The following is a 144179-nucleotide window of genomic DNA, read 5'->3' as shown; positions in this document are numbered from 1 at the left end:
TCAAAATGGCTGAAAAATATTATGCGAATATACCAAACATCGAATCAAAGTACATAATTAACGAAGGTCTATCCAAAACGATAACCAACTTATTTAAAGGAAAGATAAACCCGTTTCCACTGTATAAAATTAGCCTTACAATTGACCCCAAGCCAGTCAAAATACCATGGACTTTAAATGGAGCAAGTAATTCCAACGATTCCTTCTACCACAAGAAGTATAGATACGTGAAGATTAAAAAATCCCCGGTTGCATTGAATAAATAAAACAAAATTTCATTGTAAATTTGTATTGCTTTTAAATCTGTGTTGTTGTAGTTACATGGAATTCATTGCTTTTGTGTAACTATTGCGGCTGTATAATGCATTGGAAATGTTTAAAATAAACGCAACATGTAGACAGTTTAATATCACATTAAAAAAGAATTTGACATTTTCTCCGTTTTCTGTCTTTCACATTCCAATTATTTGACCGAAGAGTACAAACAAAGGTGCCCTCGATTTACACATTAATTACAAATACATATTTATAAGTTTGTAAGTGCAAGATATTTTTAGATAGACACCACAGAGAACATTTAAATATATTCTTTATTACAGAGGTAACTACTTGAGCGCAAGCGAATAATGCCACTCATAAGCACCAATAAAAAAAGAATGATGGTGTATATGTACCATTCACAAACTAAAAATTTATGTATTGATCCAACTAATAAAAATTAAATAAAAACTAATAAAAAAGACTCTCAAAAAGGATTTTTCACCCAAATGGCTAAGAATCTCCGAGAGAAAACAATGATTGACACTAACTACCACTAATTTTGTATCTTTTAAAATTTATTTTGCTCGTAAAACGAATATTTTTTTAGTTATGTTAAAAAAATTATATGTACTTTAAAAAAGTCATAAATCCTTCTCTTTGATAAGGATGATGAATATGGAATAACATATATGTATGAAGTAAAGTGATACTGATAAAACACAAGGAATATTTCTAGATTTCTCTAGAAGTTAACTTGAGGTCGGTAATGTTTTTGGAACTTGTTATTCTTCATAGACATCTTCATTTGCCACTTGGCCTGCACCCTCTTCATGAAATGAATGTCACGAGCTTTTCTGTAAGATAGAATGAACATCATTATAGACTTACAGTAAAGGTATTAAGTATCTATAACGCGTTTCATTAAAGAAACGAATCTTAATGGCGTCGCTTATCATTCCCTCTTGCTTACACAAGGCCGTACGGTTTGCAAAAAATAGGGTAAAGTAAAATCACTAAAATGTATTTGATTTTCCCTATAATCGTTTTTATCATACAATTACAATTATGTATTTGCGATAGTAAATAATATTTTATTGGAATTTGATATAATATGTTCTTTGGGAAACGTTGTTCAGTTCATGGGCTCATTACAAGTATTATGGGGATTTTATTGCATTCTGTATAAGTAATTATGATAATTCATATAAATACACAAATACCATTACAAACGAGTTTTGTCAACAAACAAATTAAAATAATTATCCAGTTATGTTATTTTTATTTTCTTTTTTGCTGACCCTACCATATGCCAATGTCATTGTGTCTTTGGCCGCCATTAAAGATTCGTTTCTTTAATGAAACGCGTTATACTATAATCATACTGTTAAGTGTTAAAACAATACAATATAAAATCGGTTGATTTTCAGCATTGTAAGAACTAATATTTGTATGATGAAATGAATACTTCATTTAATTCTAGTTATAAAAGTGTGACGGAAATTACTGATGAATGAATTATACTATCTTTGTTGACGGCATAATATAAAACTTTCCTTCGGCAAAAATAATAACATACAGCTGATAAAGAAGTAAACAACACATAATTTATAGGCAGGACAAAGCAGAAAAATTAAGAGCTAATTAGTTATGTTGTTACATGTACAATTTAATTTTATATTGTATTTCAAGCATACCATGCTAGAATCACGTATTAAAATTTATTTAAAACTAGATTTCCGCCCGCGGCTTCGCCCGCGTTTGCAAAGGAAAACCCGCATAGTTCCCGTTCCCGTGGGATTTCCTGGATAAAACCTGTCCTATGTGTTAATCCAAGTTACCCTCTATATGTGTGCTAAATTTCATTGTAATCGGTTCAGTAGTTTTTACGTGAAAGAGTAACAAACATCCATACATCCATACAAACTTTCGCATTTATAATATTAGTAGGATATGCTTATTGCATTTGTTTTGCCTGAGTTTAGGATAAATAAACCTATTATGTATATTTCAAGTCTTTTTTCATGATTCTTAATAGATATTATTTCTCAGTTGATAATCCTCAACAGCAAGTTAAAATTAACCATCCATACTAATATTATAAATTCGAAAGTAACTCTGTCTGTCTGTCTGTTACTCAATCACGCCTAAACTACTGAACCAATTTGCATGAAATTTGGTATAGAGATATTTTGATTCCCGAGAAAGGACATAGGCTACCTTTTATTGCGAAATATGTAACCCGGGCGAAGCCGGGGCGGACCACTAGTTGACTATAAAGAAAACACATACTTAGCAGCGGCAGCCTGTTCTTTAGGCGCCCATCCCAACGCGCGGTAAACACCCAACAAATGATGCAGTTTTCGTTGTGACTTCTTCACCACAACTTGGCTGGTCTCAGGCAGGTTTTGTTTATAGTACCTAAAATGATTAAAAAATATATTTTGAAAAATTTATATAATACACACAACCTCTTTCTTTTACGTTTATTTCAAAACATTTTCCATGAAAATGGCTGAAAATAATTCAATTTGCTAAAAGTTGCATTGAAAAATGATAAATGATCGGCAATGTTTGCTGCTGTTACGGTGATTATGAAAAAACCTCCACAATGACGGCCAATCATAGACATTAAGGCCCTCTACAGTATTGTGATTGCCTCTGCCCATTGTGAAGAGGACCTATAAGCTAGTTTTGAATATAATACATGGAGCATGGACCTAAAGATAAGCAAGAACAAAATCATATAAATACAATTACCTCAACAAGGACCTATGTCCTATAACTACGCCAGATGGCAATACCAGTTGGAAATTATCACCATCCAGCATGGTTGGATCTGCTGCTGGCTCATCAACTTCCATGTCTTCATCACCTTCCTCATGATCAGGGTAGGACGCACTGCGGATGTTATGTGTAAGTTTAGAGACAGTGAGATTTCATTTCATACTGCATATTGCATACCCCATTATTTGTATATAGTCGAGCCAATTTAATAGGCAACATTTGACGTCTATCAATTTTATCTTCGAAGAGAGGTAACCTGCTTAAAAACATCGATTAAAGTGAATTAATCGATACGGACTTGAAACATTTGTCAATCGAATTTATTAATTTATGATGATTTTTATTCACAAGTAATCAATGCATTCGATTCTAGATGTCAGATTTCGATTTTTAGAGTAACATCTCTGGTATTTAAAAAGAAAAAAGGTTTATTGACACAAAATTGTAGCGACGTCAGTTCTTCAATTCAGAAATTGTTTATTATGTTTAGACTGGTTTATCAGTAAAATGAAATCTTAAAATTACTTGTATCGGTCATTATTATTATAAATATGTAATCGTAATTGAAAAAAGTTAAGCAAATGTGCAGTTCCTTAGATTACAAAATAAAGTACAGATGGAGCATGACAACCGCCCGTCGCCCTTGTCAAAGAAAATACGAAATCAAAAACAAATACGTCGCTGCACCAGTGCTATAGCGCATATAGTGTCATGCAATACGTCAAAAAGGGTTTGCAATTTTAGTAAAAAAATGCCGTCTTGTGATAATAAAACGCTGAAAAATTTGTTCCCGAAAACAAAAAAAAAGATAAAACATCGTTTCACAGGTTTTCTGTAGATTATTTGGCTGATTTATTTCTTTAATACGAATAATAATTTTACAGATATGAAGGAATACAAAACTTCAACGTATGTTGCCAGTATTTTGAAAATGAATTTGCCATTTTTATTGGTAAAACGGTAAAATGGTTAAAAGATCTTCAGGGTAATGCTGTTGGATTTTTCGATCGTGAATGTGATTATTTGTATAGTGCACTAAAGGTTCATGATAATTATTAGATTATTTTAATAAGCATAATACATTATTTTGTTACTTTTATAAAGCTTAAAAACGTCAGAGTCGTTTTCGCTAGCGATTTAATTTATGTGAACTCCATGATAGATATGATGAAAATAAAATGTCCCGTATTCTCGACTAAAAACTACCGCTATTCGTATTCATATATTATGAAAAATAAAAAATAATATAATTATTATAGTTATTATTGAAACTTTTTTTATGTAATTTAATTATTTTGTCCATATATAACTTTAGTAGGCAGGTTCTTTATGTAATAAAAGAATTTAAATAAAAATTAAAACTTGACTTCTCATTTATGTATATAGCCTACGTCACTACCGCCACTAACTTAATAATTCAGATCATTGCAATGAAACCTCACAACTCAAAATCGGTCCAACGGTTTATACTGCAGGGCGTGTCAAAGAAATATTATACATACATACATAAACTCGAAAAACATAACCCTCTTTTTTCCGTAGTCGGGGAAAAATTTGGGAAATTTTTCAATATCTGGCAACATTACACGCACACAGAAGCACCGTGTACGTACAGTGCAGCGGCGAAATGACAGCACACATAGCTTTATTGAAAATGACGATAAATTATTCGGTTTAGTTCGGCAACGCTCCATCTGTCTTTTATTTTGTAATCTAAGTGCAGTTCTAACAAAACGAAATATCATGTTATTCTATGTCGTCGTTACTAGGTTACGTTGTTGAATTTTGTTGAACTGTCAAATGTTGCCTATTAAAATGGCTCTACTATAGTAATTTTAAATCTATACTAATATTATCAAGCTGAACAGTTTGTTTGAATGCACTAATCTCGGGAACTACTGGTCCAATTTGAAAAATTCTTTAGGTCTTAGATAGCTCATTTATGGAGGAAGGTTATAGGGTATATATCATCCCGCTACAACCAACAGGAGTGGAGCCACGGGGGTGAAACCGCGCGGAGCAGCTAGTCTACTATAATAACCTAAAGCTCATGTGTATGTGTATATTTAAACACAATTTTAAGAAACACAAAGCACAACAAGTGTGTGATACTATAAGTTGTTATGTGTGTGGTAATTGTTAAAATATGTAATGACGATTTGTAAGTGCTTCCTAAGTCTAATTGAATATATAAATGTTTGAGTTTGAGTTTAAGGTGAAAATTAAGCTGATATAATAATTTATACACAGATATGTCTCTCTGAATCATTAATAAACAACTTTAAAAAATATTATGCAATATACAAAAACAAAGCAACAAAGTTTATATTAATAATATTACCATTATTATTTTGTCCTTTCTAAAAATGTATCAGCTGTTCTTATAGTTATTACTGATTCCAATATACAGTACTTATAAATATTATTTTCACAGATTTTATAAATTCTTTTATTTACAAGAAATATAACAAATTTGATATAATTATTGAAGTATTTACCTATAGTCATAATAATCAGAATATTCAGCTAAAGCAATGCCCTCATGTAACATTTTACAATGTCCCTTGTCAAGCATGTGCGCCTGAGCTGCTTCCATTGAGTAAAATGTTCTGCCAGCATCATTGCACCATAAGCACATGAATCCTTGAGAAATCTAGAAATTATTTGTAAATTACAATAAAGTCTTAAGAATTATGCCAATTGATTGTATTTTGCCAAATGGAAATATATTTTTGAGAGTAAGTATATTTCATTGGTTAATTCTGTAGCATTAACCACTTACTTTTTCTCCAAGATACAAGAGCAGCCCTTTTATGTCAGTGCAATATTCAACATCTGGTATAAAGAAGGAGTGGGTTATTGACATGTGCTTCAGATTTTTGACCATATTTTTACTGTGATGACCACAGAACAAACAGTCACGGGGTTTTATAAGTGAATCACTGCCTTGGATTCTACATTCTTCCCACTCATCAGAATCAAGCTGTAAAAATTAATAATTATTAGAATTATCACATAAATAATTTATAGAATTTACTAAAAGTAATCTCATTTCACTTCACCTCTTCAATTTCTGAGTCAGTTTCAATGTCAAGATCATCAGACCCTACAACATCTTTAACAACAACAAATTTTTCTCGTTGCAAGAGCTTATCAGCTTCAATTTTTTCGAAACTATTTGAATCAGATTGACTCTCCTCTTCTTCCTTCTTTTGAATTGGTTTTTCATTGGGCACATAATTCTGTTCAGCTTGTTTGTGCTTCTTGCTGTTCAAGTGATTATTGTACGCATTTTTCGTATTGAACAATTTTGAGCAACATTTGCAATAAACGGATTCGTCGCAATTCTCATTTTGAACTTGTTCCCTATGTTCTTTTGCCCTCAATTCAAATTCATCCAATGTCACTGGTGGAATACCTGCGACTTTTCTCTTCAAATTGTACCTGTGCCAGTCTAGTTTATAATGTTCACGCTGCAAATCTGCAGACTTAAACAGCACCTGGCAAGTGATACACGTGAATGTGTCAGGCATTATAAGTTCCTTAGAAGGTTTTTGCGTTACATAAATTATAACAGAAAACTGAACACTTGATTGTGAATTTGAAAGAGTTACAAGAACAGATGATTGTAAATTTTATAGAACACACTTCTTTGTAGTGTGAAATCTTGGTGAAATCAGAAAGAAAATCAGAATTCAGAAATGTCTGTCTTATCAATTGTCATTGTCAAGTGTCAGCTGTCATTTCATTTCACATTCACAGATTGATAATTGAGACATGAAACCCTAGTAGAGTAACCCTAAATCCTAATCGTTCGAATCCCGAATCCTTTTCGAATCTCTGTTACGGTCAATACGGTGCGGTGGTATTAAACCACTAACCAAGTTCTTTAATTATTTTGCACACATAATTAAGGAGTCCATTTTTAGATTTAATTATATAACATTTTTTTCTATAATGGTAATGAAATATAATGTACCTACCTACCTATATTATGATTTCCCAGGTCATTGACTTTATCATTGACATTTGATTTGATATTTGACGGATAACGGATTAAGTGCCGTAACGTGTTGCAGGATTAATAATTTATATTTCATAAATATTTTGATCAATAATTTTGAGTGCTCCATAATTTGTGTACAAATAATTAAACTAGAATCGTTTTACACTTAAAAATAGAGACAAAGTGGCAAGTGAAAACTTATAAATAATTAGGTTTAGGAACATTTATGTATCAATAGTAATTAAAGTAACTAAACAATAATTGTGAACACATAGAATACCTACCTATCAATTTCTCTTTTTAGAAATATCTTACCACATTTGTGCATAAAATGTTGGAAACAGATGAAGTTGACGTGGATCTTTTCACACCTGCACCTGGGTATATATATTAAAAAACTTGATTTCAAACTTTAATTGTTATGTACTCATTTTGTATTTTTTTTTTATATTTTACTTTTTATTTAAGAACTTCGTTGGCTTCGATATTCAATGCGAATCAAATTGAACCGGACAAGGAAAACACTACATTAAAGTATGTTCCACAAACACCAGCACAGCCTCCGCAGGAACCAACATCAGAAAAACCTAAAAGTGCCTCAGTCACCAACTGCATTTTTGCAACTGCCATTTCAGGATATGAATGGTACTGAATTTCTTTATATGTAACAAATACAATTTTACTTCTAGTTCATGTTTGTATGTTTGCTAGCTTTTTCAGTGATTAATAGAAATTTTGTATGCACTACTATTATTTCAATAATATTTTTAGCATAGACTTTTGTATGATATTTTCATCATAGATTGGTCATAAATTGTGTTTATCACGGTTTCTATTTCTGTTCAATCAGAATATCTTATACTAGCTGCTTCGCGCGGTTTCACCCCCGTAGCTCCATTCCTGTTGGTCGTAGCGTGATGATATATACCCTATAGGCCTATAGCCTTCCTCGATAAATGAGCTGTCTAAAACCGAAAGAATTTTTCAAATCGGACCAGTAGTTCCCGAGATTAGCACGTTCAAACAAACAAACTCTTCAGCTTTATAATATTAGTATAGATATGTTTAAATCATATTACTTTCTAGTAATTATAATATAATCTTACAATTTGCAGGACAAATGGAACATACAATCTGCATGAGAATTTGGGTTTTGCAATAATTAAATCAGCAACAGATAATACCCATCATTTGTTTATTTATACCTCTGAAAAGCGTACACTTTCCCTTGCAACTATCAATTCCACATTTATTGTCAATGTAAAAAAAGATGTCAGTATATCATATTATGATAATTTTAAAAAGTATTGGCTTATCTGTGCTCCAGCTGCAAAAATAGCCAATATTGTGGATTGCCTTCAAAATATTAATGTAAATATAAAGCATTCCACTGACGAAAATGTAGAGGAAGTTTTAGATGACACAGTGGCTTCTAAAAAAAATGTAGGAAGTGATGGAGATTTATCAAATAGTAAAGATTCTATCTTGAAGAGAATGGCTAATATGGGCCAGTCAGTATTGCCTCAACTAAATAATGTAACAGTTCAATCTACAGATTCAACTGATGAACATGATGATGAAAACAATCTGAACTTTACTAGACATAAACTCACCAAAAATACAGCAAAGCGATCGACAGAGAAAAATTCACATTCTACAAACAATCATTTGGAATCAAATAAGCCTCACCCTCCTGCAAGGCCATTGATTGAAAATTCTACCAGTATTTTGCCACTGAAACAAGAACTTGCCCTTATAAAAAATACTGATCTTAAAGGACCTAGTAACACTCAATATTCGGATTTGAATTCCTATGATATGCATAGTTTCATATCAGAGCAAAGAATAAGCAATACAGAGTTGCGTATCAATGTCAATCGATTGTCTGATAAATTGGAACTATTGACATTGAACAAAGCCTCAGAATTAGAAAAAACGCAATCTACATCAAAGCAACCAATGAATATTGTAGAGAAACTTATAAAAGAATATGAAAGTAAAATTATGATTTATGAAAATTTCATTAAATCTAAAGGATTTGATTGTAGTTTAATATTAGCAAGTCCTAATGAAACAAGTATTCCCAATTCGGAAGATGGTAAAGGAAATGACAATTTACAACTTTTGTGCCAAGAAAAAGACAAGGAAATTGAAGATCTTAAAAATAAACTCCAAATCATAACCGAATCACATGCCACTATATCAGAAAATTATAAAACATTTGAAAGTTTCCTATTAAATGAAATAAATGAACTAAAAAAAGATGTAACTGACAAAAACGATCTCATTACCAAAATGGATACTAATATTCAAGTCTTAATGGAAAATCATAATAAAAATGATATGAATAATAAAATAAAGAAATTGATGAACAACACATATCAAACAATTTCTATGAATTTTAATGATGATGAGAATTATCCAGGTGCAACAGTAAAAACCATTGTTGGGGCAGTTATTAAAAATTCTACACTGGAATCCTTTTATGATAATAATTGTCTTTAGATTATGGCGTATGTACTCAACTCTATTAATATTTGTCATAATTGTTATCTGTATATTAAAGCAATAAAATTGGACTGTAATCTTTGAATAGTATTTTGCATTTTACATTATTAATATTAATAATATTATGCAGGCATGTTCTTAAAGTATGTACCTACAATTAATTTGGTTCACATTAATTATCTATATTCTATACTGTGTTACCATGTGCTCTGTGCACCATGGCGCAAAAACCGGTTCGAGTGAGAGCGTTTTTCGTTCCAACTTGTCTCTTTCTAACTGGATGGCCATGGCTCAACAAAATAAGAGACAAATTTCTTGAAAATCGAGAGGGTAAATGTGCAGTACATATTATATTGATTTATGCTATCTAATATAATGTATGTAAAAATAAACTAAAACATTTTGTACGTATATTGTACAGTAAATATGGAAACCAGTTATAATTTTCATTCATAGCTTAATAATACAATTTTTATCCTAGCCTTATCTCTTACATGCTCGAGGATTTCGCTTTTAAGTCTTAAATTTAAATATTTTTCACCCAAGATAATTCATGAAATGGTGCAAAGTCAAACAAAATTCATGGTCACCCCAACCACCATTTCTACAAAAACATCATTATATTATTGTATCTCGGAGCAATTAACTAGCCTTCCTCCGAGTATTGTATTGTCAAAACGTTAGACAAGGACCATTTCCTTTTGGGAGACCTCTCGCTTGGAGAGTTTTTGGTTACATTCCGCATAAAAGGAAAAAGCAATCAGCATATAGCAATAGATCATATTTTTATCAAGACAAATATTTTTGGTGTACAGTCTAGTTAATAGTATAATAAAACGTCTTTGGACTTTGGTTACCACAAAACAAAATTAATTATTATATAGTTGTTCGCCTTCACAGTCTCGGACAACATCAAGGGCAGAAGCAGTACTTAATTCAAATACTTTGATGTGCTGGTTTCTCCAAAATACGTTAGCATGGTTTAGGCGTGCTTGAGATACAATCATATTAGGTATGAATGTTTGTAATAAAAAATGTCGTACATAAATTTTTATTTAAGTAGCATTCACAGAGCAAGTAATATATATAGTATGTACAAGAGTATGTAGTAGCATTAGTAGATAAAAATATAAAACGTATATAGCAAATGATTACATCCAACATAATGTTGTGACGTGATGGCTTGTGGTTATGGCCTCGGATTGAAATTATTAAGTCGGGGTTCGAGACTCTGGAGTTACTAGTTATTTTTCTGTGCTCTGGGCAAGTGTGCGAGAATAAATGATATTTCAGTTACTTGCAGCCTTAGATCATTAAGTAACTTGCAGCACATAATATCCATACTTAATATTATAAATGCGAAAGTAACTCTGCCTGTCTGTCTGTTACTCAATCACGCCTAAACTACTGAACCAATTTGCATGAAATTTGGTATGGAGAAATTTGGATACCCGAGAAAGGACATTGGCTACCTATTATTACGAAATATGTACCACGGGCGAAGCCGGGGCGGACCACTAGTATATGTATATTTTATAGAAGGAACATATTACATCAGAGTATACTTACGGCCACCTTTAGGCTGTGCATTAGGGCACAACTCTTGAGAGTATATTTATGTTCCTTGGGGCACAAGAAAGGTTATAATCGTTCTAATCATGTAATAGAGAGAATATTATACGAAAAAGGGGCAATAGGGCAAAACAAGGTCTGCTGGGGCAGCTCGCTATAATTTTTTTTATAATAAAAATATTTAAATTTATATATTAAAAATAATTTTGTTTTAAAATTCCTCAAGAAAAAAACTTTAATAAAAATATTACGAAGTACAGCTTTATTTGATTCATTTCTAAATTCTGTGATATAGAAAAAAAAATCAAATGTCATACAAATTGACCCTTGTCACCACTATATTACTTGCTCTGTGCCTATATTACTTGCTCTGTGCCTTGTCAGTTGTCAAATGATAACTCAAGTCTCAACTCGGACCGAGCGCGGGAAACTTCGAAGTTGGAGGGAGTGTTTCTAAAGCTGATTTAATTTTAATTATTTTTTTCGTAGTCAGAGGTGTTTATTTTGTAAATATTACTTGTATTTATTATATATATTTGTAAATTCATATAGTTTTGTGTATATATTGGTGAGTTTTCTTGTATATATTTTTTAGTATGTAAGAACCCTCGCGGGAGTTTCGGGCGGGAAAATGAACGACCCTCCCTCTTGTGGCAAGTTATGTCACTTTAGAATCAAACAATGAAAGTATACTTTTAGACCCGGAACTAAATAGAAAAAGGCGGCGTAAAAAATTATGAATGATAGCGATACAAATATTAATTCTAGTAATGATTCTTCTTCCTTTATATCAATTAATAATGTAGCAGAAACATCAAACTCAGTTCCACCTAATCCTACAGATAATATTATCCGTGCCAATTATATCCAAACAGATGCTTACCCATATATAGTTCATGTGCAGAGAACTGAAGGTTCTGAGGGAGATGGCTCCACATTGCACCCTATCACATTTGGAAATTTCTTAAAGAAAAACAAAATTCAAAATATTGTTCCTGGCAGTGTTAAGAGAATAGGGAGAAATAGATGTTCTGTTGCGTTTTCAACGTTTTACGATGCAAATGCATTTTTAAATAATAGCAATCTAAATACATTTAAACTAAAAGCTAAAATCCCAACATTTCACATTACAAGAATGGGTTTAGTTAGGGGTGTTCCGAGTGACTGGTCTCCTGAGGAAGTTATAGATAATATATCTGTGCCTTCTGGCTGTGGTAAAATTATTAAAATTAGGCAAATCAATTTTAAAGTAAACATTGATGGATCCAATGTTTGCAAGCCATCCCAATCTGTCATTTTAACCTTCGATGGTCAAGTCCTACCCCAAAAAATATACATGTGTTATAATGCATTACCGGTTGATTTGTATATTTTCCCAACAATTCAATGTTTTAACTGTTGCCGATATGGCCATACAAAAAATATTTGTAGATCGAAACCTCGTTGTTATAAATGTGGTCTAGATCATTCAGGTGAGACATGCACTGTTGAGGAAGATTGCGCACAGTGTATTACATGTTCTGGCTTTCACTACGCAACAAATAAAGTCTGTCCAGAATTTAATAGACAAAGGAACATTAAAATTTCAATGGCTCAGCAGAATATATCATATGCTGAAGCAAGTAAATTACATCCACAAATTTCTAAATCTTTTACAGATATATTACAGTCAACCCCAACTGTACATCTCACATCAAATAAAACAAATTTATTACATGCTGGCACTCAGAGGTCATCATATAAAAAGACAGTAGGTAGCTTTAAAACCACGATCTCCACCTAAAACACGTGTGGGATATGATAGAGCTTCGCATGAAGCCCTCATAAAGGAATATCAGATCCCAGCTCCTGATAATGGTTGCGCAATTCAGCCTAGTAGTGACCAGTCTCCTAATAATGTCATATTAGATTTATTATCAACTTTAATAGAAGCTTTACATCAAAACAATATCTTAAAACCGTCCAACGTTGCTCAGTTAAACAATGTGCTCAAAAATTTCGGTAATAATAATGGATTCAAATATAATTCAGTGGAACTGTAGAAGTATTATCCCTAAAAAAACGGAACTAATACATCTTATAAATAAATATAAACCTTTGGTAATTGCCTTAAACTTAAATGAAACATGGTTAAAACCAAATACATTTTTTCGTATTCCTGGCTATCACCACAGATTAGAGAACATAGAGAATAGTTACTATCACTTTGCTATCACTGTAGTTCGTAGTTATACATCCTTCCTCTATGATCACTGTTTACGTGATGACAGGAGTGATGGATATGGTGGGGTTGCGCTTTTATTAAAAAATACATTGCTATACAAAAAAATAAATTTTTTCAACAATAATCAGTCTTGTAAGTTATTGCTCTGAGCTTGAAGTCTCTGTAATATAAGAGAGCATTTAAAAAATAAAACAATAATTATGAATTGTGTACATCGTGAACTTTTTAATTTATATCAAACTCATATGAGTTGATTAAGTTAATTTCCAAATTTAGGTTATCTAAATGAGAGTTAAAAAAGGAATAGAATTAATTTTGTCGAGCAACTCATGTGTTTGTATTAACAAATTATAATCATGGATAATTTGGCTGATTCAATTAACCAATACAGAAATCAAGTAAGTACGGTGTATTGCAAAAACAATAAATTTTAGTTTTATAATGGAAATAAAATATGAATCTATTGTTTACCAAATTTTAAAAGGTACCTACATAGGTACTTACCTACATCTACATGTCTATTATTGATATAAAAACTCTGTATTTTAGTTACTTATTGTAAAGCAAAGCCTGGAAACAAACAATAATCCAGAGGAGCATACTTCTTTATTAGAATTACAATCAGAATTGCAGCAGCTAATTGATTTAACAGAAGAAAGTTTGAATGCTCAACGTCAACAGGAAGCTGAAGAGAATTCTTTACAACCACAAAATGATGAAAGCCAGAATGAATTGGACAGTGAATACGCACTATTTATGGTATTAAAATTTTAACATAATTACTATTAAAATTAAAATTTTCTGTGCATTATACATTTGTTTTTGTCTCACAATTTAACAGCAAGAAATGGCACAGAGTGGAGCTTATGAAAAAGACAAAAGTCAAGACACAACTGAAAAATCAGCAGAAAACAGCCAAAATGATGATAGTGATATTGAGGTAAATAATGTTAATTATTATTTAGTGTTTAACTTAGTTGTGAAAATAAGTTATACTTAAATTTATCAGGCTTAATGTAATATAATTAATTTAAAAGGCATTATGTGCATTCTCTCTATCTTATCTGATATTGAAATATTCATTTGAAGATTTCCTAACTGTTTATTGTACTAGGTACCTAGCTGGAATCCACAGCATTATTTATGTGGTATCTAGCCTTACTATCAAATTTCATACAGATTCTATCAGCTGTTTTTGCATTTTGTCTTGCTAATTATAAGTTCAAACAATACTATTATAAAGATATATAATTTCAGGATGAGTTAGCCACTCTTCTTGGTATGAAGTGTGCTGTATACCACACTCACTCATGGGGAGGACAACCAAGTCTACACAATGCAATGGTCAGTGCTGTCTTGCCTCGGCAAGATGAAGATCAATTTAGTGACTTACAAGTATGTTGATTCTATCATTTTATTCAAAAAGTACATGTTTTAAAGATAATAAATAATCATAAGGTGAATTTTCTTCTATTGGTGGATAATTAATTTTTCCGGAAATTACAAAACTATCAAAAAATTTTTCATGACATTTTTAGTACATCAAACTACCAAAAATTAGCATATACTTTCATACAGTTCAGGCTTAATTTTTTTAATACTAGCTGTTCCCCGCGATAACACCCGCATTGCTCCGCTCCTGTTGGTCTTAGTGTGATGATATATAGCCTATAGCCTTCCTCGATAAATGGGCTATCTTACACCGAAAGAATTTTTCAAATCGGACCAGTAGTTCCCGAGATTAGCGCGTTCAAACAAACAAACAAACAAACTCTTCAGCTTTATAATATTAGTATAGATAAGACAAATATTTCTAGGTACGAGTTTTATTTACACACCCCACTCATACAGAGATGTTGCCATGTCCATATTACTTAAGTGGTGAATGCAAATTTGACGATGAAAAATGTAGGTGAGTTTAGTGTAATAAGTATCAATTAGTATAAATGTTTATTGTATTTCTTATATAAGGTTCACATTTTTAATGGAATTATTTCTATTTGTACCTATGATATATAAAAGAGCTAGATACGTTACCCGCTCTCTATTTTGGCAAGAAAAAACTCAGGTAAGTGCCCGAGTTTCACTTAGTCACGCACCATTCAGCGTCGTGGCTGGACGTTCTTTTTGTATTTTAATCGGCAGTTGTTATTACGAAGTACATGAGTGAGACATGTATTATGTCTCGTGCGTGAGAGTGAAAGAGAGAACAACTGTATTGGTGATAATGCGTTAGTAAGTAGGTATGTATTAATTACGCTGTTTTTACTGCAATGATGTTGGCGTATGCCGCGTCTACTAGTATAATAGGTCATTGATTTGTACCTAATTTAAAACTGATAATTATATTTCAGATACTCCCATGGTGCCGTAGCACAATTGTCAGAGTTAAAAGAAGCTATAGAACCCAAATATGATACACTCAAAGCAGGAAGTAGAATATTATTGAAGCTTAAAGCACCTGATGATGAGGTATGTAATGAACAAATGTTATGTTATTTGTATCTACAGTTAATACTGTACTGTAATAGAAATGCTGTTATGTTATGTAGTTATATAAACAGTTTGGAAATTTTCGATGGGCCCTGGAGTAAGGGCCTTTGAAAGTACTTTAAATACTGAAGTTAGTTAATTTTACTGAAAGCATACATTCTTTAATTTTTAAAAAGAAATAGAACTGCATTTAAAGATTTTGGAAAAATTTCTTTCTTCGACAGGGAATCGACAACCACACCACAACTAAAAATAAAAAAAAAATTGCTCTTACAAATAGAACTATCATGGAATTGAACATTTTTATTGCATAGCCTATTAAAGCCTTCCTTGATTAAAATGGGCTATCTAACTTTAAGCAGTATCTCAGTTATGATATTATTACATGTTATTTTTATATTTCAGGATGTGAGTGTAGCAAAGAAGTCCACAGAAAAATATCACTTATGGCATAGAGCTGTAGTGACCAGTGTCGATCTAGAGAACAGATTGTGTGTCGCAAAGTTAGAGCAAGGTGCGAAAACGGGAGAAAAGAGAAAGGCAGCGGTTGAAGAATATCATGTGCACTTTGAAGAGCTGTTTCCCTTAAACAGTCAGTATTTACTTTTTCCACATTTATATTTTTAAGTAGATCAGCAGGGGATTAATATTTTTTTTTTGGAAAACGTTTTTTCTTACACAACTTTTTATACTTTTTACTGATTAAACTTTCCAAGACAAGTAGTCAAGACTACATCAAAATTTCAAACAAAAATCAGTTAAATTGTATCAGTGGTATTTCAGGTTTTAGAAAAACAAATTGAACAGCATTAAAAATTGAAATATAATTTAATAAATATATAATGGTATTAAATAAAGAACCCCACATTGTTTTAGACGATGATGACGATAGCAGTGACTCAGATGATAGTATAAGTGATACAGAGTACCCAGAAATGAAAATTGCTAGACCAGAAACAGAACAAGAGTTGATTCTTGATAAGAGTCTGCAGAATAACGCTCCCGCTATGGGAGAGTGGGAGAAACACACTAGAGTGAGTATGTATTACTTTTATTAATTAATTGTTCATAAGTCATAAGAATAGGCTTTATCTGTAACTTTAAACAAACATTTTATTTAGCTGGATGTGACTTTAAACTAATATGGAGTCAATGTTTTTTTTTTATAAATAAAACTAGCATACCGCCCGCGGCTTCGCCTACTTTGTCTAAAACCTAATAAATTATATACTAAAACCTTCCTCTTGAATCATTCCATCTATTAAAAAAAACGCATCAAAATCCGTTGCGTAGTTTTAAAGATTTAAGCATACAAAGGGACATAGGACAGAAAGCGACTTTGTTTTATACTATGTAGTGATAATACGTATCATGATCTTATTACAGACAAGTTAAATGAGTGCTTAAAATGTTAATATACTTTTCGAAACTTCTGCTTCTTCGACGTGTCCGTTTTCGCAATATGTTTTCCTTCCCGAGCTGCCCGTAGCAGTAGCTGTGATATTATAACACAAAAGGGCATCAATCAACGCAATGCAATATAATCTCTATATTCAAATAAAGGCGTTAATATAGGCGCAGATTTCATTTAGTTTATAAATTAATAAATAAAAATGTAAATTTAATCTTAATAATAATATAATCTTTATGTATAAATTATTTTGATTAATATTATCAGATAATTTTTAATACCTATTATATAATGAGCACCACTTACCTTGAAAAGGGAGGGTTGCAGGCCTACGATACAAGCTGTTTTAGTGAAGGCCTGCAGGTCATATTGTCTTTTAATCATAGAATAGAATAGAATAGAATAGAAACACATTTATTCCCAAAAAATGATACAGTACATTAAATTACAGACAACACTTATAACTAAAAAAAAAAGTATAACATTACATGTAGACGTAATAATATTATATTATATCTGTATCACCTCAGGGAAAGGGATTACTGACTCAGCATAAATGTTACAGCAGAGGCTGTAACGCTGTTATTCTGTCAGCACCATATTAAATAAAGAGTCGAGTGACTGTAAAGAGTATTCTAATTGTAATGTAGCGATTACGGACTAAATTATGGTATATATATTATAAAGTATGAAAGTTTTGATGTCAAAAGTAAGAATGTACATAGTTTGCCAGTCAGGTCCTATTATAATATCGTTGTATATTTTTATGTTTGATTAATTTAAGATAATGATTTCTATGTATTTAATGTTATATTTAAAGTGAATAAATGATTATGATTATGATTGTAGGGCATAGGGTCGAAGCTAATGCTAGCGATGGGGTACGTGCCGGGCGCGGGGCTGGGCGCGGGCGGCGCGGGGCGCGTGCAGCCGGTTGAGGCGCGCGTGCTGCCGCGCGGCTCCAGCCTCGACCACTGCCTCGCGCTCACTGAGCGGGCTGGTACACAGGACCCGTTGAAGGCAACTACTACATATTTATTACTACACTTTATTGATAAGTCATCGTACATAGATGATACACCAACATTCTATTAAAAACTAGTAAAAATCTAACTCCTGTAGTACATAGTAATCAATATGAAAAGTTATTTTTGTTTGAAAATGAATTTATTTATTTTGTTTCAGGTTGAACAGCGACTAAAAAGGTTACAAAAGAAGGAAGAAGAAAGAAATAAGCGAGCCTACGAGAGAGAAAAAGAAAGAGAACGCCGTAACGTTTTTAACTTCCTCAACAAAACCTTAGGCGACGGTGCTGAAAAATCGGAGCCAACCACAACTACTTGCATAGATATTAAACAGTCTTCTAGTAAAGATTTAAATATAGAACAATTTAAAATAGAAGAAGATAGCAGAAAAATAGAAAATGAAATTATTAAATTAAGGAATACACTCTGCAAATATCCTGCGGGAACAAACGGTAACCGAAATATCACTAATCAAATAGCAGAAAAGAACAAAGAGTTGGCAGCATTAAAGCAAAAGGGACAACAGATAACAAGGGAACAAAAACTCAGAAAAGATAAACAAAAATTGACCATGTTCTGATTTTCTAGGTGATGAGTTTGATATTTCATATTGCACTAATCTAACGAACTACTGATTTAAATTGTAAATGAATTTTAGTGCTACATTTTATAATATATAATAAAAGGATTGAGCTGTTTGTAGCTAAAAAAAATATTAAGTCTTAAATATTACCACGCGAATAAAATCACGCGCACATCTAGCAATATGTAACTGCGAATATGGAATTATTAATTACATTATCGAAATGTTACTGTTTATAAAGCTAAATATTTAGGTTTACGTATTACGTATAAGTAATAATATTAATAATTTCAATGATACTGATCAAGAAGCTTATATCTAATACACTGGAGATTTCGGTATGAACATTGACGTGTAAGGGCGCATGTGCACTACAAGGAATTTTACTGTCCGGCATTCCGATTTTTTACGGTCCGGTTTGGCATGAAAAAACCGATGAATTGGCTTGTGCACCTGTCCGTCTTTACTCGGATCAGTGCGCGGTACAGTTCAAGGAAGTTTGGCGGTATAATGCTATCATAAATGATTGTTTTTGCATTTTACAAGAAACGAGTAAAAAATATAGAAGATGAAATATTCTAAATAGATAAATATAATAAGCTATTCCCACTTGAACTTTAACTTACCAACACTTACCTACTGAGATAATAATGAATATAAAAATAACAATACCGACTTTTCAAATCACATTGCCAGCTAAAAGGAAGTAAAACAAGAGCTTGCTCAGTGTTGCCACCTCAGAATTTTCCTTTTACCCTAAATTTGGCCCTTTTATGATTTTTTTACAGTAAGTATTTATGATAAATCAAAACATCTTACTTTACTTTTTAACGTTTTATTTTTTCTTAATCTACGCATTCTTAATCTAGCATTTCCAAACATTCTTGGAATGTATCCATCGTCTGGACTTCTATGTCATCTGCAGTCATTTTCTTCTTGAAATCGTACATTTCATTCGAAAACTTTTTCAACATTGCGTCAGTCGGTTTAAATGTGACGCAAGACGTATAATTTCTTTTTAAGCTGTACCTCACCATCATTAAGTGTTGCAACATTTCTACAGATAATCTATTTCGAAGCTTATTTTTTATGATTGAATAAATGGAGAAAGCTCTTTCCACCGTTGCATTTGATAGTGGCATTGACAACACAGCCAAAGCAAATTTTGAGATGGCAGCAAACCTCTTAATTCCTCCTGCATCTAAATCGGTATTAACCTCGGCCCAAAATGAAACGCTGGACGACGTGTTCCTCCATTCTTTGTGATGCAAATTGGTTTTAATGGTACCATTCAGATTCGGCTTCGGTCTTACTGCCATAAACCTTTCGAACATTTGCAGAAAATTTGTCAGATCAGGTTTCACTTGCGAGGTGGCAATTTGTGGGGTCAGCAGTGATACAGACTTCAATATATGAATGTGCTCAGGAGTTCTACTTTGCACCTCTGAGCACAAAGTGACCATAAAGTTTCTGCATCGGTCACGTAGTTCGCACGCTTCGTTTTGATTTACTTCCCGCAATAGGACCTCAGTGTCATGTCCTAGGTTAATAGCACTTGTGTGCATCATATATTGTTTGAAGTCAAATGTTATTAAATCTTTGTCACTCAATTTCTCAAGCTGTGCGGGTACAACCAGTTTTTGTAGCAAACCTCTTAATAACAAATAAACGTCCTCCAGTAATTTCACAGATTCTACATTTTCACTCTGAAATAACATGTTCAGTCGTTCTTTCAAAAACATCAAGTAGCCTTTAAACACAGGACATTTCATTATGTCATGCAACTTTTCTGCCATGTAACATCTGTCTTCTCTCTTTGAGAGTAAAAACAACAGTTGCAACTCTTCCCATTGATCCAGGATTGTAGTAATGGCATTGTATCGTGCTAACCATCGAGTTCCGCAGAAACCTGCAATTTTCTTTGGATTCCTACTATTATTCATTACTTCGAATAGATCCCTGTATGCATCCAGACGTTTAGCACTGTAGGAAAACCAGTTGTGTGTTTCACGTAGTAGAAACTCAAGTTGACGTGGTAGACTTTCCGCCGCCTTTTCTGCACACAAATGCAAGGAGTGACTTGAACATTTTATTACTATCAGATCAGGTATTTTTTGCTTCAAAAGAGCAGCAAGGGAATGATTTCTTCCTATCATTACATTAGTTCCATCTAAACCTATCCCAACTAACATTTCGACGCGAAGTTCATCTTCTTGCAGAGTGGAGCAGACTAAATTGTACAGAGATGTAGCGTCGCAATCTGTAACTTTGACGATTCTATAAAAGGTTGTAACCACATCACCCTTCTTCTTTGAAAAAAAGAGAATCATCATACATAACACCTTTATGGTAGTTATGTCGGTAGTCTCATCTACAATTATAGAATAAGGAGAGTTTCCAATTTCTTCCAGTAGGTCTTGAAACATACATGGACCCAGAATATTTTTTATTAACATAGTGCATTTGCAGTTCTATGCAGTTTTATATTATTTAAGATTTCGGACTTGGGGTCAAGTTTGGGGAGCATTTCACCCAAATGGTCAACATTTGTTGTTGAAGAATGTTCGACAATGTATGCAGCTATCTTCAATTCAGCAATTTTCCTTTCATCTGGTACTAACTTTTTAAAAATGTTATTTGTTTACGAGATTTTGCTGTTTTACTAAAAGAAACAGTTCTTTCATGTTTTTTACTCTGAGCGTGATATAGAAGGCTCTTTTTATGCGGGACTAAGGATACATGACAGTATTTGCAGTATGCATTAATTTCTCCAGCAGGATCCGGAGCAATCCTATCTAAAAAAAATGGTTTAATATAAACTAGCAAATTTTCCCCATATTTGGGTAAATGTCATTTACTTGGTAACACTGAGCCGAGACCGAATGTGAAATTATGGCCGCGGTCCGAATCACGATTATAGTGCCCACAGCACGCTCAAATGTAGGCCCTGTGAGCGTCGTGCACTATAGTCGTGATTCGGACCGCGGCCTATGATTGATGTAAATTATGTCGTTTTATTTGTGTAAAAATCTTCTGCAATAGTTCTTTTCTGGTCAAGTTTAGTTCTGTAGGCGATAGATGGCGATAGAAGGCGATAGATGGCGCGCGGTGTGTCCCTTAAGACACATAAAACTGAAAGAATAGAATAAATTCGATTGCTCAGGCGGGTCACGAGTGGCTGAGTTGGTTAGGCATCCGCCCCGGAATGGCGCGAAGGATGTGGGTTCGAGTCTCGCCTCGTGATCGAATTTTTTCTATTCTTTATAAATTTAGATTTGATATTATTAATTACTACATAATATTATTTAGATGTGCTATTTATTAACTAGGTTCGATGTCGGTGCACGGGCTTAATACACACACGGTACAAAACGTGACAAAAAATTATCCTGATATCATTAAAAATTTAGAAATTTACCCTCTACATGTCGAATCGTTGTTTCTTCTTTTCGTCGGGAAACATTCTGGCACGCACGGTTCATATTCAAATTAATGTAAATAATTGGTAACGTGGCCTGTTGATATGATTTTTTTGTGATTACTTAGTGAATACATGAGCAAGCAAAAAACATTTATTTTATATTTTTATGTGCACAGGAAATACCCAATTATCATTACTTTTGGATCAACCTACATTTATTATGAAAGATTTTAGCTTTTTCTTTCTTTTTTTGGTTTTCTGCTTTAATTACTTCGCAAATTTGAAGGGAAGTTCATTTAGAAACTGTAAATAGATCTCCTCATTGTATTGCACAATGAGGACATCACTTCGAAAATCTGCTATAAATACAAAATGTATGGGAAATAAAATGTATGGGAGCGTTTAATGTAACATTTTTGGATATTTCTCGTTTTATTTTTAAAAATTTATTATGGCCATTTTACTCATTAGGTTAAGTACTTTCGATATCAGTTTAAAGTTTTTTGGTATCTGCAATAGTTACGGAATAATCGCTTGTGCACACTTAATGATTACACCCTGTATATTAACGTATTTAGAAAGAATGGATCCATAAAGTTCTCTTATTGGTCTGGTAAATAAGCTGATACGCAAATAATTCAAGATGAATGGATCATGGTAGCGTATTACAACATGTCACCCTACTGGGAAGGAGTAGAAGCATCCGAAAAGTTTACAAAACATTACAAAAATCATGTGATAGTATGGACAATACAATATAGGGTAAATTTCTAAATTTTTAATGATATCAGGATAATTTTTTGTCACGTTTTGTGATCATGGACGTTACCCGAGTTCACCATGTTGATGCTGAAACCAAAAAACAATCAATGTCCTGGATGCGAGCTTCCAAAGTGACGATGAAGAAATTCAAAGTGAAAATCAGTAGGTTAGATTAAAGCGGTAGTTTTTTGGGACGCTGAAGGAATAATTATGGTGGAATATTTTAAAAAGGTAGCCACTTTATTGGGCTCTTACTAAACAGACCAAATCAAAAGATTGCGGTAGGATAGTAAGGAAAAGAGACATGGCAAACTGCGGACCTGAACGGTGTTTCTCCAAGACAACGCACCAAATCACAAAGCGTCAGTTGCGATGGCTGCCATTCAAAAATCGGCATTCCAAAGGCTTGAACACCTACCCTATTTTTTGGATCTAGCTCCTATTTACTTTTATCTCTTTCCTCGGCACAGGAAACACTTTTTTAGCAATAAATTATTTTAAGACGACAGCGAAGTGATGGCTGCGTGGAGGGGTTTTTGTGGATGAAGTCAAAGTTTTTTTTAAGTTTAGGAAAAAAATATTGAAGTATACTTTCTAGTAAGAAGACTATCTAGAGAACTACATAATTATTATAACTCTAATGACCTTGTTTAATATTGATTATCATTACTTTTGGATCAACCCATGTACATGGGATATTCGTATCTCATACTAAATGTATGGGAGGGTTTCAAGTTAATTTTTTAGATATTTCTCGTTTTATTTTTAAAAATTTATCATGGCCATTTTACTCATTAGGTTAAATACTTTCGATATCAGTTTAAAGTTTTTTGATATCTGTAATAGTTACGGAATAATCGCCTGTGCACACTTAACGATTACACCCTGTATAGTATAGCTTCATGACAGATTTTATCTGAGGATTAGGGTTTATAACTGTCAATTTGGGTCTAATCATCTTTTCTGGAGTGGATGATCCTATGTAAGGATCAAAAGGTCCTCTTGAACTCAATGCACCCTTTCCTTCTGTTTTCAATTTATACGAAGTCTTGACTACAATACAGTCTTTCTTTAAGGTTTTGTCGACATCGTCGTAATTTTCTATTTTAACTTGTTCACAAGGTACTGGACTTGTAATCCCAGTGATAGGAAATCCCCAAGTTGCTTCTCGTAACCATTGAGCAGCTTTGAAAGTGTAGGGGATCGAAGAGAGAGCCTTTTCCAATAGATGTGTTCCTTGGACTGGCAGCTCGGATCTTGTTAGTCTTCTCTTGAGTACATCAATTGCTTCTGCATCTTTGAACTTCCCGAGAGAAAAGATGGTCTCTGTCCTGTTTGGATCTTCATTGATCATTCTATTTATTGTCTGTAAATTGGAAAAACTTCAAATTAATTGCAACTGGACACCTTCGTTTGAGTTTCTCAAGATTTCATGTGCTAGGTTTGCAACGTAAGGCCTCATTGTCGTTAAGATACTACAGAGTGATTCTAAATCTGTTCTATCTGCCCAAGCAATCGGATTACCTTTGGATTTGTTACATATGTTGGTAAGAATTCTTCAATTAATTCTCTCGCTTTTCTTACAAAATTCGGCATTCCTAGTATATTCAGACTGTATATGTCTTCAACCAGTTTAACAGGGTCGTGGTTCATCTTGGTTCTACAGGGAATCAAATGTAATATATGATTGTATATTTTGGGACTTGTTCTTCTAACAACTTCTAAGACCTTTAACCAAATCGTTAGAGGGTCTGGACAACCTCTTTGGCAATGTTGATACATATTAGAGAGAGGTAGTCCTCCCAAGATAGAGGGGATGTTCATGAGTGCACACAACTTATCTGTTTCTCTTGTTTTTAGGTCCAAGATACCCTTTCTTTTTATTGTGTTCCCTAATTCTAGAGAATATAAGAGGAACGGAATTATCGGGGAGACATAATTTCGAGACATATTTTCGGTAGTAGTCGACACCCCTGTTATTAAAGACTGTAATGATGGAAATCCCTCATTTATATCAGGAATCATCCTGTTAAGTCTTTTCAAACTGTCATCTATTCTTATTGATTTGTAATAACGCACTTTAGAATATTCAAACAAATTTTGAGAGTACCAGGTTTCTTGAAGTTTCAGAGAGAGACCTGCTGAGCGAAAAATTATTAATCATGGCTGTTTAGAAGCAGCTTTATATAAAAAAATGAGGTTGTCCTTGCTGCTCTGCTTTCAATCTGATATGGATTATCTGATTGTCACCTTGACCCATTATCTCTCCTTGAATATTACATTCTTCAAGAGCAATCTTTATTATCATTATTGTAGTCAGAGTCCAGGCCTTCTGTCTCATTCCTTCAAAACCACCATATTGATTATAATGGCAGTAATCTCCAGCTAGAGGTTCTCCATCAGGTCCTATCTCAGGTGGGGTCAATCGAGAACTGAGTAATACCATACACCTATTGAACCAAAGATGGGAGTCGGAGTATAGGTTCTTCCTTCCGTGAAGCTCATCTAATTCTTGAAACAAATACTTATTCAAGTCATGACGATTCAGTTGATTCCAAGAACTCAAATCTAAGTTAAGGTTTGCATGCCCCTTTTCCTTTATGTGAGAGGCTACTTTATCCATTCTTTTAGCAACTTCTAACTCTGTGTTTGTCATCGTTTGTTCTCTGACATATGGCAATACATTATCACTTAAAGACTTTTCCATACAGACTTGCATTAACCTCATCTCGTAAGTCTGCTTACAAAAAACTCTTCCTTTAATATTTAATTCTCTCTCCTTTCGACAAAGCTGAACTATATCATCTCTCAGGTGGTTGTAAAAGGAGTTCTCTTGATCCAGTATTTTTTTAGCTAGTCCTCCTTCATCTCCTCAAACTCAAACTCAAACTCAGGCTGCGTGGCTAGTGTTGGAGGGATTTGTTATGAAATTAAACTAAAATGTACACTAATTAATTTATTACTAAAATCACTTTCACTTGTTACTGCTTAATTGTTACTGTTATTGTTAATTATTCTGTTAATGTTATAATAATTATGTTATATGTTTTATGTTAATGTTACGCGTCGCGACGGTAATATGTTATTTTGTGGACTGTTGATTGTGGACTAACTTAATTTATGTTAAATGCCGCCCGCGATACCTAATATTGCTGACTACGGTGTTCGGTGGTCATTGCACCGAACACACACCCTATCACTTTCATCCAGCGTTCTTTTTACGTGACGCGTACTATACAGCTCCTGAAAGACATACGAATTTCTGAGAACTGTAATATCGTTACAACACATCAATTGACACAAGCGATGCAACTCTCCCTTTGGAATATTGAAAAGTTTTAGGGTCAACTCACACCAAAAGAGCGGCGAAGCGCAGCGAAGCGCAGCGAAGCGGAGCGCAGTTTCAGTGCCATATGAATTTTAACTTTATTTTCATTACTATAATACCTATTATCGCATGAGAAACTCGAACGAGTCGCGCGGATGCCCGCGGCGCCGCAGAAATTCCGCGGAATTCCATAAACGGAGCCGTGCGACTGCGTGAGAAGTCGCGGGAATTCCCGAGAATGTTCGAGCATTCGCGAGCGGCCGCTGGTAGGGAATAGTCCCGGGAAATCCCGGTACCAAAGGTCCCGGGAATTCCCGGGAAATTACTAGCGCCAAAGAACCGGGACATAATATACTATTCCCGGTGATTTTCGGGACTTTCGGGACCGAGTTAATATTTTTGAATTTTCGCGCTTAAAACGGCGCGCAAGCGCATTCATTATATTATGTAGTTTCGTTCGCGACAGTAGTAGCAGCGCGTGTGAGTGAGATAGCCTGAAAAATGGCGCCATCTCTCTAACCGCCGCGCCGCGCCACCGCCAGTCGCCCGCCCGCCAGTCCCGCACCCGCCGTCCGACAAGCCAGTGTTGTTGCAAAAATCTCGTTGAATGTTGTGTTGTGTGTGTCATTGTGGTTGATCTGTGATTTTTAAAAACTATAAGTACATACCTGTGTCGTTCAAGAGCAATAAGGTAAGTTGGGGAAATATATGAGCCCCTCTGACCCTTTTCCTATCCGTTTTTACACCAAATTAACAAACACAACACCAAATTAAGGGGAGGCTCCCTAAATTTTATGTGAATTTGCATTAATATTCTGAAACAGTCATACATAGAATCAAAATGGAACTTTAGTATATTATGATTTATTGGGTCTTTTTCTTTCGATGTACAAGACAGTTACGTAATTGTAACATTTTCGCTCGATTCATTTTTTATTCAAAAATTATGCCTTTTTTAAGGAATATTACATTTTTTTAAAGATTTACTTGGACTTTATGTCTAAAATAAATGTTAACAGTAAGAAAATAGAGTTTACTATCGAATCCCAAGATATTTTTTCTCTAGATCAATTATTACTTTAGTTATAAACGAAATAAGAATTGAGACTTACTTTTCGAGCTTGAACGCGTTCAAAGAGCGCACGCGATATTCAACTTTATTACGGCTGTGTTAGCGTCTAGTACCGTAACCGGTCTCTCAGTGCCAGAAATTATGTTAGGGAGCCTCGTCTTAATTTTATTGTTTTATTTCAATTGACCATACTTAATTTATTGTTTTAGATTCGTCCAAATAAGTATGGATTTCGAAGAAGTGGTTAATAAAGCTGAAGATGCTTCATCAGCATGGCATTACTTTTTAAGATCTACAGATAAAAACAGTGCCAAATGTAAACAATGCCTAAAAATTTTGAAGTGTACTGGCGGCAGCACAGGTGGTTTATTAAAACATACTAAAAATGTGCACCAAAAAAACTTAGCCACTGAGATAATTAATAACCAAAATGCCGAACTACCAGTGCCAAGCTCGTCAACACCCAGTACCGATGAACCAAGGCAAAAGAAGAAAAAGATGACCGATTACTACGAATCAAAGTCAAATCCTTCCATTCAAGTTATGGTATCGCGAATGACAGCAAAAGATGGGTGTCCTTTTCGACTTTTTACAGAGTCTAAAGACATGAGAAAGCTGTTTCAGAGCTCCGGCCATAATTTGCCCAAGTCTGCTACGGCTATCAGAAACATTGTGGTGAAAGAGGCTGATATAAAAAAACTTCACCTACATGATGAGATACAAAAACTATTAAAAGACAACCATAAATTCTCAATATCCTTCGACGAATGGACATCTCTGAGAAATAGGCGTTATATTAGCTTGAATCTCCATTCAAAAAAATTTTCGGGAAACAACAAATTCAAGACTCTGGGGCTGATAAGAATTTATGGTTCTTTACCTGCTAAAAAATGCTTGGAAGCTATAAGGCTTAAATTACAAGAATTTGGGGTGTCACTAGACACAGATATAGTAGCTGAATCAACCGATGGCTGCAGTATGATGATCAAATTTGGCAAATTGCTGAAATCATACCACCAAACGTGCATTGCTCATGCCCTTCAACTGGCGATAAATGACGTGTTTTATAAAAAAACTGTTGATCCTGATGACGTTCAAGACATGGAAGCTGTTTCGATTGAATGTGATGACGAGGACGACAATCTAACGTTAGCAGAGTTAACGAGGAAGTATGGCACTAACAGAACCGTTGTGGATTATCGTTCCGATAACGAGTCCGACGATGAAACTGATGGCTTTCAAATCGAACAAATTGATCTGCCATCATCAGCACACAATGAACAACAGTTTGAATTAGAATACCAAAAGCTTCTCGATAAAGTGAAATCTGTTGTTAAATTATTCAGAAAATCACCAACAAAAAACGACGATGTCCTCCAGAAATATGTCGTAGTTGATTTCAAAAAAGAGTATACTTTGACCAATGATTGTAAAACTCGTTGGGGAAGTCTTGCGAATACATTAGAGAGATTTTTGAAACTAAAAACATGTATCGCGAAAGCACTGATCGATATTAAGTCAAATATATTATTTACCGAAGATGACTGGACTTTGATGGAGCAACTTAATGAGGTTCTTGATATTATCAGGACAGTGTTGGAAGCACTCTGCCGCCGCGATGCCACGCTACTAACTGCTGATGTGGCTGTCACATTTGGACTTAAAAAGTTATCTGCTGTGAGTACAAATATTGGTAAAAAAATGTTCACGTGCTTGAAAAAAAGATATAGCAAACGCCGTCTCATAGAAACTTCAGTACTTAAGTATCTGCAATGTCCAGATGTATATTTCACCTCTGCGCAAGATGATGAATTCCCGAGACCAGATAGCAATGAAATGCTACAAATGATTGTTAAACTTTTAACGCGCACTGGTTGTGATCCGCCAGGAGAACAAATCGAAGAAGAGCAAGCATGTCAGTCAATTGACAATGAAATGCAACCTGAAGTTGCATTAAGTAAGAAAGAGGAGCTTAACGCTGAGATACAAAAAGCTTCTCAAAGTAGTCGATTCAGAGTCAGACGTACTCAATATGATTTAGAATCAACTATTCGTATAGAAATGGCTCTATTTGAAAACGGGGGTGATCGTGGTCGCCATCTGAGTATGGCTTATGACTACCTTCTGACGGTGCCTCCCACAAGCGTAGAACCAGAAAGAATATTTTCTGCTGCTGGCTTATTGTGCAGTAAAATTAGATCACGTCTTGGCGATAAAACTTTAGACTCTCTTATATTTTTAAGAGCCTGTTATAACGAAGAAAATATCGAGTTGTAAAATGTTGATGACAAATTTTGAAAATATTTTTTCTTTTAGATAGATCATGATTCATGATGGATGTTATTTTTTCATCTACATCTACGTTACGTAGACTTAATTTTAATTTTTTGTGATAAAAAGAAGAGTTCTGTCTGATTTTGTTAATATGATTTTATGAGTACAGTTTTATTTTGTGTTAAAAAAGAAGAGTTTAGATTTTGTTAATTTGTTTTTATGGTATGATATGAGTAAGTTACATACAACGAGTGTAATTGATACCTATGTTTATGTTTTGTTTGTAAGATGATTATTTGTTTTAATATTTTTGTGTTCACTGTTCTCCATAGTCAGTGTTATTTGTTTTAAGTATAGGTATTTTATTGAGATTGTTTTGAAGAAAACACTAGTTTGTATAGGTTAATTTTATGATTCCTAATAAAAGATTTATAGATATTTTAATGTTGTTTAAAATGACTGGCTACGCTCGCAAACCCACTATAAGTTTCTTCAAGGGCGGATCCAGCTTTAGTGCCAGGGGGGGGTCACATAGTCGTGGTCAATTTACAAAAGCTATATTATTTTGATAATTTAATTGATACGTAGATTAAAAAAAAAACGGTCAAGTGCGAGTCGGATTCGCGAACCAAGAGTTCCGTACAAACATTTTTAATTTTATGCTTTTTGCAAATTTTCCTTTATCTGTGTTATAAGACGTAACTTTCTACAAAATATCAAGATTCTGTGTTCACGGGAAGTACCCTGTAGGTTTTGATTCCTGGCGACACTTGAGAATGTTGATAAGCATGAAATGTATGTTTTAGCAATTTTTCATCCATCTGTGCTGACATTGCTTTTAACCAAATTTCAAGACTCGTGTTCACGGGAAGTAGTACAATATAGGTTTTGATTCCCTTGCCGATAATGTCGAAATTTGCGATAATTTTCAGCATAAACGGCTGCATCTTTTGATTGCGTTGGCTTATAAGTTTGATTTTTTCACAGCTTTAAGGAACCGTAGATTTGAATATTCGGTATAAATTTCAGATTGATACCTCCACGCGTTCCTGAGAAAAAGGGTCTTGACAGGCAGACAAACTTGAAAATTGTTCAAGATATATTTAATTAAAAAATATATATTTTTTGCAATTATTCCTGTATCTGTACTAAGTACAAGATGTTACTTCGTACCGAATTTCAAGATTCTGAGTTTACGGAAAGTACCCTGTAGGTTTTGAGTTTTGATACCCTTGCGAATGTCGAAATTTGCGAAATTTTTCGGCATTTACGGCTGTATCTTCTGATTCGTTGACAAAGAAGTGTGATTTTATTATAGCTTAAAGGTATCATAGATTTGAGTTTTTGGCATGAATATCAATGATCCCTTTGTATGATTAAATCTTTAAAACTACGCAACGAATTTTTATGCGGTTTTTTTAAAGATAGAGTGATTCAAGAGGAATAGTATATAATTTATAAGGTTTTAGACGAAGCGGGCGAAGCCGCGGGCTAGCTAGTTTGCGTTATAAGATGTTACATTGTACTACATTTCATGACTCTGTGTACTCGGGAACTACCCTGTAATCAAAGCCGATTTCCTAGGGAGTGTCGAATTTTGCGAAAAATTTCAGCATTTACAGCTGCATCTTTTGATTGCATTGGCTTATACGTTTGAATTTTTCACAGCATCAAGGGACCGTAGACCGTAGGATTTCGACATTAGCAAAGGAATCAATACCTGCAGGGAGCACCCTGTCCCGTAAACACAAAGTCTTGAAATTGAGTTAAAAAGTATCGTCTTATAGCACAGATGTAGGAATAACTGCAAAAACCCTAATTATTTAATGAAATTAAATAAAAATATATTTTTTTTAATTATTTTTATTTAATTTAATTATCCTTTACTCAGGTCTATCACACATCAGAACTCAGGTCTATAATAACTTAAATCTGTTATTTAATTCAAATTCTATGTCAACGCAATCTGAAGAAAAAGCAAATAGAGCCTCATATTCTGTAACTCGCAACTACTTGCAAGGGAATCAAAACCTACAAGGTACTTCCCGTGAACAGTCTTGAAATTTGGTTAAAAGCAACGACTTATAGCACAAGATAAAGAAAAAATTCCTTTAAATAAAATTGTAAGATACAACCTATTAAAAAAATAGGTTTGCTCGGAGCCCTCGGTGCGCGAGTCCGACTCACACTTGGCCGATTTTTTGTCGTAATTTTCTATTGTTTATTAAAAAAAATTGCTATTTTATGTCTTATCCACGAACTGGGATATTTCGATATTTGAGGTTTTGTGTGAAAAGTGTGCAAAAGTTGTAGTAAAAAAATTAATAACCTACCTACTATAACTTTATTCCGCAGTTATAGGTTTTTTCAAAAATCGATAAACCTGTTTTTTGCCCTTGAATCACGATCACAGGTCGACCCTAATTAACTTTTCCTCTAATTTTTGTTATATTCTCTTCCGTTTGTAATTGATTTACTTAGGTATTTGTTTTATATTACTTTTATGTCTCAAAAGTCAATAAAAACATCATGTTGAACAGTATTAAGTTGTAAATTTAAAAAAGATAATATTAAATTAGTGGTCCACTTAGGTCGTGGACCTAGCCCAGGGGGGGGTCATGACCCCATGACCCCCCCCCTGGATCCGCGCTTGAGTTTCTTTTAATATCGGCGATCATGTAACTACATTACTACACAGACAAAAACAACAATAACAAAAAGTCAAAAAAAAGTCGTTTAAGTCCCGAAAGCCCCGGGACGTCCTGGTTCTATTCTGAGCTAGTCCCGAAATTCCCGGGACTCAAATATAGTACCGGGACTTCATTCCCTAGCCGCTGGCAATATCCCGCCCCTCGCGCCCGCTCCCCGCACGCGTCTGTGCGCGCGAGCATTAGAACTGCGCATAAGCGACCAGTGAATTCATCGCGGGAAGGCGCGCGGATTCTCGCGACTGCTTGAGAAGTCGCTGGAATGCTCGAGAAGTCGCTGGAATGCTCGAGAAGTCGCGGGTCTCCGTGACTCCGCGCTTCGCCGCTCTTTTGGTGTGAGTGGACCCTTAGACTGAAGCTAGTAACCAAAACGATGTTTTAATGTATGTAGCACTCATTTTAATTAAAAAATCGTAGTATGAGATCAAAAGTTATCAAGCGTTATTTAAAACTATCATTCTCTACCAATTAAAATGGTATGTACCTATAAAGATGATAATTATTCATGTAAGTGACCAGTAATCCATACTAATATTATAAATGCGAAAGTAACTCTGTCTGTCTGTCTGTTACTCAATCACGCCTTAACTACTGAACCAATTGCATGAAATTTGGTATAGAGATATTTTGATACCCGAGAAAGGACATAGGCTACTTTTTACCCCGGGAAATATGATAGGTTTTTTCCCGGAAATCCCACGGGAACGGAAACTACGCGGGTTTTTCTTTGACTGCGCGGGCGAAGCTGCGGTTGGAAAGCTAGTATTATAATATAAATACTGTTAAAAATATATATGTCGTTATTATTTATAGACCATGATTTTTAGTTTTTTCTATTTTGAAAAATCCTGAATATACAAACCAGTGTGGTCACCCACAGAAAGAGACAAAAAACAACACTGACGTCATTCAAGGTTATATTTTCTTGTTACAAGTTAATGGTCATAGTGCAATCTCCAGTGTACTAGATATAAGCTTCTTGATACTGATTATTATGAAAATAAATTATTTAACAATATCACATCTTTTATTTTTAAATTTTAGTAAACCCAAATCAAAACTTTCAATCGTGTAAATTCTTACAATTGTTCCTATGTTATTATGCTTTTTGCTGTGTGTGTAATTCACAAGTCACAATATTATTGATAAGTTCATCGGGATTGGGGAATAATGGAAAGGAAAATAAAACGCAGTAGTAATTACAAATTTCTATATTTACATGTGATGTTTTTAGTTTAAAATAAGCGTACATGGCATATAATTACAAATTAATATATGAAATATTTTTCTCTATAAATTAGATTTTTGTACTATAAAACAATATGACAAAGTACTTATATACGTAAATGGATACTGTGACTAGCAAATAATATTTGCCGGTTATTTAGTTTAATATTTTAGTGACAGTGGGTCAGGTGTGTTTAATAACTTATTTTATCTACCTAATCTATATCTACCTATATTAGATAAAGGGAACAAGACCAAGCTTGATTTTCCTCAATTTAAATAAGTTTGCAAGCATTAGATTTTATCGATTTTAAAATATCTAAAACTTAAAATGAGTATAAGATGACAACAATTAATTTTGCATAATATAATCAAATATTCATTACAATATATTCTTAAATTTGCTACATGAGCAAGACATTTTTGTACTCTTAGACGCATTACAAACTGGTTTAGTAATAATTATTTTATCGTAAATTAAAACGCCAACACACGAAAAAGATCTAATTTGAGAGAATTTTCTAGACGATTACGCATTCTACGAAGTACACAATAGCACTTTCTTCAGTCAGTATTATACTAAATAGGTGTCCTGTCGCATGAATGGCGAACGTGGTGTAGAATTGAAATCAAATTTGCATTGTGCTATGACGTATTGTCATGAATTCAGCTAAAACGTTATGACCCATTCTCTGGCTGCTTAATTATTCTACTAAATAAAACTCTAATTATACATACCATAATATGTTTATGCATTGAAATTTCAATATTAAAATTCACTAAAACATATTCATCACAGAGATTACAAACTCAACGCGACCATCTCGATAACCTTCCATTCCGGCTCTCACACACTCGTTCACGATTAGTGCCTAGTTATAATACAATAGAGAGTGACGAAATAAAGAGAGACTTGTTTGTACTACACTAAATGTAAAGTTAACGTAACAAATAAGTACATACGATAAGAGTTGAGACTCCTTGCCACGTGTCGATAGACCTACGTCGCTTGTTGCTGGACTATTTGTGATGTCTTTATTACTTACTTTGTGATTAAAATGGATGACTTATGACGAATCTGAGCACGCTCTATTGTGCATGAGATTCACAATTTTACATAGAATTATTTGTGAAAATGTGATGAGAAGTGTTAAAAATATTTCGGTACATTCGCAATATTGTTACCTAATTTGGAAATTCTGTCAAATAATTGAGACAACGATAAACAGTTATGTTATTTCTTGCATTTGTCTTCATATATTTTAACATAATGCCATAAAGAGTGGCAATTGTGATAATGTAACATGGCAATTAGACAATGTTATTCGTAAAATGTCTTTTATACGAATTATCACATTCATTTATATAATAGCATGAATGGGATATTGTAGTGGCATTTTGGTGCTTATGCAAGTATCAAGCATGAATAACAATAATTTAGTTTCATATTTTAGTAAATACGTTATAACCTGATTTTTAGGTACTGGAATTATAATAGTTTTTTTTTACAAATATTCCGTAACAATTAAAGATCATGTTTAAATAGATATTCATATATTAATTAATTGTATTTGATTATCATAAAAACGCATTATTCATACCTAATTTTACCAACAAATTAACCATTAGTATTTTTTTGTTTTATTTTATTGATGATAATAAAGTCTTGGTATATAATATAACAATAAATTGGGTGAGCTGTATTTTCTGGGATAAGATAATATTATGTAATGAACTTTTAAAACACAATTAATGGTTTATTGGTAAAGTCGGCTTTAAATTAATGGCAGAAGTGCTGCATGGCGTCGACATATTCCACGGTTCTCAAAAAAACCTGAACAAGAAAAAATAAGCTGAGCATTGCAATAAGTTTGCCGAACTGCTTACTATGTAGTGTTGAACGTTACATATTTCATTTCGATATATATTTAGTACGTTTGTCAGACGTTGGTCCGCAACCGCGATACATTGTAATAACTTTTCCATTTCAATTATAGCGGCGATCAGTGTAACATCCATACATAGGTACGGTAAGCGTCTGCACATAGCGCCCGGTGTAACTACCCCTTTAATAATTACAGTGGTTAAGGCGATACGTCAAGCGCGGCGATACTTTTCAGTATGACTTCTCCTTAAATACAACGGATAAGGCGATCACAGTAAAAGGTCTTCTTATACAGCGCTAGAGGCTGCCACTTTACGTCCTGGTGTAACTTCCCCTTAAATACAGGAGTTAAGGCGGTGACTGTATGTTTATTGGTACGCTGGACGCTGCACACAACACTTCAGTGTAACTTCCCCTTAAACACAGCAGTTAAGGCGATGCTATGCACACATGCGTTAGCGGTTAGACGCTAGCCCGCAAGCGCGCCACAACGCAGGCCATCGCGTCGTCCACGTTGTCGAACACGGGCACAGCGGCGCGCCGAGCGAGGTCCGTGAGGTAGTGCCGCCCGCGGTTGTAGTCTTTAACTGCCGCTTCGCTGTACTGGAAACGATAATGTATGGTTAGATTTTAGGTGAAAGGAGATATGAATAAATATTTTAAGTACTTGAGTAATAATTGTAGTCAAAATGTGCAAAGTTGGTATTTTTGACGAACAGTTTCTGCATGTGTAATTTCATTTTTGTAAAAACATTGCCTATTTGTTAAACTACGTTAGTTTTTAGTTTTTACCTTAAACAATCTGGACCAGCAATTAAGCATTATTTTGCCAGCAACTAACGAGCCGAACAGTATTCAGATTATTGTATGTAGATTTGTAAATTAGTTGTTTATTACTCATTTATGAATGTTCTTTTGTTTTATTACTGAATTATCGAGTTGACAATGATTTTTTTTCTTTCCTCATTATCTAGTATCAAGGGAAGAGCAAAGTACAAACGTTGTGCAGCGCGGTGGGCGGCGGCTGCATGGGCTGCACGACGAGCAGCGTGTGGGCGGGGCGCAGGCCCATGTAGTGCGCGGCGAGCACCATGGTGGCGAAGTTCGGCGCCGCCGCGCTCAGCGAGAACACCAGCACGCGCGCGCCCAGCACCAGGTCCTCGTCGTACGTGCCTAACAACCACACACATTTAGGAATTATACATTGATTTTTCTATTTTGCTTGCATTAAAAAATATTACAAAGAGGTTTATCTACTTATATTATTATTAAGAAAGTTCGTATGGATGGATGGATATAATATGTTTTTTACTATTTCACGAAAAAACTACTGGGCATATTCGGATGATACTTTACATTAATAATTTAAAGTTATGCATCGAAATAACACATGAGCTATAGAAATAATAGATTTTGTCCCGGGACGGAGTAGCTAGTTATATACGTGTGCCTTTGCAAAAAAATTGAAACGTGTGAAAACATGTTAATTGTAACTAGTAACTCCTCGCATTAACACTCACCTTTAAACGGCTGCGGCGTGACATCCTCCGACACCGTATAAAAGTCAGACGCGCTCAACCTATCCCCGCTCCTATCCCCGCTCCTATCTCCCTCCTTCTCCCTCAGCACCACATCATCTTGATCTTGCGGCGAAGCTGGCGAAGCGGGCGAAAGCGAAGCGGGGGATGTATCATTTCGCGGCTTCTTGTCGCGGCACGGTGACTCGGGGTGTGCGGGCGCAGCCCTGCGCGTGGGCGCTGAGAACATGCGCGTGTAGTCGTTCGCGCGCGGTATCACGTACGTGAAGCCCTCGCGCCGCAGGATCTCCTCCGGTCGGCTGCTGCTCGACTGCGAATAAGAGTTTATTATAAGTACTTTTTATATTGCAGAAATACTGAAAGAACAAAAACAAAAGAAAAAAAACTTGAGCGATGTCAAGGGACATCCGGATGGAACGAAGTGTTAAGTTAGAGAGAGACAGACAGAGAACCACGCGCACGCCGCACGGCTTACAACTCTAGCAAAAAGTGTCGTGACAACTTTTCGTAAGAATTTTTTCCGTCTAGCCCCCTTTCACAACGCGCGATAAGGAACCTAGTTTCAATAAAGGTTTTAATATGTATAAATGGCGGTATTATAGTTAGGTAGTTTTTAGTGCTACTGTGTATAAAATATAATTATAATTGACCCGTCATAGTAGGTATTTGTGCATTGAAATGATTATTACTTACAAAATTTTCTATTAGGCGAAATCATAATTCATGAAATAAAACCGAAACTGTATAAGAAAATCAATCACTTCCAATTTTACATTACACTATTATTATCATTATAGTTTATAAGATCCGTACGCACATATTTAACCCGTTTCCGCAAGCGAAAGCGAAACATCAACAAACAAATCTATTACGAACACTTGAATCATATCACGTGTTTGAAACATTTGACTTTTATTGGTTCGAACCTAGAGTTAAGTGAATGAATTATGACTTAATTAGTATTGCCATTTTAATTGTTAAGTTCGTAAACATGGTCCCTTTAATACTAGCTCTTACGTATATTCAATAGCTATGTTATTGTAAACAATGCAACGTAAACTGAATATAAATACGTAATATTTATTATTCCATGGAAAGTTTTAACCTTTCTACGGCATAAATGATTAAATATTCCGATCTTGAAACAAATAATCTTTACGTTCATATATTTACCAAAGCCAAACATATCATTAACAACTATAACATTGACAACTATAACATCGTTTCGTTCCTAGTAAACTTGAAACGTATTTGATTTGGGTGACAAATCATGACCCGGTGACACTTTTGCGTTTAGTCAATCTGTAAACAGTGAGTGGTCACGACTCACGACTATAATGGAAATTATGTGTATGAAAGGCGTACACGACATCATCATTCATCGTTAAGTGAAATTTTATGTAGGCAAGAGGAAGGAAGAGAATGGGCAAAATTACGAATCTAATGGCCAATTTCACATCTTCTGAATATGTTGGTAGTAACTCAGACACAATAGAAAATCTATTGTGTCTGGGACCGATCGGGCCACTTGGGGCTCAATGGGTTAATATGACAAATAATGTATGAAAATTAACTTCAAACATGGTAAATCAATTTCATTATGCAAGTGAATTAATCGGTCCTAAGATTTTAGGCTTAATAAAAATAAAAATAATATTATTAATGCGAAATAATTATCAAAAACTTGAAATAAGATAGGTACCTATTGTGTATAGTGGGTAGATATAACCTTGGGGGAGAGACTTCTTTTAATCTTCCCACAAAACTTGAAGGAACAAGAAACGACGATGAAAATTTGTATGGGAATCTGTTGCACAATAACGTTAAGCGCACGCGAGCGAAACCGTATTCACAGAGCTAGTCAGTCAATAAATTGGCCAAGACACAAAACATTAATATCTAAATTAGGAGTCCGTAAATTACCTATACAGTTTACACAAATACGTAGATTACAGTTCATAACTCGTATAATGTAAGCGGTTGTTTGAATCAACCTCATTATGCAAACAATATGCGAGCTACACAAACGCATTGTGTGTTAAGTAATCATGAAGTAACCATTCATTAAGCTGATGGTCCATATAAACCGTGTTTATACATATACGCAGATGGCTATCTCCACTGCATACAATAAGGTCATACGTCGACTTTACCAAAGCGGTCGTCATTTGCAAAATGTATTGAATATGTCAAATTAAATGTATAATTAATAAAGGAGACCTTTAAAATGTTAGAAACGATACGAATTAACTTGGATCAATGTATTTTACGATTTTAGATACAAAGATTTGTAGAGTAAAAGATTTCAAGATTTATGGTTTATCTCTAAACTAAATAAGAAACAATAGAAGATATTTTAGAATTATTAAATGTTAAACTCAATGAATAGATTTTGTCAAAAGACTAGAGACTTATAATATTATTCACATAATTTAAGATGTTTAGGGTGTTAGGATCGCTGCTTCTGTAGTGAAGCTAAAGATAGATCCTTTGTTGAAATGCTAATAAGTACAATAACATTACTGGGCGAAAATGTATGAAGCGTGCCAATGCTAATTACCTATTCGTCACGTATTTTTAATAAAATTTGCTAGTCGAATTGAATACTAAATTTCAAGTTTATTATGATATTTTAGTGTAAATGGAATTTTACTATTGTCATGTATAGTATTTTGTGTATGTAATCATATTTTTTTATTATTTACAAAGCTTACGACGTTTATAACAAAAGTTGAGTATGCAAGTGTGATCTCGTATAATATAATATGAGGGACCGAGGAGGAAACATCGATATAAATATGTTTTCCGTATGTGTGTGCGCATGGGTGTGTATGTACATGTGAGACCGTGCAATTGTGCATGAACGTGCAGACGCGTATGAATGCGTTTTTTGCGTGCGTGCGTGAGTATGAGCGTGCCTGCGTGCGTGTGTGCATCTTGTTTGTAAGTACGTATAATACAGATTTTTATAAGAGTATTACTGTACAATCATGCGTGTGTGCGTGTGCTTCTTGTTTGCACGTAGATATAGTACGGAGTTTTTTCTGTGTTTATGCGATATATAATCATGCATGTGAGCGTGTATCTTGTTTATATGTATGTGCGTGTTCTTGTGTGAGCTGCGACCTGGTCTGGTCTCGATCATGGTCTCATGGTCCATACCGACTAAAACAACCCCCTTTCTTCTGTCCATATCCCTGTGCAAGTATGCGTGTGTGGTGCAATTTTTTGTGCGTATGGTATACTAGCTTTCCACCCGCAGCTTTGCCCGCGCAGTCAAAGAAAAATCCGCATAGTTCCCGTTCCCGTGGGATTTTCGAGATAAAACCTATCCTATTTCCCAGGATAAAAAGTAGCCTATGTCCTTTTTCAGGTATCAAAATATCTCTATACCCATGCAAATTGGTTCAGTAGTTAAAGCATGATTGAGTAACAGACAGAGTCGAGTTACTTTCGCATTTATAATACTAGATTTCCGCCCGCGGCTTCGCCCGCGTTTGCAAAGGAAAACCCGCATAGTTCCCGTTCCCGTGGGATTTCCGGGATAAAAACTATCCTATGTGTTAATCCAAGTTACCCTCTATATGTGTGCTAAATTTCATTGTAATCGGTTCAGTAGTTTTTACGTCAAAGAGTAACAAACATCCATACTTACAAACTTTCGCCTTTATAATATATTAAGAATATTAATATAAGTATGGATTACAGTGACGGGGAAGGCGCCGGCGAGGTAGACGTCGTGCGTGGGCGCGCCCAGCATGGCGGGCAGGCGCGCGAGCCGCCGCTCCGTGCCCGGCGTGAACACGCTGTCGCCGCTGCCCTCGCCCGACGCCTCCGCCCAAACGCCCGCACCGCCCGCACCGCCCCCACCGCCCGCACCGCCCGCACCGCTGCCGCCATTCTACAACAAATAGTGCTACTTTAGTACATAGAGATACAACCCTTACAAATATAGGTAATAATTAACCCTAGATAGCTAACGTTACTAGAATACCATGAGATGCTAACCATTCGACTTTTTGACGAACAAATTTAAAATATGTTTTTAATGAAATTTAATGTAATTATATCCGAGATTATTTTTATATTAGAAACTACAGGATATAAATTAAAGATATTTTTAGCAAAATATAATAATTTTTAGAGTTTTAAGTACAAAATAACAAATCTTAATGGCACATGGTTACAAGAGATCAAAAAATGAGATAAATCTTAAATCAACTAAAACATAAACTTTTACATTTTTTTCTTATATTATTTTTATTTTATATATATAAAGCTACACTACCACTCACTCACTGACTGACTGACATCGGGTTTCTCGGAAACTACGCGGAAAGTTGGGGGGATTTCGACGTGACCGTGTAGAGGTGCGCCGAGTGACCACCGGAAAAATATTGACATCTCCAACACCCTGGACAAGAGAGTGGACCCCTGGAGGTGCGCAGAAACGGTGCCACCTGGAGGGGGGGTGTCTGAACAAAAAATGCTCGGAACTGGTGGCGATTACCAGGGGAGGTGGAAAAATGGGGATTTTCGCGAAAACAAGATGGCCGCCGTACTTTGCCAAAATCGCCGTTTATGAATCCTTACGTCTCAAATTTGGCACACGTGCTCTATTCGAGCTGGCGAATCGATCGGTACCCCGTTCGAGTGGCTCCGGGCCCCAGTTTCCAACTTTCATACAACGTAAACTCCAACGGCCTGCGGAAACGGTGCGAGTTGGGTTGGGGGTCCCGGAACTAAAAATGATCACCACCCTGGGACGCTACCAGGGAGCCATAGTGGGACGCTCGATTTTGGAATTTTTCCATTTTTGGCGCAAACATAAAAACGTAAATTTAGACGAGGTGGTGCAATGGAGAAATACACCAATGACGCATTCGTACTCGCCCAGCTTCCAGGATATCCAGAAAAATCCGAAATCTTAAACTTTCCCTCATCTCTCGAAGACGGTCAACTGCCCGCGCAAACGGTAACAGATACATCTGGGGTGCTCGAACTAAACTTGTAGTAGACCTCGAGCAATTACCACAGATAGTGAAAAAAATTCAAAATGGCGGAAAAAATGGCCGCCGCCATACAAATTCTAAAACGGCCATCGCTGGTCTGATCGCGCTGAAACTTGGCACAGGGGCTTTAATCGAGTCGCATATTAAGTTGGCATACTCATAATCGAGTTTCCATCGCTGGTTTCCGAGTTTCATACAACGCAAAATTCGACGGCTCTCTAAAACGGCGCGAGATAGGTGGGGGGTGTGGAACTAAAAAATGATCAGGAAGATGGGGTGCTACCAGGGCAATCGAGAAATTTCAAATTTGACGCAATTTTTTTTTTCAAAAATGGCCAATTTTTTGAGGCAAGATGGTGGCGCCGGTTTCTTCACTATCGGTCTGAAAATTGACTTCTGTGCTCTGATTGGTCAGATTTACAAAACTGCATACTCAGAATTTCTCTCCGACCCCCGGTTTCCATTTTCCATACATCACGAAATTCAACGGCTCTCTGAACTGGTGGCACTTAGGTTGGGGTCACCAAGGTAAAAAATGTTTAAAAACTTGGTCCGCTTCCAGGCACATAAAAATTTTTGCTAAAAAGCGAAATTTTTTTTTTCGAAAATTTTGTATGGAAATTTCCATAGTAGGAAGGGTAATTGAATAGCATCGGCAAAAGACGGCACCGCGGGCTGCTTGCTGCCCGCGCACCGCGCAACTTCGAGGGTTGACAGCCTCCCGGAGTAGAAAATATTTATTAACTTTTGAACTACCGCACGAGCCAAGCGAGCGAAGCGAGCGAGTCACGGCAGCGGCCAGCGTAAATATTCAAATAGGTAGCGAGGAGCGAAGCGACGAGCGTGTTAGGTTAACTTTTGAACTACTTACCGCACGAGCCAAGCGAGCGAAGCGAGCGAGTCGCGTCAACGGCCGGCCTAAATATTCAAATAGGTAGCGAGGAGCGAAGCGACGAGCGTGTTAGGTTAACTCTTGAACAGTTTATTATGAAAAGTCACTGCCCGCTATCGATAAGACGTTTCAAAAATTTTACCAATATTTGAATAAGTAATTTATAAGCAGTTTAGGTAGCGAGGAGCGAAGCGACGAGCGTGTAAGGTTAACTTTTGAACTACCACACGAGCCATGCGAGCGAAGCGAGCGAGTCACGACAGCGGCCGGCCTAAATATTCAAATAGGTAGCGAGGAGCGAAGCGACGAGCGTGTTAGGTTACCTTTTGAACTACCTACCGCACGAGCCAAGCGAGCGAAGCGAGCGAGTTGCGGCAGCGGCCGGCCTAAATATTCAAATAGGTAGCGAGGAGCGAAGCGACGAGCGTGTTAGGTTAACTCTTGAACAGTTTATTATGAAAAGTCACTGCCCGCTATCGATAAGACGTTTCAAAAATTTTACCATTATTTGAATAAGTAATTTATAAGCAGTTTAGGTAGCGAGGAGCGAAGCGACAAGCGTGTAAGGTTAACTTTTGAACTACCACACGAGCCATGCGAGCGAAGCGAGCGAGTCACGACAGCGGCTGGCCTAAATATTCAAATAGGTAGCAAGGAGCGAAGCGACGAGCATGTTAGGTTAACTTTTGAACTACCTATCGCACGAGCCAAGCGAGCGAAGCGAGCGAGTCGCGGCAGCGGCTGGCCTAAATATTCAAATAGGTAGCGAGGAGCGAAGCGACGAGCGTGTTAGGTTAACTCTTGAGTTTATTATGAAAAGTCACTGCCCGCTATCGATAAGACGTTTCAAAAATTTAACAATATTTGAATAAGTAATTTATAAGCAGTTTCGACTGACTGTAGAATCGCTGTAAGCAGATGTTACAAATGGAAAGGAAATTCGAATGCATTTTCAAATGTCTGAAGATTTCTGCCCTGGGATGAGCCGCGAGCTGCTTGTAGCTCGCGCACCACGCACCCTCGAAGGTGAACCGCCCCCCGGAATAGAAAATATTTGAATTTGAAATTTATAAGCACTTCCGATTGACTGTGGAATCGCTATTTGCAGATAATAGCAAATTGACGGGGAATTTTAATGCATTTTCAAATGACTGAAGATTTCTGCCCTGGGATGCTTCGCGGGCTGCTTGCAGCCCGCGCACTACGCTCCCTCGAAGGTGGACAGCCTCCCGGAGTGGAAAATACTTGAATGTGGAATTTATAAGCATTACCGACTGACTGTAGAATCGCTGTTAGCAGATGTAACAAATGGACAGAAAATTCGAATTTATTTTCAAATGACTGCCCTATTGCTTCAACCCAGGGGCAAAAGGGGCTCGCGGGCTGCTTGCAGCCCGCGCACAACGCACCTTCGAAGGTCGACAGCATTCCAGAATAGAAAATATTTGAATTGGGAATTTATAAGCACTTCCGATTGACTGTGGAATCGCTGTTAGCAGAAAATTACAAAAGGACTGGGAATTCTAACACATTTTCTAATGACTGCCCTATTGCTTCAACCCAGGGGCAAAAGGGGCTCGCGGGCTGCTTGCAGCCCGCGCACAACGCACCAGCTAGTTTAGTATATAAGTAAAAATATGTATGTTTGTATTATTATATTAAAAAGTTATATTTTATTGGCACAATTAGGACAAAATCCAACTGAATGCTCGCCGCAAATGGCCACTTTGCAACAGTTGCAAACGTTTTTTGTCATGCGTCTGTTTTATAGGAACACAAGCCACAAATCTTTCTTTTCCTTGTAGGTACATTTTCGAAGTCTGATTGAGAGTCTGAACCAGGATGGATGTTAGGTTTCTTTGATGATTGGTTTATGGTTCCGTTTTCGTCACACAACGAAAGCAAGTAAACCATCTTGCTCGGCTTTGGTTTATATGACAGAGTAAGTGGCCTATCATAGCAGAACATGGATGTTCCAACTGGTCTAGTTAGGTTGTTCCGCATTTCTTCTGGAATTTCTCATTTTATTAGCCCTCAAAGTTCCAACTAAAGTTAACTTGTAACTTGTAAGGTTGTTTTGTCTTATATTGGCCTGAGACACGTGGATAATCGAATCGGAAGCTAATAAAGACTCTTCTTGTGACTCATCAGATTGATTAGGCGAAGGTGCGATCATGTTCTTCAGTAAATATTGGTTCATCAGTGTCCGAGACCTCGTCCTGAAAATCACTTTCCGCATCATCCATCAACAACTCGAAGGGAAATAATCGTCATCATCCAACGCCCGAGCAATCGCCTCATCTGTGATATTCGATCTCCCTGACATTCTGTACTTTGAACGGAATAACTAAAACAAAACAAGTAAAAATCAACACTAATAATATTTATAAAAAGTTACACATAAGCTAACCATTCGTCAAAATGACGAGTGAGCAGTAGGTATCTCAAAAACTATGCAACTTACCGCTAAATCGCGACCGCAGTTCGACGCAGCTTGGCTCGCACTGAGTTGGTTTCACACCGCACGCGCACAACCGAAACGGTTAAAAAGAGATAGCGATATACTTATTCAGTATTCGTCATTTTGACGAACGTTAGCTATCTAGGGTTAAAATACAATACGATAAATTAACTACTTTGTCATAATAGGTGGAAACTATTTAAAAAATGACTCATACGAAATTTAACCCATTGAGCCCCAAGCGGCCCGATCGGTCTACGACACAATAGATTTTCTTTTGTGTCTGTGATTCCGGGGCCTAAGTTATTAAATTACTAATCAGTGCGTATGTAGAGTTCGTTCTCATCATGGAGAGATACATATATCTTTATGTCCATAGTAGAATGCAGAGGTCGCAAATGATTATAACCAATTTCAATGCAATGTGAGTGATAGTGGAATTCTACATTCTAATAATATTATTCGAAACTACGATCGCATTCATATCCCAATAAGCTATATTTTTTTTACCTTAGGAATAAACAATGATAGTTTCTGTCCATACGCCCGCAATCTTGGATTCCGTGCGTGCAGCCCGTTCGAATCCCGGCGCTGTGCGAGCGGCGACACGCGTTCCTGCGCACTCGCCGGCGTTTCACCGCTCCCTTCGTTCTCTTGACCGTTCGACTTTTGATACTCTATAAAAGAAGGAATTATTCTTAATATTTTTGTTATTTTTGTAGGAACGTACGCGTGTCGAAAATAAAATTGGGGAGAATAGAAAATCATAATGTTAAACTTCAAAAACTGTGTTTATTAAAAACTACATAAATAGATATTTTTCCGTCGTCGGAATACAACAATTAAGATAAAATATACATAATTTACAAAAGAAGAATGATGTGCGTTTAAGTGCACTCTTATAAATTAAGTTCCAAATGAAAACTTTATATTTGTCGTTGTGAGGATAGGAATTAGGTACATAATTATAATTCAAATGTAACAACATTTTGCTTATTTTTGCAATATCAAAGAATTCAAACACGGTAAACTACTTAAGCAAAAAATATAATGTTAAGCGTCAAAAACACCACTGAAACGTACGCATTTCGTGAAAATAATAAGCTGAAAAATAAACACATTAGTGTTTCACAAAACAATTTAAAGCAAATAAACAAACCAAACTCAGTTTCACACGAAATGATTGTATTCGCGGAATGAAAGCTGAGTGATATTTCCGTGCCACGGAACAGGATGATAAGATAACCGAGATGTGTTCGCATTCATTGTTCTCACTATACTAATATCGTCTTTGTTAACATGAGTTAAACGCGATATGCCAGTATACATGAAACAATTTATAGAATTCCGTTGAAATTTCGGGTCGGATAATGCATGGAATATTTACACGTGCCATGAGCTACAATCTAGGGTAGAATGAAAAAAATCGCAAATAAAAAACATCGTAAAGCCAATTAGTGCGCGCACACACCGGCGGTGGACGGCGACGTGATAAAGTCGCGAAGGTAACGGAACGCGCGCCGCACGCGCGCCGCCACACTCGCGCCCGCGCTGCGGTGCGACCCTTCAACATAACATCACACGCTGTACTGGCCGCTTGGAAATCGCCTTCGTATGTGTGGGGCAGTTTGAATAATCCTTAGTCAATTTTTGGTATATTCTTTAATATCTGTGATATGGCTGTTTGTAATGTAACATACTATGTAGGATAATTAGCAGAAAGATTTTGAAATTTCTCGTATTTTCAATGCTTCTATTAAACAATATAACATGGACAAGATAACATATGCGCATCGAGCAAACATTTCCGAGTGCTACTATGGAATAACAAGAATGACACAACACGACAAGATGACAATCTCGGAGCAATTAACTAGCCTGGAGAAGTAACAATTAATTGAACAATAAAGCACTAGTTTGGCCTTTTTAGCTTATGGCAAAATGTCATGCGAAAAAAGAGGACAGATATATGTCAGTTCGACAGTTTGAAATGACATGTAGCCATTTCAATTTGTTTTAGTGACCAGTCTGGTGACTAACGCTTGGTTATTTTAATTATATTTTTTGAAGTGAAAAACGATTGTTTTAGTTTAATTTGTTATTTTATGAAAAGAAAATTGACTAAAGATAACATGTCTTGTGTTGCTTACGGCTGTAAAAGCCATAGTAGTGGGAAATCGGATGAAGATAGGAATTTTTCATTTCACAGGTTAGTGATTTTGATCAATTTTTGGCTAATTGAGTTATAAATCAGTGAATTTACGTTATTTTCTAAATCATCTATGTTTTATCTACCCTTGATCATTGAAATGAAATCATAATTAGCTTATTTTTGAGAGAAAATGCAAAATATTACTTCCATAGTGTTGTGCAATTATCGATATTTGAGTAGGAACGAAGTACTTCATTGATAATGACTGTTTTAAGTTAGGAGAAAAAAAGGTATTTAAGTATGGATTTTATTGTTATTTGCAGGTTTCTGGCTTGAGAAAAATTAAAAGATGTACGGGTTAAAGCTATAGCAGAGGTAAAATTGGAAGCCTTTGAAACATTCTCGGCTTTGTTCAAATCATTTCGAATTAGACGGGAAGAAAAGTAAAGTGCTATGCAGATATGCTGTGCCACAAGTTTACGGTGGCATCTATTTTAAATAAAAAAATATTGTAATTTGGTAAATAAGTATCGAATTAAAATGTTGTAAAAAAATTAAATGTTTATTTGTTTTATTTGAAGAAATTTATTTTAAACTAGAGATGCCCCGCGTGTTCTCTGGGAATAAACAAACAATTTTTTCCCGTGGGAATGAGTTATTTTCCCGCAGTAAATTGTAGCCTATATGTTATTCTGATGTTTAAACTATAAATCAAAATTTAATTGTAAAGTTTCATAAAAACTCAGAGATTCAGAGGTTTTTACGTGAAAGAGTATCAAATGTCCATTCTTAAATATTTTCGCTTCTATAATATTAGTAGGATACGATAGGATACGATTATTGATTAGTAAAATGATCAACCAGGTGGAAGTCAGATTCGCGCACGAAGAGTTCCGTATAATTCTATGAATGAATCTATGAAAACAGGAAAAATACGTACCTTTTTACGAAACCATAAAAAAACCTAAACCGAAATACCTAATAATATTATTTTTTTATAAATACCACTACCATACAATGCAAGGCAGTCAGTACGCATCGTAAATGAATAATTCCAAATAGATTCGTTTAAATTATCTTGAAGCAATTTTATAACTCAATTTTTTTATTTATCGATATTTTAGTATTCGATAAATTTGTGGCAAGCACTATCTTTTTAGAACAAAAAGTGGCTACATGTGGATTTGAATGCCAAGCCGATAACAGTGTGTTGTCTCTTTCTATCGCACTAATTAGGGTATTGAATAAAAGAGAGCCACTATATAAGAAACGTTCAATTAATTGTTACTTCTCCAGGCTTGTTAATTCCTCCGAGATGACAATAAACTATTGACATAATTATATCGATTAAATGACTCATCGTTGAGTGCTTTTACATCACCACTATACATTTAATGAGTAACGCTCGAATCGGGGTAGTACCTGCATCCGCTGCCAGTTCGGCGACGGCCGCGCAGAAGGTCTCGAAGTCGATAAGGTCCGCGTGGGGCGGCAGGCAGCGGTCGGCGAGGTCGCGGTGGGCGCGCGTGGCGTCGCGCAGCGCGTCGAGTGCGCGCGCGCGGGACAGGCGCGCGCTGCGGCCGCCCGCCGCGTCGTACGCGCGCTTCAGCCGCAGGATCGTGTGGCCGAGCGAGTGGCGCGGGTGCGTGCGAGCCCCGCGCAGCACCGCGCGCGCGCACCGCAGCGCCGCCGGGATGTCCGTGAACGCGGGCAGCCCGCGCCGCTCCACCGCCTCCTGCAGCGTCGCGCGCGCTCGAGACAGCTCGATGTACTCCCTGACGACGAAACCGAACTTCAGTATTACAGGATCTTCAACTTGCATCCATAGAAATTATTAGCTGGGTATATTTTGATTTCAGTAGTAGCGTTTCTTCCAAAGAAAGATGTTACAGAATCACAATGCTTTCAAAACTTAATCTCAAATACGGATAAACACAGGTGAGAACAATGCGAGAGATAAGAGGGTGGTATATTTTTTATTATGTACTAACTACTAAACAACTAGCCAAAAGATGTGAACTCACTGGTCCGAAATAGTCTCTCGGCCGATGGTCTGGTGTCGCGAGTAGGGGCGCAGCACGAGCAGCAGGTCGCGCGGCGCGGCAGCCAAGTGCGCGGCCTCCACGCAGGCAGCCACAGCTCGCGTCTCGCTGTCCAGCACGAACAGCAGCGCACGCGCCTCCGCCTTTGCGCGGTGCTCCACCTCTATCAGCTCCGTCGACCAGTCGTCGACTTGCTGCAATTTCATGACAAATTATTTAGAATTTATTGCTTTTTGTCGCATCTATTAACACACACCCACCCTAGAAAAAGTAAAAGTTACATGTTTTGCTCAATTCAATATAAATCGCTGGTAGATTTGCATAATTTGAATCCAGAGTCTCGAATTTCCTTTGTTATATTTACCGCTATAACATATTGCCAAAATATGAGTATATAGGTGTGGTAAGAAATGACAAATATTTATTTTCATGTCCGACTTTATCAAATCCATAAATTCTAGTCACAGACGTCATGTAATTGATTTACTGACAAATCATTAGATCATTGACCGATTATAGATTAGCCTACCTATACCCGGCGCGGCCTAAGATGATCCCTATGACAGTTCGTCTTAGTGATTGCTCGTATGATGGATCGTGTCGATACTTTACTATTTTATAGGCAAAGGCGTGGTTTGCATTCAGCCACGTCGGTAAACATGTTTTTACAAATATTATAAAATGAATTTTTAACGTCTATTATGTAAACGAAACGGTAAGTAAAACGAAAGTTTTCCAAAACATAAAAATGCACCTTATCATTTTCTCGTAATTTTTAACCCGTTTAACACAGTGTATATTATTTTATCATGAAAATGGAATCCCCCATTTAATTTTTCTATAACTTATATTATCATAGGTAAGTAAATTAACGCGAACGGAAATTAATTAATTAATTATGCTGCGATCTTCTGTTCCATTCAATAGTGAATGAACTATAGCTTAAGCATGGAAAAAATGTGAACTCGTTTCCATTATCGAAATTTGTTTATCGATACTTTCCGCACTAGTCGATAAATGCCAACGATGTAAGTTTTGAAGGACGTAAACGTAAAGTCAGATTGATATAATTTCTCGTAAATGTTAAGAATTGTTATAATGCCAACGGAATATCATTGTAATAGCATAAAGCTACGTAAAAATTAATAAATGCCATTTTTAGACGCCTCCAATACGTTTCTAATTTAATGGTGACGCCATTACAAGTTTGTCTCTTGAGAATAACTGTCAGTGTCATAGGGATCATCTTAGGCCGCGCCGGGTATAGATATCTTTCTGAATTAAAATTCCAATAGGGAACTATCCATTTGTGTCTTATTTAATAACTATTATTTTAACCAATGAAGATACCCGGTAATAAATTATTAATTTATTATCATAGTAAAATTCAGAACATCTGTTCCGGCGATAAAACAGTACCTATCGCCCGGGCACTCGTGTATGTGATATATCGCGAATCTCTTATCTCCGCCTGGATGTATCTACGAAATATATTATGTCGTTACAAGGTCGGACGTGATGAACTTTATCGTGAAATATATTCCATGGAAACGTGTTTAAAGCGATTTCCAAATTAGCGTAATGTGATCACGTCCAATGTGTGGAATGTGTCCAAGGAACACGCACAATCACCTCAGTGTCTGGTCACGGAACATGAGCTATGTGGCGCTTTATGTCACCAGCTACGCCATTTGCCATAAATTTTTTTTGACTGCCTTTTAATTTGCGAGCGGGTCGAAGAATGCCGCTGTGTGGTTCGAGTCGCCTCGATTACTCAATGTATGGGTTTAAAATTCAAATCACTTGATTAATATTACATGAATTGTAAACTGACCGTTCTTCTTTCGTGTAAATATTAGTTTGGTAAATCCAAATTTATTACATCCACAGTTCATTACAAATGTTCAACATCATTTTCAAAAACTTTAATAATATAATATGTATACCTTATGAATATACAAACGGAGCTTTGTCAAAATTCAATTGGAAATCACATTTATAAAAAACCTAAATAAAGTTATCATACAGATCTAGTATTATATTTTATTGACTCTGTCCATAGTCTAAGATCCCACAGCAGGATTAGTGCGTTCACACTTCACAGTTCATTTGCTAAAACCAAACTTTTATGTATATTTATAAATAGGAGAATATAATAAATACATCGACTAGGTTGCCAGTCAAACTTGGCCGCAAGCATTTTTAATAAATAAAAAAATCTATTTTTCAGGAAACATTTCGTACACAAATTATTTATCCCATTGAGCCCCGAGCGGCCCGATCGGGCCACGACACAATAAATGTTATATTGTGTCTGTGATTCCGGGGGCTGAGTTATTACAGGTAATTGACGGAAAAGAATAGCTTTAATTAATTAATTATAAATTTTTACACAGTATAAATCTTCTCTAGATACAACTTACAGGGTTAAAATATGTAATTCCCATCTTCTTAAGCATCGGTATTGCGATGTCCGATCTCCACGTAGTGGGGTTACACGATCCGCCCAGAAACACTTCGCATGGCGCCGGCGACGCCTCGCTACCTGCGCAAACGACATTTATTATAATACCATCGCATACATTATAACTGGATACGATATAAAATATACATCTTAGTCCAGCCATTTCGTCCGAAAAAAAGGCAAAAAAAAGAAAGTGAATTTGCGCATCTAATTTTTTGATATGTTGTATGAATATGGATACCTACCAAGAAAAGCTTAACTTGAGTTTTTCGACCAAGATTTCCTATGAGCTTTCGTCGCCATCTTGAAAAAAGGGGTAAAATTGGATTTTCGGCAATAACTCGGCTATCCGATGAAAAGCCCTTTTTTTAAGATGGCGGCGAAAGCTCTTAGAAAATCTTGGTCGAAAAACTCAAGTTAAGCTTTTGTAGGTATCCCCTACAATAAATATTTCTCTTCTTCTCTAATCTTTTTAAATGTATATAATGACTGGACTATCTTTACACTTAAACTTTGTGCAATGATCCTTAGAAGTTACAATTGCTAGACTTATTTACGCATTTTATAAAGCACGTTCACACTGATACTACCGCAATATTCATACGTGATAAACGTGTGTGATGTAAACCCTAACGTAATTCTTAATAAAATCCTTATTCGTAATTAAATGATAAAAGGAACAAAAGATCGATTCTAAATCGTTGAAGTTATTGCACTGAATGCAAAATGAACACCTTGCAGACAATGGCATAAATAGAATTGGCCAAGCAAACTCGGAAGGATAATAGAGTAGGATGATTAAATATTCAATGAGAGAAACAATTTTATAAAGATACTCAATACTCATTGTTATTCGCGCCTTTAACTGCGGTCCATTATGTTGAAAAGATTTAGGTACAATTTATATGGAATAGCAAATTAGGTACATTTCTGCAAATTAATAGATTGCATACTGCTGTATAATTTGAGTGCAGGTCTTTGCCTTCAATTCAAACAAGAATAGATAGGAAAAAAATGGCTTCTAGTTTTCATACATAATTTATTATTAATTTAAATATAATATATTACCAATAAATAACAATACCATACTAACCAACACATTTACAGCTATATAAAATTATATTTTATTGCCTCAAATATTCTATTGATTCTCAATACAGTTATGAGATATGAATATAATTAATATGGTAATGATACGGATAAATCTTATACACACTACCATGTAAGACGTACGCTACGAGAGCGCGTGGAGGCGGCGCCTTAACCATTCCTGTTTTTTTATCGAATTTAAAAGGTCACCGACAGCTCCAGTGACATCATCAATTATAATATGTATTTTCCTACGCATAAAGGCTCCGTTCAGTTCAATAAAAAAGAGTACCCATTAGTAACTGATATTTAACAGCGACTCGCGATTGTTGTTTTGCATAATTATTAGAATAAGACTATTAGCGTATGTAGGTGTGGCAACAAGCAATTATTTTAAGTATTCTATAGGATGTTATCACGTGTTCGAGAACAAAACCCACGCTTTATATCCAACAACAACCACCGTGTCTAACGCTTTATTTCTACGTCACAACCGTGAGTAACGCCATTTATAGTTCTTAGATGATAAGAAAGATGCAGTATTTATAACCACTTAAAGGGAATAAGGGTAACAGTTAATACTATTTCTAGGCTTCGAACCATACGAAGCCAAATGGTTAATTGTTGACAATTATAGTGTACGCATTCGAACACGCAATTGTAAGTTCCAACAACAACCATTATATCGAATGTTATATTCCAAAGTCCTTTCTTTCGTATGCAGAGCCAACGTTAAATACTAATGAATTGAATAATATCTGCTTAAAATTTATTGGTGGTGGTTTGTAGAGTTTGCTCTACACTAAAATGATCAAGAATGGTCAATCGCCCCAAAAACACAAAACAACAGTAATCAATCATTGTCCGGAAGAGATGTAAAGCGAATATAGGCGAATATAAATAGGAGTGACTAATGTGATGATACACCTTAATTTAGAAAGTATTGCCTTAAGGTGAATGCTCCATTCAACCTTTGGTGTGTAATGATTGACGAGCACTATCGTGGGCTTTTAGCTTGTCGGCGAACACTTGATCTTCTTTTAACACCACCTACTTACAATCGATCGAAGTTATCGATAATAATTAGTAAGAGAGATCAAAGGATGATCAGCGTCAGAGTTATCATTTCATAAAACAAGATTTAAAAACGCAACAAACTGACTGTGATAATAAAGTTTCATACAAAATATTCTGAATGAAACACGAAATGACCTGTGTTGTCATTATTGAATACAAAATGTGGCCGACGAGATCCAATTCCGGATCAGCATCCAATGCCAGAACGAAAACGTAAACACAACGCGTGGTCAACAAACGCACTTGGAATACCACTGTTCGCACAAACTTAACGACGACCATAAAACTCTATAGAATAAACCTTTACGAACACAAACTTTACTACGGCAAAAATTTACTATGGAGTAAACGCAATACACGAGAGATTAGGTACAGTAAACAACGGAATCGTATGTTTTTGTTTTACGTGATATCACTACTAACTGTTATTAGGTTCGGTGAAGTCGTTGATAAAATTGAATGATAAGAATGTTTACGAGTTTCGGAGACGCACAGGGCACGATCATGGTGGTCGGCGGCATGGTTGCGGCTTGTGACGGCACTCGCGCCAGCGCGCGCTGTTCCGACTGACGGTCGGCGGCCAACTGGCTCCTCAGCACCCGACTCCACCTCACAACACTAGCCAATTCCGCATTTTAAAATATTCTGTTATTTCTATAGTATCACAAAGGTTCTACACTAAATTATGACGACTGCCATCCGTCCTACAATGCAATCGTTGCCTTATATATCCGGAAAGACAACGACTGCGTATTTATTACTCAGTTCCAGTCATATATTATTGATGTTGTTCTCGTATCACGGGTTGAATTGATACTTAACAACATCGAATTTATTAACAAAAATATGATACGTATGTACTGTTATTTCTTTATTGTTATTAATTACAATACAATTGTTTATGTTCTAGTCAATGAGATAATATTTTAAAGTTGATTAGCACAGTTAATTTTATGAACTCTATTTAACTGTATACTTCGCACTTTGCGAGCGATTGTTTCGAGTGAATACCGAGTTCGACCCCTTGGAAAATACCTCGGGTTAGACTGATAGTGCACCTGAGGGGGCAGAAATTATAGAGTCAATGCTTCAGGGGCACTCATTATCTTCTGCCCCGTATGATAAAATTTTCATTTATAATATTTTCATTGCACAAAGTAGGGTACTTAAATGTAAACGTTTTGGAAGGATGCTTTTAAAAAGAGTCAACAGCATTATAAAATAAAAGTTCATTAGCACATTCGCAACAATGTTTGCTAAATTTATCACGCTTGTTAAGCAAGAAGCACATTATATTTTATCACATCAGTACGAATTAAAATTTTAGGTCGACATCGACAATGTCATAAATATTTAATTTTTTTTTGAGTTTATCTCACGTCCTGTTCCACAGCTGATTCGATAATAATAAAATTATGTAAATATAATTTTGGATATATCATTGTGTATATTAAAAAAGAATCGCTATAATTAAATTAATTCATTGTTGTTCGAAGGGGCGACAATATTTTAAAATTGTGTTGTTATCTGTAAACAGAAAAAGGTGTGGGTTCTGTAGTACACTCAAGGTCAGAGCGGATTTCATCTCCAGAATCCAGATACTTATTATTGTCATTTATGAAAACAGTAATACGCATAGAAATAAAACGAGCAACAGAAATGTCGTCGTTGTCTTCCTGGTGATAAGGAAGTCAAATATTTGTTTGTCGTTAAAGTTTGCCAAATTATATATTTTTCTTAATTTTCAATCCATCCATTTGCAAAACAGTTAATTTAATTATATTTATCTATAATATAAAAAATAATCGCAAAATGTGTTGGTATACACATAACTCGAGAACGGCTGACATGATTTCGTTAATTATTTTTTTATCATATTGATTATAATGGTCACCTGGTTATGGGGGACAATGAATGTGTACCTATAGCTTAAGGAACATTATAATAATTCGGTATACTGTTAGTACCGAGGATCCTGGATCGCAGCGCATCGTGGCGCTTCCGCACTCCGATTATAGTTGTTGCGGAAGACTCAGGAAGGCCACGCCTGCCACTTATTTATTATTAGATTATTCCTTTACATCCAATTCTTACACCTTACGTGTTGCCAAAATGTTTAAATACAAAACTTTTGCTTTCAGTAAATCTAGAGTGGATAACCTTTTTTTCTAGAAACATAAAATTATAATAATAAAAACAGGTCCACATTATAATGATATCATGTCTTTTTCCGCTCAAGTATTTTACCATATTTATAAAATTACATCATTACTTCCTATATGTTTTATATTCGCTGGTGACTATGTTAAAAGTATTTAATTAAGTGCAAATGCGGAAAAGGTTCGACGAATAAATGACCAACAGTAAATAGGGCAAAGAAAAAATTCGTGACGGATGTGTAATCCTGTGTGTCATCAAATTCTTGGTAACTTAATAATTACAAAGAAACAAATTAAAATAAAATTAACGTTTTTGTGCGATGTATCATATACCTAATACTCTTAACTTCAAACAAACCCAAACACATTTTCAATGAAATGACGTCTCAAACCAGCGGAAGACACTTATAGCGCAATCTTATAGTGTAAAGTGTAAAATTCACATTATCGTCTATGTCACTGTCAATATGTCAAGGGACAGTATAATATATTTTTTTTTTTGTGTTCCTGACTGACGTTAATAAAGTTATTAATAAACCAAGATGCACTGTCTTGATGACGCAAATCCTACATTAGTTCCTTCCGTACCTTAAAATTCGTAAACTTATTGTCATGCTTTTTAAATGTTCGGAAATTAGTTAAAATGTTTTTGTTATTAATCTTAAATGGAACGAACTAAGCAGTGAGAAATTCCTGTTAGAAATTCGCGCAGTAAAAACATACTGCAATAACCTCATTTGACCCTCGTAGCTAAACTCATTCATACAAATAGTTCGCTTTAAAATAAACCTCTTAAAATATGTCATTTGATATTGCTAAAAACATTCTAAATAAAAATAAATAACTTGAATTAATTTAGTGCCCTACACGATTCTTAAATTCTATAGCCATAGTCAAGTATAGAGTTTAATGTTTTTTTTTCTCTTTATCTATACTCAATACTCATTTTATATGGACAAGAAGCTTATATCTAATACACTGGGGATTGCATTATGACCATTAATTTGTAACAAGAAAATATGACGTTGAATGACGCCTGTATGTTTTTTATCCCTTTCACACCTAACTTGGCAAATTGGTGTGAAAGGGATAAAAAAACATACAGGCGTTATTCAACGTCATATTTTCTTGTTACAAGTCAATGGTCATAATGCAATCTCCAGTGTATTAGATATAAGCTTCTTGTATATGGATTGTTTTGCCATAGACTAGCACGTGATACTGTTCAATGAAAAAGTGAATTAAAGGCCAACAGCTTATTAGCATCGCAATTTATTCAGTGATATTTAAAAATCATGTAGAGCGTTAGATAATTAGGTACAGCTGCCAATCAATCACTACCTCCTCACACATGATCCATAGATATTTATCATATCCATAGATACTTTTAATTACACGCGTTGTTAATAGTAAATAATAAAATATGTTTGATGTATGTAACGCAGTATATCAGAGTAAACAAGATAGTGTGCCCGCGAGGGTTACGTCACCTTTATATGTGGAATCAGTACGTACATTATGGACAAAGAGTTATTGATTGTATATTTTAGACGCCGATCGATATTACGAGGACATACTGATATACTATGCTGTGACTTAATATTTTGTCATGTGTGCCTAGTGCCTACTTATCGTTTTATCTTATCTGTCACTCTCAAATATATAGAACATCATTGGTATACTTTCCAAATACAACATTTATTAAAGGTAATCATATGAAAATGTATTCATGGTCACTCTAACCACCTACCTATCACAGTATAATAGCTATTTGAAATTTCAAAAGACTTAACAAAACGACAGGACTTACCCATTTCTTCATCATTAAAATAGATGTGTCTAATATTTTCTAATTACATCTTTTGTTTATAATCTCATAGGTAGATAATTGTTAAAAAAACTGCTTTAATGTAATCTCCAAAAAAGAATTTTTTCTGTATAAATCATTAAAAAGACGTTTTATAATATATAACTATGTATAAGGCATTAGGAAAGACAAATTGTAAGACATATTTTGTAAGATTTTGTACAAAAAAGTTTTAATAAAGTTAAAAATAATAAAGTTAATTTCTCCTTTTTCAAATCAAAGGATATGAGGAAGAAATACGTATTCAACGTCTTTCTAGATTACGGATTGCTTATGTATATGCAACCCATTAATCTATATACGGCTTAATAGACTATGAACCAGTTTATTCACGTTTATGTTTATCTTCTCGAAGCTTACGCGCGCTAGAGCGGTTTTACGCAATTTCTTTATGCACAGGCACGACCCTGTAAGTATTATTGAGATTTGTGTACGAGCTGTAGATCCACGGGGATACCGCTCCGTATATTTCTGGATTGGTACCGTGCGGAAAGTTAGTCATCATTCAAGATTTGTTCAGCAGGACGCTGTCTCCAATCGACCTTCCGCTATAGAAAATAAACTTAATTCGACGCTTTGGCTTGTTCCACTTACGTCCACCGGGTGATATCACCCGTGCGATTAGCAACTATTACTATCTGTACAATATCGGCTAGAAAAATGATCGAAGGTGATTAAATTCCGTTTGACTTTATTTACCTTGAATTTCATGATTCATAATGGTGACTATAAATGGTTTTAGCGATTGTGTATTAAGTTCACTATACTCCATTCGAACTAATCCAATTTAAAATTAAAATATCTACGTAAAACCAATAACATTTAGTTGCTTATAAATCATAATTTATGCTTGAATGTGAATTACAAATAAGAATTTACACAAGGAAAAGCATTGAACTCTACATTTTATATTAAGAAAATGATTTTTCACACATAAATGAATAAATTGTTTGATGATATATATTTTGATTTTTCAATTTGTATTTATAGTGAAGACAAAACATGTAATAAATATTCCATAATTACTTTTTCTGTTTGCTAATCATAATATCCGTTTAAAACGTTACTTCCTATACTTATTTGCGTGCAAACAAAAAGCATCACTTACCGTTAACATGTTTGCAAATCGCTTCCTTGTCCCTCAACTCTTTGTCCACGCTCCACACGGGTGACTCCGGCTTATTCGATGTCCTGCGAATAACAATATCGATTAGCAAATCGAGACGCCGCGGCCGGTACCTAAGCCTCTAGTGTAGGTAAGCTTCTAGCATATTCTAAGCATGCACGAAAATGCAAGTCGTTACGGTCGTGAATCAGTGCATGACCAATATTTTATACGACATTCAAGGGTCAACGCTCGCGGCAACGGTAGAGTTGACTTCGTCGTACGAAGCACAGGTTCAAGACCGGCTGTGCGGCGGGCCATTGTGGCCGTCATCGACAGAATTAAACTGATTCATGTTGTACTTGGAGCGGACATCGAGGGCACTAATTACGCCATTATGCTTAGTTAATATTTATATTTATATTGCGCGATGTAATAAACCGGCCATTATCCGGGACCGTTCGCCTAGAGTTTGCGTTACTGCCAAGATTTAATACGCTTTGTTTGCGTCTGCATATTGCATTTGCACCAGAAGCATAATGAAAAAATCCTTTGAAGCTTCCTTACATCATTTTATTATTTTATTATTTATTTATTGAAATTATTATTACAAATTATTACTAACAATAACTTAAGTCTAAGTCCCACAAAACTGCACATGCAGTTTGTCTGTGGGATCAAGTAATATATTATATCTTATCTATAACTAAATATATTATATAAATATATTAATAACTGTTATAAAATATGGTATTATGTATGTATTTTTATTTGAGTGAGTAGGTATATCTATTTAGGAGCTTGTGCTTTAGCATTCTAATGACTGAAGAAGGTGTTTTCTTAATAATCTTTTAAATTTGTGGATATTTGCTTCTGTTCGTATGTATTCTGGTAAACTATTGAGAAAATATGGTAAACGTTTATCTAAGGTTCGATCTCCAAAATAATTATTGACTCTAGGTACTTCATATTTTCCTGAGGTCACTGACCTTGTTGTATGATTGGTATTTAAAAGAATTAGAGAAGAAATAGAGCTATGGTTGTTTACAGCAAGAAGATATTTGTGCTTAAGGCTGACTGGAAGGATATTACAAAATTTAAATAGCATTCTATAGTTATGTTTATATTTATGTTTTATCTTTTTACTGGATCGAGATATTTCGATATCGCTTTTATGCAAAATTTTGATAGCTAGTACCTAGATGTTATCACGTTTTATCGGTTATCATTGAACAAAAACATCTCAGTAATTTATTTTTATGAATAAATGATATGCGTGACTTTATTCATTATTGTAGATAACAAGTAGTTTTAAGAAACACAGATAATTTACTATGAAATGATTTTCAAATTTTCAGGGAAGTCCCTATGAATCATATGTCATGTTTTTCTTTAATTTTGTCCCTTTATCTACCTACCAAATTATTATTCCTCATTTACTACGTCGTAGCCTCGTAGGGGTGACACATCGGAACCACGAGACCGTGGACAATAATAAAGATATAATCATGCTAAGCATTACGATTTTCGTGATTATTTTTAGAATTTCGGTATATTCCTACAACATCCTCTTGTCAAACTATTTTGAACTAGCTTTCCGCCTGCGGCTTCGCCCGAGTTTTCAAAGAAAAAACCGCATAGTTCCCGTTCCCGTGGGATTTCCGGGATAAAACCTAGCCTATGTTACTCGTGGATAATGTAGCTTTCGAATGGTGAAAGAATTTTTAAAATCGGTCCAGTAGTTTATGAGCCTATTCATTACAATCAAACAAACAAACAAAGTTTTCCTCTTTATAATATTAGTGTAGATTAATGCGACGCTTGATTACGTAAAATGCATTATGATATGCGAATATATGTAAATGGAGCCGCAATGTTCATTCTAATTTCTAAATCTAAACTTAAAATCATAAAAGCTGAACTGCAGCTCTATCTGAATGGACTTTGCGATGCGGACAAAGTAAGTGTAAAAGGAGAGAAACATAAAAGCAATATAATATAACATTTGCTTTATTACATTCAACCCATTTTATTCATTACTCAATCTATACTAATATTATAAAGCTGAAGAGTTTGTTTGTTGGTTTGTTTGAACGCGCTAATCTCGGGAACTACTGATCCGATTTGAAAAATTATTTCAGTTAGCCCATTTATCGAGGAAGGCTATATACCATCACCAACCAACCAACAGGAGCGGAGGCACGCGGGTGAAACCGCGCAGAACAGTTAGTTAGAACTAAAAGCAAAGAAACTTACGATCTAGTCTGTCTGGAACATCGGCGCAGTTCAGCAGCGAAGACGCAAAACTCCCCAAATGTTAGGATCAAAGATTTCCGTCGGGCGCACTGACGGGCGCACACCAACATTTCAAAAACTGTAAAGAAAATTATCAGTTTTATTTCCGTTGAAGGCGACCATGACACAAAAAACATATACATTTTGTTTGAAAACAAGGTTTACACGTTTTTTATTAGCTGTTGAAGTATTACTTGACTCTAATCTCAATTGGGTGTATAAAATCACATAAATAGGAAGTGGAAAATATGTAACTAATAACAATTAAATAATTACATTGTAAATAAATACCATAATAGTGACGTAATGGACATTATCTGCACTGCTATTTGCTAGTGATGCTCTGTTTTCATTTAGTAATACTGTTAGACTTTTTTAATCTATGATCACTCTATGATACATTTCATTATTAATTCTATCTGTCTATATTTAATTCTATTCGTCCTTTAAAACGATTATAAATAATAAAATATTATTCAAAGGGTGAAGCGGTGTAGAGTTAGGTTTATTAAAGTTTCATTGGTTTATCTTCATTCAAATTCCTCATTAACTCCTATTCTCTGATTCTTTGTTATACTAATAACAACGCTTATGTTTCCCAATTTTCGAAACGAACACACAATTAGTCGAGGTCGTCAATAATTTATGAGACTGTTGAACCGTTTGCCAATAAAAATAAGTAAAAGAACAAATCACTGTAAACATTTATTTTTAAACATAAGCTGCAATGTTCCATTGTTCCCAAAAGTGCAAAATATCATGTCTTATCGACTTCATGAATTAATGAACAAAACAATATATTTTACAATGGGCGATAAAGAATCCGCTATCCTTTCACATCGAAAAAATTCCACATCTCTAACTATGTTCAAAACTTATTCTTTATTCTGAGTGTATAAGAGTGAATATAAGAGGCGAATTAAATCATTATTATAAAATATTATACGAAAACATTCCCGTAGCATCGAAGTACCTATGCGCTGAGCTGAGATCATCTTTACGCAACATTTGCATTACATCTCCACTTGTTAGATTAAACACTCTTCTCTTAGTTACTTAGTCGAGCAAAGTAGTCATTTAATGACCTTTTTAATGCCAATTGCATTATTTTGCGTGGTTTGTGACTTGAACCCCGAAGTGATATATGGTATCTAAGATATAGGGGGAAAAAAGATAAATTTGGCGTAGCACGTTGTAAACTTATTTATTTTGTCCATACAGAGGAATAATATTATGTTATTTTTATTCTATGAGTCAAACGCGCGGAACCTACATATCGATTAAACAACAATTTTGTATTCAACTTTTGAGCTAATTTCACGTTTACTCAAAGATTTAAAAAAAAAATCAAATAATTCAGGGAAGAAGCGGAATTATTCTCATACAATTTGTCGATTGAATCATCTAGGTATTAACTGGTCAAACTCGTTGGACCACGTTATAAAAAACTGTTTTATTTTATACGCAGTTTATTACAATAGATAGCTGGATTTTCCCTTAAAGTCTTATGTCATCTTTATTATATGTTTTTAATAAAATTAGTAAAATATATGAAAATAGTTAAGTAAAGTTTTTTTGTAGCTGGAAAAATAATTGTAGAAGAACTTTTTACAAAATCAATGCTTTGAATCAAGCTAAATCGCAGATTTATTGCTCACAACTTTAACGATAGTGGCATAACCCTAGAACGTAAATTGTTTTATGTGCAATCGCAAATTATGGTATCGCATTTAAAGATAATATCACCGCAAAGTTTAAATTCTCGTATACTCTTCAATTTATTACATGATTTATAGACTCTTTGGATTTTATATAACTGCCCAAAAAAATCAATTCTTGATTCAGGTTCTGCGATAGAATAATCCATAAAGATCAATATTATTCTTACTAAACAATATGTATATTAAGGCAAGAACTCGATATCCTATTTTATAAGGAGCCACAATATAAAAAAATAATATAAAAAAATATTCACAGATTTTTTTATTATGAAATGTAATCATAACCTGTGTCATATCTTTAACAATATAATCATAACTTTGTAATATAAACAATGAAACATTTTTACTTATTTATTTATTAATTAGGTATTTGATTGGTACAATATGTTCGCCACGCTAGTGATTTTGATGTACATAACTATTTTTGCAGTACAAGAGCAGTTTCCACGCTTTTATTTAATGATATGAAGTGAACAACTGCTTTATAATTCTAGTTTGATTAATGGACCAGGGGCCTTAGACAAACGTACGTAACGCCATGGAATAGAAACTGCTAACGCTAATTATTGACATAAGCTCATGACATTTTGGTAATGGTTCGATCACACTACCAACGACGCAGACGACCACGACCAAAGTTCCAATCTTGCCGAAATTTGTTCAAAATCAATATTAAAATCTCCCGTCATTCTGGTACTCAGGAATAAAAAAATTCGAGGTCAATTAATAAAAAGAAATAGGGTTTTTTGCGATTTTCGCCGAGACGGTAAGTTTATCATACAATCACCTGAACCAAAATTGTATATAATCTAATTATCTATAAAAAAGGTTAAATACATTTTTTTCTAGGAGCCACCGTTTCTATGAAAAACCTGTTTGTTTATCCATTGATCTCAAATTTTTTTTTTCCAAACACCAATACGACAGGAAATTCTTAAATTTCATTTTTAATTGTGTTTTGCACAATTTTATTTAATTGCGACTGGATGAAAATTTTGTTCGTGGTCGTCGTTGTCGTTGGTAGGGTGACCGAATCCAGGGGCCCCAGGGGCCTTAGCCAAACGTCAAAACGCCAAGGAATAGAATACGCTATCGATAGAAATTGACATAAGCGTATGATGTTTTGCATAAGGATTCGGTCACCCTACCAACGACAACGACGACTACGAACAAAATTTTCATCCAGTCGCAATTAAATAAAATTGTGCAAAACACAATTAAAAATGAAATTTAAGAATTTCCTGTCGTATTGGTGTTTGGAAAAAAAAAATTTGAGATCAATGGATAAACAAACAGGTTTTTCATAGAAACGGTGGCTCCTAGAAAAAAATTTATTTAACCTTTTTTATAGATAATTAGATTATATACAATTTTGGTTCAGGTGATTGTATGATAAACTTACCGTCTCGGCGAAAATCGCAATAAACCCTATTTCTTTTTATTAATTGACCTCGAATTTTTTTATTCCTGAGTACCAGAATGACGGGAGATTTTAATATTGATTTTGAACAAATTTCGGCAAGATTGGAACTTTGGTCGTGGTCGTCTGCGTCGTTGGTAGTGTGATCGAACCATTACCAAAATGTCATGAGCTTATGTCAATAATTAGCGTTAGCAGTTTCTATTCCATGGCGTTACGTACGTTTGTCTAAGGCCCCAGGAAGCCAAGTGTGTAAATCACAGAATGCGTTTTAACTTTTATGACATAGAGTATAGACTATCACGACATAAATCTAATAACTACTTTATCAAATATATCATACATTTAAGAAGAATGGCAATTCAGATATTTTGATTGAAGCGATTATGACCGGTGTCCAAAAAAGTAAGAAATTTGGTATTTAGATTTACCAAATTTACAGATAATTTCATATTACATATAAATTCAATGAAATTATCTGTATAATGGGTACAATTCAAAATTTATTTAAAAAAAAACGGTTATTACAAATCAAACGCATTTCACCAGAACAGCTTGACATGAACTGTCACTTCGAAAGATAAAATAAAAACTACAAAGATAAAACACAAGTCAATATAGCTCGTTATCTCAATAACAACATAATATTTCATTTATCAGGCAGAAATCATTTGTCGAATCAAGGATTTATTGTTCTAATAATTGTGTAACTTTATGAACACTTCGTTTGAATCACCAATGACGTTTTTTGTTATCTCATTACATCGATGACTATTCTTCGAAACACATTAGGGTTAGAAACATCAAGAAGGAAGATGAGTAAACTTATAATTGCAGCGAGTGAATGACGGGACTTTGTTTCGATACAGTTAAATGTTTCATCATATTATATATGACATGAACTTTAGACTTTTGCCTCACAAGCAGTTAATTATAGTAGGTCTCTATTTTATTCCAGACCACAATCATCTTTACTGTATTTATCAACCCTAAACGCAAAATATGAGGCCAAATTTGATAATAATATTAATCAAACGATAACATAAAGCTAATTGAGTCCCATCGGTTAAAATTAATCTTTTGTTTATTCGACATTCAATTATCATAAACATTACTCAAATTGTACCTCCTGCGAGCAATAGCGTCGCGTGGGTTCTATCCAAGTTATTCATAACCGCAACAATTAACCTAAATTAATACATTGATTGAGCCGAATGAGTTAGAATATTGTAAGGATATAGAAAACGTAAAGCGCTAAATTCTAATTATTTACTTGAATATTTGTCGTACCTAATATTTGTACAAGAGCAAGAGTCAGATCAAAGAATATCTAATGTAGAGATATGGAGCATTCCATTTCCAAAATTTAAATTGCTCGATTGGCAACTTACATATTTTTAATTAAATTGTCAGAAAAATATAGTAGGATGGTTCGATATAGTGGTATATCCTAATTCCTACGTCCTAAAGACAACCTCAAAAAGGTAATAACGTCGCAAAATTGTAGCGTGACTGCCTTTTGAATGCGTACCTAAATTATTAAATTATAGATCGAAATATCAAAACATACCCTGTGTCTTAGTTGGATATAGTTCGATGTCGTTGAAGAGGCTCTGCACTCGGTGGGCGGGTGCCGGCTGGTCGGGCGGGCCGATGCGGCACTCCCAGGCGTTCGCCACCTCCCTGCGACGAAAACAACTTATTACTTTTGTGTGGAGACTCTCAATATTAGCTAGAAGGGCTACTGCATCTTAATGCAGACGCGTGGAAGATTCACCCTGCTAGCGACAAGCGCAAGGGCGGGGATCTTTGACGGGGATCACGAACCTCGCCTTGGGTTGTAGCTTGAATGGAGGAGGAGCTCACTTATTTACTACCACTACGCAAACTTTTGTAGCTATATTAATTTCTTCGCTTGTGTCACTCAACAGACAACACAAGAATGAATACTGATCTGAATGGTATAGAGTTTAATTTATTGAGCTGTTGTTATATAGCATGTATGATGAAGTCAGCAGAAATTATATCATCGTGAAAGAAATCATATTAACGGTTAATATGTTAAACCCACTGCGTGAACATACTATTCGTGTAGGTATATTTTAAATTCAGTTTGAACATTAATTACCTAATGTAAGTAATTTTATTATGATTTATCAATTAGGTGCAATAATCATAAAGCTTTAAATCGTGTCTTTATAAGTAGATTTAGTAGAAAACCTGTAATATTTCATAGTCCGAAGCGACACTCTTCTGAAATAACACAAAGATACGATTTTTAACAGGCGATAATAGTATTACAATTTGTAAATATAGTATTTTCATAGTTTATGGATTACCTCAAGACAAACTATGTACGTCAGCCGTAAATCTACATCTCGTGAGATAAGAACATAAATGTGAACACACGTGAATCGTGACGCCATAAATCTCGGTACATATTGTCGTATTCATCCACGAATAAGAAAACGAACAAAGCAATTTACCTTTTCAATTTCAATAATAGAAGATACCTAGCATAAAACTTGTATTATAATTTTGCCCAGAGCTTTTAGGAAAGCTCAGAAATAATATCAAATTTAATGATTACCGTACCGATATCGTAAATTTCGCTACAAACCTGAAGATTTAATTTACTTACATAAACGAATATAGAACTTGTTAAACAGCAAAGACACAGTCTACATTTATGTGATGTAGCGTTATGGCGATGCATTTCTAACCACATTTGTGGGTGGTATTATTTTCGGAGTAGCAGACATGCAGACATAACAAGACATTCTTTAGCTCGGGTTACCTTAACCATTGAGCGGACCCAACGTTTTCCCACGTGAAAGTAAATAGTAATGTATGATAGATGATAGCGGTTTCTTGTAACGCTCTCTAAGATCGCCGCCCACGCACGAGTGTCGCGCCCACGGATATCAAAATAGTATGTTATATCAAAATTATATGTTGATACGTCAATTTGTTTACATCGGACATTCTGCGGTTGCTGCGGAATATTATCTGTGGTATTATGTGTAATGGAGTAAGGTTTTGTAAAGGAAATGAATGTCGATAGTCATATCAATTTGAAAACCAAACGAAAGAAAACTTATTTCAGATTTGAGTGATTTTTTTTTAATATTTTTTTTTTTTGTTTTTTTGTTAATTTCTTAGTATAGTTTTAAAGGCTATTTAAATATGAATCGAGCGTCTGTATTATTGTATTCTAGGTAACAACAAACATATCTACAACTTTTACGGATAAGGCAAGCAATTTCAGTAAGGTTAACAAAATGATAATAAACATTAAGTCATTTAGGACAAGGACGACGTTTTCTAGCACTATGTTAGGAGCTAGGACCAATTGCGTAGGTAGTTTTATAGTCACCTCTTTTAGAAATATCCTTATAATAATGATCATAAAAAACATGGCTACCTATACCTATTTAATAAAATAAATTGCGTAATAAATATAAAATGTAAATCAAAAAATTAAATCATATTATTTAAAAATAACTCAATACATACTGGCTACGTATTCCTTGCAAAGTAAAATCACATCCACATTGAACATTAACTTGGTTACACGCGTGGACCACAATACATTCGTAGCACATGATAATCACAGCATATTTTAATACATCCATCACTTTATAATTATTAATTGAAAGTATGTAAAATGCGGCACGTATTTATGATAACTCCATGTAGTCTCGGCACTCGGAGTCAGATAATTCACAATAATTGTATTCGCAAGAGGATGTATGACGTGAGCGAGAGACGGAGCTCGCAGACTTGACCTGATCGATAACCGAAGGGTCGTTTGGTGACAAACACTGGATATTGTTTTTTACACGTAAATTGATATAAATTTATAAAAAGTTATTTATGTAAGTCAAGAAACAACAATTACAACAACTACTAACGACATGCTCTGATGTACGACAAGGTTAAACAAATAATCACGAGATTAGGTAAATTCGCATTCAGTCATAAATACATACTGAATCGGAGAAAAAATATTTACCATAAAAAAAAATAAAAAATACACGAAATATTTTTTTTGTAAACGAAAGTATTTTTTTGTTAATCCTCAAAGTTAATCTGATTGATGTCCATATTTGACTTGATGCATGCATCAACTAAGTATGGTTTAGGTATTTAATAAAAAAAAACATACTTTTGGCGGTTCAATATTGTTATACTCTTATTTAAGAAATAAGAAGTTTCTTTGTTATTTTATCCATCCTAACGCAATTCTCATATGATATTTTATTTAGCTAATGCGAAGCAAAGGAACTTCCCGCAACGATAAAATTACAAAAACATTCCATTAATTGTTCGGCTTCAAACAAACGATGTAGAAATAAATGATGAGGTCAGTATGACAGTAATCCAATCAGAGTTCAGCAAACTCTTGTTTATTTTTTCAAGCGACCGCACAATACATTTTTAATTGCTTTGAACGAAAAAATTGCAGACTGACAGGTATGATGATGCACAATCATTTTAGTACTTAATTATTACAATATTTGAATTGTAAAAAAGATGTTCTTATAGATAGGGAGGCGAGGTAGCTAAATGGCGTAATTAAACGGCGCCGTCGAGACTTATCAAAATCGATAGATAAAATAATTTCGAAAAGAAAAGCTTCTATGGTAAAAACCATTTTAGCGGTGGGTTTGGCGTGTAGGGATTTTCAAAAATGTAAAAAAAAATAGTTACTTGGGCATTCTCGAGCGCGTCAGATATTCATACTACGTATGCCCCAAGTGCCTCTGATAACAACGGTATACTAATCTGCCGGTTTGCGTGGTGGGGCTAGGCATATTAATTCGTCAAAAATGCACAAAAAAAAAATTTACTCGAGCGCGTCAGATTTTCGGAAGGGGTGTTAAGTAGGCCCCAAGGAAGCTCCCCTTAAAAAAACTGACGATTTCGGCGTGACGATAAGTTACGATGAATTTTTGAAAATGCAGAAAAAAAAAGTCCTTTTGAAATACTCGAGCGCGTCAGATTTTCATTGGGGAGGTTTATCTCGGTCTCCTGAAAGCATATTTTCTTAATCTGACAAAAATGTTGGTGGGTTCTCTTAATCTGACCGAAAAAGGTTTGAGAGTTTCTTTTTTTTAATCATCGTTATTTCATATCAATTTTTCTTAACACCCTCAGTTTTCGAGATATACTCAAAAAACCGGGAGTTTGAGTTTTTATGATGCTTCAAGTCAAAAAGTTTTACCTTTGGACAAAAATGTAAAGAGACCTTTTTTGTGTTAAAAAAAATTACCTTTTTTGTTTATTCAAACTTTTTTTTTGTAAAATGTATCGTTCGCGACTTATATACTGCAACGCGTTTTTCGGAAGACGAAATGGCTCCTCCAGACTTCCGGTCACGCGGAAACCGGCAGATTTTGTATTTTTAGTAAGTTTTAGATTATATTCTTCAAAATAAAAATAAAAACAATCGCGCTCGAGAATGCCGGATTAACGTTTTTTTTTTACAAGTTCGCGACCCTATAACTTGGCGGCGTCAAGGACTTATCGTCAGATTAGTTAAATTTAGTCTTAAAACACTAAAATCAACCCCCAATATCTTAATCTGACGCGCTCGAGTATTTCAGACTATCGATTTTTTTTTACTAATCTGATCGTCTATCCTGGGCGCGCGTCACTACTTAAAGAGCTAAATAGTTAACAAGGTTGTTCTATTAGGTCTAAGGTATCTCTCATATCTTAAACTGCCACGCTCGAGTATTGCAGAAAATTCCCCTCTTCGCCTCCCTATCTATTAGAAATGATTAAGTACACTTTAATATAACGGTTTATTAATAATTGTGTCATTATTGATTGCAGAGTACATAATATCACTACATAGTCAAATAAATATAAAACAAAGTCGCTTTCTCTGTCCCTATTTCCCTTTGTATGCTTAAATCTTTAAAACTACAAAATGGATTTTGATGCGGTTTTTTTTTACTAGATAGAGTGATTCAAGAGGAAGGTTTTAGTATATAATTTATTAGGTTTTAGACAAAGCGGGTGAAGCCGCGGGCGGTAAGCTAGTATATAAATATAATATGGTTAAATGTTAAATTATTTTTTGTCCGTATCAATAGTTAATATTATGTCCTTCATTTAATTAACTCGTAAGATTCAAAGACCTTCCTAACTTTGAAGGACCTTACAAGTGTATAAAAAAAAATAAAAAAACTTTAATTTTGCTACCGACTTTATAAATTAATTATTTTGTTTTCAAGCAATTTTGTAAATTATTTTAATGGTTTTATTGAAATATTTGTGGAAGCTTAAAACAACAAGTTGTGATTTTTGTATTTGCAGCATTCGCTTCGCTAAAACAAAACATATGTTTCTCGTATTAACTGAAACGTTTGACACGAAAAACGTAAAAAAACTCATTGTTCATAAAACTGTTTTTTACAGTTCTATCCAATATCCATCTTATCCCTCTGGCAGTTGCTCAAGGTCACTAACTGCTGCACCAACCGGGTTATCTGTTTCGTTTATTTTAATAGAATAAAATAATTCATATATGTATAATATGTTTATTACTTATATATGTTACAGTCAAAACCCTGAACCAGTCAATAACGTTATTGACCGGTAAAATCAGTTAATAAGGATATTGACTAAGGGCGTCGGTTAATATCCTTATTAACTGATTTTATCTGATTAAACCAGTTAATAACGTTATTGACTAAGGGCATCGGTCAATATCCTTATTAACTGATTTTAAGTCGAGACATCTAGTCAATATAGGTTTTAACCGACGTGCCCAGTCAAAACTCATAAAAAGTTAAGGACGTTAGTGAAATTATGCTAGAAAATCATTTAAAAAGGTTCATAAAACTTTTTAAAGTGCAATATTTAAGACTTTCATGTTTTATTAATTAATTCGGGGTATTGTTTGTAAATTGCAACCGCGCGAGAATACGTGCCCCAAAATATTTTTGAAGATGGCAATTGTGTTTTAATAACAACTAGGTTTCCGCCCGCAGCTTCGCCCGCGCAGTCAAAGAAAAACAGCATAGTTCCCGTTCCCGTGGGATTTCCGGGATTGCGTTAGTTTCTGATTTGATGGAGTGACCTGCAGGTTTACTTCGAAGACTGCTACTGGATCTAATAGACGAGTAGAGCTAGGTGTGCCGAGTTTGGGCTCCTTTTGTTAGTTATGTTGAGACCTTATCTTACCTTCAGACTTGATGGAGTGACCTGCAGGTGTACTTCGAAGACTGCTACTGGAACTAATAGACGAGTAGAGCTAGGTGTGGCGAGTTTGGGCTCGTTTTGTTAGTTATGTCGAGACCTTACCTCCGGACTTGATGGAATGACCTGCAGGTGTACTTCTAAGACTGCTACTGGAACTATTATACGAGTAGAGCTAGGTGTGCCGAGTTTGGGCTCGTTTTGTTAGTTATGTTGAGATCTTACCTCCGGACTTGATGGAGTGACCTGCAGGTGTACTTCGAAGACTACTACTGGAACTAATAGACGAGTAGAGCTAGGTGTGCCGAGTTTGGGCTTGTTTTGTTAGTTACGTTGATACCTTACCTCCTGACTTGATGGAGTGACCTGCAGGTGTACTTCGAAGACTGCTACTGCAACTAATAGACGAGTAGAGCTATGTGTGCCGAGTTTGGGCTCGTTTTGTTAGTTACACCTGCAGGTCACTCCATCAAGTCAGGAGGTAAGGTATCAACGTAACTAACAAAACAAGCCCAAACTCGGCACACCTAGCTCTACTCGTCTATTAGTTCCAGTAGTAGTCTTCGAAGTACACCTGCAGGTCACTCCATCAAGTCCGGAGGTAAGATCTCAACATAACTAACAAAACGAGCCCAAACTCGGCACACCTAGCTCTACTCGTATAATAGTTCCAGTAGCAGTCTTAGAAGTACACCTGCAGGTCATTCCATCAAGTCCGGAGGTAAGGTCTCGACATAACTAACAAAACGAGCCCAAACTCGCCACACCTAGCTCTACTCGTCTATTAGTTCCAGTAGCAGTCTTCGAAGTACACCTGCAGGTCACTCCATCAAGTCCGGAGGTAAGGTCTCAAAATAACTAACAAAACGAGCCTAAACTCGGCACACCTAGCTCTACTCGTATAATAGTTCCAGTTGCAGTCTTCGAAGTACACCTGCAGGTCATTCCATCAAGTCCGGAGGTAAGGTCTCGACATAACTAACAAAACGAGCCCAAACTCGGTACACCTAGCTCTACTCATCTATTAGTTCCAGTAGCAGTCTTCGAAGTACACCTGCAGGTCACTCCATCAAGTCCGGAGGTAAGGTCTCAACATAACTAACAAAACGAGCCCAAACTCGGCACACCTAGCTCTACTCGTATAATAGTTCCAGTAGCAGTCTTCGAAGTACACCTGCAGGTTACTCCATCAAGTCCGGAGGTAAGGTCTCGACATAACTTACAAAACGAGCCCAAACTCGGCATTCCTAGCTCTACTCGTCTATTAGATCCAGTAGCAGTCTTCGAAGTAAACCTGCAGGTCACTCCATCAAATCAGAAACTAACGCAATCCCGGAAATCCCACGGGAACGGGAACTATGCTGTTTTTCTTTGACTGCGCGGGCGAAGCTGCGGGCGGAAACCTAGTTGTTATTAAAACACAATTGCCATCTTCAAAAATATTTTGGGGCACGTATTCTCGCGCGGTTGCAATTTACAAACAATACCCCGAATTAATTAATAAAACATAAAACTCTTAAATATTGCACTTTAAAAAGTTTTATGAACCTTTTTAAATGATTTTCTAGTATAATTTCACTAACGTCCTTAACTTTTTATGAGTTTTGACTGGGGACGTCGGTTAAAACCTATATTGACTAGATGTCTCGACTTAAAATCAGTTAATAAGGATATTGACCGATGCCCTTAGTCAATAACGTTATTAACTGGTTTAATCAGATAAAATCAGTTAATAAGGATATTAACCGACGCCCTTAGTCAATATCCTTATTAACTGATTTTACCGGTCAATAACGTTATTGACTGGTTCAGGGTTTTGACTGTAACATATATACTAAAATCTTACTACTTTATCTTCTTAAACATTTTAATAACAATAAATATTCATGATTACACATTAAAAATTTAAGAGGTTGAATAAACAATAATTCTTGGGTAAAATATTAAGATTAAAATTACCAAATTTTTACTAAACTCGGACAAATTACTAAACATGCGCGCGACCCAAGCAGTCGAACATTTTACAAAAATACACCATGACATCATGGTGTGCGAGCAAGACGCAACATCGCATCTCTTTTTCACATATCATGCTCATTATAAAAGCAGTTACGAGTGCATTTACTTCTCATTTGCGATCAATTAGATACGTACAATCTGACGTTACGCGAATCAATCTATCGTAAATGAGGAGCGCTCGAGCCGCCGAAATAGCGAAGCATACTTGCCCACTATGATCACATTCGCATACAATCGACGTCGATTGTGCTCCACTTCCGTGTGGATAACGGCTTTTTTAAGATCTTTTACAAAATGTCTGAGGTCATGTTCATTAAACACGTGATCTCATAGCCGGTGTAATTTCTTTTGATGAATGTGCTGATAGAATTTAAGTACATACCTACATACGAGAAGGTACTTCAAATTATTCATATATATCTACATAAAGGTTAATTAAATATTTTGTTTTAACATCGTATATAAATGAATATCTTGTATTACCTATATATTATACATGACATTTTTTAACATTAAATAATTAAAATAATGTAGGTAGTCAATTTGTTAATTGGGAATGACTGATGATTTTGGATAAAACATTTCAGATATTGATTAATTTTACAAAATATATTGTAATCCTATTAACAAATTCAGTACTGTTGACTAATGCTGTTTCTAACAAAATACGATAGGTATTCAAAAGGAAGTGAGATATTTTATCGATGACTTCATTGTGTTTGTATCAAAAAAATTATAGTTAATAGTTATCTTATTCTAATCCATAAATGACACGGTGCGTACGCATAAATGATAATACGGAAATAGGCAATATAGCAAACAATTTAAAAAGTAAAAACATTCTTATTGGTCTATATACGCATAGTAATAAATAAAAACATCTTTGACTGCGTAATTAGCAACATTACCACCGCCATCGTATAAACAAACACCATGATGTCATGTCATTAATGTTGTTGACCCAAGCGCAATAAAAAAGGCATTTAATACTCTTGGTCGTGGTAAGAAGTAAAGGACTAATGGCTACCGGATTTAAGGTCACGGTACCTTGCAAGTCATAGTCTTAATTAAATTAGTAATCATGCAGCTCTACATTATGTCAAACTTATTTCTCATTTGCAACGTATGTAGCATGCAATATTATTTCGACCAAAGAGAGAGACACACAGGAGAAAATCCTAATGGTAATATATTTTCATAGGCTTTTCAGTAAAAAAATCCAAACAAAATAACAAACTGTGAACAGTTTGTATGTAGAGTACCTACTATTAATGTCAGAATGCACCTGAACAGTCTTTAAATATCTTTTATATTTATACATTATTATTTACACCATCAACTCAATTTCTTGGGCAATTAATCAGACAATTGTAGGTATTCGGAATAAATGAAATGACTAAAATACAAGGTGACTGAATCTTACCTGGCCAAAGCTCCCCGCAGCTTAACGACGCCATTGGGCTTATTCGGCATGTGATCTGTTTCACACTTGATAGGTTCGTGTGATATAAATGAGGACGTCTGCGGCAAATCGCATATGAGCGGCTCCATCCGACATGCAATGGGGGTCCTCTTCGGCGGAGTGGCCCGGGGGTATGTGTGATGTTTAGCCGTGCCCGCGCTCGAGTCGCTACACCTCGACTTGGGCAGCGTGCGAGCGCATAGTGTGGTTACTGCGTTCTTCAGGTGACTACGGAATCTATTATTGCTCTGGGTGCTTAGAATTGCACCCTCCATCTTCCCGATTCAACGACTGCACTTTCACTTACTGTATATTAGAATCCATTGTTATATAACCCACTGCACTTCGATACTTAAATATTATCATCCTTTCATTGTAGCAAATTTTATACAACTTTTATTGCAACATAGCATTATCTTGTATCTATGTTTATTTTGGTTTATGCACTTTGCATTTATCATTTTTATTTATGTAAATCATTGTCTTCGATATCTGTTAATTTACATTTACACAGATGAATAAACCTATTCTTAATTAATTAATGATTGCTCTATTTATATAACCTTGCCATTATTAATTGATTAATGAAATGATAAAATGTCAGAGTATAAAACCTATTTACTGATACTTAACTATATGAAACATTAAGTGTGGTATGTCCGAGATAGAGCTCTGCAGAGAGTATGAAAACTAAGTTTTTTATTATAATGTGTAACTCTAGTAGGTATAATTTAGCGGAAGGCTGTAGCGCGGTCAGCAGAGAGACGAGGGAGGGGCGCGTAGGTGCGCTGACATCACCGTCGAAGCCAGCCGATCTTACATCACCTTTGCCGCAGCCGCCGATCGACAGAACAACGACCAGAGACCCGCGCCCAACTAACAATAAAATTATTCATGCGACGCACTACTGTTGGAAAAATGTGTATGTGATCGCATACTCAGATATTGTGAATGTCATTTACATTAAACAAGCTATATGCCACGTAGAAATATAAAATGATATAACATTACGTGCACAATTTTAGCATGCAAGATTTAAATATGTTGTAAGAATATTTTATAAACTAATTATGGTACTCTGATGGACCAATAAATAGTATTGAACTCAGCAAAAGATATATTTCTAATAACGTATGGGTTACATAGTTCATCGAACTCATTTGGCAACCTTCACAAGTCTTTCAATCACTTTATTTTATACTCCTTTCTTCATATTATGATATTTTTCATTATCATTTTGTAAACAATAGATTATAATCCCTACCAGGAGCTAGGTTGTGTTGTTTAGGTATATGTATTTAGAGTAGCAATAAGAAACGATATAGATTTTTTTAAATTCATTTCTTTTTAAGCTATTGCAATCGAGAAATTCCGTAACGAAAAACCTCACGCTCCCCACTCCGACGGGCGGAGGTGTGGCTTGAAGGCATAGCAGGCTTTACCGCGGCAGTCCCCGAGTGCCACATGTCTTTTTTTTATTTTTTATGTCAGAGCAAGCAAAGGAGCAGGTGGGCCACCTGATGTTAAGTGGTTTAACCATACCATTTCTTTAAGGAAGATTAAATAATATATTGATATCTAAATTTGTTTCTCCAGTGATTCTTAATTTCACACATTTACGCTTCTAATGAATAGAATAACGGCGTTTGAGAGAATAGAGCACTCGAACAAATAAGATAAAGGCAGTCACATTCTGACGTTTCAAACACTTTAATACAATAATTGCTTCAGGCCAAACAAAACGTTAAAGGTGCAACAATTTATCAAAGCCCACGAATTTACATTTAAGACATACGTTGCGATCCAGTCTATATATTATAGTAATCCAACCATCTTTTATTGAAAATACTATATATTTAAATATGTATAAAACATCGCTGTGATGTCGTCTCAAATACATTTTAGCATATATATTTCACTAGTGGTCCGCTCCGGCTTCGCCCGTGGTACATATTTCGCAATAAAAGGTAGCCTATGTCCTTTCTCGGTTATCAAAATATCTCCATACCAAATTTCATGCAAATTGGTTAAGTAGTTTAGGCGTGATTGAGTAACAGACAGACAGACAGAGTTACTTTCGCATTTATAATATTAGTATGGATTATTTTTACGAAGCTATTAGTCATGGTATTTTTTTAGTTGTTCCTACTATTATTATTTTTATATTAACAAAAAAGGTTTTAGATTATCACATGAATCAATCAGGTTTGATAATTTTTAACTGAGCTTTTTTTCTCATGTTAGGAAAGTAACAGATATGGTTAATTTTTCTTCTGTTTAAAACTTTTAAGTATTTTGTCCATTATAGAGTATTCCATAGACCGCGTAGACGGGAATGCATATTTTGGTGATCCGGAAACGCTTTAAGATTTCTTAAAACTGACAATATTTGTAAGTATATCGAGTAATTAATAAGAGCAAAGCATTACTTAGTACTTTGTGCTATCGAACGTAAAAGAAAATGTTTGTTTTACACAGACAGTATCAACTATCAGTATCAGTATTGAAAATCATTAGAAGGTTCAGAACATGAACCAGTGACCATAGCACCAATAGCGATATAAATTATTTTAATTGTGACTCGCATTCAGTAGGATATCATTAGCAGCTAACAGGTATTAAATAAGCATAAACCAGCGTAGGTACTTATTAACAACCTAACAGGTACTTAGATCAAGGCCTTTTATCGCCCACAGTGCAAGACAATCACACGACGCTCGTTCGATTTCACGATTATTCCAACGTAATTGTTAAAATTTGTTTCGGCTCTGAATTTAATAACACCTCATCTTGAATCATCACCATTTAAACTGTAATTATTATTACCTCTATCATTTGATATGCACGTGTACGAGTGTTGACTCAACTGTGAGAAACGATTAACTTTTTAAAAAAGTCAATTGGGAACTAATTGGTACATATACATTTTTTGCCGATCACCGTAGAATTGAAACTATACTTAATTCTAATTTGAAGACAAATGAAACCGAAACACGTAAATTGAACTGCATTTTATTATATCTTAATAACAATCAATTAAAACGGCTATAGAAACCAAAAGGAAGATTATTTATAGGTTTAGAACAGACTATCTGTGGTTAGTAGGTCTATAACTTAATATTTTCAAGGAAATGCTTTCAAGTCTCGCGAAATACATATAAATCATGTATTACATTATTCTCCATAATTCCACATTGTATTAGTTTTACGTTCCACATTTCTCACGACAATGATACTAAATTGGTTTATCAATCACAGCTCCGGATGCAGCGAGCAGTCTGCTCAACACCAGTGCGTGGGTAGATGAGTTCAACCACCATATCCCAGTTAAAATATATTTGTAAATCGATTGCAAAAATACTATTCTCAAAATTGAATGACGTGAGATGCCTACTTGTAAATCACCGCTATACGAAGAGTATGGTCACATTTAAAAATAAACTAAACTGTAACTTTATAGAAAAAACTCTTTTTTTTTTAATAATCCAACAAGTGTTTATTTAAATGTTCTTGTTCTATTGTAAATAGTCGAGAGCAAAATGCAAATTTTAAATTTTGATCAGATCATTTATTTATGTTTTTTTATTATTTTGAAAGACATATCATTTATTTCTATAACCTTATGGTTTTATATGTATGATCTTATAAATATAGATAGAGTCAGACATATCTGCATAATAAATGATCACTTCCCAAAATGGATTATCGATTGTTTCTTACCAAAAGTATTTATAAGAATAATATCTGATATAACATCGTATGCAAATTTAAAGTCGTGAACAAGGATATTGTAATGATTTCAAATCGTGAAACAATGATGAGCAAATACCTCGTACTTAAGATTTACTAATTGCGTTTTAATTTGATTGATTCGTAAGATACATTTAAATGTAAGTACTTTTAGAATAATATCGTTTTATGGGCTTGTGAATCATAAACTAAATGAAATTGTATAATTTTGTACTGAAATTTGATTGTCAATGTTTTTTCTAAAGCTTTGAAAAAAGTGATATGAAGCTTCCAACCTTTTACCGTTCTATCATCAGTGCCTTATTGTAAATAACGGTATTAGATATAGGAAGTATTTCTTCCATTCCAATATGTTATTAAAATCCGTTAGAATACAAAACAGCGAAGCTAAGAACGTTCGTAATTTACTATCTACTTTTATGAATGATAATTTTTTTGATTCATTATCTGTATGTTCGTTTCGAGTTGCGTATTTTGTGTAGTAATTAAAATTATAATCAGATTACGAAATGAAGTTGTTATAATGTTATTCGTATAAACTATCGCAACTATCAAAGCTATCAAAATCGACATTTCATTTGTTAGAATTAGGTACAATGTTTCACTTTACAGTCTCATCATTGAAACATTTATTTTTACTAGGTATAATAATTGTGGCATCCGACAAATTTATTCGAACAATATTTACTCCTCTCTAAGAGCAATTTAATGCTACCGTTATTTCTATCCAATTTATTAATTACTAGCTTACGCCCGCGACTCCGTCCGCGCGGAAAATTAAGAAAAATTAAGATTTTTTTTTCTACGTATTTTTCCGGGATAAAAAGTATCCTATTTTATGCCCAGGATAATAAGGTATAATTATACCAAGTTTCAACGAAATCGAACCGTTAGTTTTTACGTGATGCCTTCACATACAGACATACAGACAGACATACAGACAGACAGACAGACAGACAGACAGACAGACAGACAGACAGACAGACAGACAGACAGACAGACAGACAGACAGACAGACAGACAGAAAGACAGAAAGACAGACAAAAATTTATTTAATTACATATTTGGGTTTGGTATCGATCCAGTAACACCCCCTGCTATTTATTTTTTCAATATTTTCAATGTACAGAATTGACTCTTCTACAGATTTATTATATGTATATATATATAGATTATTATTATTTTTTAATTTAATTACCTACTTGCACGTTTCAATTTATTATACTAATTACACTACGTTATATGTAACCTATGTAACCTATAATAAAAATATTCTAATTTCTACGTAAATACATCAAAGTCATCTATCGACAGCAAAGTCTACTAAAGAGCGGTGTACTTTAAACGAAGCAAAATAGTATGATTCAATTACCATTGAGATGCAATTTAAAGTTGACACTATAAATTGCCGATTCACAATAGATGGAGGTCAGACATCTAACTACATCGATTATGTTCTCATCAAAGAACGAGTTCATAAAATCGAGACATCCTGTCAATAAATCTAGTTAACATAAGACCTATCGAGGAAAAGGTCCATTATGTTGTATTGAATTGATGTCACTATAAATACAGTAGCACTACATATTTAACTACATATTTAGTAATCCATGATAGTAGTACCTATGTATAATTAAATTATGAACAAAGGCTATAGTTAGATAAGTTTAAGTTTCCTTTGAATTACTCTCGAATTACTTCCTTAGACAAATTTAAATGCATTTGTATCCATTCTGAGTCTCTTTTTTGTCCTCTTTAAAACTGGCTGTTTAATTAATCTTACTAACCGAGCTACGTAAAAATGTTAAAGAGGTTCTAGTATCATCATGAACTTTAAAAAATACCTACAACGGGTAAAAACAAGAAATGAAGAGATTCGTTTAAATATTTTTATATATAATACAATTGTAAGCATTTAAACGTATAATAATTCCAATAAAAATCCAAAATCTAACTTCCAAATCAGCTGACCGTTTTCAATCTCGCGCTATAGAAAAACAAGTTTCTTTTTTATAGCCATTACAAAACATAGACATTGAGAGGGTGTACGATTTGTATGGTTTTATTAGCAATTCGCATCGCCGATTATCGCTATGATATCATATTAAGGCGCCGAAAATAACACAACGATATTACTCATTTGTCAGGTCGTTGGGTAGTAACTTAGCCACATAATGCGGATGTATTTAAATTTATAAATATTTATGTTTTTTTCAAATTGGCTAGGATTCATAAAACGATATGAATTTTTATAAAATTCTGTTAGTGACACTTCAATAGTAATTGTTATGATATCATTGCTGAATAGTTGTTCTTTAGTATTTTAACTTTTTACTTTGATCGTTGTCTAACACTACGTAAAAACTTCATCCATCATGCAAAAAATTCCATTTGTTTCTTGGCATATATTCAAAAAGAATTAGCACGAAAACACCATTCAAATTTCGTTATAATCTGTCTAACACGTAGATGTATCTGTTACAGAGCAGTTAACTGCAACAGTGAAGAATGCGACACTGCCCATAATATATTACATCCTGAATCAACAATTAAAACTAGCTCGACATTGAATCCGAGTTAAATACATTGCTCAAAGTTATGTTTTCTTATCAATATGTCTATTATTTATGGCTCAGTGTTTTTATACGACGACGACAGTATAAACCTTTCAGTTCTAATAGAATATTGTTTATAGCAGAGTTTAATAAGTTAGGCCAAGAAAAAAATGATTATGCAGTTTATATTTTTATACCTAGTACCAGCACTGACTTCTTAGGTTTATATGTAGATACCGAAATGAACTGTAACTAAATTGTTGTAATTAAAGTTAAAGTTTGAAAATTCATAAAGCTCATGAAAAGAATTAGAACCTCACCATTAATGAACTTATATTGAGTTCACTAGAATTTTTCAGCAGTTGAAAACCGTGAAACTATGATCATTCGTATTGAATTATTTCAGAATGGAGAAAAATCAGTATTGTAGCAACTTATTTGATGTAATATTTTCTTGTTTATCTAACATTATAGACTTTAGCAAGCTTTATATGTATCTGTTTTCAAATCCTACTAAGCATATACATAATGTAGAGCTCTATCTCATCGACTTGATTACCACACTTTTACTACATCAGAACTAAAATTTAGACTGAATAATACTGAAAAAACAAAACAAATGTCTATAGTAATTCAGCTAATAGTTCAAGCTACTTATTATGAACATGAACACAAAACTACCTCACTGTACAAGACCGTTAGATAAGTCCGTGCCGTTTCGTATCATAGATTTATTCACCTGTGTATAATCAATGGCAACTTTCCACTAATATCACTATGTTCATATTGGTTCACAACGTCACTGTGATTTAACTGACGTGCTTGTTAAATTAACGATGTTGTGAATTATTGCTACGGACTGTACCACGCGGCGGCGACGGTCGCGTAGCACTGATGACTGTCGAACGATAGCGCGTACGCGACCCTATAACTTCTACCAAGAGGTTTCCGTTTTAAAATTGTGACGTTTCCTATCGCTAATGCTCCAACTAAACTATTCATGTAAACATCACGCATTCCACTCGCCCTGTGCGTGGTACGAGGGAATGTTGTCACTTCAATACTGATAACAGGTATGACACTTCAGCAATTTGTTTCAACACACAGAACACTTTATGTGTAGTAAACAAACTACCTAGCATGAATGGTGATTGAAACTATTACTATTATTATCTGCTGCTTGTAATAACAACATGGGTTGTAAGTGACATTTGCGTAGTAAAAAGAATGACTCTACATAAATTAGTCTGCCTTCGTCAGCATGTTTTCTATCGAAACGGAAGATATTTTATTTCAATAAGCCTCGATAGAACCCGAAGATAAAAATATCTTCATATTAAGACAGATGTCCAAAAGTAAAAGAACTCTTATGGAAGTTGCTGTTATTATTCAAACAAATAATACATTAGAAAGAACTCGTAGCACGTCGTTTAGGTTCAACAAATTTTCTGAAGAGTTTTTTTTATTTATTAATTATTGCAAGTTTAGACTGATAGAGCTCATTGCATACAATGTGCTCTAGAATAGTAGTTATGATAATTTCAGGAAGAAAAAAAATATTAATTCTAATATTGAATCTGTCCAATTTTCAATCGTTCTCAACATAGCGTTGCCGCGATGTTGAAACACAAACTACAAAAAACTTACGCAACGGTATTCCTAGGTCAAAACAAAAAAGTATTTAAACAAATCAAACGCCGCGCCGCTACGATTGTAAACATTTCAACGGGTAATCGTTATTTGTATATTTCTTAAATGTGTCAAGCGTTTTAATTTAATATTTCAAATTGATTAAAGGCATTGCGTGAGTCGGAGGAGGTTGCGAACAATGACCAAAATAAAGTTGATCGCGGAGAGCTTGCCACGATATTTTGGCAAGTCGGACCGTACGTGTCGCGGGTACTCGATGATGCCATCGCCGCGGAGGATCGTGACGTCACCACACATTTTCCAAACGTGGCCGCCAGACGAAAATAGTCCCCGCCCCGCCGCAGGCCCCTCACACCGTCACCGATAAATTTAGCGAGTCGAGCCGGTTTTAAGAGACTAGCGCAATGCCTCCTATGTTTTACATTTGACAACTGAACTTATCCCGAAACTAATCTTTATATAGAAAAAATGAATCGCAAAATGTGTTGGTAAGCGCATAACTCGAGAACGGCTGAACCGATTTCGATAATTATTTTTTTATTATATTCCTTGAAGTACGAGGATGGTTCTTATGTAGGGAAAACGTAAATTATGTACCACGGGCGAAGCCGGGGCGGACCGCTAGTACACAATAAGCATGCATGTTTATGTTTGGCACGAGAGAGAAGCGAAAAAACAAAGATTTAGGAATGTTAGTTTAGAAACATTTCAGATTCCACTCTCAAATTAAATATTGTGTGTGTCTCTAGTCTCTACAAAAATATATAATATTTGCATTTTACATTGATAGAATGTAAAAATTTCAAAGTACATAACTTTATTTTAGGGGCATCGTTCCTAAAATACTTTTTACATGTGATATTCTTTATGATGCCTATTGAAAATAGGATCAATATTTGTTTTTTAAATTATTTCCGGCTCTACTGACTACTACCCTATTAGCATGTCTGGTTCATTACATACAAAACAGGATTAATGCCATCCGACTACCAATAGATGCCGCTAAGTGTATCATTTTAACCAGCAAAAAATAAAATTAGATTTAATTGCAATTTCATTGCTTTTTATAATTTTTAACATACTTTTGTAAATGGAACCTACCTATTTAATTTCATTTTCGCTCGATTTTAACTAATTTTACAGAAAAGTTTATATTCAAAACAACGCCATCTCATGAAACTACTATAAACAAGTTATTCTCCTCCGATTTGGCGATGCTAAACGAATAATAGATGGCACTACAGACTTTTTACATTACTTTTCACGTTTTTAACACAGACTAATAATAATATCACAGACCACACTTAATGATCTCAGCAGACCACAGACTAATAATAATATACTACGTTTTTAATACATAGTCTCATTGCCTTTGCCACCTATAAAAATATTGTAAATGGGTTAAAGCCGTTATTAATTATTAAAAACTGCGTTCCTGTAGCGGCCTATATTAGGTAGGTACCTAGTGTATTGATAATTTTCATACGAAAAATGAATTGTCGGAAAACTTGCGAGATTGTGTGAATATTTGATTGCAAGATCTCATTACAAAATAATATACAACCACAGACTAATAATAATATACTACGATACAACCTATACTTAAACCGTAGTAAGTATATTATTTCTAGTCACATTTAATTATATATAAATTATAAATAAATATTAAAGGACAATATTACACAAATCGACCTAGTCCCACAGTAAGGCTTATGTTGTGGGTACTAGACGACGATAAATATAATATCACAGACTAATAATAATATACTACGTATACAAATAATATAATATTTTATAAATACATATTATATAGATAACACCCAGACCCAAAAACAAATAATCAAGTACATCACACAAATATTTGCCCTGACCGGGGATCGAACCCGGGACCGTCGGCTCAGTAGGCAGTTACTTTACAACTGCGCCAACCGCGTCGTTAAGAATATCAAGAAATCATCATTAATGATAATAAATCGAAACTAAAGTTAAATACCTACCTACGTCATCTTGTTTTATTTTCTAAATAATCCTATCAGATTACCTTTATATGAAGTATGAACCAAAAAGTTTTGAGATTTAAACCGTAGAAAAGGTTTTGAATGATCCTTTGCGTTTTTTTTCTTTATGCGCCTAAAATTAAATATTTCGACATCGATTCCCATAAGAATGAAGTATTTTTAACCGACTTCAAAAAAAAGGAGGAGGTTATCAATTCGGCCGGTATATTTTTTTTTTTTTTTTATGTATGTACACCGATTACTCCGAGGTTTCTGAACCGATTTACGTGATTCTTTTTTTGTTCGATGCGGGATGGTGTCGAATTGGTCCCATAAAAATTTTATTCGGATAGGCCCAGTAGTTTTTATTTTATGAGTATTTTTGTCTGTAGGTATTTGTAAATTTTGCAAGTGCAAGTTTGAAGTCGGTTGTTTTTAACGCAGTTATCACTTGTCCCGTTATAAAAAGTAGCCTATGTTCATCAGGTAGGTATAATTTTTGCTTCGAATGATGAAATAATTTTTCAAATCAGTCCAGTAGTTTCGGATCCTATCCAATACAAACAAACAAACAATCAAATCATTTCTGTTTTGTAGATAAATACGAAAGTTACTCCGTCATAGTAGGACAAAATAGTGGGACCACGAGAAAATAGGTATTCCCGCACGCGTCTGAACCGATTTTGACGGAAATTTCGATATATGTACATACCTACGTTGAAAAAGGACATCTCAATTTTGTTGCATAAATAGGATTCAAGGGGTAGGAACAGGGATTGAATAAGGCACACGGTTGAAGCCGCAGAATGAAAGTTGGTAATTTATAAGATTAATTTATTGTAAAATAAACTACTTCATTTTACTTAAACATATTCTATTTATCATTCATTGACTTATCATAAACTTTTGAGTCTAGTACCTAGTTAAGTACCTATTATGTGAAAATTTTGAAAAAAATGTTTTCTTTAGGAAATTATTAGCATTAATTGATTACCTTGTCTTGTCATTAATTTATTTACCTACTTGGTAATAATCGGTCGAACACTTGTTTAAAGTTTATTTTCCTTGTCCTTTCCAGGTAATCTAAATTATTTAATTTTTGCAGTAGGTAATTAATTCATTTCGGCTTGAACAGACAAGGCCATTAGGTGAAGCGAGATTGCCAAATATGGGTGATCTGTAGATATACATAATCCACAAGGAAGCATCACATTTGCTGTAGCTTCTTATGGGTAGGTGAACGAAGTGCCTTAAACTACCAAGCCAGGTCTGCAAACTGTAAACTGTCCATACCCAAGCACCACTCAGCAGCTTTCAAGGGTAGCTTTCGATACAATGCCACAGTGTTGGAACAACATTCCACCACCATTAACCAGTTTGACAAATATTAATAATTTTCGTTTCCAATACCGGAAACATATTTTAAAATCCTGTTCTAACCCTTAGTGCATTTGTATCGAATTACAGTTTACACATAAACTTTAATTAAATATTTATTTTATTTACTGGTTATAATATAACATAACATTATATAGACATTTATTTTCTGCCTATTTATCATTATAATTATAAACATTGTATATGTTAACGGAAATGTATGTAATCCGTCATTGTATAAAATTCCTAGGAAATGTATGTAATTCCTAAAATCGCACGGAAATGTGTGAAATAAATCATTTTATAGTACACATTTCCTAGGAAATCTATACATTTCCTAACTAACAATCGGAAATGTAAAACATCTAAGATATTGGAAGGTACGCGGGACGAGGGGTATGTATGTCGCAATCGGATTGTATAATCCGCCGAATTACAAACGGCCGGCATTTTGTAATATGCCAAAAATTCGTAATCAGAATTTTTTGGTTTGGATAAGGGGGTGGGTTAGGTTAGGTTCGTGTTTTTTAAAACTATACAGAAATAGGAGCCCCACTTCGTGGGGCTCCGTCGGCTCGCGACCGTCTTTTTGCAGAATTTTTGAAAAAGACGAATTTCGGCATATTACAAAATGCCGGCCGTTTGTAATACGGCGGATTATACAATCCGACTGCGACATGTACACGGGGTCAGCAGGACGAGGGGACTGATTACTTACCAAATGAAAATTTGATTTGATTGAATATAAGTTGATTTAAGAAATGTTAATTAGTAAGATAATATGAACATATATTGTTATTAGCCGGGGCGGACTGCTAGTTTATTATAAAATTGGTCTCATTCTATTATCACGCCGTTGCATTTCGACTTATATTCGGATCTTAAGGGTGCTATTACGGATTTTTACAAAAACACGCTGTTTTTCGGTACCATTTTAACGCTCAGAAGCGCTCTTGGAAGGACGGGTGTATCGCTCCTCGTCCCAAAAATAAAAACGAATAAGAAAAAGATTACCTATTGTGCGTGCACTGTTGTTTTCGTGATTTGAAATATTTGATACTTTATAAGTAAGAGTAAACTGTATAAGTTTCATATTCAAATTATTTGTAATTTAAAATTATGTTTTAAAAATTACGTTGACTGAGATCCCCTTTTTTATGGGTTGTTGAACGGATTGGTGGGGTAAAGCAATTTGACAAAACTTAAATCCAAAATGGCGCCGACGAAAATTTTACATCTTTTCGTCATGGGTGTCATTTTCATGGTTTTTGGGGTAGCTATTAACGAATATGAGGTCAAAACTAAAATCCAAGATGGCGCCGACAAAAAATTTACATCTTTTCGTCATGGGTGTCATTTTCATGGTTTTTGGGGTAGCTATTAAACATTAAGAGGTCAAAATTAAAATCCAAAATGGCGCCGACGAAAATTTTACATATTTTCGTCATGGGTGTCATTTTCATGGTTATTGGGGTATCTATTAACGAATATGAGGTCAACATTATAATCCAAGATGGCGCCGACGAAACTTTTACATCTTTTCGTCATGGGTATCATTTTCATGGTTTTTGGGGTAGCTATTAACGAATATGAGGTCAAAACTGAAATCCAAAATGGCGCCGACGAAAATTTTACATCTTTTCATCATGGGTGTCATTTTCATGGTTTTTGGGGTAGCTATTAACCAATATGAAGTCAAAACTAAAATCCAAGATGGCGCCGACGAAAAATTTGACATATTTTCGTCATGGGTGTCATTTTTGTGGTTTTAGGTGTGTCTCTTTAAATGATGTATCTCTTTAAAAATATTTTTAAGACTGTCCCACTCACACTCTGTATAGGTTATAGCTTTGCATACGCTAAGTACGTAAAAAATACTTATAAAATGCCAGGTGTATCTTTTTTTTCAATTAGATTAATTCATAAAACTCTTTGTGTACACCCCGTAAATGCAACCCGCCCAACTTTGTCACCCGCACGTGAGCTATCGTTTAATTATGTTTTCATAGACAAAATAATCACATTAGCGAAACGGTATATGCCGGCTGCACGAAGTTAGAGAAGAAAACATGGATTTTCAGGAAAAATTTAGCAAAATTTTTTGATGTAATTTTGTTGTTTAAGTATTTTTAGGTGATTAGTGTATGCAACACTACAAGTCCCTTAGCACTTAGTATACCGATAGTGGGACACCCTGTATAGTCGAATTCTTATATACTACGAGAGAGAGAGAGAGAGAGAGAGAAATAATCTTAAAGAGCATTGAAATAAATGTTTAGGAATCGTCGTTGGCGCCATCTTGGATTTTAGTTCTGACCTCATATTGGTTAAACCTTTGCACGTCCTACCCCAAAAACCTTGAAAAAGACACCCATGAAGAAAACATGTAAAATTTTCGTCGGGGCCATCTTGGATTTTAATTTTGACCTCATATTGTTTAATAGCTACCCCAAAAACCATGAAAATGACACCCATGACGAAAAGATGTAAATTTTTTGTCGGCGCCATCTTGGATTTTAGTTTTGACCTCATATTCGTTAATAGCTACCCCAAAAACCATGAAAATGACACCCATCACGAAAAAAAGTCAAATTTTCATCAGCGCCATCTTGGATTTTAGTTTTGACCTCATATTCGTTAATAGCTACCCCAAAAACCATGAAAATGACACCCATGACGAAAAAATGTCAAATTTTTCGTCGGAGCCATCTTGGATTTTAGTTTTGACCTCATATTGATTAATAGCTACCCCAAAAACCATGAAAATGACACCCATGACGAAAAGATGTAAAATTTTCGTCGGCGCCATCTTGGATTTTAGTTTTGACCTCGGGTAATAGCTTCCCCAAAAACCATCCACATTTGCAAAATATGTGTTTGCTCCTTAGGAAAAGTTCAGATTTCCTAGGTAATGTGACGAATCTAATTTATTTAATTCGGACCGTAACTCGGAATAACATACATATAACATACATACATATTTTCTAAGAATTGTATACAATGCCGGATTTAATACATTGCCGGTAGGCGGTAACATAATAATATGTATGATAATTCTTAAAAAAGTACATATTTTAAACATTTCTTAAAAAGCTTCTAGATATTGCATACAATTCCTAGAGGTTTTGTAAAACACACACTTTTTTTAAAGTTAGTTACTAACATACTTATCACAATAATTGTACCTACCTAGTCTATACATATAATAAATCTGTAGAAGGGTCAATTCTGTACATTGAAAATATTGAAAAAATAACTAGCAGGGGGTGTTACTGGATCGATACCAAACCCAAATATGTGATTAAAAAATTTTTGTCTGTCTGTCTGTCTGTCTGTCTGTATGTGAAGACATCACGTGAAAACTACCGGTTCGATTTCGATGAAACTTGGTATAATTATACCTTATTATCCTGGGCGTAAAATAGGATACTTTTTATCCTGGAAAAATACGTAGAAAAAAAATTAATCTCAATTTTTCAGTTATCCATAGACGTTGTTCTATAGTAGGTACCGCGAACACACGTTGCGTATTATTATAGACCTAGCCGTATTTGGGTCCAATAGATATTTATAAGATGTCATTGTCCGAGTTACTCAAAATGGAGAAATAAACCATCCACGCAAAGACCGACATTCGCGCGGACGGAGTCGCGGGCGGAAGCTAGTTACTAATAAAAGTATAAAAATGAATTTTTAAAATTCGTAATAAATTAAAAATAATATCAAGTATGAAGATGGTCTATAAAATGGAATGCGCTATGTTTACGTGAGCGTGATGTGCCCCGAACCACGTGGCGACGTTAGATACCTAAATTTGAGTAACGCAGATTTGTGACAGCGTCCTTAAACCACTAGGATTTGTATACAATTCCTTGATTTCATACATTTCCGGTAACATATACATAATTTCATTTTATTTATTTACATTAAGTATATACATAATTACATACTGATATTATATCTACCAGCTACCTATATTACATGTTTTAACTGATGTATTTATTTATTAGTATCTATCATATTAATAGAAATATATCTTTCACATAATATACTCATGTTAAATTATCATTATATACAATTCTAGACTGAAACTCCAATAGTCACTTGGGGTCACTGAAAATCAGTGGTGGTAAGGCATTAAGCACATTGCCATCATATACTGAGTTGGCTCCATTTATCAGGTCACTCACTGCCACATTACAGTTCTTAGGAATAAGATTATTTTTATTTAATTATTTTTCTTTTTATTTTTTTTTGTTTTTCCTTTGTTTATAAATGTATCTCGTGTTGTGATCTTGACAATAAATGTGTGTTATTTATTTATTTATTTAATGTCTCTTACTGCATGCTTTTCATGCAGTTGTCCGCACCATATGTTTTGTGGTCTTTGTCCATACACACTTTCTCCAAAGCCCTGCTTTGGTCATGTTTCATGTATAAGCTCCTGTATAGTAGTAAAATTTAATCAAATATTTAATTCTTATTTCTTGAAATTTGGTATAGTATTTTTTGTGAGATACAAATCAAAACCAACAGTCAGGTTAGGTAGACTACAATTTACAAAACTGGCAGGGTTGCCATGCAATGGTTGGTGGTTAATGAAACACTTGACTCGACTGTAAGCTTGTATTGAAGCTTAAACTGTAGAACAACAGGACTATATATTCTAGACGCACACATACAATAGATTACACACTACACTGTAAACTGTAGAATTAATATTAAAGACATAGTTCATTATATTTTGTAGTCTTTGATTATTTATACAACAGACTAGAAATAAATACTATGTATGCGATTATACCTATTCTAGCCATCCATTTTCGTGTTCCTTAAAATTAAGTACCTACATCTTAGTCAAAGGGCAACTTATTGTGCCCTTGCCCGTAATGCACTCATAATTTCAAGTTGAATGTTTGTCATTCTTTATGTACCAAACACAGTCACGGCCACGGCGCTCATTCCATTTTACTGGTATTAAAACAGATGAAATCCTTCATGATCCCATATCCTTCTTAGTAGCAAATGTAGAAATCCCTTTCTTGTGTCTACAATGTTTTTGTGGAGAATCGTATTATTATTTACATTTGGGATGGATTAATTCTTCTCCTCTCTTGAACAAATTTGTTATTGCGAACGTAAGCAATAAGTCTGTAATAAAACAATCTTATATTGGGTTACAAATCCATAAACCAATCATTAAAAATCATGTTTGTAAAAATTTATTTTCTGAGAAAATATCAGTTTACCATATAAAGCTTATTTTCTGCCTGTAGATTCTACATAACCTCACAGTCCATCCATAAACCATATTTAGCACTTATTTTTAAAATATTAGTCAACAATTAAAAACGAAAACAAACAAAGCTTCTCGTTTTGGTTTTGACAGAATCTCGTAAATAAACTGAACTAAATACAAGTCATATTAATGTACTCTGTGAATATGTCAGTTTACTTTGTAGGTAGTTTGTTTATTTAAAAATCCGAGTAGGTATTTATTATTATGTTGATTGACACTTGACGCCACAGACTTGAAAATAAAAGGTACGTGTACATATATTTACATTAGTGCCATCTAGTGGCTCTGGAAGGAAAAGAACTTCAAGTCTGTATTTAACGTGCCATCTAGTGTGTTAAAAGCAAAAGACCAAGAGATATAATCGAACATGTAGTACGTTTTTTCCCCACTGGCGCTTTAATTGCGCAAATTCATAGTGCAACTTTTTTTGTATGGAGTGAACCGTCTGTTGTATACGTAGTATATTATTATTAGTCTGTGCTATTAGGTATTTCATATTTGACTTAACCAGCGTACACTTCATCAACAATGCTCCGCGCATAACTAATAATTATGCAGGCAGGTGTGTATTTAATGAGATTAAGATTCTCAACAAGAATGGTGAATGTAACAAAGAGAAATGTTTGGTGATAACCCCCGTATTGTATATCACACTGAAGGAAATTATAGCCTTTATATTGCTTTGAGGTCTATCAGTTAAATTGGTGATAATAACTTTGGCGCAAAGCTGTCTATAATTTAATAACTCAATTTACTGATTTCAGTAGAAATTGTGTCATTTTGTATTTTATTTGTATAAACTGGCGTGTTCCGCTCACACCGTCCTTTGAGCGTAGAGCGTTCCACCCTCTACAGAAAAAAATTTACAATGTGCGGCTGCCCTAAAATAAATAAATAATCATTTATTTTCCTCAAAAACTTATAACAACATTTACAAAAAAGTACAATTAAACATAAATCGAGAGGACTGCGGTGTCTGCGATAGGCCGTAGCCTGTAGTGCCGATCACCAGAGAAAATAGTGACTGTTTAAATGTAAACTAGAAAGTCTTTACTGAGCTGTAGTAGTTACCCTTGCATTTGAAACAAACATAGGCTGATAACAATTCCGACTTACAAGGAGTATAAATTCAATTCAAATATTTTCATAAAATACACTAACTATAAACAATTACATTAAAATGCCTAAGAACGAAGAGCAATCCTACGTTTATTTTTTCCACTACTTTAAACAACATAATTAACTTAACGATCAGTCACGAAAATGGGTTGCCCTTGACTTCTGACTGCTCCGTGCTTTATAGAACCAGGTGTTCTTTCCGGAAAGCCATATACGTGGACGACAAAAACATATATCTTAACCTTTTTTGGACGTACAATGATGCTATTATTCATACAAAATCAAGATTTATTTATTTTATTTTTTCAAACGTTTAAAATCGTTAACCGTTTTAGGCAATCAAAGAAACCATAAAATAAATAGAAGGTATAATAAAACATTTAAATGGATGGAAAACGTATTGTAGATTATTTTCAAAAGCATAGGTATTTTAAATTACTTTCAGTTTGCAAAAAAAATTCATTAGTTATTTCTCATATTTTCTCATACATAATTTTCCCAACTGTATTTGTTGACTTTACACTATACGTAGAACACGTCATGAAAATCAGGCTTTGGGTATGAAGGGTTGTGGCGCATAGGACAATAGTAAATTTGAAATGGAACACAATCGTTGGATGTAGTTTCCACATATGTATGTCAACATTTTGAATTTTAAGAATATGCAACCATCTTCAGTCTGGGTTTAAGACGGTATGAGCGTGCATAAAATTAAAGTTAATTTTCAAATGATCTGCACATTGCTAGATGCCATGCTTCTATCGGTAAAGGATAGCATGGTGACTTTTTATGTAAAACTAGAAAGTCTTAACTCAACTGTGCCGTTACAATTAGAAACAAACATAGGCTGATGATTGCGACTTCTATCTTACCAAGACCGCAAATGTTAATAAAACTACGCAATGGATTTTGACATTTAATAATTGATACCGTGGTTCTTGTGGAAGGTTTATTATATAATTTTTTAAGTTGACAAAGAGGGCGACGCCACAGGCGCAGGCGGAAAGCTTGTCTCTAATAATTCCTACATCATAATCAATATTGAAGTCGCTTAATTCATTCATTAACGAATAGCACGACTCTATTTACGATACAAAGAATGCCGAAACATACTATGTCACAGGTTATTATCTCAACAACCAATTACGACATTCGATTTGGCATGCAATTGCTCAGCATGCCTGTCGGTATTGCTGACCATCTTCAATGGAATATTTAGGAATAAAAGGGCCATGTATCCATATCTATAAATTTATCAGGTAAACCTAATTTCATATGCTTTATACTTAAGAATTAAGATATTGAAATGTTATCTAATGAGTTTTTTTGAAATAATGCATTATTTTTTAAAGAAAGAAAGAAAATTTCAACTGTTATAATAATTTCCTGCGTAACTATAATGTTGTACTTGAATCATATAGGGTTCTTAATACAGCCTGCAACTAATGAAAGATGTAAGGTATTTCCTATTCATGATGAATATTTCAGCAAAAAATTTCAAGGAAATATGCATGCACATGTGGTATTTATTCGATTCAAATACAAATTCGTTTATTCAATCAAACTGAACATAACCTTAGACTTTAGAGCTCAATACATTTAGGTGGTAATAGTATTATATACTAATTAACGGTTCGAGACTGGCATCTTTGCTAAGTTACCGAGTAGGTAAATTGTATTAAAGATATCAGTTCCTTCCCCATATACCTAGGTAATTTATTAATTTATCAAAAAACGTCTCAAGGTGGCCATCACAACTTGGTCTACGAAATTGATTTTAAAGTGAGCATATAAAGAATATTATAATTTGAATGTGATGTTTAAATATTATGTCTTATGAAATAGTGCAGTCTCCGTAGCCTAGCTGTATATGTATTCTATTATGGCAAATCTATTTACTTGTTTCTATGTGCCATAAGACTAATTGGAAGGTTACAAATGCAATAACTGGATCTACATAAATTAATGTAACAATTGCAAAAATAAAATAATTGTTGATTAACAATGATTTATATAATATTGTATGTAGCAACACTGCGTTGGTTGTGACACTGTGTCAACTGTCAGTTATGAAGGAAGTTTTTATATAGTCTGTAATCTGCAAGATGTAAGAGTTCCCCATGTTGTTGTGTGATTAATAAAGGCACGCTTCAATGATCAAAGTTTGTATCTTTAATCATCCCCGCAATCCTTAACAGGGTTATGGGCCCAGTAACACAGCCAAGTAAAGCCATCGGATATATGGTGAATTAATGAGTATTAAAGGACAGAAAATGTCAAAAGAAAAATATCAAATTGTCCCTTTCGCGGGGGACAATTACAACGCATGGGAGTTTAGATTGAAAAGTATCCTGCGGGATAATGGAGCAATAGAGGCGATCGAAAAGGAGGATTTCAGTAAATCTACAAATAACAAGCAATTGGAAGCTAAAGCCCAGGCTATTATAATAGCGGCAACCGCCGACAGTCATCTCGAATACTTGAAGGACAGATCTGCATATCAAATGATTAAAAGCATGGAAGACAGCTTTAAGAAGAAAGGTACACGATCTAAATTATTTATAAGAAGAGAATTATCCGATATGAAATTCGACGAACGGAAACCTTTAATGGAACATTTTATTGACATGGAAAAGCTATTTGCACAACTCGGGGATGCTGGCAGTGAGCTCTCGGAAGAAGAAAAGGTTAACTATTTACTACTATCCATGCCGAAATCTTATGAAGGCATTATCACGGCGTTGGAAACTATGGAGGAATTGAAAATGGACTTTGTGAAAAACAGACTGCTGGGAGAAGAGGAAAAACGAAACAGAGGAGCGATCAAATCCCTTGATTCTTCAATCTTTTTGTGTTATGGATGTGGACGCCCCGGACACAAAAAATTTCAGTGTAGGAGCACTCAGCAAGCACGACACAGGACTGGTGACTGGAGACTTCACAGCCGTGGACGTGGCGACTGGAAGTACAACGGAGGCCGAGACGACAGTATGGCTACTCGTCATCAGACCCAGGGGAGAGGTAGAGGAAAGTCATTTCTTACCGGCACTGAAAATACTGAAGGTAACAAATTTGTAAGTTTTATGTCCTTTAGCGCTGACACTGAACAGCAGAATAAGAATAGTTTTAAATGTGTTATAGACTCAGGTAGTTCATTTCATCTTGTAAATGACATTAATTTATTCTCTAATTATTGTAAACTGGATAAACCAATTAAAATTTCAGCTGCCAAAAATGATGTTGATTTAGAAGCTGTTGGTATAGGAAAAATAAAATGTTATTTAAGTGATTTTAAGGTTAATATTATATTAAATGATGTGTATTATGTACCACAATTAAGGAAAAATTTAATATCTGTTTCCAAAATGGAAAGACATGGTTTAAAGATCATCTTCAATGAAGGGGAAGTTAAAGTTTTCTCACAAACCAATGAATTGTTTATGGTTGGGCATAGACTAGGATCCCTTTATTTTGTAGAATTTGAAGTAATATTTAATGATTGTTATTATGGTGAAAAATCAGACACAAAAGATAATTTAGTAGAAATTTGGCATAAAAGATTTTCTCACTTAAGCTATAGTAGTTTGAAAACTTTAGTAAATAAAAATATGGTTGATGGTTTAACTGATTTGAAAGAAAAAAATTTAGAAAATAAACATTGTGAATCATGCATACTTGCTAATATTACACGCCTTCCTTTTAATGGGAGAATGTATAAGGCTAGGAAACCCTTAGAACTAGTACATACTGATGTTTGTTCTGTTAGCCCGTCTACGTGGGACGGATATAAATATTTTGTTACTTTCATAGATGATTTTACCCATTTCACTGCAGTTTACTTATTAAGAGACAAGTCTGAAGTTTTTGAATATTTCAAGACGTATTATAATTATGCTAGTAATCATTTTGGTCATGGTATATTGAAGTTAAAGTCAGATAATGGTGGTGAGTATATTACTAGAAATTTTAAATCTTTTTGTGATGAAAAGGGCATAGTATTGCAGTATACTGCTGCATATAATCCTGAAATGAACGGAGTAGCTGAGAGAATGAATCGTACTCTGACTGAAAAGGCGCGTGCATTATTGTTAGATTCTAAACTTTCTAAAGAGCTTTGGGGCGAGGCCCTGAGATATGCGGTATATGTCACTAATCGTAGTCCCACTGCTTCTCTTAATGTTACACCATTTGAAATGTGGGAAGGAAGACGTCCTAATGTATCTAATTTCAGAATGTTTGGGTCATCTGCATATGCCCATATTCCTCAAAAACTCCGAATGAAGTTAGACCCTCGTGGTATTAAATTGAAAATGGTTGGTTATGCTCCAGGGGGATATAGATTATGGGATGATAATAAAAGGAGAATATGCATAGAACGAAACGTATTGTTTAGGGAAGAAACATGTTCAGAGTCACCTGAAACGGTTAGTATTGATGCGGAGTCTATCTCGGATAGGAAGGAGAAGGTTGGTAGTAGTAGTCCTGATAAAACCCAAACCAATAGTACTGAGAAAATTTTAATTTCTGATAATAATTTAGAATCATTACAATTTGAAGAAAGGAATATAGATAATGTTAATTCTAGGGAAAATAGAAAGAAAACTAAACCAAAATATTTACAAGATTTTGTTACTGATGATTCAGATTTAGGTGATATATTAATGGCATCATTTTTGTCTTGTTCTAATGGTAATATTCCAGAAAAATATAATGATATAGATTCTTATGACGATAAGGATAGGTGGTATGAAGCGGTAAATGAGGAAATTAAATCTTTAGAGGATAACAAAACTTGGGAAGTTGTAGAAAAACCAAACGATGTTAAGTTAATTGATTGTAGATGGATTTTTACAAAAAAGGCGGGTGATGTATATAAAGCTAGATTAGTTGCAAGGGGATTTCAACAGGAAGGTAGCTTTAATGAAATTTATTCTCCTGTTTTGAAATTACAAACTCTCAGAGTTCTTTTATCATTAGCTGTTCAAAGGAACTATTTAATTCATCAAATGGATGTTAAAGGTGCTTTCCTTCATGGTGAAATTGATGATGTTGTATACTTAAAGCCCCCACCTGGTATAAATATAGATAAAAATTATGTTTTGAAATTGAATAAATCACTGTATGGTCTTAAAAAATCTTCAAAAAATTGGTATAATAAATTTTATAGTTTTATGAAGAGTAAAGGATTTCAAAGAGCAGAAAGTGATTATTGTTTATATTTTAAGGATGGTATTTACATTTTGTTGTATGTGGATGATTTACTAATTTTGGGTGAGGACAATTTAAGGATAAATAATGTTAAAGAAATGTTATATACAGAATTTAAAATGAAAGATCTAGGATCTAAAAATTTAAAATATCTGGGTATTAATATTATTCAAGATAGTGATTGTTTGTATATTAACCAGAAAGAGTATTTAGAGTCTATATTAACAAAATTTGGTATGTCTGAAGCAAATACTAGTGAATCACCCATGGAAGTTAATGTTAATCTTGATGATTGTACGATTGATTACTCTTTAGAGCATAAATGCAGAGCTTGTATAGGTTCTTTAATGTATGCTGTAGTAGGTTCAAGACCTGATTTGTGTGCTTCTGTTTCATATTTAGCAAGATATCAATCTAGACCATCAGAAAGGTTATGGCAATGCTTGAAAAGGATTTTAAGATATGTTAAAGGTACCATTAATTATAATTTAAAATATACTAAGAATTGTAATTCCGAACCACTAGTTGGATATGCTGATGCAAGTTTTGCTGTAGATAAAGATAGGAAATCTGTAACTGGTTATGTATTTAAAGTATTTGATAACAGTGTTATTTGGCGTTGCAAAAAGCAAAGCACTGTAGCTTTAAGCACTACTGAGGCAGAGTTATACTCCCTCAATGAAGCAACTCTAGAGGCTTGTTGGATTAGGAAATTATTAAATGAGTTAGACGTTAATTGTAATACCACTACCATATATGAAGACAATAAAAGTACAATATTTTCTGTATGTAATCCTGATCAAAAAAGAATGAAACATGTGGATGTAAAATACAACTTTGTTAAACATAAAATAGAATGTAAGGAAATTTGTGTTATGTATATACCTACAAAGCAACAAATAGCTGATATTTTTACGAAACCATTAAATAAAATCTCCCATAATTATTTTGTACCTAAATTAGGATTGGAATAAAGTTCAGTTCGCATTGTGTATTTTTAGTTTGTTAGTTTTGGTTAATACAAATTATTGTATTGTTAGTTCTTACTTGTTCATTGTAGGTAATGTTAGTTATGTTGATATAAATCATTGGGGGGAGGTGTTGATTAACAATGATTTATATAATATTGTATGTAGCAACACTGCGTTGGTTGTGACACTGTGTCAACTGTCAGTTATGAAGGAAGTTTTTATATAGTCTGTAATCTGCAAGATGTAAGAGTTCCCCATGTTGTTGTGTGATTAATAAAGGCACGCTTCAATGATCAAAGTTTGTATCTTTAATCATCCCCGCAATCCTTAACAATAATTACTGTATTAAAACATTACACAAGTCGAAACGAGGACGAATGCAAGAGCGCGATAAGATATCATATCAATGTCAATAGTCTAATGATATTTTAGTGGAGCGCGTTTTCGACTTTCAGCCTTTGTGAAAGCGTCTTCACGACCATTCATTGCTGAAATCGTGCGCGACATTTAATCGGTTCTCAGAAATCCGTCCGTTTTTCCTGGAAGCGCTACTACACTCGCACACATCGATGCTGCACGGTGTACACGTACAGTGTATTGAACACACTGTCGCCCACGGCCCTGATAACGCGCAGGCGTGACGAAACGTATCAGTACTCTCATTAGCCGACTCGTATTGCGTGCCCGGCTCAGCTTACATGTAATCAAACAATTTACTCTACCGGAGTTATGATCATGTATTCAACAGAGCCAAATAGACCAACATTACATTGGATGCCCGTGTAATGTACGCGAAGTCATTGCTAATAATTGTACCTTCAATGCTAAGATACTCTTCAACGAATGTAAAGTGAAATACATATAAATAAATATCTAGATATATTTTCAAGCAAGAATTGCACTACCTACGTCAAATTAATAAATACGAAAGGAAGTACTAAATAGTTTGATTGAATGTCGGGGTCAGAATAGTAGGTAATGCTGGCGTTCAATAGTGATCACTCGACATGTGAACTCCAAACGATAAATTATATCAATTGACTACTCTTTTGCAACGTATAAATAACTTTATGTATTACATTAAACCTCTACCTGAAAATCCTGAAATACTACTAATTTTATATTAATTTATAAGTCAATTCTGTTTACATTTAGTCAGCTATACAGCTTATATTATTTGTTAAGTTTTACAACAAAAGAAACTCTACATTCGTAAAGCAATAAATGATGATTTAATTACTCCCTGAATAAACTAAATTTTATATCATACTAGCTGTCCCGGCAAACGTTGTTCTGCCTTATTCTAATCACTTAGGGGTATGAATTAAAATAGATGTTGGCCGATTTTCAGACTTACCCGATATGCACAGAAAATTTCATGAGAATCGGTCTAGCCGTTTTGGAGGAGTATGGTAGCAAACATTGTGACACGGAAATTTTATATATAAGAAGATTACACTAGCTGTCCCAGCCCCCAGGTGTCTTACTCTTACCGCATTTAAAAATTATTGCACCAGCAGAAAGCTCCATTTTACAAGAGTCACTTATGCTATTTCTTATTTTGTTTTTATTCCTAATCAGCCTGGACGTCACCGGGACGAGAGGCTATGGACAACAAGGAAATCTAACGTGTTTTGGCGATTTTATTCATCTTATTTGCGCTTTAGTTTCTTGATGGTGTAAGACATCATCAAAAGATATATAAATAGTTTCTTTTTGTAAATACATGTATGCATCATAATATTTTATTTGTCAACAACCAAGCATCAACCCATAGTCGTATTATTCCGCATAGTAAAATATTACTACCGGTGTAGTACACTACCTACACTATGACTAAGATATTATAATTAATTTGAAAAACAATACCGTCAACAAAATCATGATCATAGAACAAGATTGCGTGATGTGTATGATAAAGTACACTCGAGAGCCAAGTGACCTTCTTATGTAAAGAGTAGAGACGATATTGTTTCGAAGATAAATTCTTAAATTAAACATTTCGTTACATTTGTTTTCACTTATCCGAGGAAAATAATCACTGAAAATTGTTATTTTATTTCCTTTTTTTTTCTTTGTCGTGGGACATCAATCCTCTCCGCGAAGCTAAAACATATCACTTAATGTACCTACTTAAAATAATGTTTGGAATTATCCTTAAATTTCGTTAACCTTTTCCTCTTTAAGCATGAGAAATACCATAGAAGCTCTTTAACTACAATTAACAAACGAACTCTAGTCTATTGTTTTATTAATTGTTAGTTTGTACCCAATCCAAATATTAATGCATCCAGTATATTTCTTAATTATCGACTTATTAAATAAAAAATTACATTAATTGAAACTACTTCAAATAAACAACAATACAAAAAACACGTCAATTATAAAGCACCGATTCCACTCGATGTTAATTGCTATATCTAAGTTATTCATATTAATAAAGTTAATAGTCAAATACGTACAAATTGCTTACAGTAATCACATTAATATACTCACTTGGTAAAGCTCGTAACATTGCAGCGCACGGCGACGGCGGCACGGCGCTCCGCAGCCGCGTCCACCATGCCTCAGCATCACCACCATCACTGGACTGATCACCGATACCACACCGCCACTACCACACTCACATGCCACATCACAACCCTCGCTAACGTATACCTGGGTTACGGAATGTTACACTACTGTCTCACTTCGAAATACTCCCAATGTTCTAGTGCGCTGTCGGCGCGGATGTGTTACTTATCATCACTTTGTATCAGTCCTGGAACAATACAATTGACGCATGTACATTATTGAAACGGTAACAGAAACCTTACTGTTTAATTGGAGTCTTTTGGTAGGTAATAATTTTCGATGGCTTTTCTTTTCAAGAAGATCCCCATAAAATGTTTATAAATAGGTACATGCAGTGCATATCCAATGTGACATTTTTGCAAAAGTACACAGTAGTGGTTCCATCTCTCCCAATTCAAGTAACCTATACTAATATTATAAAGCTGCAGAGTTTGTTTGTTTGTTTGAACGCGCTAATCTCGGGAACTACTGGTCCGATTTGAAAAATTCTTTCGTTGTTAGATAGCTCATTTATCGAGGAAGGCTATAGGGTATATTATATCATCACTTTACGACCAACAGGAGTGGAGCCACGGGGGTGAAACCGCGCGGAGCAGCTAGTCTATATACATATAATAAATCTGTAGAAGGGTCAATTCTGTACATTGATAATACTGAAAAAATAAATACCAGGGGGTGTTACTGGATCAATACCAAACCCAAATATGTGTTTAAAAAAATTTTTGTCTGTCGGTCTGTCTGTATGTTGAGGCATCACGTGAAAACTAACGGTTCGATTTCGATGAAACTTGGTATAATTATACCTTATTATCCTGGGCGTAAAATAGGATACTTTTTATCCTGAAAAAATACGTAGAAAAAAATTAATCTTAATTTTTCAGCTTTATCCATAGACGTTGTTCTGTAGAACCGCGAACACACGTTGCGTATTAATATAGGCCTAGCCGTATTTGAGTCTGTTAAGGATTGCGGGGATGATTAAAGATACAAACTTTGATCATTGAAGCGTGCCTTTATTAATCACACAACAACATGGGGAACCTCTTACATCTTGCAGATTACAGACTATATAAAAACTTCCTTCATAACTGACAGTTGACACAGTGTCACAACCAACGCAGTGTTGCTACATACAATATTATATAAATCATTGTTAATCAACACCTCCCCCCAATGATTTATATCAACATAACTAACATTACCTACAATGAATAAGTAAGAACTAACAATACAATAATTTGTATTAACCAAAACTAACAAACTAAAAATACACAATGTGAACTGAACTTTATTCCAATCCTAATTTAGGTACAAAATAATTATGGGAGATTTTATTTAATGGTTTCGTAAAAATATCAGCTATTTGTTGCTTTGTAGGTATATACATAACACAAATTTCCTTACATTCTATTTTATGTTTAACAAAGTTGTATTTTACATCCACATGTTTCATTCTTTTTTGATCAGGATTACATACAGAAAATATTGTACTTTTATTGTCTTCATATATGGTAGTGGTATTACAATTAACATCTAACTCATTTAATAATTTCCTAATCCAACAAGCCTCTAGAGTTGCTTCATTGAGAGAGTATAACTCTGCCTCAGTAGTGCTTAAAGCTACAGTGCTTTGCTTTTTGCAACGCCAAATAACACTGTTATCAAATACTTTAAATATATAACCAGTTACAGATTTCCTATCTTTATCTACAGCAAAACTTGCATCAGCATATCCAACTAGTGGTTCGGAATTACAATTCTTAGTATATTTTAAATTATAATTAATGGTACCTTTAACATATCTTAAAATCCTTTTCAAGCATTGCCATAACCTTTCTGATGGTCTAGATTGATATCTTGCTAAATATGAAACAGAAGCACACAAATCAGGTCTTGAACCTACTACAGCATACATTAAAGAACCTATACAAGCTCTGCATTTATGCTCTAAAGAGTAATCAATCGTACAATCATCAAGATTAACATTAACTTCCATGGGTGATTCACTAGTATTTGCTTCAGACATACCAAATTTTGTTAATATAGACTCTAAATACTCTTTCTGGTTAATATACAAACAATCACTATCTTGAATAATATTAATACCCAGATATTTTAAATTTTTAGATCCTAGATCTTTCATTTTAAATTCTGTATATAACATTTCTTTAACATTATTTATCCTTAAATTGTCCTCACCCAAAATTAGTAAATCATCCACATACAACAAAATGTAAATACCATCCTTAAAATATAAACAATAATCACTTTCTGCTCTTTGAAATCCTTTACTCTTCATAAAACTATAAAATTTATTATACCAATTTTTTGAAGATTTTTTAAGACCATACAGTGATTTATTCAATTTCAAAACATAATTTTTATCTATATTTATACCAGGTGGGGGCTTTAAGTATACAACATCATCAATTTCACCATGAAGGAAAGCACCTTTAACATCCATTTGATGAATTAAATAGTTCCTTTGAACAGCTAATGATAAAAGAACTCTGAGAGTTTGTAATTTCAAAACAGGAGAATAAATTTCATTAAAGCTACCTTCCTGTTGAAATCCCCTTGCAACTAATCTAGCTTTATATACATCACCCGCCTTTTTTGTAAAAATCCATCTACAATCAATTAACTTAACATCGTTTGGTTTTTCTACAACTTCCCAAGTTTTGTTATCCTCTAAAGATTTAATTTCCTCATTTACCGCTTCATACCACCTATCCTTATCGTCATAAGAATCTATATCATTATATTTTTCTGGAATATTACCATTAGAACAAGACAAAAATGATGCCATTAATATATCACCTAAATCTGAATCATCAGTAACAAAATCTTGTAAATATTTTGGTTTAGTTTTCTTTCTATTTTCCCTAGAATTAACATTATCTATATTCCTTTCTTCAAATTGTAATGATTCTAAATTATTATCAGAAATTAAAATTTTCTCAGTTCTATTGGTTTGGGTTTTATCAGGACTACTACTACCAACCTTCTCCTTCCTATCCGAGATAGACTCCGCATCAATACTAACCATTTCAGGTGACTCTGAACATGTTTCTTCCCTAAACAATACGTTTCGTTCTATGCATATTCTCCTTTTATTATCATCCCATAATCTATATCCCCCTGGAGCATAACCAACCATTTTCAATTTAATACCACGAGGGTCTAACTTCATTCGGAGTTTTTGAGGAATATGGGCATATGCAGATGACCCAAACATTCTGAAATTAGATACATTAGGACGTCTTCCTTCCCACATTTCAAATGGTGTAACATTAAGAGAAGCAGTGGGACTACGATTAGTGACATATACCGCATATCTCAGGGCCTCGCCCCAAAGCTCTTTAGAAAGTTGTGAATCTAACAATAATGCACGCGCCTTTTCAGTCAGAGTACGATTCATTCTCTCAGCTACTCCGTTCATTTCAGGATTATATGCAGCTGTATACTGCAATACTATGCCCTTTTCATCACAAAAAGATTTAAAATTTCTAGAAATATACTCACCACCATTATCTGACTTTAACTTCAATATACCATGACCAAAATGATTACTAGCATAATTATAATATGTCTTGAAATATTCAAAAACTTCAGACTTGTCTCTTAATAAGTAAACTGCAGTGAAATGGGTAAAATCATCTATGAAAGTAACAAAATATTTATATCCGTCCCACGTAGACGGGCTAACAGAACAAACATCGGTATGTACTAGTTCTAAGGGTTTCCTAGCCTTATACATTCTCCCATTAAAAGGAAGGCGTGTAATATTAGCAAGTATGCATGATTCACAATGTTTATTTTCTAAATTTTTTTCTTTCAAATCAGTTAAACCATCAACCATATTTTTATTTACTAAAGTTTTCAAACTACTATAGCTTAAGTGAGAAAATCTTTTATGCCAAATTTCTACTAAATTATCTTTTGTGTCTGATTTTTCACCATAATAACAATCATTAAATATTACTTCAAATTCTACAAAATAAAGGGATCCTAGTCTATGCCCAACCATAAACAATTCATTGGTTTGTGAGAAAACTTTAACTTCCCCTTCATTGAAGATGATCTTTAAACCATGCTTTTCCATTTTGGAAACAGATATTAAATTTTTCCTTAATTGTGGTACATAATACACATCATTTAATATAATATTAACCTTAAAATCACTTAAATAACATTTTATTTTTCCTATACCAACAGCTTCTAAATCAACATCATTTTTGGCAGCTGAAATTTTAATTGGCTTATCCAGTTTACAATAATTAGAGAATAAATTAATGTCATTTACAAGATGAAATGAACTAGATGAGTCTATAACACATTTAAAACTATTCTTATTCTGCTGTTCAGTGTCAGCGCTAAAGGACATAAAACTTACAAATTTGTTACCTTCAGTATTTTCAGTGCCGGTAAGAAATGACTTTCCTCTACCTCTCCCCTGGGTCTGATGACGAGTAGCCTTACTGTCGTCTCGGCCTCCGTTGTACTTCCAGTCGCCACGTCCACGGCTGTGAAGTCTCCAGTCACCAGTCCTGTGTCGTGCCTGCTGAGTGCTCCTACACTGAAATTTTTTGTGTCCGGGGCGTCCACATCCATAACACAAAAAGATTGAAGAATCAAGGGATTTGATCGTTCCTCTGTTTCGTTTTTCCTCTTCTCCAAGCAGTCTGTTTTTCACAAAGTCCATTTTCAATTCCTCCATAGTTTCCAACGCCGTGATAATGCCTTCATAAGATTTCGGCATGGATAGTAGTAAATAGTTCACCTTTTCTTCTTCCGAGAGCTCACTGCCAGCATCCCCGAGTTGTGCAAATAGCTTTTCCATGTCAATAAAATGTTCCATTAAAGGTTTCCGTTCATCGAATTTCATATCGGATAATTCTCTTCTTATAAATAATTTAGATCGTGTACCTTTCTTCTTAAAGCTGTCTTCCATGCTTTTAATCATTTGATATGCAGATCTGTCCTTCAAGTATTCGAGATGACTGTCGGCGGTTGCCGCTATTATAATAGCCTGGGCTTTAGCTTCCAATTGCTTGTTATTTGTAGATTTACTGAAATCCTCCTTTTCGATCGCCTCTATTGCTCCATTATCCCGCAGGATACTTTTCAATCTAAACTCCCATGCGTTGTAATTGTCCCCCGCGAAAGGGACAATTTGATATTTCTCTTTTGACATTTTGTCCTTTAATATTTATAAATTTACTTTAAAACCGATGGCTTTACTTGGCTGTGTTACTGGGCCCATAACCCTGTTAAGGATTGCGGGGATGATTAAAGATACAAACTTTGATCATTGAAGCGTGCCTTTATTAATCACACAACAACATGGGGAACCTCTTACATCTTGCAGATTACAGACTATATAAAAACTTCCTTCATAACTGACAGTTGACACAGTGTCACAACCAACGCAGTGTTGCTACATACAATATTATATAAATCATTGTTAATCAACAGAGTCCAATAGATATTTATAAGATATGATTGTCAGAGTTACTCAAAAGTCAAAATGGAGAAATAAACCATCCACGCGAAGACCGACATCCGCGCGGACGGAGTCGCGGGCGGAAGCTAGTTATAAAATAAATTGCTTTATAGAGATAATAAAAATACATTGAATTATAGAGAACACCTAATCCTTATAATAAGGGTTTGTTTATAGGGTTTGGTTTGGTTATAAGGTACATACATCATATTCTATTTTACCATTTTGATATAAAAGCCTATTATTTTTTTGTTTTTTTACACGCTTTATATTAGCTTCACCTGTATGTTTGCAACCGACTTCTTTGGGCGCGATTATGACCCACTTTAAACGGCCAGATTTCGTTCAAACTTTGTAGATTTATTGAGGACCGATGACAATACACTAATTTAATAAAATTTTCGATTTTTTAGTTCGGTTTTCTATAAAAAGCGTGTTTTTTTAGTTTTTTAAACTATTATTATTATTTCAATATTAACAGACATCACTACAAATATCGTGAAGACCACACTTCAAGAGATTTGTTTTTTGGGAGGACTAATTTTTATTAAAAAATATTAGAGTGGTTACAGCAAAGTATACCTATGGAGGAAACTCATCAAGAGAGATTTGAAATATTGACATGTCTATTACCATTTACCAAAGCATTCAAAGTGAATATAAAAAATGAAGTAAAACTATACTAATATTATATAGCTGACGAGTTTGTTTGTTTGTTTGCTTGAATGCGCTAATCTCGGGAACTACTGGTCCGATTTAAAAAAATCTTTCGGTGTTAGAAAGCTCATTTATTGAAGAAGGTTATAGGCTATATATCATCACGCTACGACCAACAAGAGCGGAGCCACGGGGGTGAGACCGCGGGGAGCAGCTAGTTTACTTATATTCTTTGCCCAAAGTTTATCCACTTTTATACATTGGTCAACGAATTACTATGATTTAACCAATAATTTAATTAATAACTGGAACTTACATTTCATTTTCATTTTAATAAAAAATGATATCTAATCATGAAACTTGTGTAATAACTCAGCCTGGTTGGCAAAATTATCCAGCAGCTAAGTAAGATAATAAAATATAAATTATTTTTTTTTTTTTCACAATAAGACGCTTGAAGATTTTATTTAAATGAAAATCAAATAACAGTTTAATTATTCAACTGAACTGAATAGGTATCTTAAATACCTGATGCCAATTTTCTATATCATGCATTCCTCTATTGCTACTCTTACAAACACCGATGCATAACCAAAATAACTTTAATGTCATTATGATAAAGGATAATTATTTATCATTTATTTGAACTGAACATAATATTAAAATCTAACAAATCAGGGAAGATTAAAAGTGAAGTCCCACATCCCTTTTGACTGACCGGTTGGCTTGGTTGGTAGTGGCCCTGCCTTCTAAGCCAGAGATTGTGGGTTCGATATATTTGTGTGATGAACATAGATGTTTGCTCTGTATCTGGGTGTTAATTATCTATATAAGTATTTATTTAAAATTATATATGTATGTTTATCAGCCATCTGGTTTCCATAACACAAGTGAAAGCTTAGTATGGGATCAGATTTTGCTGTGAGTGAGAAATTGTCCTGAAAATATTTATTTATTTATCCCGTAGTAGGGTAAAAGGCAGATGCATTAAATACATAATGCATTACATACATTTTTTAACTACCTACCTACTAATTAAACAGAGAAAGTAATAACCACTATAAAAACAAATAATTGTGAATTTCTAATTTGAATTAACTATGGTTAATGCTATGAATAGTGTATTCACATCTTTAGCTATACCTACTGCATCTTTATCAAGGTATTAATAACATAGGTACTGTTAGAATAAGAGTAATTGGTGATGTTAAATAATAATGATGAATTTACTTTTATTATAGGTATATTTTCTTCCAGGAATGTTTTTATTGTTTTAACATTTCCCATGATAAATATAGCCCACAACAGCTATTGGAATGATGTTTAGAATTGGAATTCATGAGTTACAGGATTAAAATTAAACAAATAGGTAATATGATAATAACAGAACCAAATGTACAATTTTATTTCAACAGCAATTTAAAGTGTTGACAAAAATCAGTAATGTTCTATCAGTCATGACAAAAAGATTTACACCACTAGCGAGCGTATACCTACAATACGCTAATATGAGATCATCAATACAGCAAATAAATTTAAATATGACTCACCACTTTATATATTAGCTACAGAAAGAGCGTGTAGGTTATCATTATCCCACAGTACATTTGAAACACGTCATGAACAACACATTTAAATAGAATTATACTTAGATAACTGCGATTTTCACTAATATAATTGCTAAAACGCAAAAATATTTACACTTGCCGTAAACTTGAACCAACGCCTGAAAATATTTTAATTTACATAAATTCAATGAACGATCAGAAACAAAACAAAAATATTATATAGATACATACCTACCTACTCTAATTTTATAATACCTTGTTCATTTCTAAATTTTAAGTTAATTTTAGCGCCATCTATTACAAATGTCAGAAAAATTAAATCTTGTATATGCACCACAAAGTCTTAGATTATCTCTACCTAAATATCATAGGTTGATATAAACTAGACAGCTACATTAACCAATTAGAAAACTTAGAGATATAGAACATTACGCTGTGATTGGTCATAATATTATCTATAAACCCGTGGTGCAGAGTTTACTTTTATTGAATTTGACATTATTTATCATCTTGTCGTAACCGTATGTTTGTAAGAACGTCTAAATTTCGTACAAATTTCGAAAAATAAGCAATTTGCCATAATTTTTCTTTTTCAAAATATAGGTGTTTTATATCTATAATTCCACCATTCCTTATTGTTATATTAATGAAGTGAAGTGTGTTAATTTTAAATACGACGTCTTTACAAGGATGTCATTTAATAATTGATATACACAGAGAACAACTCAAGAACAACCTTTGTGACAATGTCTGCATCTGTTGACTAAAATTTGAAACCTAATAAGCTTTTAACAAGGTCAACTGTTTTCATCAACTTTTAGTCGTCTCAAATATTTTATTATCAGTACATATTCTTCAATTTGTGTGTTCATCGTCACATTAATATAGATAATAGTGTTTGTGTCCGCGAAAATGGTCTATACTTTGTTTTTCGCAATCACAACGTTACATGAACATGGATGACCTAAAATGCGAATACGTAAAGAAAAAAAGATGCTTTTTATTAAATCCAGAAGTGCTAATTGAAAAATGTAATGATGAAAAAAACATCGAGTGTCCACAATCAAACATAATAAGATTATCATTTATGAGTAAGTGTTACAGTATCAAAAGTGAAAATGTGATGTGTCAAACTGATTGTTTACCTCACGACAGACAGGTGACGGTGAGCGTTTTATAGAAGTGGTTTGGAAGGGCGGCGGGAGGCGGGCGGTATGTCGGGCCATTCCAGTCCCCTCAACGGCGGCTATGATGCTGCTGAGCCTGCCATGAGACTTTCGGTCCGCAAGGATCTCTTCCCGGATGAGCGCCTGCCCAAAATTGTCACCAATTCTGACTCTGATAATGAGCAAGATCAGCTCGAAGACTACTCCTGCGTTAAGCTGGAAACTGACTTCGAGCAAAGCATAGATGATATAGCAAATCAGAAAATGCAGGTTGTGAACGGAATCATGCCGAGTGCTCCACGATCCCGTCATAAAAAGCACAAACAGCGGTCAAGACGTGATTCTGATCAATCCACTTTAAATGGTTATCTTCCTTCCGAGCGCAAAAGGAAAAAACATTCTCGTAGTTCTCGCAGCCGGACCCATAAGAGTAACAGTGTTGTCTCAAAAATTAAAGGTGGTAAAAATTTGAACTTAGTAAGTAGTAGTGAGTGTCAAGAAGATGAAGATGAAGAGGACTCAGATGCTGAAAGTGAAAGTTCAGAGGATGAAGTGCTACAAAGTAGTGTTAAGTTGAAATTTTTGCCAAGGCAAAGTGGGAAACCTTACAGTCATGAACTTAGTCAATTATCTACGAAAAAGAAATCTAAAGACTCCTCAAAAGAGCAAAGGACTCATGTAGTTATCCCTTGTAGTGGTAAGCCTAGATCCATGCTAGGTCTGTGTAGTTCGCGTAGCAAAAAGAAATCTAAGAAGCCTGATCGTACACCCACATATCGAAGCCAGATAGTGGATTCAAGTACTAAATTAAAGATTAAGATAAAAAGGACGGGTATTGAAGAGGCAGTAAGCATAGTGAGTATATTAAAGTATAGTCAAACTAGATTATGATTTTTATAAATAAAATAACTAGGAGGAGAAGAAACCATTTGTAATTTAATATTTGCTTGTATAGAACAAAGGTTTTAGAGATATTTTAAATATTGTTTTATTGAGTTTTTCATGTATTACAAATATTATTAATAGGATATTAATTGAAGTTCAATAGTAAATACACAAGACTAACACGTGTTTTGCTTCTTAGTTTGTTTTATTGTAATTAGGAATTGTTAGTAAATAATAGAATTCTATCCTTAATTATATTACATTTAGACATTAAAATAACAGTTATTTATATTATATTTGTTTAGATTTTATCATGGCCATTTTGCTTACAAAGAACTTAAACTTTAAAGACTGTTTCTGTGATGCAACCAATTCACTTTCACTTTAAGTCACAGGTCAATTTCTGTGTTAGTCTCATAAACTATTTCTCTTGACACAATTATATAGCTTAATTTGGCTTATTCCCATTTGATTACTTTAATTCTTTTAATTTAGATATATGATTACATTTCAGAAAATGAAATTTCTCAACTTTCTCTAATATGGATTCATAACCATATATGAATGCCATACAAATAACATGCATTTTTTTAGAAAAAGTATAACATTAGAGTAATAAATGGATTTGATTTTTAAGTAAATAAATATGTTTACATTATATACCGATATATAATCAAAAACATGTAAAGGAAAAGATGAAGTATATCGCTACCATGACAATAAATAAAATAATTGATTGTAATTGATTTGACTTTACAGAATTTAAGATTTTATAAAAGGCTATGTATTCTTAAAGTTATGTTATTATATATGTTATGTATTAGTTACTCTCTAAAGCCTTATATCATTCGGTGAAATTCCCAATAAAATAGATTCAACCATTCCAAAGATTATAAAACTGACAAAAAATATTGAATATATTTTGTCATGCTTTGTATTGTTTGTTAACAATAACAATTTTTAAGTTGTAATCATATATCTGATATACGTATATTGTATATAATTATTATCTATATGAATATGTGTGTGTGTGTTACATACATTGTCCAATTCAAAGAAAAAATATTTTATACAGAAATGAGTACATCTTATGGGTTCCATTATTAGTACAGATGAACACCAATTATCTGATTTAATTGGGATCAGGGCTGAATTACATAATAAAAACTGGATAATTGGACATAGACTGTTAGTAAATAAAAATTAACTGTCATACATAAAATAAACATTATTATAATATTATGATGTCTTCCCTCTAACTTTCTTCCATAAATTTGAACCAGTAGTTGCAATATATTGGGATTGTATGCTTTGGAAATGAATATAAATTTGAATTTTGAATTACCAAAAATAACTATAAAATATTCAACTACCATTACAATGGTTACAAATTTCAAATTCCAGGTGGCTCCAACACCTACAATTATAGCAGATATAGTTCCGAGGAAGTCGAAGAAGAAGCGAGCTGCTTCCCCCGCGCCTAGTGTCAGTTCTGGTGAAGAATATGATCCCACTAGAGGTGATACTGCAGCCGCTATGAGTGTCGCAGCACCTAAACCGCGACAGTCGCGGCAAAAAGCTCCTCGTAAATCTAATAACAATACAAAAAGTAAAGGTAAATGATATTTAAAATTGTAATATTATATAATTATCTAGTTCAATTAATAATCGCCATTTATCTACTACAAACCTTGACCACAAAATAGCTATAACTACATGATATGCATGAACGTGAATATAATATATACCTATGTATATATGTATAAGTTATCTGTTAAGTGAGATAAAAAAATACTATAAAAGTTTTGTTTGTATTACAATACCTACAGTTAAAATGTTTATTAAAATATGTAGTTTCTTTCTTATTATTATCATTTTTATATAAAAAGACAAAACCGAATTAAATTGTAAGTAATTGTGGGCCAAAATAATTATAAGTAGGTTGTTTTTTATTTCTTGTTATGACTTCACTTATGCATGTTTATCTTAATATATATAAATCTCGTGTCACAATGTTTGTCCTCAATGGACTCCTAAACCACTTAACCGATTATAATAAAATTCGCACACCATGTGCAGTTCGATCCAACTTGAGAGATAGGATAGTTTAAACATGCCAACCAACCACGCCAACCACGGGCGAAGCCGGGGCGGACCACTAGTAAGCTGATAAATTAAAGCAATTACTTCTCTTTTATAAATTATATAATCATTTTTTTAACAGCTCAAAAGACTGAAAAAAGTAGAAGTAGTGCAGCTGAGAGTAGAGATGCAGGGCCCCAAAGCCCTTGGGCAACTTCTATGCCGGAAGAAATTCTAACAAAAATATTTGAATATGTAGTCATACAACAAGGCACACTCCCTGCTATAGTTAGGTAAGGAAGTTAACAAAAAAAAAATACACACTTATTATTATAATAAATTGTGTTCTAGTCTATCTAGAATCTGTAAGAAATAATTTTATAGAAGCATTTATGGTACATTTTTATGTTATTTAGTAACTATAAAGTGGTTACTAAAAACAATTTTTTTAATATTAAAGTACATTATTAGAACTAACATAAATATGAGTACATGAAATGTGCAACAAAACCATTACAAACGATTTGAGATAGACCGGATGAAAACTGATAACATTTTTAGACACTTCAAGAGAAAATGAGACTTAATTTTACAATATAATAATGTGTGTACTTAATTATTATTATTTCTGTTCTAGATTGAGTAGCGTATGTAAATTTTGGCATAGCGTAAGTTGTAAGCCTGAATTTTGGAGAAACGTCGACCTTGCACAATACACTGTAGATAAATGTAAAACTGATTATAAACTTGTGTGGCTACTGGAAAATCGACTGTCACAATGTCAAAGTTTAAATATTGGTAAGTGTTTTTAATTCAATATTAATATTTATATCATAGTATGTTTGTTTAACAAAATAAGAAAAAATAGCATGAAATTATTTTCCACACATTTTACTCTGATGGCAATTAATTATTAATACTACATTTTTAAATTTAACTATACTTAATAATTAATAAGTGATGGAATCTATACTAATATAATATTATTATATAATAATATTATAAAGAGGAAAGGTTTGTATGTATGTATGTATGGTTTTCACGCATAAACTACTGGACCGATTTCAAAAATTCTTTCACTATTAGAAAGCTGCATCTTCATTGAGCAACAAAGGCTATATTGCATTTGCAAAAAAAAACAGAGAATCTTACCAAAAATGAAATAATGCAACCCAAGGTGTAAAAAATTCCTATAAAGAATTCTGTCATTGCGTGCGGTGCGGAATCTATTCCTTGAAGTACGAGGATGGTTTGAAAAAAATCGTAAACATGTAGGTACCACGGGCGAAGCCGGGGCGGACCACTAGTATAAAAATATGTTGGACTGGTTGTACATTATTTCCTTCAAGCACAATTATCTTTTTTATTACCGAGATATCACTAATGCACGCGCGTTGCGAAGTAATGTTTTTGGGTCACTGTGTTACCTTCTTGGTCACATTAACTAAACTAACTAATTAGTACAATGATTCTAATAATTAACATAGAAGTTTATGTTGATCTAGTACATAGCATTTAACCATTAATAAACTATAAAATTTATGTACTTACGACTCACTTCAATTTGCAGTACATTGTTCAACAAGAAATGGTATATATTACATAATATAATATGCTTTTCTCTCCAATAAAAAAAAAAATTGGTATTTTATTGTGTGCAATTTTATGCGAGTTATTTTTATGAATAAATCACAACAAAATCTGTTAAAGTTCTTTAATTAAGTAGTCAATCAAGCAGTATTAGTAGTTTTATAAAAAAAAATTATTTCAGCTCAATGGGATGTATGTAATGTGACATGGGTGCTGACATGTTTGGTGGACTATTGTCCCGATTTAGTGGAACTCGGAGTTGCTGGATGGAGTCGAATCACTCCTGAACAATTGTTTGACATGATTCAAGGGCTGCCGAAGTTGCAAAGGATTGATTTATCGTCTTTGGTAAGATAATCAAGATCTAACTTATAGTTAATGAAAACAGTTGTGTTTTAATGTGTTAATTTGAATATACATTCATTGTACTTAAATATTGTACATTGCACTAAAAAAGTCTTAAATGGCAAAGCGAATGAATTATTATTTTTAAAAATAACATTAACAATAATTGTAACAATGGGGTTTAGTTAACTTTACAAGTAACAATTTTCTTCTAAAATTATTTTTAAAATTGGTTTTATATATTTTACAGTCAGAATTAGGCAGTTCAAGTACATGTTTATCGGCGGCTTCAGTGGCGCGGATTATGGAAAATTTCGGAAACCGCCTAACTCATCTCACTCTAGCCAATAACAAGTTTTCAGCTTTACAGCAAACATTGACTTCAGTAGCGGTAAGTTTTTATCAAAGTATATTAATTTAAATAATTCAAATATATATATAAATTTATAAAGAATAGAAAAAAATCGATCACGAGGCGGGACACGAACCCGCATCCTTTCGCGCCATTCCGGGGCGGATGCCTGACCAACTAAGCCACTCGTGACCCGGGTGCGGGTTCGTGTCCCGCCTCGTGATCGAATTTTTTCTATCTTTAATATATATAAATCTCGTGTCACAATCGTATAGGAGGTAGCAACGTTGACAAGTGAGCATTTTAGTATAGTTGGTTCTTTGATATGCTGTTCCTCTTGCTATTTCGGTTACAGTCCGGGCTGTCTGGCTGGCCGCAGTGGTTGCGTTTAATAGTGCGCATCTTATCTGCATAGGAATATATCCTTAATTTAAAGTCATTTTTAACGCGTAATTTTTTATCTTTTGCCTTTAGATAGATCCATTAGACATACATTTTTTATTGCAAGACGTTTTTTTCGTTGTTAAATAGGTGCCAGACGCAATTTTTATTTCAAAATAATTAAAATATCATCGAAATAAGTGAAATTCCATCAACATGAGTCCCAGTGAAGGATAAGTAATCACTGTGTTACTTATACTATATATAATATTCATTTTACTATTTACAGTTTTTTTGCAACAATCTACCATATCGCCTCCTTTTTCCCAACGAACCTCAAATAGGACGTTAATGTAAACTTGATAAAAACCAAATATCATCAAGAAATTAAAGACTTTTTAATGGATTTTAAACGCGATTTATTCATTGTATTATTTTCCCAAGTCTTTAATTTCAAAATGTATAATACTCGCGTAAAATCAAACACTAGAAAATACAAATATCATCAAATTCATATTTATACCCAAAAGTGTAATAAATATGAAACCATCTATTAAAAATATTAGTTTACTAATTATTCAATATAAGTATTAAAAAAGGATAATATAATATAAATGATAAAGTTATTACTTACCTTTTAAGCGGACTCATGTTGATGTAATTTCACTTATTTCGATGACATTTTAGTTATTTTGAAATAAAAATTGCGTATGGCACCTATTTTACAACGAAAAAAACGTCTTGCAATAAAAAAATTATGTCTGATGGATCTATCTAAAGGCAAAAGATTAAAAATTACGCGTTAAAAAATGACTTTAAATTAAGGATATTTTCCTGTGCAGATAAGATGCGCACTAATAAACGCAACCACTGCGGCCAGCCAGACAGCCCGGACTCTAACCGAAATAGCAAGAGAAACAGTATATCAAAAAACCAACTATACTAAAATGACTTTTTTTTAAACGTTGCTAGCTCCCGTACTACAATGTTTGTCCTCAATGGACTCCTAAACCACTTAACCGATTATAATAAAATTCGCACACTATGTGCAGTTTGATCCAACTTGAGAGATAGGATAGTTTAAATCTCAAATCGTTTTAGAGAAAGCGGGCGAAGCCGCGGGCGGTAAGCTAGTTCTTTATAAATTTATATTTATAAAGCATTTGAATGCCATAAAACCAAAAATATAATTCAAATATATCATAAATTATTGCATAAAAATCGGTGATAATAGTACTTATCATGCCGTTATTAATTTTTCGAAGAAGTTTATCTTTGTGCCCAATAATCTTCTAATCTTCGTCATTTCATGAACAATCTGTCTTCTGGGTTTTGTCAATATCTTTCAATAATTTAATCAAGAAGTGACACATTTTTAAAAATAAATAATTGTACATTTTCTAATAATTTTGATATAGTTGAGATTTCAATTAAATACAATATTTTATTTCCGCCCACGAGACAGTTATATATATAGCCTATGTTACCCTAGGTGTAGTCTATTCCAATTCACTTTCACTTTAAGTCACAGGAAAATTTCTGTGTCAGTCTCATAAACACAGAACAGTAAGAACATAATAGAAGTGCTATAATGTCATAATTAGTATGAAAACCAGTGTCGCCAAACCCACACATTTAAACCGATAGTTATACAGTACACTACAAGTAAACTATGCCTTTGATTGGACAGCTTAATTTGAGTAAAAACTGACTTAGGTTATAAATTCAGCATTTCAATATGTACCCTAACGAACCAAGTTACGGTTTATTTTAGTATAACATCCCTAGGTATATTAGCTGTTTTGTTTCTCTTTGCTCAGAAATTCCAAATTTGAAAACATTCAGCTATTCCACAACAGAGGGCGTTGGTTTTCAATACATATAACTTTGAACCTCTACACATAAAGATAAGGTTGAAATTTGTGTCACTCTAAATTAATGACATTAACTTGACATTAACCTGATGCTATGCTCTAAGGGATGTCAGCCTTGTTATCGATAATTCACAAATAAATATATTTTTGTGCATTTTTTTTTTCTTTCTATTATATGAGTATAGGATAATGTGTCACATTTTGGAGTATGTTTATTACTACTAAGTACGTCTTTTCATATTATTATATTTAAATAAAAAACGGAATAGAATAGTATAAATCTATATTTACAAAACAAACAGAAAATATGCATTATTTTAAATCTTGGAACTGCCGTAGGTTTGATGTATCGGTGGCCTTTGTTAGACTACTTATTGCTGTTCGGCATCCAGTTAACTCGTCACGTTGCATTTATTATCCATTTCTCTTTTAAATTAGGCTCTTTCGAAAATCTATAAATAAATAGGACAAATGAAAGCTAAGGAAAAATAGAATAAAATTTAATATTTATAATGTTTGTCTTTTCTAAAGTATCGATACTGTCGATATGCGCCACATGCATCACTAATCCGACATTCGTTTGTTTATTGCAATAATATTCCAGAAAGTCTTGTTTGCTGTTCAATCTATATTAGTACTTATTTCTTATGAATTAAGGTTCATTTTGACTTAATATTTTTATAAATTTTTGACAAATTACGACAAGCGAAGTTGTGTTATAAAATAAATTAAAGTATAAATATATTTAAAAATAAATATACAAGTATATTTAAAATAAATTAAAATAAGACTTACCGATGGTATGAAATGCCTCGATTGCTGATATTATTTCGTCTGCTATCATTTTTCCACTCTAATACCGAACAACACGCTCTAAATAATGAATAAATATGGAAATGAGGTTTGACAGTTGACAACCGACTCGAATATTTTTCTGCGCACAACTGAGAGCGAGTTAGGTGATCTTACCTTACTAGTGACACGTGGGCCACGCCCACATCGCACTTCTATTAAGTTCTTACTGTTCTGTGCTCATAAACTATTTCTCTTGACACAATTATATAGCTTAATTTGGCTTCTTCCCATTTGATTACTGTAATTATTTTAATTTAGTTATATGATTATATTTCACAGTTATATATTATATTATACAGATAGTTATATGTATATACATATATATATAAATACCAACCTGGGCACTAAGTTGATCCAGCCCGACTGCCGTGCATTGCCGACTCCACCTTTTCCCCCATATTACTCGACTCCGGTTGCATAGATCTTGCCCGGAGTGGCAACGGCGCAAATATTTGGGCGATGTTGCCAAACGTATTCATGGAGAAACTGATATACTCAACATTTTTATTGCTAAGATCTCGAACTGAATCGACTCCGTAACGGCCGAAATTCAGAAACCCATAAGCACTTGTTGGGTCCGTTTTATATACCAAATCCAAAGTCGTATGTTGATCAGATCCATTTATATTATCAAAATTACAGCTTTATTTGATCCGACAAAACGAAACTGTATATTAAGTAACATAGATTATTTTTCGTAAACCCTACAGTATTTGTTGGCTCCGTACACAAACATATTATAGTTAGGTAATGTTCCATACATTGCTAAATCCGCCTAGACTAGACGAATTCGACTCCGTAACGGTTCAAATTTTGAAATGCTCAAACACTTCTTGACTCCGTTTTATATACCAAATCATAAGTCGTATGTTGATCTGTTCCATTTATAATATGCACTTGCATGACATTGACATGGGGATATGAGATTAGGGCTAGCAAAAAATCTCCTAAGTTTTATGGAAGTTGAAGAAGTCGACCGTAATTCAATTGAAACTTATAGAAAACGTTGTGAAACTAAAAATTCGGAACCCTAAAAAGATAGATTATTATTTATTATATAGAAAGATATTTGGACGAACCTTTCGTCATACAGTGACGGTGATAATTCTCAAGTGTATGCATCCTACAAATAACAACCTACCTCTTGAATCATCAGTAAATATCAAGATAATTATCATAATATTTATTGACGTGTAGCGTTCGCCTATGCCCTGATTCTGATATCAATCAGATAAAATAATTAAAATGTTACATTTAGGTCAAACAAATGACGACTCATAAACTCATCCTGCACAAATTATCCATTACGGAGTAAATATGAGTGTACGCAGATCGCCAACACGTTTAACCAGCAGTGGTGCAGTGGGTACTGCCAGTGGATCGCATCCCGATCTATCGAAGCTAAGTTCATTTTCTACGAGTTCTACGCCAACTGATACTCAAATTACTTACAGAAAACGGAAACAACCGCTAGAACAAGATTGCAGATTTAGTGATGATATGAAGGATATTCGGTCGGAGTTGAGCCGTATTAGTACATTACTTGAAAAATATGTATGCTCAAATGAACAAATAGTAAACAAAATTCATGAAAACATTTCTGAGGTAAAAACACAAATTACCGAAATTAAATCGTCCAACGAACAATCCTTGAATTTAATTCGCCAAAATACGAATCAAATCAATGAAATTAAGTCATCAGCATGTATGATAATTACTGAACAAAACATATTGAAGAGTACCATTTCTCAATTAGAATCCCAGATGAACTAGGGTGAGAGTAAAATAAAATCACTGGAATTAAATCTTTAATCATAATAAACTTCATATAATTTAAAACTTAATCAAGGAACTACGGGACAGAAAGAGCCGCGAAAAAAATGTAATTTTTACTGGTTTCCCAGAATCGACATCTTATAACTCAAAGGAGAAGAAATCTAAAGACAACTACGAAATTTTAAAAAATTACCTCACTAATAAGTTCAGACCTACCGAAGCCAGTAAAAAAATATATACCTAATTATAAATAACCTTAATTCAAACTGTAGTACAGGTCTTGATGGTATTACTACAAAAGCAATTAAATGCATCAAAGAACAAGTAGATAACTGCGTTAAAAACAACCGACTTCAAACTTGCACTTGCAACATTTACAAATACTGACAAAAATGCCCATAAAATAAAAACTACTGGGCCTATCCGAATAAAATTTTTATGGGACCAATTCGACACCATCCCGCATCGAACAAAAAAGAATCACGTAAATCGGTTCAGAAACCTCGGAGTAATCGGTGTACATACATAAAAAAAACATACCGGCTGAATTGATAACCTCCTCCTTTTTTTTGAAGTCGGTTAAAAATTAAATCATACCTTAAGCGACTGTTTTAATCAAGCCATAAGTCAAAGACGTTTTCCGGACTCGTTAAAAATAGCGAAGGTAACTCCTATCTATAAGAGTGGCTCAAAATTTGAACCTGGTAACTATAGGCCAATTTCGGTTTTGCCAGTATTGTCAAAAATATTGGAGAAGATTTTACACACGAGATTACAAAAATATTTAGACTCATTTAATTTTATTTCAGTGCGTCAATACGGATTTAAGCCAAAAAGTAACACTCTGTCAGCGACTATGGACCTAACTATTAAAATAAAACAGAACATTGACGCAAACAATATAGTTTTGTGAGTGTTTATTGAACTACAAAAGGCCTTTGATACCGTTTCTCACGAACTTTCAATAAAGAAATTAGCATCCATTAACATTAATGGTAAAGCACTAGATATGCTGAAATCATATTTAAAAAATCGATCACGAATAGTTAAAATAGATAACCATGATAGCATTCCCTTACCAATTACATGTGGCATACCACAAGGTTCGATTCTAGGCCCATTGCTTTTTTTAATTTATATTAATAATTTCCAAGATTTTAAGCTAAATGGTCACCTAACACTTTATGCGGATGACACCTGTCTGTTTTATTTTGGTCCCTCTATACATGACATGATAGCGCAAGCACAAAATGGTTTAAATAAATTAAATAAATAAATGCAATCTACTAAAAATAAATATATCTAAATTCAAAGCTCATAACAAAATTATTCCACCAAACGCTCCACTTAAAATTAACGGTGTTGTATTAGAATATAAAACCCACGAGAAATGCCTAGGTTTGCGAATCGACAGCTCTCTAAAATGAAATCATCACATCGACCACCTAAAAAATAAATTATCAGCACTTCCTAGATCTCTGCGTAATATTACTTCTTGCATTCCTCATAAATTACGCCACACCATCTACAACACGTTAGTAAAGCCGCACCTAATGTATTTAATAGAAGTATGGAGGAGTGCTTACAAAAATAAATTAGCGCCACTCTAAATTTTACAAAATAAAATCATTAAAACTATCTTTAACTATCCTTTTTTAACTTCTACAAATAAAATCTACGACGACACTAAAATAATGAATTTAAAACAATTATACTTTTATAATACGTGTATGTTCATCCGCAAAGCGCTACATAAAAACATAAATACAAATATTATAATCTCAACATCAAATCGTCACTATCCTAATAGACGAGCTAGCTATCTTGCCCTCCCAAAGATGCGAACAAATTATGGAAGGCGAACGGCAACATACGTTTTTATAACGGGAATAAATGTATGTGTAACTCCTGTATCGTATCCTCTTCAATCCCAAAACTCCTTCTTACCTAAAAGACCAGTTCCAATTCCTGCAATGTGATAACTATTCTCTGCGATCGGTGGACAGGTTAGTGCTGTCTATGCCTCCGCACCGCACACAATTCTACGGTGGCTCTTTTACCGTAAGGGCCACCGGATTATGGAACTCCCTGCCAGTTAGCATCCGACAAGCTCAAACGCTGTCCACCTTTACCAAACAAGTCCGAAATCACTACTTGAACCTAGCATTTAACTCGGATTAGTAAGATTAATTAATTTATTATTTGTGTTTTTATTTATTTTTCTAACTAAACTACAGTATGGGTTTATGTATGTATGAATTATTGTAATATAATTATTATTTGTTTATGTATTATACTATATAATATGTAATATATATAGTATTTCATATGTATGTAATATGTATTTATAATAGATCATATATTTATGTATGTGTATATATATTTGTACTTCCTACCTACCTCCTTTTTCATAATATTACTCCACACAGTAGGTTGCCTGGAAGAGATCACTCTTAAGTGATAAGGCCGCCTTCTGTGCTGGACTAGTTTTAAGTTTTAATTTTAAGAATTTATTTGTATGCCAGCACAATAAAGTGTTAATAAATAAATAAAAATAAAATAAAATGTCTTTAAACCTTCAAGTGGCTAAGGCCGCAAGCGACCAATGGCTGAGCTCGGTGGGCTCTGATTGGCTCATTTGAATCGGATCAACAAGAGCTAAAACGCAAAAAAGGTGGATTTGTATAAAAAGCACGTAATTATTATTATTACTGATGGTGACACTTGTGGCTCCGTTCGGATCCACATACGGACGGTGGTGTGGCAATGGATCCACAAATACCAACCGGATCAACAAGTGAAAACGGATCAAATAATTACTAACTATATGGCACGTTTGATCAACATAGTGCCCATGGAGATATCTATATATATATATATATATATATATATATATATATATATATATATATAGCCTATGTTACCCTAGGTGTAGTCTATTCCATTTCCAAAATTTTATAAAAATTGATAGACAGAAAAACAGAGCTATATTCACATTTATTTTAATAATTACATTTACATTTTATTTAGCATGCGCGACAATCAACGTACATAGTTCACTGAAAACATTTTTTTTTATTTTACCAGACGTACTGTCCGAATTTGGAAGTACTGGATATATCAGGAGCACTGGCCACATCTCACCCCGCTGCAGTTCCCTTAGAGGCTTTACAGAAAGGTTGTCCCAAATTGAGAGTGTTTCGAGCTGCTAATGCGCAGCTTGTTCTTGCTAATGCTACCACGTCTCAACAGGTTCGTACACACACAAAAATAAAAAATGTTATCTTTTTTTAAGTTATGGTGTTGTTAAGTTATGTATATTAAGTAATTACCGTCGCAAAAACTACGAGTTATATTGAGCACAGTTGGTGAACCAAATACAAGACACTTTTTACAACAGATTATTTATTTATGATTTTTGTCTTTAGTTTCCGACTTTAATAATAATGGTTTTGTCAGATACAGCAGACTCGGAGCGCTATCCTGACTCTGTGCTATGACGATCAGACATTATATTGTACGCAATCCCGGAAATCCCACGGGAACGGGAATTATGTGGGTTTTTCTTTGAAAACGCGGGCGGAAGCTAGTAAACAAATGAAATAGACCGTAACAACACAAATAAACTAGTGTATTAAGTCGTCCATCGTGGATCGTGACGTAAGCAGTAACATGATGGTGGTGTCAGATGGAGGCGGGCGGGTGGGCGCAGCTGGAGGAGCTGTCGATCGCGGGCGGCGCGGCGGCGGAGCGCACGCAGGTGGGCGAGTACCGGTTCGGCGAGGAGGCGCTGGCGCGGCTCGTGCGCGGCGCCACGCGCCTGCGCCTGCTCGACCTGCGCGGCCTGCACCGCCTCACCGACTCGGGGCTCGTGCGCGTGCCCGCCTGGGACCTGCAGCACCTCTTCCTCGGCGGTGAGACCCTACTCCTTACTATACTGATACATAACGTTCGAGCTACATATCGCTCAAAAAGCGCTCGCTGGTTTTTGCTCTAAGGCGTTATGTATATCGTATGTGTATCAGGCGTCCGTAATTTACATCTATGAAAAAAATAACATATGTGCCGAGCACACAATCATGTCAGAAGTGAAATTTCTATAGCAAGATTCAAAGATACTAAATTCGTCGCCTTCCTCCATGACGTGACGGTATTGCCATGACAGATTTCACTTGCAAATAAAATTCACACAAATTTTTTCATAGAATAAAATGTGTTCTGCACAACGGTATTGCAATACGTAATATAATAATTATGGTAATCTCCATTCCCCATTGTTACCTATCTCATATGTCTAACAATCGCATTAAAGAGGAAAATATTTTTATCTTATAAATGGCATTGAGAAATGTTTACCACATGCCATCATACGATGTATAACAAGAAAACTAATAAATTAAAAATAAAATTTTTAACACAAAAAGTAAAAGTTTAATTAAAAAAATATAATAATATTTTTTTCGTAAACAGGTTGCAACGTGACGCGGCAACGCAACGCGTGCCTAGAGCTGATCTGCGAGAAGTGGTCGCACAGCCTCATCGAGCTGGACCTGTCGTGGGCCTCCGCCAACAAGGTGCTGGACGACGCGGTGGCCGCGCTGGCCGACGCAGCTACTAGCAAACTTAGGTATGTGTTAACATATTAAATCATAATATATATAGTCTCGTGTCACAATGTTTGTCCTCAATGGACTCCTATACCACTTAACCGATTATAATAAAATTCACACACCATGTGCAGTTCGATCCAACTTGAGAGAGGATTGTTTAAATCTCAAATCGTTTTAGAGAGAGCGGGCAAAGCCGCGGGCGGTAAGCTAGTATATTATATTATTTTAGTTTTAAAGTACTACTACTACAGTAGTAAATGCTTTATCTATACATATAATAAATTAGCAAATAAATACATATAGCAAATAGCTCCATATACGTACACAAAAAGCAGAGCATTTGTTAGCAACCCTGTTTGTAAATGCCGAAATATCAAATAATACAATTTTCCTGTGATATTTACTTCACTTATTACTCGAGAACAACAGAAATAATTTTGATAATTATACTTTGATGGGTTTACCTAACTGGAACGTCAATCCTAAATTTCATTTTTTTTTACCGTTATCCTAACTACAAAATGAAAAGCTAGTGTATGTATAAAAGGGAGATATGTAAACTAATATGTTATAATATGACTGAAAGTTAGGATATGTGCGCGCTAACCAAGGGAACTACTGAACCTATTCCAAAAATTCTTTCACCATTGGATACCATAGTTTAAATTATATTATTACCTCACCCACATTTTAATTAAAATTTTCATAGTACTTTTATTTTAGTAGTTTATAGCGTTTTTAATATTTTTTAACATTTTTACGTTTCACGTTTACATTCAATCAGATTTGTGAAATCTCACATAAATGTCGATTTCAATATTATTTATTTTTTCGCTGTATTAAAACTAATTAACAGTTAATTAATTTTATGAAATATCTGGTATACTATTGTAGTAAACCTTATTATTTGTCTATTATTTATTCATTTATTTATTATTAAAAATTAAAAAAAAAAACATTTTATATCCTTTTCTAGCACTTACATTATTTTTTAAAATTTCAGAATACTCAATCTTTTCGGCTCGTCTGTATCTTTGGAACCAGTAAAGAAAGTATTGTTAAAGTGCTCCCAATTAGAATCGTTGAATTTAAGCTTGTGTCGGGCTTTACCGCGAGGTATGAAGCGGTTGTACACAGGCAAGGAACTTCAAGACTTGAAAGATAGCTTCGACACCACTAAAGTGAAAAAAGAGGGCAATAAAGAGCACGAAAATAAAAAAGGCAAAAAGTCGTCCAAAGCAGAGTCCTCGAAAAGCGAGGACAAGAAAATTGAGAACTCAGATAGCGTTTCCGAAAGTTCTAGTGTTAATTTAGATATCAAATCTCCAGAGTCCAAGTCTTCCTCGTGTGTCTTTCAAGAGCCGCGTAGCGTGTCCGATGCGTCCACTGTTAACGATAAACTCGCAAAGCTTCTGTCGCCAAAGGATTCCTCAGATTTCGCTGTTGCCATAAATGAAGCGAAATATTCTTCATCAATTGCTAAACTGTCGAGCCCGCTCGCACAATCGAAACCTGATTCATCCTGTACCCCAAGATCGGACCCGTTGAAAGCCGAGTTAGGTAGTCCACATTATAGTCCCGTCCAAAAACCAGATAGCCAAGTTCCGAGTAGTCCCGACGTTCAATCAGAATTAGTTAAAACGAATAGTTCTTGGAATATAGGCCCATTCAAAAGAACACCAAATCATAAGTCTGAAGCGAGCCCTCTTAATAGATTAGAAAGTCACAATAAAATTAAACAAGCGAAAGTCATAGAGCAATGTAGCCCTACGACTTCGCTAGAAAATAAACGAAGTCCCGAAACGTTAGGTGTTAAACCGGATATCAAGAATCCAAATAGTTGGAATTACGGCAGCTACAGTCCTATGCCTAGACAAGATAATCAATTTTCGTCACAAAGAAGTCCCTACTCGGCACAACCGAGTCCCGCTCAACCTAGCCCTTACTCGACCCAGCCGAGCCCTTACTCGACGCAACCTAGCCCGTATTCCTCGCAACCCAGTCCGTATTCGGCTCAACCGAGTCCAGACACGAGCCAAATGGTAAAAACTGACCTTCAAAAGTCAAACGCGTGGAATACGGGTAATTTCAGTCCCCTACCTAAACATCACGCGCCTTTTTCTCCTCACCCTTCGACACACAACAGTCCAGATCCCGGTCTAGGAGTTAAAAATGAAAATCTCAGAAGCAACCCGAACAAAACGCCCGGGCAATACAGTCCCATGTCGAGACCGCAGCACCACAGCCCCTACTCGCCGCGGCCGAGCGTGGACAACAGCTACAGTAACAAAAAGAGTCCCGTAGTGGCCGGCAAGTACAGCCCGATGATGCGCTCCGACTGCCACCTGCCGAGCCCGGACGGGGGACACGCCGCGCGCCCGCACATCGCCGGCCGGGGCCAGGAGATCTACGGCCGGGCCGTGACCAAAGCGCCGGAAGTCGTCCAGAACATCCCACCGCCCGACATGTCCAACTCGTGGGGCCTGGACAGGTTCAGCCAAATGAGCACGCCGACGGCGGGCATCGAGTCGCTCGTGTGGGGCAGCGCGCCGTTCGGGCAGGCGCGGCTGGACAGCGCGCCGCAGTGGGGGCCGGGCGCGCGGCGCGGCGACGCCGGCGACCCGTGGGCGCTGGGCCAGTTCCGCATCGAGCCGCCGCACCAGCTGCACAACACGTTCGTGGAGCAGAGCGTCAGCTTCGACTCGCTGAGCGCGCACGTGGAGCAGCAGGCGCAGCTGCTGGCCGGCTACCTGGAGGACGGCTTCCCCGAGCCCTCGCGCGTGGACTGACGGCCCACCCCGCCGGCCCCGTGCCCGCCCGCCCTCCCCGCCATCCCCGCCATCCCCGCCATCCCCGCCCTCCCCGCCCGACCCGCCCGACCCGCGAGATACTCGGGGTGATGTAGTCGTAAGTTTGAACAATTATCGTTAGAGATTGTACATAAGATTATCTAAATAATTATAAGAGTAACGAAGCTAGAGACGCATTGAAATTATTTTGCAGCCGATTTTCATAATATATAGTTTATAAAAATTGCAAATGAATTATTTATTATACTTTAGTGAAAGAGAATCGAGTCAGAAATTAGAATTGTTATTGTATTTATATTTGTTTGGCTGTTGAAAAGTCGCAACGAAAGTGTTCCAGAATATTAGGTGCATTCGTAATTTTTATGAAACGAACCAAAAAGTGCGACTTCTTAATAGCGCGTTCAGAATCTGTTATAGTGGAACGAGTTAAATCTTCTGGAAACTAATGACGAGAGACAACTCACGCATCTCAAGGATATTGTTTTTGAGCCTATTGATTGTTCATTGTGATAGATTAATAGTATGTTGTGAAGCAATAAAAGTTATGACGCAATCCTTGCGATCCGTCCGTTGTCTGTTACGATAACACGTGAGTCCAAAGTAAATGTTTAATGTTAAAAGTATAATGATGTTATGAGAGCATTATCTTTTAATTGAGAGCAGTCTGCAAACCCAGCAACATTCCTTCTTAATGGCCGAGCGCAGATCTGGCTATAATGCTAAAATGTGATCGCACTGCAGTTGTTAATTATGAAGTTAAAATACAAATCTGTATATTTAATGGCTTTCTAAACTTTTTGCCTTGGAAATATCGTTAAGTATGCATCGGTACCGTTGAAATGTTTTATGATCTGAGAGATTTGTATGTTTATATTTTATATATTGTACTATGTATTGTATATTTAATATGTTTTAAAACTTCATACACAAATTATTTACTTAACACATTCTTGTTGCAGTGTTCATCAATTAAGCAATATGATTTAGAATATTATAATATATGATAATTTAATTTTACACAGGATACAGTAAAATCTGATTGCATTATAGCCTTACTATTTACGATGTAGACGTTTCTAGAATTCTTTATTTCTGTATTTTAGCAATACTATATGTTTTGTAAATTATTAGTAAATTGTATTTATAATTAATTGGTAGTCTCAAGATAGAATCGTTATTTATGTAATTAAACATATTTAACAGCATTTTATATTATTTTACCTACTTTTGATTTTTATACTTTTTACAAAATGTCAACCAAATGAATATGAACTTTTTATACATTTCTTTAGTTAAGTTTATTTTGATAAGTTCAGACATAACGGATCTACTCAATGTTGAATGAAATAAAAGCCAAGTACAAAGTGCTTTGTGTAAAACATACACACAAATGGTTTATGTTGTATTTTAAACCTATGTTTTCACCAAATATTGTTTTCAATACCTGCATAATTAGCCTTAAAATGCCTAATCTTAAAACTGGAGAGAATATTATATAGTTTTATTAACTTATTACAAAATGAAGAATATTATCTACTATACATAGAATGTATAAAATATTGACTTAGGTAAATATAAATTAACGTTAAAAATAATCGTGTACTATAGTTTGTATAAAAGTTGACTAATACCTATAAGTTCTGTTATGTAGAGATTTTTGTTTGTAATATTGTTAAAACTACCGTGCGGACTTCTCACGAGTGGTCCAATTTTTATAATCTAACCAATAAAATATCGATGTGGTTGTATTCATTCGTTTCATTTGATACCCTGCCCGCATGCTCATTGGATTTGTACACACTAAAATAAACCTAACGTCGATAACAGACCTCTTCATTCTAACCCAATAAAACATACATTCTAGTTTCTACAGAATAACAATTAAATACGTTTGCTATATTATGGCTAAACATTAGGGAAGGGACAGTCATCTCAATTACTTAACAAGTAAATGAAATAAAATAAAACCCGAGTGAGCTATTTCCACCCTGTATAGTGTATACATATTATAGTCATTGAGATATACATAATATGGAGACGACACCGCTTAATGACGACGCACTTATGTTCCGCTCAACATACGCCATATGGCGTAACTGCACGCTCATTTTTTATTTGTTTTAAAGTGAAACGCATCAAATATGCCTTCGTGAGTATTACGATATTGCACAAATAATACGGAAAAGTGCAAAGAAATAACTTTCATCGTAACTAGATAATAATTTTTAAAACTTAGAGCAAAAAATGGCGCACAGATTTTGTTCGTGGTGTCGTACTCCATACGTAGTAATTATTATCTCAATGATTATAGTGTGGAAATTTTCGATGGGCCCTGGAGGAAAAGTACTTGAAATACTGGAGACTGGACTGGTATTGGACTCAAAGTAATGTAAATGTGTACATGCTAACATATTTGCGGTGCAAGACCGCAATTTTAAAATTAGATTTCTATAACTTTTCTGATTCATTTGTTTTACATCTACATATCGTCTGTAATTTCTGAAGAAAATAAATTAATGTATCCAGAACGAGGGGTCTCATTTTGAATAATTAATAGGTTAAAATTAGTAACGTTCTTTATGTTTACATGTTGTTGATGATACAATAAAATATGTTCGATTACATTATATTTATAAGAGTAAATATTTTTAAGAAAATAAGCAATTTTTTAACGCTATTTGTGTCGATTTGAATTAAGAAATTAACAAATTTGTTTATTTTTTTAACTTTTGCTTCAATTCCCGAAGTCCCCGATTCAGTCGAAGCAATGAAATTTCGAATGTAGTTCTATTTATTTTTAAAAATAAAAGAATGTTTCCTTTCAGCAACATTTGCTATTTCCAGTATTTCAAGTACTTTCCCTCCAGTGCCCATCGATCCACGCTGTATATTAAAATTGAAAACAGGCCTAAAATTAAACAAACTATTTTGTCTCTCCCATCAATTTGTATGGGGAGTTGCGTCGCTACGTGCGCGCATTTTCATACTAGCCCATGGGTGGGAGAGACAAAGTTGCAAAGTTGTTGTACCTGGTGAGTTCAGGCTTTCAAGTTTTTACTGCCGCCATTGCCAATAGTATAAAGTCCAGCTTTTGACGAAATTTTCAGTTGCTAGCTCATGCTACACGGTAAAATTAAGAAGTTGAAGAAAAAAAACTACATAGTGATAAACCTTTTTTATTTATTAAATAGTGCAACAAGCATACTATTATAACGATAAATTACAAACTATCAATTATTCTGATTGCGCATTGGTACAAAAAATATAACAACAACAGCGCATAGACTTTGCAACAATACAATATTTAGCCTAAGGTCATAACAATAGATAACGGAATCAGAAGCAAAATTTCGTTGTTGTAAAACTTCGAACGTAATTTTATAGATACTCTGTTTCACATTTATATATTCCCAAATAATAACAATACTGGATAAAATTCGACGATCAAAACGCGAATCAGATCGACTATTTATATTTAAATATCTTCTATTTTAATCTCATAAATTAATAAGCCGAACAATAGTGTTACAAAATAATTATTATTGTTTATAAGTGTGTACACATCAACTAAATAGGTGCAGTTCCTTTATAATATATCTAACATAATATTTAAATTAGATTACCAATTATTACTAAGATACACCGAACCATATTAGAAGCAATATAAACTAATTTAAATGCAAAAAAAATGTGTGCGTGAACTAGTGTACACACGTAAGAAGTGCAACTTCTTCATGACCTTATTTTTCAAAAAATAATTGACTATATACAACTTTACAGAAATACGTCGAATCACGCGTGGTAGGGATGAGAAAAAGATGGCGCGTAACGGAAAAATGTCACGCGTTACGAAAAAATGTTATACTAAATTTTTTTCCAACCCCGATAAAGAAGTTCCACTTCATTAAAAAAAAATCCATAATTTTAACATTCAGGCCTATTATAGCATTGAAGTTTTAGGCACCTATATGATATTACACGAATTTGACTAGAATACGACATCGATTAAAACATGAATTATAAATATGCTATCTCAACATGGAATGTAAAAATATATTTAGTAATTATATTTTATATTCGCTGTAAAAAAGAAATATTTCGAGTCAATTATCTCATTATCGATTTTTTAATTCGATTTTAATTATTTCGGCAATGAGATTCGAAATAGCTTGTTATTATGAAAACCACAATAAAGTTGACACGACAGCATTTATTACGCATTTCGATTTAATGCGAAAAGCATAACATAAAAAAATTTATCGATTTTAATTGATTAAAAATTCGAACCCCATAGTAGTCATTTGAGATCGTAAATCATGATCAGTATATAATTTATGAATTTTTGATAATTTCAATTTCAGTCATGAAGTTTCGTAATTGATTCCATAATTAAAAAAAACCCTGTATTTAAATGTCGTCAACTAAATCGAAATATAAAACGAATATAGTCTAATGAAAACTGGTGATAATGGTGTTGGCATTTTATAGAAAATCCATAAAAATAATGCGAATGTTAAATGCTATCATATTCCTCGTAGTTAAAGTCCCCAGTGACGGTAGGGGCCAGGAGGTCTTGTTGGGGGTTGGTGGGTTTGTCACTTTTGGACTTCTTGCGTTTATGTTTCTTCTCTTTGCGCTCGGACCGGTCACTGTAGTCCCCCTTTTCTTTGTCCTTTGACTTCTTCTTTTTGTGCTTTTTCTCCTGAAATGATTAATTTTTATATGTATAACACGTATGTATTGATCTAAAACATGGTACTATGATAGCATTACCGTAAAAAGTAAGTAACTATGTATGTATATTTTATATATTATACTTTATAGTATGAATAAAGATTGAGTTAAGTACACAATTTCTTTTATTAATCGATTTTTACCTTCTGATCCGGCTCCTTTGCCACATCTGGGTCTTCGCCTCCTAAAAAAAAATAATAAAAAATGTCAAAATCTTACAAAAAAAATATGTAAGGATTTTTTTTTCGGAAGAACGGTAGGTATTTTACCTTCTGGTGATCTCCTAGCACTGGAATCTCCAGCCCAAAGTGGATATTCATTGCTCAAACACTCGTCCTGTTCTTGGCTTATGATTCCTATATTATCATTGTCATCCGTATTTTTGCTTATAGTTGCTTGATTGAACATATTAGTTAAACTATCATTTTTACTAATTCTAGAGTTAATTGTATAGTCTGTGCTTGTTTTAGTCTGTATGGGTTTAATGGGCGGACTGCTGTCAACATCGAAGTCATCTTGATCTATAGTAACTCTGGGATTAATGGTATTTTCGTCGTCGCTAGAATGAAATAATAATTTAATAATTATTATTGATTTTAATAAGGCTTTATATGTATCATCACTGTCAAGAGAAACAATAAAAATAAACAATGTCTGTTTCATAATAAAAATAATGAAAAATAGAGCTAGGAAAGCTTTGCTACAAGACAACAATAACTCAAATAAACATAAAGGAAATACAACATTTTTAATGCGTCGTAATTTTATAACTTATAATATTCACTTAAAAGACTTCTAGCTGGCATCATAATATGAATTTCGACAAATTCTATGAAAAATTTTCAAATGGATTACCTTTCACTTTCGTAATTATCGTCTTGATTTACATTATTAATCGGCTGCAAGTCTTCAAGGAAGCTGCTGTCAAGAGTCCCGGCATAAAACTCGTCCAAAGCGCCGGAAGAATTCGATACTGATACATTTGTTACAGACGGCGTGCTTGGACCACTGGCAAGGAGGAAAAAGCACAGAATATTTAATTTTAAAATAAAATAAGTTGATGATTAATAAGCTTTCTCAGTTCTTCATTGATCATTGATTTTGATCATTCATCTTCAAAAACGCACATACGAACGTCAAAGTAAGAAGTAATATGGCATAATTCAATTATCATGAGCGGAAAAGCGACAATTGAAGTCTGGCTAATTAGCCACATTTAAACGTACCCTTCACAGGTATTTTATATATTTTTTTTAAGATTAAATATTTTCTTTTTCTGCATGCATTCGTGTTGTAAGAGTGAAAACACGTAACCGTGTAGCAGTTCGGAGTCATTTTTTATTAGAACAAATAAATACAATTCAATGGTCAACTCATAGCTTAAAAATGTTAGGTAATAAAACCGCATTAAAAAAACCGCATCAAAATCCGTTGAATAGTTTTAAAGATTTAAGCATACAAAGGGACAGAGAAAGTGACTGTTTTATACTATGAAGTGATACCTTTCTTGAGGGATTCTGGATGGTGTTGTCTCCATACTAACGGTTGGAATACCCTTTGGATTAATTAGCTCTTGGCTCACATAGGAAGTTTGTTTCACTGGTTTCTCCTCTGGTATACTTGAAGATCTTACTAACGTAGGATTCAAAGATTGTGCCAACTGAAACAATTTATATCATTAAACTAAAGAAACAAAACAAACCAACAAATAAAATTGCGCGCTCATGTACAACACACATAATATTAGTATTGCAAGTTAAAAATTATGTCTGAAAAAGTTTGTATGGAGTTTCAATGACAACACAAAGATTATGGTTGATAGAACATACAGGTTATTTTTAATGTCGATACTCGCCAAGGAAATCTTGCATTATATTAATTTGTAGTTTTGAAATGGATAATGAGGTATTGTAAGACAATTTTAGCTGTTTTAATTTCCTTACATATAAAAAACTAGGTTTCCGCCCGCGGCTTCGCCCGCGCAGTCTAAGAAAAACCCGCATAGTTCCCGTTATGTCCTTTCTCGGGTATCAAAATATCTCCATACCAAAATTCATGAAAATTGGTTCAGTAGTTTAGGTTGAGTAACAGACAGACAGACAGAGTTACTTTCGCATTTATAATATTAGTATGGATTCATTGGTACAGAATTCTGTTGATGTTATTTAGTTCATAAAAAGTTGTTTATTCCTACTCACAAGTGGATTAACACCAGGAGGAACTATCGGCTTGCCGGCGCCCAGTACAATGCTCGGCGATCGGTCGTTGTTCACTCTCGGCTCAGTCTCAGTGCTAAGACGCCTCTTGTTTGCCAAACGGTCAACAAATGTATTGTAATGAGCTTCATCTGATTTCTGCAAATAAAGTATCTTTTAATAACATATATTTTTTTATTTATAGAACTTTTGTAGCTCATACAGTCTATAGTGAAGTGGAGAGATGTTTCAGCATCATATAATTTTAAACTTTATTGTCATTATGCAAAGTAACTACTGTTACTAACACTACTGTGTTTATTTATCACGAATCACGATAATGCATAGTCATGCATTTTGAGCTTTATTGTCAAAGCATGAAATGTCCATCTATGGCACTGTGAGCACTCCGAGAACTAATAGTAATGAAGATAAGGGCGTAGGGATGTGACGACCCCATCGCCCACGGTTGGGATATCTATTGTTTACGTGATAATAGATATTCCACCCGTGCAATCAGTCAACCCGCAGGACACCTTGTGGCGGGGTGTCGGGGAGTAGCGACCCCGCGGGAACCGAGTGCTCCCGGGGGAGGCCCCTGTCTTCATCTCCGGCTTGCCTTCACCGGCCGGTCGGAGTGAAGCCTGATGAGGACAGGACCCCCACCTCTGGCTTGCCTTAACCGGCCGGCCAGAGTGGAGTCGCGAGAGCTTTTAGCTCGAAGGGTGGATGCGAAGCGTAAGTGGCGAGTGGGCACGTGATGCTGGACCCTCAGGGAGCGCGTGATCGGAGTTTAAAGTCCAGGGACGCCTCTCCACCCTTAGCTGCTCACAATATGTTGCCCCCTTGTCGCACTATTGCAGCGACTTGTTTCGGGGGCCCATACAGTGAGAGGGCGAGTCACCACCTGCCAACATATTTTTACTTTCTTTTAGTAGAAAGGCAGGTGCCATAGTTTCCCATAGTCCCCAGTACCAGTCCATTTAGGATCCCAATCCATAGCCCAATTATTAAATTTCCATACCCTGCAATAGTCCTACATCGGCCGCGGACTGCCTAGGGCTGTATTTCTATAGTGCAGTCATGGGCAGGCTGCGGCTGGTGTCCCACAACACATTAAAAGTCTCGAAAGGGCCTCTGCGTGTTGGATCCGTGTCCCCACGTAAGCCTTCCAAAGATCCGGGTACCGTCCTTCTGGTGGTACCCGAGTATTATGGAGATGAAGATAATGTTTGAAATAATTCACTAGATTACTGTAAGTTAGAAAGTATGCACAAAACCATACATGCACTTCCTATCATCCTCTTATTCAAATAGATACACAAAATAATGTTTACAAACAAATATAAAACCAGGCATAAGACACATAAACAGATTTTAAAAAATACTGGATACTAAAATACACCGGTGAATGACGCGGATTCGAACTCCGATTCTGGATATTTTTTTTTACTTTCTTTAAAAATCTTTAAATATTTTACACATTGATTTTAATCCTATTAGAATAAAAAATATACCAGAAAATCATCAAGCTCTTTTTCAGTCTCCTCTGTATCCTTTTGATTCCTTTGCAACTGTTCCAATAAACTCGTTTTCTGCAGCCTTAGAAATGGAACACTCAGGAACTTGTGCAAGAATCTCAAGCCAAAGCCATTCCTCATGGATGACTCTGCATACCGGATTGGGGCGGTCCTATATGAAATATTTACATTGCATATTTAATTTTGTATAACTATATTATTTTTACTAAACATTTATGAATTAAAGATTTTTTTACAAAGTAAAATGTATATTTTTTGGTTTTTATGGCATTCAAATGCTTTATAAATATAAATTTATAAAGAATAGAAAAAATTCGATCACGAGGCGGGACTTGAACCCGCATCCTTCGCGCCATTCCGGGGCGGATGCCTAACCAACTCAGCCACTCGTGACCCGCCTGAGTAATCGAATTTATTCTATCCTTTCAGTTTTATGTGTCTTAAGGGACACACCGCGCGCCATCTATTGAGATGATTTAACAACCATCTCAACCAATATGAAGCACTTTTCAGTGAATACAATATTGTAACGATGGAACACGACCTTTTCTTGAATTTATATTTTTTGGTTTTTATGGCATTCAAATGCTTTATAAATATAAATTTATAAATAAATTTATATGAGTAAAATGTAGTTTTATTTATATAATTATACTTAGTAATAGATAACTGAGGAGAATATTGTTTTCCTTTTACATTTTATAGTATCCAGAACACAATATACCATGACTCGCAATAATAAATGTACAAATACTATACAGTATTATCAAATTATTTCCCGTTTTATTCAATACAACAAAAGTATTCTAAATAGTTTAAGTATTATCATCATATTATTACCTGGTCATTTTAGCATTATACATAGCTTGATCAATGTGGTGGGGATGGACTTGCCGATGATGCTGCATGTCACAATGATTACCAAGAATTATTACCGGCAAATCAGCTGGAATTTGACCCAGCTCCTTGACTACATAATCAAATGTCCTGTAAACAAATGAGTTGTTAGTTCTCCCCTTTCAAAAAAGGGAATATAAGACCGAGATTCTTGTTGAAGTTAGTTAAGTTGAAAAAATATGATTACTGTGTCTATAAATCACACACATACACGGCTTCCCTAATCACATATTTTGTACTATATTTTAAGTGAAAAAATTAGCACAGAGCTATAATACATTGTCATGTTTGTTGTTCTAATAAGGATTACACTTAAAAAATTATCTCAATATAAAACTGTAATTCTAGTTGAAGTATGTTAAGTTGAAAAATATGAATACTGTGTCTATAAATCACACATATGGCTTCCCATATCAAATTAACGCTAAATTTTGTAAAGTGAACAAAACTAGCACATAGTTAATAATTGAACGTGTTTGTTGATCTAATAAGGATTAGTACACAAATAATTATTTATTAAGTTATGTACATTCTTAATTCTTATTATTGAAATTTTATTATATGCCACTACCTACAAATGCATACAAAGTGAATATATAATACTTTTATAATATTTAGAACAGCTAGATAAAAACAGCCCACCAAATACATACCATGGTTTAGTGATATCTAGCATTAATATAACACCTGTAGCATTTTTATACACATCTAGGAATGTTGCATCCAACACTGGTGTTTCATAGCCTTCCTCTGGCAATGTTGGTGCTGTCTGATTCTCTAACTTCAAACCTAATGGCATTTTCTTCTTTGTACGGCCTTTATCTACTACTTCCCAAACCTCTACCTAGAAACAAATAATAAAACATTTATCTGCACAATTGTTTAAATTCAATCATATTCAACATTGATCGATTAAATAATATGGAAGTACAAAAAGATAGAAATAAATTATTACCTTAACTATAAAATCTGTATTCTTGTATGTCCAATGTATTGGAGCAACTTGAATTTGCTCTGTCGGCGTATACTCTTCTTTAAAGGGGCCGCCTTGTAGGCGTTGTAGCAGACAAGATTTACCAACATTGCGATCGCCTTTTATCAGAATTTTCACTAAAAATTTAATAAAAATCTATAAATTTACTATAATATACGAATATGTTAAAATTTTAAACCTGTTTACATGGTTAACGCATAATTTAATAATAATTAGAAAGTAAAACACACTGTTATAGTGAACACCCCGAGAAAATTTCTTTTGCAAAGACGACGACATAGGCATTGGTGCTGGGCAGCGGTCATCATTGCTTCGTGTTAATTTTTTAAGGGCGGAAAACATTTTTAATCAATATCTCTCAAAATAAAAGTAGGTAATCACTTCCCAACTTTTTTTCATGCAGCTATCTATTTGACATCACATTTGACATGACATAAACATAAATGTTTGCAAGTGATTTGACGGATCAGTCAAAATTATGTCATCTGTCAAATTTATTTCTTCTTGAATTCTCAGCTTTTTGACTACATGCGAAATGTGAATCGCGCTTAAGTTAGCGTTTAGCTACTATTATGTATTCTGTGCTTAAGTTAAAAAAATCGTTCAGGACCACGGCCGCGGCTGTATGATTGTTAATTTTTTTTGCATTAGTATTAGGTAAACAATTATGTTAACATTTACCTGCTTTACATAATATGCAACACAATCATTTGTTAAGATCTCACCACCAAAGAAATAAAAAAGGGGATACATAATTTGAAAAATATTTGGATGATCAATCATTGCTATGTTTTTCTTTTAGGATGAATCGAGCCGATCGATCCCCTAATATTCATGAAAATTGTTGGTACCGTTTCAGAGGTTTAGGTATACACTTTACATACCTATTGTGCTAGCTTTCCGCTCATGTTGCCAACTTTACAAATTATATTTAAAAACTTTCCTTGGGTTCTCAAGGAATTTATTTATTTCCTTTTCTACATTACATAAATTGCTATCCATCATTGAAAGTAGAAAATGGGACAAAACATTACACAAATCTACCTATCAAACTACTCAGACATCTATTCCTAATGTTCATGAAAATTTATTTTCAAAATGGAAATCATTCCAAGGAATTTCTTAACATAAATATTACCTACAAAAACATTTATTTTTGTAATTTGAAATAACAAGGACAAAAGGCAGGTATTCAATAATTGAAGTATCACATACCACTAACAGTTTTAATATTATTATATACTAAGCATAATAACTACCTATATCTCAATTAAATAATATATTTTTCACTTTCAGTCCCATTTAGACTTTTTCTTTTCAAATATTTCTTTTCCATCTGCGTCAACAGCTGCATAGTATCCCATGGATTCATATTTTTGTCTCATATAAGCAATATATCCCAAGGCCAATGCAAAACATGTGGCACCTATGCTCATGATAACAATATTCTGAAATAAAAGTATAAAAATTATTAGTTATTTGAATTTACATTTGGGGACTATAAGAAAATCTTATATGTACATACTATATAAACTGTATTTGAAGAAATAAATAAATAATTAATTTATTTATTTATTTATTTATTTATTTAATTATTTATTGCACACACAAAAGAAATAGAGACACGTAGAGTACAGATAAGATTAAAATAATGTGTACAAACGGTGGCCTTATCGCTAGATAGCGATCTCTTCCAGGCCACCGTAAGTAATAATATGTAACGAGAGACATTAAAAGGAGGTGGGTGAGCAAAAAATAAGGCGTTAGGGAAAAAGAAAGAATAATTATAAATATTCAATGTATATAATATATATCACATACAACAAATATATAGTAGAAGTATATAGGTAACCAGAGAAAATATAATTATAAATATTTAATAAATATAACATATAGAACAAATACATATATAGTAGTAGGTATATGACAAAAAAGAAAATAAGATAACAGTAAGGAAAAAGAGGAAGAAGCTAAGCAAGAGAAAGATAGTGTGACTTAAGAAGGTGTTTAAAACTCCTTAAGGATTGCGCTTGACGTACTTCTAGTGGAAGTTCATTCCAGAGTTTGGCAGCACGAACAGCAAAGGAATGACCATAAAATTTGGTGTTCGTGACAGGGACACGCAAAAGTAAAGTTTTGGAAGGACGAGGGAAAGGAGAGGTAAAGAAATCAAATTTATCTTTGAGATAGTGAGGAGCTTTAGGATCAAACAGGACGGAGAAAAGAAGATGAAGAATGTGGGAGTTACGTCGGAGGCGGATGGGAAGCCAGTTGAGTTTTTTGCGATAGTCTGACACGTGGTCAAACTTACGCAAGCCAAAGATAAAGCGAATGCAAAAATTCTGAAGGCGTTCAAGTCGACTCAACTGGACTTCGGAAAGATCAAGGTAGGAGGAATCAGCATAATCAAGGTGGGAAAGGAGAAGGGAATGAGCTAGCATTATTTTTGTTGGGATAGGCAGAAAGTTGCGCAGGCGCCGAAGTGAGCCAGCGGAAGCAAACATCCTCCTACTAACCTCCTTCAGATGAACATCCCACGACAGGGTCTGATCCATTAAAATACCCAAGTTTTTAACGTGGGTACTGTAACCGATCTGTATGCCGTCCAACAAAACATCCGGAAGAGTTGCCCAATCAATCCTAGACACGTATGACGCACTCCCAATGATAATTGTCTGTGTTTTAGATGGATTTAGTAAAAGTCCAAAATTCCTGCTCCAGTTTACGATGGTAGACAAATCATTGTTGACCTTACTGATTAATATAATTGAGTAATTACCGGCTTTGCATAAAGTTCAAAGTTAATAACACGAAACGCAGTTGTAGATCTCATTGAGCGAAGACCATCGCCTGGTTTTTCTTTGATGTCATTTGGTTTGTCTGCCATTGTATATTTTGTATTTTACCTGTTATACAAGAATTTTCGTTGAGGATGATAATTATGATGTTTATTTATTTGTAGTCGAGTATTTAAACTTAAACTGTATGATTGTTTGTAAAAGATTTGTAGCCATAAAATTACTAACCTACAATATGGGTATACAATTTTTTTTTTGTTTTTCATTTTATATTAAGTTTAGAACTAGAATAAATTAATGAGAGTAAATTAAAATTAAGTATAAATTTATTTTTACAGCTGTATAGGTACCTTTTGTTGTAATTTTTTTATTGATATTGACAATTGACATTGACAATATGTTGACAATTTGACACGGGATATATTTTTAAATTTAGGATAGCGATACTAGGCTTTTAGTTAGACTCTTTTAAATGATAATGGATATTCATGAACTCATTCATGAATATTTAAATTAGTCTAGTATTCTGTACTGGATGGAAAAGTAGCTACTCCGTGTTTTCCAATTACAGCACTAGAGCGCATTATGCGGCATAATGCTTAACGTTGAATGTTCCAACTACAGCAACCACAACAGCAACGCTTCGCACAATCGAGCACTCTTAAAAGTAATGCGCGTGAATTGATGCGTGCAATCGATTTATCGAAATTTAAAGCTTTCGTTTCATTGTAGTTTTTTCGAAATAATCAAAGTTAATTCAAATTGTGTTAAAAAAAATAAATATACAGTGCGACACAAAAGAGATGACATAAAATGAGGGCGCCACCATCGCTCATATAGCAACACTGATACTGCGACGCAAACGATCTTGATACTATAGAATAAAAATCAAAAATATAAAAAGTAATTAATACCGCGATTTAAAGTTGTTTCATTCATCATCGTGTAAATTTAAGACAAAAATACATTAGTATTTTAAATGACCTACCTAGGTCAAATTTTACTTAAATGTATTTGGAATTAGTTTATAGAAATCGGTCAAGCCATTTAGACTGCAGAGGCGCACATAGAATCAAACATACGAACAAACAAACATACATACATACAGCTCAAACCTTAGGCTCAAACACATTACCCTCCTTCTGGGTCCGTCAGGTAAAAAAAAATCAAGGTGATTTGAAAACTACATATTTTATTTAGTTTTTGTAGATATTCTCCTTCATTTTTACTCCCTTGCTCCACTATCCTGCGTACTGTGCTTTCAGAAACTCCTATAACAAACGAATTAAGATGAAGAAAATCAAATAGTAGGTACATTTAACATATTTATTTAGTAGCTTAAAACTATTTTTTTTATGTCGGAGGCCAAGACTCACTTTGGGTCCCTGCGCCACTCTAGTAAGTAGTAAGTAAGGATTCATAGATAGCTGTATGAAAATAGTTATCACTATACTATTTAAGGTTGGTTGAATTGGATATAACTTGACTCAAATTATGCTGGTCGCACTATAAAAACTAGTTTTTGTTTACATACAAATAACCTCAAATTAAATTTCAAAAACGTAATAATCGCCATAGATACGTACATTAAACTCTCGTCACTAATGGAATATTCGATTTTACGTAGTACTGAGCAAAAATAAATGGAATCTCACCGGTATAATCTGCTGTACGTTTGTAAACGTTTTCCAAATATTTTTCTCGTTTTTCAGCTTGAAATTATGAGAAACACCGAATGAAAACTTCATATATGGCATCACGGACACCGCTACGTTTAACCTTTTTCATGATTTCTCCTTTTTTGAGTAAATTTCTTGTTCAAAATTACAATTTTATCTTATGAATTCTCAACTTCACCAAAAAAACAACAAATTTTTATTCAACTTGACAGCTACATTGAAAATTCAGGGTTGCCAGATAATGAAAAAAAAATTAGTTCCAAATTAATTAATTTCATCCTCTTCATCTCTTTTATGTCGCACTATAAGTATGGATGAAGGTACAAACATTGAAAGAAATGTTAATGAAATAATAATCAAAATCCAAATTACTTAAAATAACCATAAATAGTTTTCAACGTGTGTTTTCAACCAATTATTATGTATACCTACCGTATACCACTTTATTTACACATTAATGAGGTCTTTGAACTACTGTGAATGAGGTTATTGCTAACGCTATGAATATTTTTTTTTTTCAACACTGAACTTAGTGCACAGACTTAGCGCAACCTGCTGGTGCATTTCACGTTCCAATCATGTATCAGCATCTGTGATCAGCATAATTCGGCATTGTGCGCCACTGAGTCACATTATGCTCTGTAATTGGATTTTGGAAAACAGCCACTAAAAGGACCATTGGATTAATTATTAAAACTCCACAGTAAAACTCGGATATATGACATAATACAGTTATTTTGAGAGAAGAATAAAAGATCAATAGATAGACGTAGCTTAAACATAAATTACCTACGTTTTTTTTCATTACAAAGTTTTAAAATGTAAAATTAATAGAACTCTTTTTACAATAAAA

The 144179-nt window shown here is 34.3% G+C and overlaps 8 protein-coding genes, 2 long non-coding RNA genes and 1 pseudogene across 16 annotated transcripts; 4 read left to right on the top strand and 7 right to left on the bottom strand.

Moving 5' to 3' along the window:
• Positions 1-273: 273 nt before the first annotated feature.
• On the bottom strand, positions 274-10640 carry LOC123699538 (zinc finger protein 622). The gene is made up of 7 exons (XM_045646513.1): positions 10627-10640; positions 6108-6583; positions 5828-6028; positions 5544-5698; positions 3019-3159; positions 2551-2679; positions 274-1115 (listed from the first exon to the last, which is right to left on the bottom strand). The coding sequence occupies exons 2-7, from the start codon at positions 6576-6578 to the stop codon at positions 1004-1006; spliced, it is 1209 nt and encodes a 402-aa protein (XP_045502469.1). The 5' UTR covers positions 6579-6583; positions 10627-10640; the 3' UTR covers positions 274-1003.
• On the top strand, positions 7101-9644 carry LOC123699440. The gene is made up of 3 exons (XM_045646372.1): positions 7101-7432; positions 7520-7696; positions 8167-9644. Exons 1-3 carry the CDS (start codon positions 7383-7385, stop codon positions 9554-9556), a joined length of 1617 nt encoding a protein of 538 aa, XP_045502328.1. The 5' UTR covers positions 7101-7382; the 3' UTR covers positions 9557-9644.
• A 2859-nt stretch (positions 10641-13499) lies between the features above and the next one.
• LOC123699429 (zinc finger CCCH-type with G patch domain-containing protein) lies at positions 13500-20402 on the top strand. The gene is made up of 10 exons (XM_045646361.1): positions 13500-13753; positions 13905-14114; positions 14197-14295; positions 14613-14750; positions 15173-15267; positions 15710-15827; positions 16254-16440; positions 16725-16882; positions 18109-18279; positions 18445-20402. The coding sequence occupies exons 1-10, from the start codon at positions 13712-13714 to the stop codon at positions 18862-18864; spliced, it is 1638 nt and encodes a 545-aa protein (XP_045502317.1). The 5' UTR covers positions 13500-13711; the 3' UTR covers positions 18865-20402.
• On the bottom strand, positions 19728-21197 carry LOC123699895. Its single transcript, XM_045646944.1, has one exon. The coding sequence runs from the start codon at positions 21195-21197 to the stop codon at positions 19728-19730; it is 1470 nt and encodes a 489-aa protein (XP_045502900.1).
• A 2724-nt stretch (positions 21198-23921) lies between these two features.
• Positions 23922-25739, bottom strand: LOC123699890 (annotated as a pseudogene).
• Positions 25740-34911: 9172 nt separating this feature from the next.
• Positions 34912-109980, bottom strand: LOC123699253. Of its 6 annotated transcripts, XM_045646185.1 has the most exons (15): positions 82576-82746; positions 75493-76023; positions 66409-66521; positions 61659-61776; positions 59406-59488; positions 52065-52186; positions 49624-49835; positions 49022-49374; positions 46919-47011; positions 45958-46124; positions 45786-45788; positions 40789-40965; positions 37065-37392; positions 36545-36717; positions 34912-36147 (listed from the first exon to the last, which is right to left on the bottom strand). In XM_045646185.1, the coding sequence occupies exons 2-15, from the start codon at positions 75804-75806 to the stop codon at positions 36007-36009; spliced, it is 2397 nt and encodes a 798-aa protein (XP_045502141.1). In that variant the 5' UTR covers positions 75807-76023; positions 82576-82746; the 3' UTR covers positions 34912-36006. The 6 variants fall into 6 exon arrangements, with proteins under 6 accessions (XP_045502141.1, XP_045502159.1, XP_045502135.1 ...); XM_045646203.1 differs by lacking the exons at positions 45786-45788; positions 75493-76023; positions 82576-82746 and adding exons at positions 101954-102218; positions 109745-109980 and having other exon boundaries at positions 40789-40983; XM_045646179.1 differs by lacking the exon at positions 45786-45788 and having other exon boundaries at positions 40789-40983; positions 82518-82746.
• LOC123699735 lies at positions 47312-48158 on the top strand. Its single transcript, XR_006752554.1, has 2 exons — positions 47312-47656; positions 47923-48158. It is a non-coding gene; the product is annotated as an uncharacterized LOC123699735 (long non-coding RNA).
• LOC123699727 lies at positions 91497-92273 on the bottom strand. Its single transcript, XR_006752553.1, has 2 exons — positions 92110-92273; positions 91497-92011 (listed from the first exon to the last, which is right to left on the bottom strand). It is a non-coding gene; the product is annotated as an uncharacterized LOC123699727 (long non-coding RNA).
• Positions 109981-110293: 313 nt separating the features above from the next.
• LOC123699220 lies at positions 110294-128513 on the top strand. Its single transcript, XM_045646120.1, has 10 exons — positions 110294-111783; positions 113218-113428; positions 114038-114188; positions 114533-114693; positions 115667-115833; positions 116081-116221; positions 124156-124320; positions 124757-124982; positions 125539-125695; positions 126682-128513. Exons 1-10 carry the CDS (start codon positions 110977-110979, stop codon positions 128465-128467), a joined length of 3972 nt encoding a protein of 1323 aa, XP_045502076.1. The 5' UTR covers positions 110294-110976; the 3' UTR covers positions 128468-128513.
• A 3808-nt stretch (positions 128514-132321) lies between these two features.
• LOC123699381 (rab-like protein 6) lies at positions 132322-139257 on the bottom strand. The gene is made up of 11 exons (XM_045646324.1): positions 139080-139257; positions 138811-138965; positions 138509-138699; positions 137799-137945; positions 136935-137109; positions 135421-135576; positions 134725-134882; positions 134078-134230; positions 133492-133781; positions 133366-133406; positions 132322-133190 (listed from the first exon to the last, which is right to left on the bottom strand). The coding sequence occupies exons 1-11, from the start codon at positions 139189-139191 to the stop codon at positions 133002-133004; spliced, it is 1767 nt and encodes a 588-aa protein (XP_045502280.1). The 5' UTR covers positions 139192-139257; the 3' UTR covers positions 132322-133001.
• Positions 139258-140061: 804 nt separating this feature from the next.
• Positions 140062-142079, bottom strand: LOC123699709 (small integral membrane protein 8). 2 transcript variants are annotated; one of them, XM_045646735.1, is made up of 3 exons: positions 141998-142079; positions 141629-141755; positions 140062-140297 (listed from the first exon to the last, which is right to left on the bottom strand). In XM_045646735.1, the coding sequence occupies exons 2-3, from the start codon at positions 141734-141736 to the stop codon at positions 140142-140144; spliced, it is 264 nt and encodes an 87-aa protein (XP_045502691.1). In that variant the 5' UTR covers positions 141737-141755; positions 141998-142079; the 3' UTR covers positions 140062-140141. The 2 variants fall into 2 exon arrangements, with proteins under 2 accessions (XP_045502691.1, XP_045502683.1); XM_045646727.1 differs by lacking the exon at positions 141998-142079 and adding an exon at positions 141876-141936.
• Positions 142080-144179: the final 2100 nt, after the last annotated feature.

The sequence above is a fragment of the Colias croceus genome, chromosome 2, assembly GCF_905220415.1.
Source record: "Colias croceus chromosome 2, ilColCroc2.1".
Taxonomy (NCBI): Eukaryota; Metazoa; Arthropoda; class Insecta; order Lepidoptera; family Pieridae; genus Colias; species Colias croceus.
Note: the sequence above shows the minus strand (reverse complement) of the source record. Positions and strands in the feature narration are given on the sequence as shown.

Excerpts from the sequence above, each read along its gene's own strand:
- LOC123699538 (XM_045646513.1), bottom strand. The coding sequence starts at position 6,578 with ATGCCTGACACATTCACGTGTATCACTTGCCAGGTGCTGTTTAAGTCT. Across the intron at positions 5,699-5,827 it reads TCTTGTATCTTGGAGAAAAA|ATTTCTCAAGGATTCATGTG; the intron begins GTAAGTGGTTAA and ends AATAATTTCTAG. Across the intron at positions 1,116-2,550 it reads GAACAGGCTGCCGCTGCTAA|AAAAGCTCGTGACATTCATT; the intron begins GTATGTGTTTTC and ends TCTATCTTACAG.
- LOC123699440 (XM_045646372.1), top strand. The coding sequence starts at position 7,383 with ATGTTGGAAACAGATGAAGTTGACGTGGATCTTTTCACACCTGCACCT. Across the intron at positions 7,433-7,519 it reads CTTTTCACACCTGCACCTGG|AACTTCGTTGGCTTCGATAT; the intron begins GTATATATATTA and ends TTTTTATTTAAG. Across the intron at positions 7,697-8,166 it reads GCCATTTCAGGATATGAATG|GACAAATGGAACATACAATC; the intron begins GTACTGAATTTC and ends TACAATTTGCAG.
- LOC123699429 (XM_045646361.1), top strand. The coding sequence starts at position 13,712 with ATGGATAATTTGGCTGATTCAATTAACCAATACAGAAATCAA. Across the intron at positions 16,441-16,724 it reads AGAGCTGTTTCCCTTAAACA|ACGATGATGACGATAGCAGT; the intron begins GTCAGTATTTAC and ends ACATTGTTTTAG. Across the intron at positions 18,280-18,444 it reads GTACACAGGACCCGTTGAAG|GTTGAACAGCGACTAAAAAG; the intron begins GCAACTACTACA and ends ATTTTGTTTCAG.
- LOC123699895 (XM_045646944.1), bottom strand. The coding sequence starts at position 21,197 with ATGATTCTCTTTTTTTCAAAGAAGAAGGGTGATGTGGTTACAACCTTT.
- LOC123699253 (XM_045646179.1), bottom strand. The coding sequence starts at position 75,806 with ATGGAGGGTGCAATTCTAAGCACCCAGAGCAATAATAGATTCCGTAGT. Across the intron at positions 61,777-66,408 it reads ATATCCAACTAAGACACAGG|TTTTTGAAATGTTGGTGTGC; the intron begins GTATGTTTTGAT and ends TTTTCTTTACAG. Across the intron at positions 52,187-59,405 it reads GATTTGCAAACATGTTAACG|GTAGCGAGGCGTCGCCGGCG; the intron begins GTAAGTGATGCT and ends TCGTTTGCGCAG.
- LOC123699220 (XM_045646120.1), top strand. The coding sequence starts at position 110,977 with ATGTCGGGCCATTCCAGTCCCCTCAACGGCGGCTATGATGCTGCTGAG. Across the intron at positions 116,222-124,155 it reads AAACATTGACTTCAGTAGCG|ACGTACTGTCCGAATTTGGA; the intron begins GTAAGTTTTTAT and ends TTATTTTACCAG. Across the intron at positions 125,696-126,681 it reads GCAGCTACTAGCAAACTTAG|AATACTCAATCTTTTCGGCT; the intron begins GTATGTGTTAAC and ends TTAAAATTTCAG.
- LOC123699381 (XM_045646324.1), bottom strand. The coding sequence starts at position 139,191 with ATGTTTTCCGCCCTTAAAAAATTAACACGAAGCAATGATGACCGCTGC. Across the intron at positions 138,966-139,079 it reads TCGGGGTGTTCACTATAACA|TGAAAATTCTGATAAAAGGC; the intron begins GTGTGTTTTACT and ends TTAAATTTTTAG. Across the intron at positions 133,407-133,491 it reads TGCTAGGAGATCACCAGAAG|GAGGCGAAGACCCAGATGTG; the intron begins GTAAAATACCTA and ends ATTTTTTTTTAG.
- LOC123699709 (XM_045646735.1), bottom strand. The coding sequence starts at position 141,736 with ATGGCAGACAAACCAAATGACATCAAAGAAAAACCAGGCGATGGTCTT. Across the intron at positions 140,298-141,628 it reads TTGAACTTTATGCAAAGCCG|AATATTGTTATCATGAGCAT; the intron begins GTAATTACTCAA and ends CTTTTATTTCAG.